Raw genomic sequence first — 144,179 nt, 5'->3', positions numbered from 1 at the left:
CTCCCTGGTGGCGCAGTGGTTGAGAGTCCGCCTGCCGATGCAGGGGATACGGGTTCGTGCCCCGGTCTGGGAGGATCCCATATGCCGCGGAGCGGCTGGGCCCGTGAGCCATGGCCGCTGGGCCTGCGCATCCGGAGCCTGTGCTCCGCAACGGGAGAGGCCACAACAGTGAGAGGCCCGCATACCGCAAAAAGAAAAAAACAAAAACAAAAAAAAAAAACAGTGTGTGACAGTGAGTGGCATGACAGATAGACATATTCTGGACTAGGGTGAGCTACAATGGGTTATTGTAGATGGTGATATCCCACCAAAAAAAATATAAATAAAAATTCTAAATCATGATTGGTGATGAACAATAAATCCATTTAAATATATAGTTAAAACTAAATACTTGAGAGAATTATGTATAAAGAACACAAGTGTTTTAAACCTTCAAAATGTAAAAATAATATATAACCAACAAATCAGAAAGTGGGAGGAAAGGCTGTTTGAAGAAGTGTAAAGTTGGTCTTTATCTTATCTCCCTGTTGGCAGGGAGTCAACAAACACAGTGACAGTGAAAATACAGGTTTAAAATGTACAGTTACATCATCCTTTTAATATTGTTCACAATCTTTTTTTAACTTACAGAACTCCTTTAGAAATGAGTGTCTCATCTGGTAAGGATATTTTTTTTCAATATTTAGGGGGCAATAGTCCAAACTCACTGGAATAGACACTTTCTCTACTTGACATGCTGTGCTTCTGTTTTGGTTTTTAGTTTATTGGCTGCCTTATACATCATTATGATACACCAGAAAATACTGCTTCTGCAACGGAGCTTACTTTTTTATATTTAAGCTAAATTTTTTTAGAGCAGTTTGAGATTCACAGAAAAATTAAGCAGAAAGTACAAGGAGTTCCCGTTTGCCCTCTACTCCCACACGTGCATAGCCTCCCTGATCGCAAATATCCCCAGCAGAGTGATACATTTGTTACAATCAGTGAACCAATAATGATGCAGCATTATCACTCAAAGATCATAATTCACATTAATGTTCACTTTTGTATGTGGTAGAGACATTTTTATCTCACATTCAGCAATGACTTCTGCTTCTTTCACTAGCTTAAAATAAAGTAACAATAAGCATAATAATTTTTATGTAAAGTAATTAATTTTTATTTAAACATGCTTATATGAAATAATTTTTATAAAATAATTTCTGTCTTTCCTTCTTTTTACATATAGTCATAGAAAAGTGTTCAGCTAATGTTATCACTGGTTGTTTTGAGTGGTGGAATTTGAAGAAATTACATTTTTCTGTATTGCCTGAATGTCCTATAATAAATATGTTTCATCTCAAAAAAAAAACAAAAAACAAAAAAAAAAAACAGTGTGTGATAGTATCATTCAATAGTGACACTTTTTCAGCATGGTTGCCTCTTTTTGACCTTAACTTGACTTGGCTGTATCTTTTCCCCTGTTACTTGCATTTCACCTTTCAAGATGATTTTTTTTTTTTTTTGGTCAGTTGATTTTCTTTTTTTAAAAATTAATTAATTTCATTTATTTATTTATTTTTGGCTGTGTTGGTCTTCGTTGCTGTGTGGGCGTTCTCTAGTTGCAGCGAGTGGGGGCTACTTTTCATTGTGGTGCGCAGGCTTCTCATTGCGGTGGCTTCTCTTGTTGTGGAGCATGGGCTCTAGGCACGTGGGCTCAGTAGTTGTGGCTCGCAGGCTCAGTAGTTGTGGTGCACGGGCTTAGTTGCTCTGTAGCATGTGGGATCTTCCCGGACCAGGGATCGAACCTGTGTCGCCTGCATTGGCAGGCGGATTCTTAACCACTGCACCAGCAGAGAAGTCCCCCAAGATGATTTTTGATATTGAACTCAAAAGAAATGTTAAGCATATTTTGTTTGCTTGATTTTTTTCATCATATCGGTCCCATCTAAAATATGCTTTGGGGTTCAAAAAGTTCAGATAATTATCCTACAAAATTTGCAGGAATAAAAATAAGTTAATGCCAAATACATATGTAGTTATGCTTTTATGCCTCAAAGTCTTCTTAACACAAGATACATCAAAGTTTAAGCCCCTTGAAGCGAGAAAATCACGCAACAGCAAGGTACATATTTTAAGAAGCATTTAAGCACAGACTTTTAAAGCTGTCTTCTGAAATAAACTATCTGTTCACTAAGTGTCATTGGTTAGTGCTACCATTTTCCTCCTATAAAGTATGTAGTGAGGCAAGGCCATGGCTTTCTTGGTCAGTGATTTCAGGTTATTTCTAGATTTTGCTCATTTTGCAGAGTTTTAACCACTTTCAAGTTAATGCTTAAAACTTCCAGTTTTTAATCGCTGATAAATATTCTCAAATTCAAGATCATTCACTTTAAAATAAATGAAAATAATAAGCCCCAAATCACATACACATACACACAGAGAACTACTTTCTGTACTTTTGCATTATCAGGGAATTCATTAGTAAGAAATAGAATTAAGCATATTTTGTTTTGTAAACCCTGTGTAATAAAACAAAACATGCAGCTTGTAGGATCAAGTAGCTGACTGTTGTTGCTTTTGTGTGGTGTGTCAACAAAATAATTTTAGAGTACAAACTTAAGATATTTTTCTATACATTTATACTTACAAAATAATGGATGATGGCTTGTCGTGTCCCCTGACCAATCATCACACACCCTTGGCAATATCTGCACCCCTATTTGAGAAATAAGGACTCAGTATAGTATACAAAGTCCCTGCTCCTCCTTTCATACTTCATTGTTCATTCTCTGCTTTCTGGCTCCAGATTTGAGAATTTTTTCATTGTAGTAGAGGCCATGGAGGGAACAGGCTAAGAACATGGTCTGCAGAACCAAACCATCTGAGTGAAAATCCAAGGCATGCCATTCTCATGGCCTTAGGCAAACTCCTTAACATCTCTGAGTCTTGGTTTCTTTAGCTATAAAGCAAGAATGATAATTATATACTACCTCATAGGGTTACTGTGAGGATAAAATGAGTTAGTACATACTAAGTGCTCAGAACAGTGCCTTCTTAAAAACACTATGTGAGGGTCAGCTATTAATTCCCCTAGTGATCTAAATGACATTTCTCCTCCAAAACATTGTCCTTGGCTGTGGCTCTTCTGGGATACTTGTGCTGTGCTAGATCCCAGAGAAAGCCTTCTCACACCCTGCCTACCAGACCAACTGGACAAGCATCCCCTGTGTTTTCCCCATCACTCTGAATTGTAATTGTCAGTTGATTCATTTGTCTCCCTAGCAGAGTAAGGGCAATGCAATATGGAAACCTCACCTCTCCACGGTGTATGTAGTCCAGACACCTGAATATTCTATGAATTCATGAAATGATAGTTGAGTTAATGCATCTTATAAACAGCAAAGGAAGCCACAGAAGAAAATGGGATTCCTTTTAGATAACACTGGATGAAAGATGGGTTTTCAAGGTTACCATTTTGGGGGTAGACAATGGGGCAAATGACAGGTCCTTTGGAAGATTCATTTTCTCTTCCTTGAGTTATAGGCCTTGGCCACACGAAACTCACCCATATCCATCCAGTGTCTCTCGGAGGATGTTTCACACTTGCCTCTTTCTATGTCTTTCCTGGGATTGGGTGACACATTGCACCTCCTCAGGAACAGTGCCATGTTCCCTGAGGTCTGATTATACTTACTAATGGAGGGGCTGTGGGCTTCTGGTTCCTTTGGGCTAAGGAGGTGCTATCGGTATTTTGGACCTCTAAGTAGAAAGGAAGGGGCCTCTGAGACCCAAATAAATTAGATTGTAGCCCACCTGGGATTATAAGCAGCATGCAGTTGTGTAAGGCCCCTCCCAAGAAGCTTGACTCGGAAGGGGTTGGATTTGAGGCACTGCTGGGCAAGACTGACCTCTGCTCTAACTAAATATGCGGCACGGTAGCAAGCACCCTGCCCCCTGAGGCGCTGCCCCTCTCGAGCCCTAGGGCTCACATGAGCGGGTATTTCTGAGCAGCTCATCCTCAGCCGAAGGGCCTGGGAAGAGGGAGATTGGAGCCTCCCCTGAGAGGAGATGGGCCCACATGTTGGTGCCTCCAGGATCTGGAGGTCTGCTCTGAGCTTCTCACACACAAAGGAGGCTTGAAGGGTGATTCCATGCCTTATAGTTCCTCTTTCCACTTCTTTAAAGTTGAGAGGTCTCAACTATTGTACCCAAGTCTAACTTATTTCTTGAAAAGGCAGCCAATGATCAGTCAGGGGATTAGGTTAAAGCCTACGTGTTCGCGGCCAAGTTTTATGCTGATTTCATCATGGACTTGGTGTCTACAGGTTTCTCTTTCTACCTGTGGGAACCTGGGCGAAGGCAGAAGTGCTGGTAGGGTGTGATTGGTAGGATAGTGTCCTTTTGTCCACTAGGCTCACTTTCTAGTCTAACCATCACCCTGAACCCCTTTTCTTTCATGTAACCTGCCCTCAATCTCTGCGTTTGTAAGGGAAGAGGGGCAGGGGGAACTGCTGTGAGAGGAGAGTGCTTGGAGAGTGGGGACCTGCTGGTGGGCACCCCATTAGCCCAAGCCTGCTCTCAGAGTACACTGTGAAGAGCTCCCCTGTTCTCCCTCCCAGGAAGGTCTCTGCTCTCCAGAGACTGGGGGATACTTGGGAGCGTTTCCTTGGCTCCCTCTTTGGAAGGGGTGACCAACACTGGATTTCCTCCTCCTCTCCAAGTAGATGGGAGAGAGGATGGCTGTCTCGGGAATGAGCTAGCAGCTTTTGTAAGTTTTATGAGATTACATGAAAGCTCTTGCTCTGAGTAGCAGAAGCCTTGAGTTACCATGCTACTTTGCTTTCAGCATCCTCTATATCAGGTGTCCTGGGAGCCAGATGTCGGAGCTGAATAGACGGAAAGGTTCCACAAAACAACTGACTACTGTCCCTGGGTAACACAACCCCTATCACTGTAAAGAAGACCTCTTGAAAGTTACACTTGATGTTTTAACAGGTCAGTCTTGATTGTCTACCTGCTCTAATCCAGATGTTTCAGACTCAGCGAGTCCATTCACAAAAAATCAGGGCCTCGCTCAAAGCTAACACATAATAAGAAATCAGAAAATACTGGAGAACTGAGCTGAATTTGGGCACTTGAATACAAAAACAAACAAGAATGACTTGAGTCTTTGCAATATTCCAAGAGGTATCTGCACACACATCTGTTTCAGGCCTAGGTTGGAGTATGCACTGATTGAACTTTTGTACTTTTAACCTGCCTTGGAACTGGACTGAGTCAGGGGACCCTGCTTTACGTCCCAACACTGCTGGGTGACTAAATAATTCACTTACACACTCTGAGCCACACAGAGTTATTGTGAGACTCAAATGGGATCATGTATGTGAAATCCCTTTGTAAATGGTAAACAACTATAAAAGCAAAACACTAGGACTGTTATTATTAAAGTAATTAATGTGCAGCATATGCATGAAGACATTTTTATTAGAAACTAGAGGTAGAAAAACATCAGTCTAGAGAGAGGAAGTATTTCATATTTGGACATCACGTGCATATAGCTTATAATCCTGAATTATTATGACCCTCAATTTACAAATGAGACAGAAGCAAGGTACAAGGCTAGGAAATGACAGAGCCTGAATCTAATTTTAGACATGAAGTATTCTAGTTGCCTCTAGAATAATTAAATGGAGAAGTCCAGGAGGCAGTTATTTCTGCAGTCTAGAGAGAGAGAGTATTTCATATTTGGACATCACATGCATATAGATTACATATACATAGAAACAGTGGCAGTGGATGAGATATCCAGGGATCTGTGTGCAGAGTGAGAAGAGATAGCCCAGAAGATATGCCTGAGAAACACTAACATTTAATGATGAGTGGGGGAACAGAGGCCATAGGAGACATAGAAGCATCCAAGAGGTACCAAGATGAGTGATGGCTTACAGAAACCATGGGAGGGAGCTTCTCAAAAAGGGAGTGATCAACAGGGTCAAATGCTTTCAAGAGGCCAAGTGAGATAAGAACTGCAGGATGCCCTTGGCAGTTGCAGCAGGAAGATCATCAGTGACTTTGACCAGCAGTGTCAGGGTAGTGGGAGGGGTGGGGAAGCCAAACATCACTGGTATGGATGGAAAGGGAGTGGGTTCGAGAAGGAGGGACAGTGAATTCAGCCAAGAAGTGTGGCTGTGAAAGGGGAGGAGGAGACAGTACAACTCTGGATGGGGGTTGAATGAATATTTAATTTTGTAAAGATGGGGGATATATGAACTTATTTAAGGTCTGAAGGAGCTGGAAGAGAAGGAGGGATGTGAAGATGCCTGGGAGAGGGTGTAATGGTGGAACAAGGCCCCGAAGGGCAGAAAGGAGGAACTGTAGGTCCCAGTGGAATATCTCAATTTAACAGAAAAGAAGGAACAAATGGTGGACACGTAGGCTGGTAAGTCTGCTGGGCTGCTGTGGGCATTAGGGAGTTTCTGCTTTTTTCTTTCTGTATAAATGAGAAGCAAGGACATCACTTAAGAGTAACGGAGGTGATGGCTCAGGCGAGTAGAGATGATTTGTTTTTTGTTTTTGTTTTTTTTTTTGCTGTATGCAGGCCTCTCACTGTTGTGGCCTCTCCCGTTGCGGAGCACAGGCTCCAGGCGTGCAGGCTCAGCAGCCATGGCTCACGGGCCTAGACGCTCCGCGGCATGTGGGATCTTCCCAGACCGGGGCACGAACCTGTGTCCCCTGCATCAGCAGGCGGACTCCCAACCACTGCGCCACCAGGGAAGCCCGGTTTTGTTTTTTGATTGTTTTTTATGTTTTACTTATTTTCTATTGAAGTATAGTTGATTTACAATGCTGTGTTAGTTTCAGGTGTACAGAACAGTGATTCAGTTACAAACACACACACATATATATTCTTTTACAGATTCTTTTCCCTTATAGATTATTATAAAATATTGAGTAGAGTTCCCTGTGCTATACAATAGGACCTTGTTGGTTATCTATTTTATATATAGTAGTGTATATCTGTTAATCTCAAACTCCTAATTTATCCTTCTTCCCCTTTCCCCTTTGGTAACCATAAGTTTTCTATGTCTGTGGGTCTATTTCTGTTTTGTAAATAAGTTCATTTTTTTCGATTCCTCATAGAAGCAATATCACATGATATTTTCTTTCTCTGACTTACTTCACTTACTATGATAATCTCTAGCTCCACCCATGTTGCTGCAAATGGCATTATTTCATTCTTTTTTATGGCTGAGTAATATTTCATCGTATATAAGTACCACATCTTCCTTATTCATTCCTCTGTTGATAGACATTTAGGTTGCTTCCATGTCTTGGCTATTGTAAATAGTGCTGCGATGAACATTGGGGTGCATGTATCTTTTAGAATTAGAGTTCTCTCTGAATATATATGCCCAGGAATGGGACTGTTGGATCATATGTAGCTCTATTTTTAGTTTTTTTAAGAAAACTCCATACTGTTTCCCATAATGGCTGCACCAATTTACATTCCCACCAACAGTGTAGGAGGGTTCCTTTTTCTCCACACCCTCTCCAGCCTTTAGTGTTTGTAGACTTTTTGATGATGGTCATTTGGATCGGTGTGAGTGATAGCTCACTGTAGTTGTGATTTGCATTTCTCTAATAATTAGCGCTGTTGAGAATTTTTTCATGTGCCTGTTGGCCATTTGTATGCCTTCTTTGCAGAAATGTCTATTTAGATCTTCTGATTTAGCTTTGTTTTTGAAAGTGCCCACTTCCATCCCATTGCCCAGTTTCTACATCCTTTACTTCACTCTTTAACTCGTTTCTTCATTCACTCATCCATTCATTCAACAATTGTGAATGAATAGCTACGTGGCAGGCCATGGGAAATGGGATGGAAGTATCAAAGTAAAAACCATGCTGGGCATGGTAGACATAGGGTGACTGCCTGTGGCTGCAGAGGAAAGTCAACCTCACTTGACCTGTAATAGAACAGGCCCAGGTACCTTGGCCCCTGGAATCTTTACATCAACAAATTGAGCCAGAGAGCTACATCCTAATTAATCTGATTATTGGACATAAACACATTTCATGATCCATGGGGTAACAATCTTCCTTTCTCTACCCCTACAGAACCTAAATCTCTCTTCAAGCATATGGTTCTATTTGAGTTTCTGGCACAATTCCCTATGACTCCCCCCGCCTCCTTTAGAAGGGACAGCTAATTATTCCCCAATACCTACGTCCCCTGGTAAGGGAATTTAACTAGGTCCATGGCTACCCAGCTAAAGGACACTTTTCCCAGTCCCCTTCATGAGTTGGTAGGGCTACCTGACGAAGTTCTGACCAGAATGTGAAGGAAAGCATGCAGGTCATTTCCAGGTTGGTCCTTAAAGGGAAGGGGCATCCCCTATTTTTCCCATTTTCCTTTCTGCTGGCTGGAGTGAGGACAAAGTGGTTGTTGGCTAATTTGGACGCCGCACAGCAGGGAGCGTGGAGCAATACCACAGAGAGAACCTGGCCTCCTTGTTAAGTTCTTCATTCACTACCCAGGACTTTAGCAACAGCTGAACCTCCATGTGGGGTCAGCAGGGGCCTTAGTGGAGGAGAGCTAGAGGAGGACAGGGGTCCATGACGCAGTTCCATTTGGGACAGTAGTGCTCATGAATCCATGAAGCTGCAGGTTAGGAGTTTCAGCGGGAAGAGCTAGGTGCCTTCACACACACAGTCTCATTCAGCCCTCACCCCAGCCTTATGGAATACATATTATCACCTTCGTTTTATAGACTGTAAAACTCAGAGGGGAAAACGGGGGTGACCAAACGTCCAGCTCTTGAGCCACACGCTGGGGTAGACATGTCTGCAGTGTTTGCCTCTGTTCCTTCCCGCTCACCATGAGGCTTCTTCTTGCTCTTGTGAGGGCCCCAGGCTACCAGGAGCTCAGACACTTTCATCAGCCCTGTGGCTTAGCAGGAGTGAGAACTCCGTCTTCCCGTCCAGACCACAACATCCTGTGGCCATGTGTCCATCACACACTGATGCCTTTGAGCCCCTCCCTGTACAAGTGTTGATAGGGCCAAGGTGGGTAGGGGCACAAAGAGAAACTCCCCCAGGCCAAGAACCCTTTACAATGGAGCCAGGTGCTATAAATTTCTCTAAATGCATGGCCCTTCCCCACACACGCACATCTGGAAGGCCATATACCTCCCTCTCCAGCCCCCTCTGCAATGATGATTTCCTGGAGAATTTTAATGACTTGCCATTATAAATAATACACTCTACCCTTTCTTGTAAAAAAAAAATGCAGAGGTTTCTACAAAACCAGCAAATTACTCCAAATCATAATTTCATCGAAAACACTCGGAAAACAAAAAAAAACCCTTCATACCCTGAGGTAGGAAAGGTTTGGGAGATTTATGTCTTTCCTTGAACACACAGATTTATAACAGTGGATAATGTACATTCAATTCATCCATATTTATACCTGAATTGATGCGGAGTCTGGTATCCATTACTTTAATCTATGTAACTTGATCATCAGAAATCTGAACCATAATTTTAACACGTATTACAAAGAGTTTCTTTTGGGCTTAAAGGAAAATGACGGCAGAGAAGAAAAGCCATTAAGAGCCAGCTGCAGTCACTTACTTGTGCTGCACTTCCTTCTGCAGGAGTGTGGGTCCCCTGCCCCATTTCCCATCCCTTACCTTCCTGGACACACATTCACTCCCGTGTTGAGGCCTCAGCACTCACTGTACCATGACTGGAGCCGGGAGAGAGAAGCATGTGCAGGGCGATTCCGGGGAAATTCATGTAAATAAATCTCTGGTGTCATGGCCAACCCAGAGCTCACACGGAGGCAGTGGTAATGGGCTGGTAGTAGCCTCTAGTCACTTAGGAGAAGTGAAAAAATGCAGGGTCTGATCAAAGCTTCCCTCTGACAGACAGTGGAAATTAAACCCAGATACCGGTGCTCAAACAGCATTGCTGGCACTCAGCACACAGTTCCTGTCCAACTTCTGAGCACCAAACATTGGCCTGGCTTAAATACCAAATGCCTGTCCCTGGACTATAGCCAAGTAGTGGATTTTTGAGAGATCTGGGCCCCACGATTATATTGGGCAGAAGATGAGGAAAACAAGAGCCTGGGACCTCACTGTGTCAGAGGATTCTCACAAGTCACCACCCCTAGGATTTCTAAAAGTCAGAGAAGCACCATCTTTCTGCCTGTTTTGCTCACTGGTGTGATCAGGACTAGCACTTAGTAGGTGCTTGATAAATATTTGTTGAATGAAAGGCCTTCATTACAGACCGTTCAGAGCTATAAATTGCAGTTTGAGTAGATATTGTACAACAGCAAAGGGTGAAACCTAGGGGATTTTATGAAATTAGTCTTAGGAATGTGGTTAGAAGGAAGTAATAAGCAATTAAATCTTTTACTTTCCATTCTTGTATCTTCTAAATGCTCTTCCATTTTTCATTATGTGTATGTCTTAATAATGTTTCATATTTTAGAAATACTTCAAGATTTTAAAGCATGATGTCATTCAGTATTCATAGCAATCCTGTCACATAATTATAACCAACACCATTCCCATTTCACAGATGAGGGAGTTGAGAAGCAGAGTTTCCATAACCTGCCTTGTACTACCGGCTAGGAGCAGGAAGCACTAGGCTGTGAGCATTGCCATCTTTTTTTTTTTTTTTTTTCGGTACGCGGGCCTCTCACTGCTGTGGCCTCTCCCGTTGCGGAGCACAGGCTCTGGACGTGCAGGCTCAGCGGCCATGGCTCACGGGCCCAGCCACTCCACGGCATGTGGGATCTTCGCGGACCGGGGCATGAACCCGTGTCCCCTGCATCGGCAGGCGGACTCTCAACCACTGCACCACCAGGGAAGCCCTGCATTGCCGTCTTTTGATTCCTGGACCCATGTTCTTTCTTAGACTCTACACCACAGTAGAGTGGCGTAAAGAGGGCATATTAGGAGTGGCTGGAGGCAGCTGATCTGGCCCCAGTTAGGACCCAGGAAGAGGCTGCCAACCCACAAATCACTAGAGCTGCTAAATGCATTTCTCTAGAGCCTGTTGAGGATGGTTTTCGATTTGACTGTGCCTCAAGGGAACAAATTCCAGCTGTCTGATCCTTGAAGTCAGATAGGACAATAGTTTGGCTTCATGTTTCACTGGTGAAAACTGATTTTTTAAAAAGGAAACCTATTCTCTCAAAAGGGGATTAATAGAGCTTTTGCTTTATTGGTTTTGTTTTATGTAAGAATGTAAAAGTGTCTATATATATGTATATATGCATATGTACAAACACATATACATATAACATATATAAAATTATATGTAATTATAAGTCTTTAAAAATTATAACCAAAATAATTATTTTTTTATTATTATTATTTTTTACACCTTTATTGGAGCATAATTGCTTTACAATGGTGTGTTAGTTTCTGCTTTATAACAAAGTGAATCAGTTCTACATATACATATGTTCCCATATCTCTTCCCTCTTGCATCTCCCTCCCTCCCACCCTCCCTATCCCACCCCTCTAGGTGGTCACAAAGCACCGAGCTCATCCACCTGTGCTATGCGGCTGCTTCCCACTAGCTATCTATTTTACGTTTGGTAGTGTATATATGTCCATGCCACTCTCTTGCTTTGTCACAGCTTACCCTTCCCCCTCCCCATATCCTCAAGTCCATTCTCTAGTAGGTCTGTGTCTTTATTCCTGTCTTACCCCTAGGTTCTTCATGACATTGTTTTTTTCCTTAAATTCCATATATATGTGTTAGCATATGGTATTTGTCTTTCTCTTTCTGACTTACTTCACTCTGTATGACAGACTCTAGGTCCATCCACCTCATTACAAATAGCTCAATTTCGTTTCTTTGTATGGCTGAGTAATATTCCATTGTATATATGTGCCACATCTTCTTTATCCATTCATCCGATGATGGACACTTAGGTGTTTCCATCTCCTAGCTATTGTAAATAGAGCTGCAATGAACATTTTGGTACATGACTCTTTTTGAATTATGGTTTTCTCAGGGTATATGCCCAGTAGTGGGATTGCTGGGTCGTATGGTAGTTCTATTTGTAGTTTTTTAAGGAACCTCCATACTGTTCTCCATAGTGGCTGTACCAATTCACATACCCACCAACAGTGCAAGAGTGTTCCCTTTTCTCCACACCCTCTCCAGCATTTATTGTTTCTAGATTTTTTGATGATGGCCATTCTGACCGGTGTGAGATGATATCTCATTGTAGTTTTGACTTGCATTTCTCTAATGATTAATGATGTTGAGCATTCTTTCATGTGTTTGTTGGCAGTCTGTATATCTTCTTTGGAGAAATGTCTAATTAGGTCTTCTGCCCATTTCTGGATTGGGTTGTTTGTTTTTTTGTTATTGAGCTGCATGAGCTGCTTGTAAATTTTGGAGATTAATCCTTTGTCAGTTGCTTCATTTGCACAAAATAAATAATTATTGCCTTTTAGGAGGAGGAGACTTCCAAGTGTAATCTGTCCTCTAGACAACTGGGCTTCTTGAGAGAGTCCCATGAAACAGGGGAGGATGCCAAGTTTTCACATTCCACTTTGCAGGCACTGTTAGAAGCAAACAGTGAAAGTTCATTAACTGTCAGACCTGCATTATCCAGATCATCACTCCTGTTTGTAGAAAAGGACACCTAGTGTCAGAGAAGTTGTGTCTTGGCTGAGGTTCCACATATAGTGAGTGAATACATTTGGGATTTGAGTCTAGGTGTCAGTAACTTCACAGCCATGCCCTATCCAATCCATGTTCACCATTAACACATTTCTACCAGTTGCAAGAGTCTGAATCCTGAACAACTTAAAGAAAATTTCTTTAGCTACTACTCTTAGATAGCTTCTTCAAAAAGTTTTTTCTCCCCAGCCAGACCTGAGCTTTTCCCTCCCTTGAACCCCAAATTATTACTTGATTTCAAATTCTTGGAAAACTTTCATACTCATTGTACTTGACTGGGGCACTCATCCTGGGAGATTGACACAGCAGATACTTCTCTCACTCCATCACCGCTAAACAGATGAACTGACATTAAGAAAGACCGGCAAACTAGCCAAGATCGAACCATGAGCCCGAGCTCACCAGGTACTAGTTCTGTGGTCCCAACTCCGGCCTCAGGGCCCTGGTTTCAGCCACCACATTATTTTCCACTTACTGCAATCAAAAGGAGGACAGAATGTGTGATATTTCTTTTCTTTTTATGTGACTCTTATGGACAAATGAAACGCCAGACTTTACTGTGCGTTTGCTGTGTACCCAGAACTGAGCTGGGGAGTCAGATGACAGAGAACCATGAGCCGTACAGCCCCTGCCCTCAAGGGATGAACAAGGGGATGAAGGTCGGAGCTGGGAGGTGTGGCTGAAAACACCTGCGTTATCTGGGCACGGGCTGGCCCATTGCACTCTGCCTGTGAAGCCAACCAGGTTTCCTAGGTCTCCACATCTCCTGAGGCTTGGCTTAGAGTGTGGTGTTCAGCAGGCCAGAGCCCCTGCCCACAGCTGTACCCGCCTCTGCCACACCTGCTGGGCAGGTGCAAAACGATGGACCTCTGGCCCAGCCACAGCCCTGAGTGTCTTCGCTGACCCCCTGTCTAGCCACTCACTGTCCTCTGTTCCCACCCCCACTGCATTTCCACTTCATTCTTCCATTTCATTCTTTGGATTTGGACTTGACCTGCAGTACTATAAACTTTTCATTTATGAAGTCATGATTGCAGGCCAGGCATTGTACGAGATACTTTCTATTTGCTGCCTCTAATCCCCACAGAAACTATGGGAAACAGGAGACTTGGGGTCCCTATTTTATTAACATGGCAATGGAGGCTGGAACAAGGTTAAGGAAATAGCCTGAGGTCACAGCAGGCACCCTGACCCTGAGAGCTTAATTGGTGAGGACCGATTAAGTGTTTTAATATCATGAAAAAGACTTTTACAAAACAATCTTGCTTTTCCCAAGATGTCAGTGATCTGACATAAATTTAAGTATGGCTGCCACATTAGAATGGACTTTGAGGCACACAGGCCCAGAAAAATACAAAATAGGAAAATAAACACATTAAAAAATTTTTTAATTGAAATATAGTTGATTTACAATGTTGTTAGTTTCAGATATACAGCCAAGTGATTCAGTTATATATATATATACATTTAAAAATTTTTAAATTGAAATATAGTTGATTTACAATGTTGTGTTAGTTTCAGATATACAGCCAAGTGATTCAATTATATATATATACATATATATATATTTTAGATTCTTTTCTGCTATAGGTTATTATAAGATATTGAGTAGAGTTCCCTGTGCTATACAGTAGGTGCTTGTTGGTTGTCTATTTTGTATATACTAGTGTGTATACGTTAATCCCAAGCTCCTAATTTATTCTTCTTCCCCTTTCCCCTTTGGTAACCTTAAGTTTGTTTTCTGTGTGTGAGTCTATTCATTTTGTAAATAAGTTCATTTGTAACATTTTTCTTAGATTCCACATATAAGCCATAATATATGACATTTGTCTTTCTCCGTCTGACTTTCTTCATTTAATATGATAATCTCTAGGTCCATTCATGTTGCTGCAAATGGAATTAATTCATTCTTTTTTATGGCTGAGTAGTATTTCATTGTAAACACATTTTTTTTAGGTTGCCAGAGAAGGATTGTAAAAAATATCTTCAGTAGCTCTTAACTACTTATATACTAAAATAACTTTCATTACATGCATTTATTCTCTGCTAGACGCTTTTACGTGTAAAACCTCACAAATAACTTCCCATTTCACAGAAGGGCTGTTTGTGTGTGCATACATATACATACATGTATATGTTTATATTTTATAGACACAAATATATGTACATGTGCACTTAATATGTGGATGAAATAAACTGAGCTCAATCTTGAAATGACAGAAGTGGAATTTGAACCCAGCTTTCTTGACTCCAAACACGGTTGGGGATTCTATCCACTAAATCATTGCTTCTCAACTTTGCTTGTGCATTGAAATCACCAGGGAGTTTATAAAATTCTGATTTTGGGGTCCCACTCCCAGAGATTCTGACATGACTGCTCTGGGGCATGGCTCCAGCCTGAGGACTTTTAAAAGCTCCCCAGCTGATTTTAATGAACTCTAAAGCGGAGAACCACAGCTCAAGCCAGAAACTCCACTTATCAGTTTCTTACTGCTGCTATGACAAATGAGCACAACCTGTGGCTCCAAACAAGACACATTATTCTATTAGTATCTGTAGTTCAGAGTTCCAACCTGGGTCGCACTGGGCTAAAATCAAGGTGTGGGCTGGGCTTTGTTCCTCTCTGGAGCTTCTAGGGGAGTTCTGTTTCTTGCCCTTTGCAGCTTCTAGAGGCTGCCCACATTCCTTGTCTAGAGGACCTCTTCCTCCATCTTCAAAACCAGCAACAGCAGGTCAAGTCCTCACATACTATTACTCTGACATTTCCTGCCTCCTTTTCCTCATTTAAGGACCCCTGTGATTACACTGGGCCCACCCAGTTTATCCAGAATAATCTCCCTATTTGCAAGGCAGATGATTAGCAACCTTAAGTCCATCTGCTATCTAATTCTGCTTCGCCATGTAAGATAACATTGTCACAGGGTCAGGGGATTCGAAGTTGGATTTCTTTCAGGGCCATAATTCTGCCTACTACCATCGACTAGCAGTTTAAAAAAAAAAATCAAGGTTTCCCTGCTAATGCATCTGCTCACAGAGGGGAAAGCCAGTGTGTGGTGTGTTCTTTTACAGAACAGTCAAGTCAGAGCTGCTGGGTATCTGAAAACATTTCCTTTCTGTTCCCCTCGCTCTTCTTTCCCACTGGTAAGGAGCAGTGAGGGCCTGTCATTCTCTGGGCTTCCCACAGCTGCTTTCACACCACTTGAAAACAGAGCCTAGGTGACCAGCGTTCCCAATCCATCCTGGGACGAGGCAATATGTGAGCTGCCATATGCTCCGTTGGGTTCCGGCTGATGCTGAGCAGGTGTATGGCATTCGGGCCAAGCATGTGGAGGGTGGTAGATTCACAGAGGGGAGGTACCCTTTTTCAATTTACCGGAGGAAGACCTAGGAAATAACAGAGCGCTGGGTGTATTTGCCTCTCTCCTGCTTCCCGCTCATTTCCTAAGACATACAAGATGGTTCCGGTTTTCATTCTCAAAATCCAAGGAAACACTTTGAACACGACACTTGCGCTGATTTAAAAATTATTCTCCAACATTCAGAATCCATCAATTATCAAGATGCAGAAAACCTCCAAATATTTATAACGACAGCACTATCATTATGTTAAGTTATTATGACAGGAAGGGGAGGAGAACAGTTTAACCTTAGCCAAGGTGTGTGTGTCTGGGTGTGTGTGTTTTCTGTGCATCAATTTAGTATTCTGATAACAAGTTTGCCATAAACAGTCGTGTCTCAATAATTTTTTTTTTACAGAGATCACAGCGTTTATATACCTGAGCAACTTTATTCCTAAATACATTTACATCTACAAACACCTTTTTGAATTAAATGTATCATTTCTGATGGTGTGTGAGGGGAAGAGAAGAAAAGCCAAAGTTAAATGAATGGGACTCCACAAACAACCCAAGTCGAGTTCCCTGATGTTAGCTCTGAAGAATTCATCTTAATCAATGAGATTGCTTCTGCTCCCGTAAAAATGAGTGATTGGGACACATGAAATACGCTATCAACTTTTGCCCAAAACTAAGCAGTTTAGATCATTTATTTCCATAAAATGAGACTGCATCGTAGGTCAAGCTGGCGCATTTTCTGTGTGACTGACTTGAGAGTCTGAGTTGACAATTTAAGTTCTAATTATTTGCACCCTCCTCAGTCTGCTATTACAGGGGGACACGGGACTCTCCCAGAGGAGTGCCGGGAAGGACGTTATGTGGGCTGACGGGAAGCAGCTGAGAAAGATCCACAGGGCTTTTTAATGCAGATGATGTACGGCTGTGGAGAGGAGCCGGAGGGGATCGAAGAACCCTGATTGGAAGGTTCAAGTATGTTCCATCTGTTACTCCCCTAGCCTTTTCATTAATGCTGTGTAAAGGCAAGCAGAGTCCCAGCTGGTGAAAAGGTATCTGTTTGACAGGCCCACGGCCTGCATCTCCTCTCCCCTGGCAGGGTCAGATGCTCGTAGGGGCCTTGCAACTGTCCACCTTCCATTTCAGGTCAAAACGCAGTTCAGCTCTTTGGTGTGGTCAGAGAATAAGCATGACCTTGGTCAATTGGGTGGGCTTGGGTTTGCATCACAGCACTCCCACGTCCTCACTGTGGGTCCATCAGAACATTAGTTAAACTAAAAGTTAGCGGCCTCGTCTAAAATAAAATGGAAATTTAAGCATGTAAATTCCAGGGCTCTAGTGAGATGTATCTGTGAGACTCCAGTAAATATGAAGTTTCCTTCTTTTTCCACATTATCTACACTGTATGTGGATGAAGAAAAGAAAATGATAAAGAGGCAGCTGGTTTTATATTTTGGATGATTTACAAAAATGGAATATACATGCAAAAAAGACCTCAACTAGCATTTTCAAATGTATTGGGTCTTTTTTTTTTTTTTTTTTTTTTCCAGCCTATCTTTCTTAACGGTTTAGAGAGCACAGATCTGGAGCCAGACTGCCTGGATTGGAATTCCAGTGCTACCACTTACTACCTTTGCAACCTTGGGCAGGTAATTTAACCTCTCTGTGCCTTGGTTTCATGATCTACATCATGGACGTAATAGTAATTCATAGGGTTGTTATGAGAGGATCCAATGAATTAATACTTAGAATTACTAGAATACAAAGAATAGTGCTTGCCACTTAATGTTTGTTGCTGTTACTATTTTCAAAAATATGTTAGTAGTATTATCATTACCTTCCCTTCACTTGCCTAGCTCTACACTTAGGCAGCCCATTCATTCCCATTGGGAAGGCGTTGTTTCAGAAAGGATATGAGTCTCATTTTGGCCTTTGAATTTCAAATGCCTAGCTCTCAGGGAAATAGAAATGACTCAGAGCAGATTTAAAAATACAAACAAGGCTTCCTGCTTCTGAGACTAGAATGGTGCTCTTGAGATGGGAAAGAGAAGAAAGTGAAGGGAAAGGTAGGTGCAGTCGACATTAGTAGGTGCCTGGAAGACATCCTGCCTCCTGATTTCACTGACCATGTGTGGGACTGAGGGCCAGTGGTGGAAAGAATGATACGAAACCCCAGAAAATTCGTGGAATGCAAGAGCACAGGAGATGCGTGCTTCCTTTCAGGGTCGAGTCCTTGGGAGAGGCAAGACCCCAAAGAAGGAGTAGCTGTGCTGTGTATTCAGGCAGACAGGGCTGGGAGAACCTCACAGAAATTCTCTATACCACAGCCTGGTGTAGTCACAAGGATTCCTTTGCATCTGAGAGGGAGACCAAATTATCAACTAGAAAAAGCCAGGCCTGAAGGAGCTTTGAGGATTGGAAAAGGGATGATTCCTGGTGATCTGCATGTACTGAAGATCAAGGATCAGATGGCATGATAGATGTTTCCACAGATGTCAGCATGGACAAATGACACTGAGGACCAGATGCCCCTTAATCCCAGACCATAGCAATATGGTAAGTCCCCTGAATTTGGACGCACCCCAGGGAAAAATAGGGGGTAATCCTCAGTTGACTGAAATTAAATTTCCATATATTTCCACTCTTTGGATCTTTAAATAGAACCTAAATTGAGTTTCAGGAATATTTTTGAAGAAGTTCTTTCTCTTACATACTGGAGTTTCTAGACCAAGATTCATACCCATTACATGTAAAAGGATTTGTGGAGGAACAGTTTTAAACTGATGACTGGATGAGCTCTTTGTTTTTAATTTAAAACAATTTTCTTAAATTATATAAATCTCTGAACCCTTCACATGTGGAATTTGGCAATCCCATCTATTGAAACACATTTTTAAAACCTTATTGTGTAACAGTCCAAATATATATGTAAAGAGAAATATAATGAAATCTACCCCCCACATACCCATTTCCCATCTTCAACAAATAACAATTAAGAGTAACTTCTGTTCTGTCAACCCTCCCACATAACTCCAACCCCCAAACCCCTTTATTATTTTGAACCGAATCACAGACATCTTATTTCTTAAGTATCCCTAAAAGTAAGAATTCTTTTGAAGAACATAACTATAATATCATTAATCTACATAAATATTTGTAGTAATTTCTTTTTTTTTTACATCTTTATTGGAGTATAATTGCTTTACAATGTTGTGTTAGTTTCTGCTTTATAACAAAGTGAATCAGTTATACATATACATATGTTCCCATATCTCTTCCCTCTTGTGTCTCCCTCCCTCCCACCCTCCCTATCCCACCCCTCTAGGTGGTCACAAAGCACCGAGCTCATCCCCCTGTGCTATGTGGCTGCTTCCCACTAGCTATCTATTTTACGTTTGGTAGTGTATATATGTCTATGCTACTCTCTCGCTTTGTCACAGCTTACACTTCCCCCTCCCCATATCCTCAAGTCCATTCTCTAGTAGGTCTGTGTCTTTATTCCTGTCTTACCCCTAGGTTCTTCATGACATTGTTTTTTTTTCTTAAAATCCATATATATGTGTTAGCATATGGTATTTGTCTTTCTCTTTCTGACTTACTTCACTCTGTACGACAGACTCTAGGTCCATCCACCTCATTACAATAGCTCAATTTCGTTTCTTTTTATGGCTGAATAATATTCCATTGTATATATGTGCGACATCTTCTTTATCCATTCATCCAATGGTGGACACTTAGGTTGTTTCCATCTCCTGGCTATTGTAAATAGAGCTGCAATGAACATTGTGGTACATGACTCTTTTTGAATTATGGTTTTCTCAGGGTATATGCCCAGTAGTGGGATTGCTGGGTCATATGGTAGTTCTATTTGTAGTTTTTTAAGGAACCTCCATACTGTTCTCCATAGTGGCTGTATCAATTCACATTCCCACCAACAGTGCAAGAGTGTTCCCTTTTCTCCACACCCTCTCTGGCATTTATTGTTTCTAGATTTTTTGATGATGGCCATTCTGACCGGTGTGAGATGATATCTCACTGTAGTTTTGATTTGCATTTCTCTAATGATTAATGATGTTGAGCATCCTTTCATGTGTTTGTTGGCAGTCTGTATATCTTCTATGGAGAAATGTCTATTTAGGTCTTCTGCCCAGTTTTGGATTGGGTTGTTTGTTTTTTTGTTATTGAGCTGCATGAGCTGCTTGTAAATTTTGGAGATTAATCCTTTGTCAGTTGCTTCATTTGCAAATATTTTCTCCCATTCTGAGGGTTGTCTTTTGGTCTTATTGTTTCCTTTGCTGTGCAAAAGCTTTTAAGTTTCATTAGGTCCCATTTGTTTATTTTTGTTTTTATTTCCATTTTTATAGGAGGTGGGTCCAAAAGGATCTTGCTGTGATTTATGTCATAGAGTGTTCTGCCTGTTTTCCTCTAAGAGTTTCATAGTCTTTGGCCTTATATTTAGGTCTTTAATCCATTTTGAGCTTATTTTTGTGTATGGTGTTAGTGAGTGATCTAATCTCATACTTTTTCATGTACCTGTCCAGTTTTCCCAGCACCACTATTGAAGAGGCTGTCCTTTCTCCACTGTACATTCCTGCCTCCTTTATCAAAGATAAGGTGACCATATGTGCGTGGGTTTATCTCTGAGCTTTCTATCCTGTTCCATTGATCTATATTTCTTTTTTTGTGCCAGTACCATATTGTCTTGATTACTGTAGCTTTGTAGTATAGTCTGAAGTCAGGGAGCCTGATTCCTCCAGCTCCATTTTTCGTTCTCAAGATTGCTTTGGCTATTCGGGGTCTTTTGTGTTTCCATACAAATTGTAAAATTTTTTGTTCTACTTCTGTGAAAAATGCCAGTGGTAGTTTGATAGGGATTGCATTGAATCTGTAGATTGCTGTGGGTAGTAGAGTCATTTTCACAACGTTGATTCTTCCAATCCAAGAACATGATATATCTCTCCATCTATTTGTATCATCCTTAATTTCTTTCATCAGTGTCTTATAGTTGTCTGCATACAGGTCTTTTGTCTCCTTAGGTAGGTTTATTCCTAGATATTTTATTCTTTTTGTTGCAGTGGTAAATGGGAGTGTTTTCTTGATTTCACTTTCAGATTTTTCATCATTAGTGTATAGGAATGCAAGAGATTTCTGTGCATTAATTTTATATCCTGCTACTTTACCAAATTCATTGATTAGCTCTAGTAGTTTTCTGGTAGCATCTTTAGGATTCTCTATGTAGAGTATCATGTCATCTACAAACAGTGGCAGCTTTACTTCTTCTTTTCCAATTTGGATTCCTTTTATTTCCTTTTCTTCTCTGATTGCTGTGGCTAAAACTTCCAAAACTATGTTGAATAAGAGTGGTGAGAGTGGGCAACCATGTCTTGTTCCTGATCTTAGTGGAAATGCTTTCAGTGTTTCACCATTTAGGATGATGTTGGCTGTGGGTTTGTCATATATGGCCTTCATTATGTTGAGGAAAGTTCCCTCTATGCCTACTTTCTGCAGGGTTTTTATCATAAATGGGTGTTGAATTTTCTCGAAAGCTTTCTCTGCATCTATTGAGATGATCATATGGTTTTTCTCCTTCAATTTGTTAATATGGTGTATCATGTTGATTGATTTGCGTATATTGAAGAATCCTTGCATTCCTGGAATAAACCCCACTTGATCATGGTGTATGATCCTTTTAATGTGCTGTTGGATTCTGTTTGCTAGTATTTTGTTGGGAATTTTGCATCTATGTTCATCAGTGATATTGGCCTGCAGTTTTCTTACTTTGTGACATCCTTGTCTGGTTTTGGTATCAGGGTGATGGTGGCCTCGTAGAATGAGTTTGGGAGTGTTCCTCCCTCTGCTATATTTTGGAAGAGTTTGAGAAGGATAGGTGTGAACTCTTCTCTAAATGTTTGATAGAATTTGCCTGTGAAGTCATCTTGTCCTGGGCTTTTGTTTGCTGGAAGATTTTTAATCCCAGTTTCAATTTCAGTGCTTGTGATTGGTCTGTTCATATTTTCTATTTCTTCCTGATTCAGTCTTGGCAGGTTGTGCATTTCTAAGAATTTGTCCATTTCTTCCAGGTTGTCCATTTTATTGGCCTATCATTGCTTGTAGTAATATCTCATCATGTTTTGTATTTCTGCAGTGTTAGTTGTTACTTCTCCATTTTCATTTCTAATTCTATTGATTTGAGTCTTCTCCCTTTTTTTCTTGATGAGTCTGGCTAATGGTTTATCAATTTTATCTTCTCAAAGAACCAGCTTTTAGTTTTATTGATCTTTGCTATCGTTTCATTTCTTTTTCACTTATTTCTGATCTGATCTCTATGATTTCTTTCCTTCTGCTAACTTTGGGGTTGTTTTGTTCTTCTCTAATTGCTTTAGGTGCAAGGTTAGGTTGTTTATTTGAGATTTTTCCTGTTTCTTAAGGTAGGATTGTATTGCTATAAACTTCCCTGTTAGAACTGCTTTTGCTGCATCCCATAGGTTTTGGGTCTTTGTGTCTCCATTGTCATTTGTTTCTAGGTATTTTTTTGTTTTCCTCTTTGGTTACTTCAGTGATCACTTCGTTATTAAGTAGTGTATTGTGTAGCCTCTATGTGTTTGTATTTTTTACAGATCTTTTCCTGTAATTGATATCTAGTCTCATAGCGTTGTGGTCGGAAAAGATACTTGATACAATTTCAATTTTCTTAAGTTTACCAAGGCTTGATTTGTGACCCAAGATATGATCTATCCTGGAGAATGTTCCATGAGCACTTGAGAAAAATGTGTATTCTGTTGTTTTTGGATGGAATGTCCTATAAATATCAATTAAGTCCATCTTATTTAATGTATCATTTAAAGCTTGTGTTTCCTTATTTATTTTCATTTTGGATGATCTGTCCATTGGTGAAAGTGGGGTGTTAAAGTTCCCTACTATGAATGTGTTTCTGTTGATCTCCCCTTTGATGGCTGTTAGTATTTGCCTTATGTATTGAGGTGCTCCTATGTTGGGTGCATAAATATTTACAATTGTTATATCTTTTTCTTGGATTGATCCCTTGATCATTATGTACTGTCCTTCTTTGTCTCTTGTAATAGTCTTTATTTTAAAGTCTGTTTTGTCTGATATCAGAATTGCTACTCCAGCTTTCTTTTGATTTCCATTTGCATGGAATATCTTTTTCCATCCCCTTACTTTCAGTCTGTATGTGTCTATAGGTCTGAAGTGGGTTTCTTGTAGACAGCATATATATGGGTTTTGTTTTTGTATCCATTCAGCCAGTCTATGTCTTTTGGTGGGAGCATTTAATCCATTTACATTTAAGGTAATTATCGATATGTTTGTTCTTATTCCCATTTTCTTAATAGTTTTGGGTTTGTTATTGTAGCTCTTTTCCTCCCCTTGTGTTTCTTGCCTAGAGAAGTTCCTTTAGCATTTGTTGTAAAGCTGGTTTGGTGGTGCTGAACTCTCTCAGCTTTTGCTTGTCTGTAAAGGTTTTAATTTCTCCATCAAATCTGAATGAGATCCTTGCTGGATAGAGTAATCTTGGTTGTAGGTTTTTCCCCTTCATCACTTTAAATATGTCCTGCCACTCCCTTCTGGCTTGCAGAGTTTCTGCTGAAAGATCAGCTGTTAACCTTATGGGGATTCCCTTGTGTGTTATTTGTTATTTTTCCCTTGCTGCTTTTAATATGTTTTCTTTGTATTTAATTTTTGACAGTTTGATTAATATGTGTCTTGGCATGTTTCTCCTTGGATTTATCCTGTATGGGACTCTCTGTGCTTCCTGGACTTGATTAACTATTTCCTTTCCCATATTAGGGACGTTTTGAACTATAATCTCATCAAATATTTTCTCAGTCCCTTTCTTTTTCTCTTCTTCTTCTGGAACCCCTATAATTCGAATGTTGGTGTGTTTAATGTTGTCCCAGAGGTCTCTGAGACTGTCCTCAGCTCCTTTCATTTTTTTTTCTTTATTCTGCTCTGCAGTAGTTATTTCCACTATTTTATCTTCCAGGTCACTTATCCGTTCTTCTGCCTCAGTTATTCTGCTATTGATCCCTTCTAGAATATTTTAAATTTCATTTATTGTGTTGTTCATCATTGTTTATTTCATCTTTAGTTCTTCTAGGTCCTTGTTAAATATTTCTTGCATTTTCTCTATTCTATTTCCAAGATTTTGGATCATCTTTACTATCATTATTCTGAATTCTTTTTTAGGTAGAGTGCCTATTTCCTCTTCATTTGTTAGGTCTGGTGGGTTTTTATCTTGCTCCTTCATCTGCTGTGTGTTTTTCTGTCTTCTCATTTTGCTTATCTTACTGTGTTTTGTGTCTCCTTTTTGCAGGCTGCAGGTTCGTAGTTCCCATTGTCTTTGGTGTCTGTCCCCAGTGGCTAAAGTTGGTTCAATGGGTTGTGTAGGCTTCCTGATGGAGGACTAGTGCCTGTATTCTGGTGGATGAGGCTGGATCTTGTGTTTCTGGTGGGCAGGCCCATGTCTTGTGGTGTGTTTTGTGGTGTCTGTGGAGTTATTATGATTTTAGGCAGCCTCTCTGCTAATGGGTGGTGTTGTGTTCCTGTCATGCTAGTTGTTTGGCATAGGGTGTCCAGTACTGTAGCTTGCTGGTCGTTGAGTGAAGCTGGGTGCTGGTGTTTAGATGGAGATCTCTGGGAGATTTCCGCCGTTTGATAGTATGTGGAGCTGGGAGGTCTCTGGTGGACCAGTGTCCTGAAGTTGGCTCTCCCACCTCAGAGGCACAGCACTGACTCCTGGCTGCAGCACCCAGAGCCTTTCATCCACACGGCTCAGAATAAAAGGGAGAAAAATTAGAATAAATGAAAGAATGAAAGAAAGAAAGATAAAATAAGATAAAATAAAGTGAGATAAAAGAAAGTTATTAAAATAAAAAATAATTAAGAAAAGCATTTTTTTAAAAAGAAAAAAAAGCAAAAAAAAAAAAAAAAAAGGATGGATAGAACCCTAGGACAAATGGTGAAAGCAAAGCTATAGTGACAAAGTCTCACACAGAAGCATACACATACACACTCACAAAAAGAGGAAAAGGGGAAAAAATAATAAATCTTGCTCTCAAAGTCCACCTCCTCAATTTGGGATGATTCATTGTGTATTCAGGTATTCCATAGATGCAGGGTACATCAAATTGATTGTGGAGCCTTAATATGCTGCTTCTGAGGCTGCTGGGAGAGATTTCCCTTTCTCTTCTTTGTTCGCACAGCTCCTGGGGTTCAGCTTTGGATTTGGCCCTGCCTCTGCATAGGTCGCCGGAGGGTGTCTGTTCTTTGCTCAGACAGGGCGGGGTTAAAGGAGCAGCTGCTTCGGGGACTCTGGCTCACTCAGGCAGGGGGAGGGGGGATGCGGAGGCGGGGCGAGCCTGCGGTGGCAGAGGCCGGTGGGACGTTCCACCACCCTGAGGCACGCTGTGCGTTCTCCCGGGGAAGTTGTTCCTGGATCCTGGGACCCCGGCAGTGGCGAGCTGCACAGGCTCCCCGGAAGGGAGGTGTGGATAATGACCTGTGCTCGCACACAGGCTTTTTGGTGGCGGCAGCAGCAGCCTTAGCGTCTCATGCCCGTCTCTGGGGTCCGCGCTGTTAGCCGCGGCTCGCGCCCGTCTCTGGAGCTCCTTTAAGCAGCACTCTTAATTCCCTCTCCTCACGCACCAGGAAACAAAGAGGGAAGAAAAAGTCTCTTGCCTCTTCGGCAGGTCCAGACTTTTCCCTGGACCCCCTCCCGGCTAGCCGTGGAGCACTAGCCCCCTTCAGGCTGTGTTCACGCCGCCAACCCCAGTCCTCTCCCTGGGATCCGACCGAAGTCTGAGCCTCAGCTCCCAGTCCCCGCCCGCCCCGGCGGGTGAGCAGACAAGTCTCTTGGGCTGGTGAGTGCCGGTCGCACTGATCCTCTGTGCGGGAATCTCTCCGCTTTGCCCTCCGCACCCCTGTTGCTGCGTTCTCCTCCACGACCCCGAAGCTCCCTGCCTCTGCCACCCGCAGTCTCCACCAGCGAAGGGGCTTCCTAGTGTGTGGAAACCTTTCCTCCTTCACGGCTCCTGCTCCCTCCCACTGGTGCAGGTCCCGTCCTTATTCTTTTGTCTCTGTTTATTCTTTTTTCTTTTGCCCTACCCAGGTATGTGGGGACTTTCTTGCCTTTTGGGAGGTCTGAGGTCTTCTGCCTGTAGGTCTTCAGTAGGTGTTCTGTAGGAGTTGTTCCACGTGTAGATGTACTTCTGGTGTATCTGTGGGGAGGAAGGTGATCTCCACCAGTAATTTCTTAATATAAAAAATCCAGTGTCAAATATTTCTAATTATCTCATAAATTTGTTTTTAAAGTTTGCTTTTTTTTGGAATCAAGATCCAAACAATATCCACACATTACATTTTTATGGATTTCTCAGATACTTTTTAAACTGTAGCTTCTCCTCCCTCTTTTGCTTTCCTTACAATTTATTTGTGAAGAAATCGAGTTATTAGTGATGTTCTGTAGTATTTCTCACATTCTGGATTTTGTTGATTGCCAACTCTATGGTAATATTTAACATGTTCTTCTAGCACTGTATTTCCCATAAACTGATAGTTATATCCAGAAGCTTGATATGACTTATGTCAATGCTTTGGCAAAAAAAAAATACTTCCTAGAATGTATTTCATAATTCCAACAGGAGGCACATGGTGTCCGATTTTCTCTTTGTGTGATGTTAGTAGCCATTGATTATAGTTACCTAGATCCACTATTTTATTTGAGGTTTGCAAAATGGTAATCTTCTAATTCTTTCTCTCTTATTTGTTAGCTGGGATACTTTTATAAAAATAAACCTCAGGTATTTGGTTATCCTGAGGTTGTATAGGAAAAGCAGGTAGGACACTTGATTCTTTCTCTAATTACCAGCTTTCAGAAAAAAATTGAGAATTCATTCTTTAGCATACTTCAAGTTTGTCACTGACTTTTTTCCCTTTTTTTAAAATTGAAGTATAGTTGGTTTAAAATATTATATTAGTTTTAGGTGTACAACATACCAGTTCAATGTTTTTATAGATTATACTCCATTTAAAGTTATTACAAAATAATGGCTATATTTCCCTGTGCTGTACAATATATCCTTGTTGTTTATCTATTTTATACACAGTAGTCTGTACCTCTTAATCCCATACTCCCCCTTTCTTCTCTGTACTGGCAACCACTAGTTTGTTCCTGTATTTGTGAGTCTGTTTCTATTTTGTTATATACATTTGTTTTTATTTTTTAGATTCCATGTATAAGTGATAACAGAGTATTTGTCTTTCTCTGTCTGACTTATTTCACTAAGCGTAATAGTCTCTAGGTCCATCCATGTTGTTGCAAATGGCAGTGCTTCATTCTTTTTTATGGCTAATATTCCACTGTGTGCGTGCGTGCGTGTGTGCGTGTGTGTATAAATATATATATCTCACAACTTCTTTACCCATTTATCTGTTGATGGACACTTAGATTGCTTCCATATCTTGGCTATTATAAATAATGCTGCTATGAACATTGGGATGCATGTAACTTTTCGAATTAGTGTTTTCATTTTCTTCTGATATATACCGAGGAGTGGAATTGCTGAATTATATGGTAGTTCTATTTTTAGTCTTTTGAGGAAACTTCATACTGTTTTCCATAGTGATTCCACCAGTTTAAATACCCACCAACATAATATGAGGGTTACCTTTTCTCTACATTCTCATCAACATTTGTTAATTGTGGTCTTTTTGATGATTGCCACTCTTGACAGGTGTGAGGTGATATCTCATTTTTTTTATTTGCCTGTCTCTGATGATTAGTAGTGTTGAGCATCTTTTCATGTGCCTGTTGGTCATTGTATGTCTTCTTTGGAAAACTGTCTATTCAGGTCTTCTGCCCATGTTTTAATTGGGTTTTTTTTTTTTTTGGATAGTGAATTGTAGGAGCTATTTACATATTTTGGCTATTAACCTCTTATCGGTCATATCATTTGCAGATATTTTCTTTCATTCTATAGATTGTGTTTTTTTGCTTTGTCCATCATTTCCTTTGCTTTTAAGTTTAATTAGGTCCCATTTATTTTTTTGTTTTTAAATGGCACATGTTATCATTGATTTTTCACATTTTTTTTTTTTTTTTCTTTTTGCGGTATGCGGGCCTCTCACTGTTGTGGCCTCTCCCGTTGCGGAGCACAGGCTCCGGATGCGCAGGCCCAGCGGCCATGGCTCACGGGCCCAGCCGCTCCGCGGCATATGGGATCCTCCCAGACCGGGGCACGAACCCGTATCCCCTGCATCGGCAGGCGGACTCTCAACCACTGCGCCACCAGGGAGGCCCGATTTTTCACATTTTTGATGTGCTTTAACCCATAAATTTCATTATGCCTTTAGATGCATAAAATGCTTCATCTTGGTCCAGTGGGAGTCTCTTTACATTGCCTCCTGAATCCTTTTGGCATGGCCCCAATAGTTTCTGATAGCTTCTTTACTTTCTGGTGTAATAAAGTGTTTTAAGCTCATCTTGTACATTTTCTGTCATAGATAGAATCTGTCATTTCTCCAATCTGTCTCCCTTAGTAGGAAAAGATATTCAGATAACAATTTTGTATGCTGGTGGTGTTTCTTGGTACCAAGTTTGTTATATTATTTTTAAGTCTTTTAAGTGTACAATGCTATATGTTATAAATATGTACTGATATTTCCATTTCCAGTGATAATATAGAGGTTTTATTTAAATTCTTTGATTTTATATGTATATTTCTTTTTCTACTATACTAAAAATCTTAGGTCCTAATGACAGTGATTATGTTAAAGTGATATTACTTTACTGTATTATATCATATTAATTATGTATACAAAATACATTGTATAATAGTTTCAGAATAACAATATCAATATTATTACTCATAATTTTATTACACCAAACAGTTTCAGAATTTCTTTTTACAGTTTTGGGCTGTTTTGTCCTTGGGGTACATCCCTCTAAAGATGTACAGATAAACTACTCTGTTTTAAATCACTTGAAAAATGTTCCTCTCTATTGGGCTGTGCCCACAAATTTATATCAAATTTAAAGTTTTTTTCTTTTGTTTTGGGGGAATTTAAATGTTTCTTTCATTATTTTATTTTGCTTTATAATTGTAGGGACAAGGTTTATTCAGAGAAGTCTAGCTTCTGTCCCTAACCCTTTTACTTTGTTCATTCTCCTTCTATCCTTCACTTTCAAATTTTCTCTTTATATGATTGATATGAGGATGAATTAATTTAATGCATAGAAAGTGAATAATCTATATTTTAAATATTCAGTAAATGGCAGCTATCATTATGGGGAAGGCATATGACTCATTATTGTCTTTGAAGTTTCCAAACTTAAATATGCTCTACCATACTCTTGAGTGGTAATTTTGGTCTTGATTGAACCCTGGTTTGTATACATAAGTAATCTAAAACTGCTTCTTCAGAAACATTAAGCTTCTGCTTCAGTGCAGAAGTGTTACGGCTTTCCTGTGGTGACATATAAAGTGGGCAGGAAAATTGCAAAACTGAAGAAAGTCCAAGATTTGATGTTAGAAAATGCTGCATTGGAATCTCAGATTTGTAATTTACTGGCTGTTTTATAGTATAAATTTCTTAGCCTCTCTGAGCCTTAATTTCCTACATATGTAAGAGTGATGATTATATCCACTGTTATTATTGAAAGAAGTAAATGAACAGACCTATAGAAAGTGACCTACACAGTACCTAGAATATACTGGTGTTCAAGAAAAGTTTTTCTTTTTTCCCCTTCTTTAACTTAATCTATATGAAAACCATCCCAGCTGTGATTGAGAGCAGGTAGGTCTTGCTCTGATCAGCATTTACCAAATTTCTGTTCTGTCTGCTTCTTCCAGAGAACTCATTCCTATACCAACGTCCACCCATTTTCGTGCTTGTGTGCACCTCCAGATTCACCCTCCACCGTTCTCCACCCTGCTCTTTGCCTCTGAACACTGACCTATATGGAATGTATCAAAGGGCTCCCATGTCCTCTAGCTTTCTGTTGAGGTCATTCAATGGGAGCCCCAGCAGGAGATTGGTGAGTTGATCAAAGAATTTGTTCCTCTAGCTCCCTTCCTGTAGGGGTGCTATTCCTTGACTGGTTCCTCTCTGGAAGTCCTGCATTGCTCCATGTTGATTTCCCTAAATTCTGCCCACTTCTTTGTAAAGAGTCCTTTTATTCAACTCCAATTACCCAGTTTGAGTGGTGCCATCTCTTTCCTGCAGGGATCCTGATTGATACAATTTCCAATCAAGAAAATAATAATGAGATTGTTAGTCTGGGGAGCACATCTTGCCTCAATTCCTTCAGTTATTCTGAAGTCCTAAACTCACATAAATTTGAATTATTGAAAAGCAGAATACCTAGACTTCAGTAAATTATCCAAAACAGCAAGTCACTCAATGAATTTTGCTTTAACCTCTATGCCCTCAGCTTTTAACCAAGGGTCAATACAGGAAATGGTCATATGCTATCTCCATTCCTGCATCTTAAATAAATGTACTGTTGGAAACAGCATCCATTATTGTGGCCAATGTCTCTGACATGGTGATGTGAAAAGAGCACAAGATTTGGAGTTAAAAGATATAGGCTGGAATTCCCACTCTGTAATTTACTGGTTACCAAACCATATTTCTCTGAGCTTCAATCTATTCTTCTGTAAAATGAGACAAAAATACCTATAAACTTGTATTAGTGGGGAAAAAAGAAGAGAGCTTTTAAAACTAAAGAGTACCATAAATATTGATGCATAGTATGAATAGATTAAATTTCCTTAAAAATTTAGCACAGGCAAAGGTTTTCTTTACTGAAGAACTATTTTGCTTTATCCTGTTAAAAAGGAGTATATGACTCATGATTTTTTTGCATTAGCTTATAGAAATGCACAATTAACTGTAATATTTTATTATAATAAGTATTTTACTAGTATTTTATATTTTATAAGTATATTTTACTAGTATTTTATATTTTATAAAATATACCTGTATTTACTTCTCTCTCCATGATTTTTATTTCTTATTTTGAGAATATTATGGTATATGTATGTTATATTTTAAGATTTGGGGGAAGAAGATAGGATCTAAACAAACAAGCCAATACAATTTTCAAAAAAGAATTTGTCCATCACTGTATTGCCTCTGGGGTGAAGACTCTCATTCATCTTTCTGCAACATTCCTCTTTAATTCTGTACCCAGGCAGTGTTCATGGTGATGGTTTCAGCCTCCTGTGTTCATGATTCATTATTTGAAAATCAGCAAGATTGACATCTGCCTACCTATAAAAAGATGTAATATAAATATTATATATAATACATATTATATATAGCAATCCATATCCTATAGTTTATTGGCACAAGAAGAATAGAAGAAAGGGATGGAAGAAAAGAAGGAAGAAACGAGGTAAGAAGGGGAGGAGAAGGTAGCTGTGAAGGAGGAAATTACCTTCTTCCTAGGAGTTATAATATCCATTTCAAACGTTTTTCAATTTTCATTCCCAAGTAAGGGTTTAAAATTATTACCATCAGTACAGTATATTCACCTCGGCCCATCAATGTTCTTCTATTGGTTCCTGTCCACCATATGAGTCTGTTCATGAATATTCTGTTCTAATTCTACAGAGAGAGGGGCTCAGTTCAGATCCCTCCCAGACAATCACCACTATTTCCAGGAGACCACAACCTTTCTCCAAGCCAAATCAAATCCAGGACTTGTGAGACACCATTGCCTAATTTTCAAATCAAAAGAACAGAAGCTAGAAAATAAGCTTTATCTCTTAGAATAAAGTGAAATTCTTGAACTATAACCTTATTTCAGGCAAAAGAAAGATTTTGGGTGAAGACTAGGTATAAATGTGTCTGTCATCAGAAAGAAAAATAGAACTGTCTGAGACAGCTGTAAGTCCAAGTGGAGTTGGTAGATTTTTTAACACACTCCCCAGGCCAAACAAAGAACTTATTTGTGTATGGTGAAGTATGATTTACCAAGGAAGGGGGCTCACTGTCCTATCTGAAACATCCTTTTGAAAGACACCTGCAGCACTATTATGCAACGTAAAGCACCAGGTCATTAAGGGCTCCGTCAATCAAGTTACTGATTCTTCCAGATACGGCTGGTGAATAAAGAAGGCACGTCTCCGTTTCAGACTGAAAGTCACACTCCACCTGCTCCAAGCCCTGGGGTTTTGAAAAAAAGAGAAGTTAACCTAATCTACTTCCATACTAAAAGAAACATTTGGTTCTCAAAGCCAGACTTTAGGAGTTCTTTCATCCAAGCAGAAGCTGATTCTTCAGGTATGTCCAAAAACACTTCTGGATTCCTTTATCTCTTCATTGTAGGATGACTATTGGTAGAAAAATATGGTACCTACTACCATATTTAATTTTTATTTTGGGGTACGGTTGATTTACAATGCTGTATTAGTTTCAGGTGTACAGCAAAGCAATTCGGTTATACACATATATATCCATTCTTTTTCAGATTCTTTTCCCATATAGGTTATTACAGAATATTGAGTAGAGTTCCCCGTGCTATACAGTAGGTCCTTGTTGATGATCTATTTCATACATAGTAGCGTGTATATGTTAATCCCAAACTCCTAATTTATCCCTCCCCCCCACGTTTCCCCTTGGTAACCATACATTTGTTTTCAAAGTCTGTGAGTCTGTTTGTTTTGTAAGTTCATTTGTATCATTTTTTTTAGATTCCACATATAAGTGATAATATGATACTTGTCTTTCTCTGTCTGACTTCACGTAGCATGATAATCTCTAGGCCCATCCATGTTGCTGCAAATGGCATTATTTCATTCTTTTTTATGGCTGAAAAATATTCCATTGTAAATATGTACCACATCTTCTTTATCCATTCCTCTGTCGATGGACATTTAGGTTGCTTCCATGTCTTGGCTATTGTAAATAGTGCTGCAATGAACATGAGTGCTGCATGTATCTTTTAGAATTATGGTTTTCTCCAGATATATGCCCAGGAGTGGGACTGCAGGATCATATGGTAGCTCTATTTTTAGTTTTTTAAGGAACCTCCACACTGTTCTCCATAGTGGCTGCACCAATTTACGTTCCCACCAACAGTGTAGGAGGGTTCCCTTTTCTCCACCCTTTCTCCAGCATTTGTTTGTTGACTTTTTGATGACGGCCATTCTAACTGGTGTGAGGTCATGCCTCATTGTAGTTTTGATTTGCATTTGTCTAATAATTAGTGATGTTCAGTATCTTTTCATGTGCTTTTTGGCCATCTGTATGTCTTCCTTGGAAAAATGTCTGTTTAGGTCTTCTGCCCATTTTTTGATTGGGTTGTTTGTTTGTTTTGATATAGAGCTGCATGAGCTGTTTGTATATTTTGGAGATTAATCCCTTGTCGGTTGCTTCATTTGCAAATATTTTCTCCCATTCTGAGGGTTTTTTCATTTTATTTGTGGTTTCCTTTGCTGTGCAGAAGCTTTTAAGTTTAATTAGATTCCATTTGTTTATTTTTGTTTTTATTTTTATTACTCTAGGAGGTGGGTCCAAAAAGATCTTGCTGCTATTTATGTCACAGAGTGTTCTGCCTATGTTTTCCTCTAAGAGTTTTATAGTATTTGGCCTTACATTTAGGTCTTTAATCCATTTTGAGTTTATTTTTGTGTATGGTGTTTGTTAGAGAATGTTCTAATTTCATGCTTTTACATGTAGCTATCCAGTTTTCCCAGCATCACTTATTGAAGAAACTATCTTTTCTCCATTGTGTAGTCTTGCCTCCTTTGTCGTAGATTAAATTGATCAGAGGTGCATGGGTTATTTGTGGGCTTTCTATCTTGTTCCATTGCCAGTTACTGTATGTTACTGTAGCTTTGAAATAGGGAGTCTATTCCTCCAGCTCCATTTTTCTTTCTCAGGATTGCTTTGGCCCAGTACCATATTTAAAAATAAATAATAGAACACCTACATTTCTGAAACTATAGCTAAATAATCAAACCCTAAAAATTAGATTGCTTGCTCATCCATTTATTTCCCCCACTTATTATAAAAATTTTCAGTCAGGTAGCAAACTGAAAGAACCATAATATCAACATCTGTATACAAATCACCTAAATTCTATCATTAACCTTTACTAGACTTGCACTCATTACATATACCTAGCTATCCATCCCTCTACTACATATATCATCCTATCTATTTTTAAGGTATTTTAAAGCAAATTGCAGACCCTTATTATTTCCCTCTAAATACTTCACCATGCACATCATTAATAGAGTTCAATAGTTGTTTGATAGTTATTTTCTTTGGATGTAAAATTTACATACAATGAAATACACAAACCTTTACTTTTGTTGAGTTTTGACAATGCATACATCTGTTGTAACCCAAGCTCCTATCAAGATATAGAATATTACCATAACCCCAGATAGTTATCTTTTTCCCCCTTTCCAGTCAATCACTATCCCTACTACTCTGGAGATAAACTTTGTTCTGATATTTTTTTCTGACAAAAATTAGATTTGCTTGTTCTAGAATATCATATAAACAGAATCATGCAGTATGTATCCTTTGTATAAGACTCTTTCACTTAGCATAGTGTTGTGGATTAGCCAAGTCAATGCATGCATAAGCAGTAAGTCTTTCCACTTTATTGTTGAGTAGTATGCTATTGTGCGAATATCAATTTGCTTATCCATTCTCCTATGGATTGACACCTGGGCTCTCCAGACTGTGCTGTTATGTTTTTTAAAATTTATTTTGGGTAAATAACTAGGACTGGGATTGCTGGGTCTTAGCTGTAAATCATTTTTTTGGTCATTGCTTTATGGATGACAATATTCATTGTTTTTCAAAGTCTACTTTAGAAAATTTGCAACTGTAAAAGTGCATTTACTCCCTTTGATTCCTAAGCCTATAGTTTTCATAAACATTACATCTACACACATTATACAACCTGCAAAACAATGTTTTGCTTTAAGTATTCATATATATTTTAAAGAGATTAAGAGGAAAGAGAAAGAACTTTTATATTTACCCCCATAGTTATCATTCTCAATAATTTTCACTTCTTTTCGGGGAGCCAAGTATCATCTTGCATCATTTTCTATCAATCAGCTGAAGAACTTCCTTTTGCACTCCTTGTAGTGCAAGTCTGAAGCTGATGAACTCAATTTCATTTTCTCTAAACATGTATTTACTTTTTTACTTTGAAGATTATTTTTTCTGGATACAGAATTCTATTTTTTCCAGATTTATTGAAGTATGATTGACTGACAATTATATATGTTTAAAGTGTATGTTTGCTATTCATATACACTGTGAAATTACCACAATCAAGCTAATCAACATATCTATCATTGCACATAGTTCCCATGTTTGTATATCTCCGTGGTGAGGATACTTGAGATCTACCTCTTTATAAATTTCAAGTTTACAACACATTATTATTAACGTTAGTCATCGTGTTATGCATTAGATCTCTAGACCTTATTCATCTAATAACTGAAAATTTGTACCCTTTGATAAGTATCTCTCCTTTTCCCCCACCCCTAAACCTTTGGTAACCATCATTCTCCTGTTACTATGAGTTCAGCTTTTTTTTTTTTTTTCCTTAGATTCCATATGTAAGTGAGATAGTACAAGTATCTTTCTGTGTCTGGCTTACTTTACTCAGCATAATGTCCTCCAGTATTATACAGAATATTTTCACTGTGCCCTAAAAATCATCTGAGCTCTGCTTATCCATCTCTCCCACCAAACCCTGGCAACCACTGATCTTTTTATTCTCCCCATAGTTTTACCTTTTCCAAAATATCATATAGTTGGAATCATACAGTATGTAGCCTTTTCAGATGGGCCTCTTTTGCTTAGTAATATGCATTTAGGTTCCTCCATGTCTTTCCATAGCTGGAAAGCTCATTCATTTCTGTTTAGCAAAGAATACTATTCCATTGCCTAGATAGGTTATTTATCGCTTCACCCACTGAAGGACATTTTGATTACTTCCAAGTTTTGGCCATTTGAATAAAGCTGCTGTAAACATCCATGTTCATGTTTTTTGTGGACATAAGTTTTCAGTTCATCTGGGTTAATATTAAGGATCATGACTGCTGAATCATAAGGTTGAGTATGTTTAGGTTTGTAAGAAATTGCCAAACTTTCTCCTAAGTTTCCATACTATTTTGCATTCCTATCAACAATGAGTGAGAGTTCTTGTTCTCCACATCCTTGCCAGCATCTGGTGTTGTCAGTGTTCTAGATTTTGGCTATTTTAATAGATGTGTAGTACTATCTCACTGTTGTTTTAATTTGCATTTCCCCGATGACGTATAATGTGGAGCATCTTTCCATATGTTTATTTGCCATCTGTATATCTTCTTTGGTGAATAAATATATATTTTTATGTCTAGTATTACATTAGAATTTCCTGTCGGTTCTTCATAATAGTATCTCTCTTTCTCCACTGACATTTCCAATCTTTTCATTTGTTACAAGCATACTTTTCTTTACCTCATTTATTTTAGTCATAAAATCCTACTTACAAGTCTCTGCAGCTGTTTTTGTTCACTCTCCAACAAAACAGAAATTTCATCTATTTAGTTTTGAAAGCAAATGCCTAAAGGCTTGTAGTATAAAAAGCAATGAATATATCCCTAAAATTATTTCTAGATATTTAATAGCTACTATATATGTGACTAATAAGGAAAAAAATTTAATGACTGGCTCCATATCCCACAGTTAGATCCTTCTGCTACAGCTGCTTCCAAATATCTGAGAAAATTGTCCAAGATGGCAGAGTAAAAAGGCCCTGAGCTCACCTCCTCTCACGAGCACATCAAAATCACAACGATCTGCAGAAGAGCCATCATCAGTGAAAAGGACTACAGCCTACCAGAAAAGATCTTCTACTACAACTAAAGACATAAAGAAGGAACCACAATGAAATGGGTAGGAGGGGCAGACTTGTGCTATCATCAAATCCTATAACCCTGGGTTGGTGACCACAGACCTGAGAATAATTATATTGCAGAGGTTCTCCCATAAGAGTGAGAGTTCTGAGCCCCAAATCAAGCTCCTCAGCCCAGGGGTCCTGGACTGGGAAGATGAGTCCCCAGAGCATGTGGTTTGAAGACAAGTGGGGCTTACTTTTTGAGAGCCCTGTAGGACTGGGAGAAATAGAAACTTCACTAGGGTGAAGTGCACACAAAATCTCACATGCACTGGGACCCAGGGCAAAAGGAGTAATTTGATAGGAACCTGGGCCAGACCTAACTGCTGATCTGTGGGGGAGATGGGGCAGGCACAGCAGCTGTGGCTCACCCTGGGGACATAGACTCTGGTGGCAGTCATATTTGGGAGTGTTCTACCTTGTGGACACTGTTGTTGGCATTGTGAGATCCTCCTTCTAGCTCCTTAGCACCAAGAGCTGTTCCCACCCAAAAGCCGGTAGGCACTAGTACTGGGGAAACCTCAGGCCAAACAACTAACTGGGTGGGGACAGAGCCCCATGCGTCAACAGACAGGCTGCCTCTAGACACAGCCTTGCCCACCAGAGGACCAAGACTGAGCTCTACCCACCAGTGGGCAGGCACCAGCCCTGCTCTCCAGGAAGCCTGCACTAGCTTCTAGATCAGCCTCACCCACTACAAGGCAGACACCAGACAGACACAAGAAAACTACACTCCCTCAGAATGTAGACCCAGCCCACCCACAGTAGGCCAAACCCTACCCTGGGACCAGCTGGGCCCTGCCTACTAGCAGGCCAAGACAAGCTTTCAGACACCCTGGACTCCATACCCAACTGTGTCAGGAATCAGCCCCCCACCCCGCCCAACCTCAACCAGTGATCTGACACCAGCTCCGGGATCCGTGGGCCCTGCAGCCAGACTCTAGGACCTGGCTCTGCCTGTCAGTAGTCCAGAACTAACCACAGGACCTGCCTTCACCCGCCAGGGGGTGGGCAACAGCCCTGGGGTCTTCTGGACCCTGAGTCTGCCCACCAGTGAGCCACCATAGCCCTGGGGTCCCCTAGAGTTCTGCAGCCAGCCACCTCATGACTAGACCCCAGCCAGCAGCATCTTCACAAGGCAGTGCCTTGCAACCAACTGGGCCAGGGGCCAACCAAGCCTACCAGACTGCTCACATAGTCAGCCCAGAGCAGTCAGAACTATCAGAAAGAGAAATTAAGGAGACAATCCCATTTACCATTGCATCAAAAAGAATAAAATACCTAGGAATACACCTACCTAAGGAGGCAAAAGATGTGTACTCGGAAAACCATAAGACACTGATGAAAGAAACTGAAGACAACACAAACAGATGGAAAGATAGACTGTGTTCTTGGATTGGAAGCGTTAGTACTGTTAAAATCACCATTCTACCTAAGGCAATCTAGAGATTCAATGCAATCTCTGTCAATATACCAACGGCATTTTTCACAGAACTAGAACAAATAATTTTAAAATTTGTATGGAAACACAAAAGACCCTGAATAGCCAAAAGAATCTTGTGAAAGAAGAACAGAGCTGGAGAAATCATGCACCCATTTTAAGACTATACTATAATGCTACTATTACTATAATGTTAGTAATCAAGACAGTATGGTACTGGCACAAAAACAGAAATATAGATAAATGGAACAGGATAGAAAGCCCAGAGATAAACCCACACACTTATGCTCAACCTATGACAAAGGAGGCAAGAATATGCAATGGAGAAAAGACAGTCTCTTCAATAAGTGCTGCTGGGCAAAGTGGACAGCTATATGTAAAAGAATGAAATTAAACCATTCTCTAACAAACACCACAAAAAAATAAACTCAAAATGGATTAAAGACCTAACTGTAAGACCAGATCCTATAAAACTCCTAGAGGAAAACGCAGGCAGAACACCCTTTTGCATAAATCACAGCAATATTTTTTTTGATCCATCTCCTAACGTAAAGGAAATAAAAGCGAAAATAAGCAAATGGGACCTAATTATATTTGAAAGTTTTTGCACAACAAAGGAAACCACTGAAAAAATAAAAAGACAACCAACTGAATGGGAGAAAATATTTGCAAACGATGTGACCAATAAGGGATTAATATGCAACATATGTAAACAGTTCATACAACATCAAAAAAACAAACAACTTGATTAAAAAATGGAAAGAACTGAATATAAATTTTTCCAAAGAGAACATGCAGATAGCCAACAGGCATATGAAAAGATACTGAACATCACTAATTATCAGGGAAATGCAAATCAAAACCACGAGACAGCACTTCACACCTGTCAGAATGGGTATCATCAAAAAGAACACAAATAACAAACGTTGGCGAGAATGTGGAGAAAAGGGAACCCTCATACAGTGTTGGTGGGAATGTAAATTGGTGCAGCCACTCTGGAAAACAGTATGGATGTTTCTCAAAAAACTAAAAATAGAACTACCATATGACCCAGCAATTCCACTCCTGGGTATATATTGAAAAAAACAAAAACACTAATTTGAAAAAATACATGCATCCCAGTGTTCATAGCAGCATTATTTACAATTGCCAAGGTATGAAAGCAACCTAAGTGTCCAACAACAGATGAATGTATACGGAAGATGTAAAATACACACACACACACAATGGAATACTACTCAGCCACAAAAAATAATGAAAATTTTGCCATTTGCAGCAACATGGATGGACTTGGAGGGCATTATGCTAAGTGCAATAAGTCAGACAGAGAAAGACTGTAGGATATCACTTATATGTGGAATTTAAAAAATACAACAAACTAGTGAATATAATGAAAAAGAAGCAGACTCACAGATATAGAGAACAAACTAGTGGTTACCAGTGGGGAGAGGGAAGGGAGGAGGGGCAATATAGGGGTAGAGGGGTAAGAGGTACAAACTATTAGGTATAAAAGAAACTACAAGGATATATTGTACAATGTGTAATATAGAGACAATATTTTATAATAACTATAAATGGAGTATAACCTTTAAAAATTGTGAATCACTATATTGTATACCTGTGACATATAATATTGTACAGCAACTATACTTCAATGAAGTCTGTAAACAAATTAAAAAGCCAAATATCTGAAAACTTGCTTCTAGTGGGATACCAATAAATATATTTTTCTGTGTTCACTAGTTTTGTGGGTCAAGTTGGCTAGGATATAATACTCAGTTATTCAGTTAAACACTAATCTAAGTGATGCTGTAAAGATAATTTTGTAGATATGGCTAACATCTACAATTAGGTGACTTTAACTGATGTAAATTATCTTCAGTAATTTGGGTGGGACTCATTAATTGGCCGAAAGCATTAAGAGTAAAAATGAAGTTTCACTAAAGAAAAAGAAATCCCACCTGTGGACTGCAGGTTCATCTCCTGCTCAAGATTTTCTAGCCAGCCAGCCTACCCTAGAAATATATTAACATTAAATAGACATATGTATAAAGAACATATGGAAGGGAGCCCTTATCTTTGGCTGTAGGTGTTGAGGAAAGTGTCCAGGAAAGGTTACATTGGGATTTAAAGGGATTTGAAGGTTGTAGAGATGCTCTTCGGCAAAAGATGGTAGAAGGGCAATTTGCAACTAAGTACGTACATATGCAAGACAGAAGAAAGAGTGTGGAAAAGACCTCTTTGTTCAGGGAAAAGTCACTACACTGTGGCTGAAACATACAGCAGGATGAAAAGTGGCAAGAAATGGGACTGAAGTGATAGATTAAAACTTGGTAATAAACTACCCTGAAGGTCCTGCTGAGGATTTAGGATTTTGTTCCCATGGTTATTAGGAAACCCTAGAAGACTTCGGAATAGGGTGATGATACGACCAGATCTGTGTTAATGGGTAATGGTTTGGCAGGGACAGAACAAAAGGTAGGGATACCTGTCACGCTGTTTTTATTCTCACTTTCCCTCTAGATTCAGTTTCAAGCCCTTTTGACCAGTTTGGTCTCTCACCAAAGCCCAATTTGTCCATGTTTAGAAATGCAGGGCAATAGGTTGAGCCCAGGGCAACCAGCAAGACTAGATGAATGCGGTTCAGGTTAAGCTTAAATAGTAAGCAGAGGTGGTTTGAGCCAGGTAGGTCTCAGTGGTTAGGTCTGGGCATGGAAGTTCCAGCATTTGGACAGGTCACGGCATCAGAGATAATGATGTTTGAGAGCAAGTCATACAAAAGTAACTTCTGATCCTACAGCAAAGGCTGTTCACTCTTTGCCCTCTGCCCTCAGTTATGCTCCCAGATCTGCATGGTAAGGACAAGGTTCTGGGGAATACGTCTGCAGTCAGAATTTCTAAATTGCACTTTGCCTTTTATTAAGAAAGGTATAGAGTTATCAGGCCTTCTGGGTGGTTCTTACATTATTCATACTTACACCGAGCATCCTAGATGACTCCAAGGCTGTGGAAATTATACCTGAGAAAATATATACAGAGCAGATCACGTACCCTTTTGTGTGTTGTCAACAATTATTGCACAGCCCAAATGAGAATGAAGTGGTAAAACAAGAACACTTTGGACGTGGGACAGCATGGGAAGAAATTAAATGGAATTACACAGTAAGTGTCCAGATTTCAGTTATTGCCAATGAGGGAAATGAAGAAGGTGTCAATTTTCATTCTGAGTTCCAATGAGGAATTATTCTTCCTACTGAAAGGATCAAAACCCCTCAAAGAGAGACACAAGGTAAACCTGCTAAAGAATGAAGAGCAGACATTTGAATACATACATCGTAGGTAACATGCATACATAGAAATCAATTGATAAAGTCTATACCCAAAGTGAGCACTGAACAAGGGCTTAAGCAAAGATTGATAAAGAGATGATTGAATTCATGGTTGAATGGCACGGGAGAAGAACAGGAAGGGACACATGGAAGAAAAGGAGAAGAAGGTTGACCATACCAGGGGAAGAGAACTCAGTGCCCACAGATAAAGCCTCTGTCTCTGTGTCAGTGGGAGGCTTCATCTGGCCCATAGCCCAGTCTCTGACCTTGAAGGGTTGTTCCTGCATCAGTCACTAGAGCAGACTGCCAAAATGCCAGCACTGCCAGATCTCAAAGACTACTACCTTATGCCAATGTTCTCTGTAAATCTTTGTAGCCAGCACATTCTATCAGCTTCCCTTCAGTGGTTACTGTCAAAAATATGAAGCCCCATAGTTATCTCTGCTTACTCATATTTGCATCCCCTTACTGCCCTGATTTTCTCACTCCTGGTTTCAGTCTTACTGCTCCCCTGTCTTGCAAACGTTCCCAGTAAGACCTCTGGAATCCTCCCTTATAAAAAAATTCTCCCATATTCAGCTTATAATCTATTAATCCTTCCACCTTCCCTGCTGAAAATACGGTTTTCCTGTTAGCCCTCTGAAATGAGAGCTGCTCATTCTTCCACATTTCACCTTGTTTGGTGTCAGGAGGTAGGTTTGATGTCTTCTTTGATTCTCAATGCTACTTCCAGATTTTTGTTCACCTATTGTAAAAACTCCTATCCCTACAACCTCTGTCCTCACCCATCACTGTCTTCTTTTGGCTTCATGGGCCCTCCCCTTCATTCATTGTGGACTCTGGACCCACATAAATTTCTATGTCATGAGAGTGTCTTTAATTTCCATGTTGATGAGCCATCCAGCATCTCATACCATTAGCCCTGTGGCCTTCCACTCCACTCCATCTCACTTCAACCTAGTCATTCACTTTTGTGGCCATTCCTCAGACCTTGCCATCACGTGGAATACTCCTCCTTGTGAAATATAAAGAAATATAAAGCTTCAATTTCTCACATAAATCATCTTCCAGGTCCCTCAATATCTTATTCTGATCTCAAATGTCCTTCAATCTATTTGGTACCTTAAGTCATTCATATCTTCCCATTCTATCAATTGTGTTCTAATCTCTCATCTTTTTCTACCTGACCCAGGTCCCATAATGGACCATCAACTACTTTCTCAGTTCTTTTCTATTTAGTATTTTTAAATTTAGTATATTTTCATTTTTTTCTCCACTTCTATACTTTGTTTCGTGCTTCTAGAAAAAGCAGGCAACAATGCAGACTGAGAACTCTATAAATTCATGCTCTCCAAATTGACCCAAGAGTGGTTCATCAGTCTCCTTATCAGCTCTTGGTCATCTCCCCTTTCTGTTTCTCACTGATGCTCTTTTAAACCTCCACTCGTCTCAAGTGCCCCACCCAACACCCACCTTCTTCATTCTTAGCAATGGTCTTGTGCCTTTCAAGAGTTCTAGAAAACGGAGTCTTCTCAATCCCTCTACCTACCTTATCTACACTCACACCAACTGCTCTCCTGCCATGTAAAAAATTGAGTTGTCCTTCCTCTTGATCACAGCCAACCACTCATCTGAGTCCTGAGTACATCCTCCTCTAGTTCAACTTGCACTTGACTTTTTCAATCATCCCACTTCCCTCCTGAATTACTTTCATTCCTTCTCCCCAGCCAATAAACATTTTCAAGTTTTTCCCATCCAAAAAAAAGTGGGATTACCTCTTCAATTTTACAGATCCTTTTAATGACTGTCCAATCTGGCTCCTCCTCTTCTAAATCCAAACCGCTGAAACACCTCAAAAAAAAAAAAAAAAAAAAACCCGACTTCTACTTCCTCACTTTCCACTCACTCTTCAAGACGCTGCCACGATGCTACTAAAACTAGCAAGAGCTAGTTATCAATATCTTTGAATTGTTAAATACCTTGTATATTTCTCAATAATTCCAGAATATGTGTGTGTGTGTGTATCTCCTATCCACATCTCTTCACAAAACTCCAAATTAATACTCAGTACTGGAAAAGTCCTTCAGCATGTCCCACAAGCACCTCAATGTCAACAGGTGCAAAAGTGAACTTATCAGTTTTCTGAGCCACATCATCCTTCAGCTTTGCCTATCACAGATGCCGGCACTGCCATTCACAGTCACTGAAGACTAAAACCCAGGAGGCACTTTGACTAACCCACAATCAAGATGCCAATTTGCCATCCTCAATATTTCCATGATATGCTCTCTCTTTTCTACCTCAAATAGCTATTCAAGTTTGTATCCTCTTTGTCTTTCTCCTATAACACCTCAGCAACCCATCTTTGGCTTCTTTGTCTCCAATCTTGCCTGCTACAGTCCATACTGCAGAGTAACCTTGCTGAAAATGCAGATGTGATAATGCCATTTCCGTGATTAAACTCTTCAGTGGTTCCTACAGATATCCTTCATGATCTAGCCCTTGAACAGAATTTTCCCCCATTTCCAGCTTAGTACTTTTCATCCAATAACACCAAATTGCTTATAGCTCCCCCTACACAGTGTTATATTTCTAACTTTGATTCTTTAATTGTACTGAGCTCTCTGCTGAAATGCTCTTCCCCAGCACTTGTCTTTGCTTGACTAACTTACTTTCAAACTTTTAATTCCAAATTCTATATTACTTCCCTCAGAATGAATTTCCAAAATGATTTACCTATTGTGTTTTCATATATCCTATACATACCTCCACTAAAATGGCCATGGTCAAGACAACTCTACTTTGCCAAATCCAGCAATCAACTACTCATTATCATGTTCATTAAACTCTGCAGCCTTTGGAAGAAAATGACCATTTTTCCTTTTTTTGAGATATATTCTTCTCTTGGCTTTTGCAACATCAGGTTTTTGTTTTTCCCCTGACTGATGCTGCGCAGTTTCTTTTGTAAGTCGCCCCTTATGGCCTCCAGTATGCATGTTGGAATGCCTCAGAGCTCAATCTTCAGCCCTCTTCTCTTCTATATCTAAAGCTATTTCTGAGCAATATCATTCACATTTAGATACCAAGTATATTTACTGCCTCTTACATCTATATCTCCTGTGTTGACCTCTCCCCTGAACTTCAGACCTGGATATTTAGTTGCCATCTCAAACTTAACAAGTTCCTAAAAGCACTCTTCTTGTTTTTTTTTTGAGGTACGCGGGCCTCTCACTGTTGTGGCCTCTCCCGTTGCGGAGCACAGGTTCCGGACGCACAGGCTCAGCGGCCATGGCTCACGGGCCTAGCCACTCCGCGGCATGTGGGATCTTCCCAGACTGGGGCACGAACCCGTGTCCCCTGCATTGGCAGGAGGACTCTCAACCACTGTGCCACCAGGGAAGGCCCTAAAAGCACTCTTGATTCATAATCTCCTTCTCCAGTCTTGCCTATCTAAGTTAATGGCTCAGCCCCAAACCTAGCGGCTGTCACTGGACATTCCACTTCTCTTACTCTTCTCTCCAAACATATCTTAAATCTGACCACTACGCATTATCTCCACTGCTACATACCAGTCCTGGTCGCCATCTTCTCTTATCTGCAATGGCCGCCTACCTGTCTCTTTGTTTCCATTTTGGCCCCTGCTGTCCATTCTCTGCCTTGCATAAAGTTAAATTAAATCATACATTAGGTTGTATAAAACCCTTGCATAAAACCCTCCAATGGCTTCTAATTGTACTTAGCGTAAAAACCAAACTCCTTAATCATGACCTGTACAGCCCCAGTGGTCTGGCCCCTTCCTCTGTCCTTGACCTCATTTCCCTGCACTAGTTTCCACATTTGCTAAGCTCTAACCACACTAGCCTTCTCTCTGTTCCTTTCCCCTCTCTTTCCATACCTTCCTACCTCAACTGCCTTCGCATTTGTGTTCCTTCTTTCTGGCATAATTTTCCTTCTCATCATTGTATCCCTGTCCTAACTACTCTTTCTAAAATACCTCAACCCAATACTCCATTCAGCCTCTATTCAACTATCACCATTTTTGTCTATATAACACCATTCTCTGAAATAATCATATTTCTAATCACATTTGTATGTTTCCCTATTTAATATTCATTAAGATCTATGTGAGCAAGGACCTTATCTGTCTTGTCACTGCTGTATCCGCAGGGCCTAATGCCTGGAATATTGTAGGTATAAGTGCTTTCCCCTCTGACCCGTCCCACAATAGATCCTGAGTTTCTTGAAGCCACCCTAGTGACTTTAGCACAATGCCTGGCACACAAGGGTTGCTAAAATGTTAATTAAATGAATGAGTGAATGAATACACAAACAAACATGAGTAAACTTATGCCAGCTACACTGGCTTCATATTTTCACTTGTTACTCGGAGAAAGAAAATTGGGAGTTGACACCAGAACTCACTTATGGTATATCACATATAAGTATGCCCAAGTCAACTGTGAATTAGCCATATAGTTCTCATTCCAGGATGAGGATTTAATCATATTGAATCCCTTTGTTGTCTGCTGTAAAACTCTGAATTAGAAAATGTTTGCAGACAGAGAGAGAGACATCTGGTTTGGGAGGTTTATCTGGTTTATGCCTTGCCTTGGCTACTCTGGGTCCCAGAGGTGGCTAATCACATAAACATCTTCCTCATAGAAGGCTGAGTGAAATCCATGCCTGCCACAGTGCCATGTCTTATCCTTTCACTGAAGTTATCCATTTGTGAGTCCAATGAACTGGTTACATTCTTTTATTACTCGTTTTCCCCTGGTTGATGCTTTTTAATCTAAAGAGCAACCATGAATAACCACTGTGGTGGTTCCACACCCATCAGAGAGGTTATCCAAGGAGACATAATTTGTAGGAAAAGAAATAATTTGGCACCTAGGTCCATCCCTTGGATAGGAAAAAAGCAGTGGAAACATATGGAAAAAATGCCAGGAAAACCCCATTTTCCATCATCAACAAGTTGACCAAGAGTTTGCCTTGGGTTTACTAGAGCACTCTAATTTCACGACAAGAATTTGCTTCCTAATTAATCTGAATGGGAGGAAGAGAGTCCTTTTTCACAGCCCTTGGTGAGTCTTTCATCCACACCATGCCTGCTTATGGACTTGAGAGAAGATTTCATCATTCTGTGGATTTTGCCCAGTTGGAAGGAGGCAGGGTCGTGTGGGGGAAAGCCTTGATGTGTGGGTGTCAGCGAAGTGCTAATTAGAACCTTCTTGAGTCGTCATCTCTGTCCCCATTAAAGGTAACTCTATTCTTCCAGTTCCAGTTCCAAAAGCCTTGGAGTCATCCTTGGTTCCTCTCTTTTTCTGATACTCCTTATCCCATCCATCTGCAAATACTATCAGCTCTACCTTTCAAATATGTCACAAATCCAACCATTTTTTCTCTCTTAGCTGCCACTTAAGTCTAAGCAACCATCCTGTCTTACCTGGATTATTGCAAAAGGCTTGTACAGTCTCCATGCTCTTAGCAGACACAGTGATCTTTTTCAAGCACAAATCAGATCATGTCACTCTTCTTAAAACCCTCCAGTGGCTTCTATCCCACTCAGAATAAAAGCCAACATCTTTACAATGGTCTACATGGCCCTATATGTTCAGGCCCCTATAATCTCTTTGATCTCATCTCCTACTTGTCTCTCGCTCATTCACTCCACTCCAGACACTCTGCCCCTTGTTGTTCTTCAAACACACCAGCCATACTCCTACCTCAGGGCCTTTGCACTTACTATTTATTTCTTCCAGAAATACTCTTCCCCAGAGGTCAGCAAGGCTCACTCCCTCATCTCTTTTATGTCTTTACTCAAAGCCTCTGCCTTCGTGAGACCCTTCCTACTGGATGGGGACAAATGCTCATTATCCTACAAACACTCCCCTTTCTATGCTTTTTTTTTTTCATTTTTTTCTCTCCATCTGGCATATATGTTCTATTTATTGTTTATAACTCCCAAGAGAATGTTATTTTCCACAAAGGCATGGGTTATGTGTGTTTTGTTTGATTCTGTACGCTCAACACCCAGAACACTTGAAACAGACGAGGCACCCAATAACCCCTTATTGAATAAATGAACCCTCTGAGGATTGAATGGAATAATGTATGTAGCATACATGGCAAATGGTGTTCAAAAAATATTTCTATCCTTATCCCCTCTCATATTGACTACAATGTCTGCCATAGTGATTGTTTAGAATGGTATATCACTATGGAAACATAAAAAAATTCCCAAAGGAATTTGCCTTAATCATAGATGAGTGATTTGTATGGCATTATTTATAGAATCAAAGGCCATCCATATATATTCTTTGGTCAAAATAATAAGACATTTGATAAATTTATATGTAATCCAGCCTGCATGAGTGCTAAGCAGTGACAAATAATAAATAAAAAGTTCAAATATCTAGACTTTACTGAGAATGAGAGGAAAAAACTTATGGGTAATTTTCATATTACATGGTAAGAAGGAAAATACGGGGGTTCAACCTCCAGCCTACCTCTCTGATTGGCTGTGTTCCTTGGGCAGGAAATTTTAGATTCTCAGAGCCTCAGCTTTTTCATTTAGAGGACGGGAGTATGATATTCCCCTTCTTGGGGTGTTTCAGGGATTACAGAAATAACACATGTGAAAGGATGTATCCCAGAGTTTACTGATGGAAAACAACAGAAGTTAATTTTCACTAACCAAAAGTCTTGTCCTGATCCTATTTTTTCTTCATCTATAGACAACAACTGAAGGGAAGTATGGTCACCTGGAAGAGGGCTTTCCCTGTGTGTGCATGTTATACCCTCTCTCTACAGTAAAAACAGCTGAGCGCTTACTCTTGACCAGATGCTGATTCTCTCTTCTGATATCTTTAACAAGTGTAGGAGGTGTATATAGTTACCACTGTCTAGATGTAGAAACCAAGGGCCAGAGTGATTAAGTCCCTCAACCAATATCACACACAGACAGTAATTGGCTGAGCCTAGGCTCCTGATACTGTGCCCTGAGCTGTGTCCACTACACTACAGAGTGGTCAGTGTAGGAGCTAGAACCATCCAGAAGCCTCACAAGGCTGCTCTGCTTGTGGTTTGGTTTATTTCCCAGAGTATAAGCACCTCCAAGTAGCATCTCTGAATGATTCCTCCCTGTACTCACAGCACCTAGCACTGGGTATGGCACATGGTAAATGCTTGAGAATTGTTTGCAGATTGACGGAATGAATGCGACCTGAATTATTCATCAGAAGACAAGGATTATTGAACCCCTACAATGGGCTTAGGACAAGTCTCTTCAGGTTGCACTAGAGCAGCCTGGGAATCTGCACACCCAGCTAACCTGAAAAGCCTTCATGACATGGTCTGGGGGTCCAACTAACATCAACCTGTCACTTCCCCTCAGCTAACTCAGCACTTACTGCCCAGGGCCAGGCCCTCAACCTGAGAACATTGCACAGATGATCCCGTCCCTGGTAAATCCAATAGACCATTTAAAGGTACAAGAAGCTATTTCAGCTCAGGTTCTAGACACATGGTTTTTACCTGATACCAGTTATTATGAACAACCATCATCATAAAATTGAGCTTCCACAGAGCAAAGTATAGTTTCCAAAGTGCTTTCACATCCATCGCTTCTAATTCTCCCAATAACTGTTCAAGGTAGTTCTGATTCACCCCCTTTCACATCTGAGTGGACTGAGTCTCAGAGAGACAAGGTATCTTGCCAAAGAAGACACAGATGAAAACAGTAACTTTGCTTATTCAGAGCCTGCTTTGGGCCATACATTCTGCGAAGCACATCACTTACATTATCCCTTTTAATCTGCGCAGTGGCCTCATGACGTAGGTAACACCGTGTATGACATATTTCCTAGGAGAAAAATGAAGCTTAAATTCCTCAAGGTTGCACAATTGCTAAGAGATGAGGCCAAGATGAACACTCAGACCAGAGCCTGCCCTTCTGCCTACTTTGCTCTGCTGCCCAGTGTGGTGCAGTAGTAGCCTAAGAAAGGAAAGATCCCAACTCTCACGTCCTGACTCTACAAGCAGGAGAAGTCTGGAAATCTGTGGATTTATCTCAGGCACTGCACTCCTTGATTTTTCTCCTCTTACTTGAACCTTGCATTTGAAACTTTCTTTGGTAACTCTGGGTGGAATTTCTCTAAGTGATTTTTCTTAAAAATAAAAGGCTAACTTCACACTCCTCTAATTCATCTTATGATGACAAACACACCTTCCTAAATACAGTTTTCACTATGTCACTTTCTAGTTCAAGACAATGAATGGCTCCGTATTCCTTCCTATGTGAAATCCAGTTCCTCACCTAGCTTTACCTAACCATCTCAATGTATCATCCACCTGTTCCCATCACACCCCCTCTTCATCAGCAGGCTCCTCCTTCCCCTAAGAAGTCTTCTCTTACTGCCTCTTCCTGCCTTAAACTAGTGACTCTCAGGGACCATCAGCATTAAAAAAAAAAAAAAAAAAAAAAAAAAGTTTTGGCAAACCACACACTTATTTTTTCAAAGTATGGAACTGGAAGAAAGATCATTTCACAAAATAAAGAAAAATTACAGAAAAACACTAAAGGACAAATAATAGGATCAAAATAAAGAACTGCCAAAAGGAAAGAGAGGAGGAACTTCAAGATGGCAGACGAATAAGACACGGAGATCACCTTCCTCCCCACAAATACATCTACATGTGGAGCAACTCCTACAGAACACCTACTGAACACTGGCAGAAGACCCCAGACCTCCCAAAAGGCAAGAAACTCCCCACGTACCTGGGTAGGGCAAAAGAAAAAACAGAGACAAAAGAATAGGGACGGGACCTGCACCAGTGGGAGGGAGCTGTGAAGGAGGAAAGGTTTCCACACACTAGGAAGCCCCTTCGCGGGCGGAGACTGTGGGTGACGGAGGGTGGGAGCTTCGGTGCCGCGGAGGAGAGTGCAGCAACAGGGGTGCGGAGGGCAAAGTGGAGAGATTCCCACACAGAGGATCGGTGCCGACCAGCTCTCACCAGCCCAAGAGGCTTGTCTGCTCACCCACCGGGACGGGCGGGGGCTGAGAGCTGAGGCTCGGACTTCGGTCGGAGCACAGGGAGAGGACTGGGGTTGGCAGCGAAAATACAGCATGAAGGGGGCTAGTGCGCCACAGCTAGCCCGGAGGGAGTCCGGGGAAAAGTCTGGAGCTGCCGAAGAGGCAAGAGACTTTTTCTTGCCCCTTTGTTTCCTGGTGCACGAGGAGAGGGGATTAAGAGCGCTGCTTAAAGGAGCTCCAGAGACGGGTGTGAGCCGCGGCTATCAGCCCGGACCCCAGAGACGGGCGTGGGACGCTAAGGCTGCTGCTGCCACCGCCAAGAAGCCTGTGTGCAAACAAAGGTCACTCTCCACACCTCCCCTCCTGGAAGCCTGTGCAGCCCGCCACTGCCAGGGTCCCGCAATCAAGGGACAACTTCCCCGGGACAACACACGGCGCACCTCAGGCTGCTGCAATGTCCCGGCGGCCTCTGCCACCGCAGGCTCGCCCCACATTCTGTACCCCTCCCTCCCACCGGCCTGAGTGAGCCACAGCCCCCAAATCAGCTGCTCCTTTAACCCCGTCCTGTCTGAGCGAACAATAGACACCCTCAGGCAACCTACATGCAGAGGCGAGGCCAAATCCAAAGCTGAACCCAGGGAGCTGTGCGAACAAAGAAGAGAAAGGGAAATCTCTCCCAGCAGCCTCAGGAGCAGCGGATTAAAGCTCCACAATCAACTTGATGTACCCTGCATCTCTGGAATACCTGAAGAGACAACGAATCATCCCACATTGAGGAAGTGGACTTTGGGAGCAACGATATATATATATTTTTCCCCTTTTTCTCTTTTTGTGAGTGCGTATGTGTATGCTTCTGTGTGTGATTTTGTCTGTATAGCTTTGCTTTTACCATTTGTCCTAGAGTTCTGTCTGTCTGTTTTTTTGTTTCCTTTTTTTTAGTATAGTTTTTAGCACTTGTTATCATTGGTGGATTTGTTTTTTTGGTTTGGTTGCTCTCTGCTCTCTTTTTTTAATTACTTAAACATTTTTTTAATAATAATTTTTTTATTTTAGTAACTTTATTTTATTTTATCTTCTTCTTTCTTTCGTTCTTTTTTTTCTCCCTTTTATTCTGAGCTGTGTGGATAACAGGCTCTTGGTGGTCCAGCCAGGAATCAGGGCTGTGCCTCTGAGGTGGGAGAGCCAAGTTCAGGACACTGGTCCACAAGAGACCTCCCAGATCCACGTAATATCAAATGGCGAAAATCTCCCAGAGATCTCCATCTCAATGCCAAGACTCAGCTCCGCTCAACGACCAGAAAGCTACAGTGCTGGACACCCTATGCCAAACAACTAGCATGACAGGAACACAACACCACCCATTAGCAGAGAGGCTGCCAAAAATCATAATAAGGCCACAAACACCCTAAAACACACCACCAGACGTGGACCTCCCCACCAGAAAGACAAGATCCAGCCTCATCCACCAGAACATAGGCACTAGTCCCCTCCACTAGGAAGCCTACACAACCCACTGAACCAACCTTAGCCACTGGGGACAGACACCAAAAACAACGGGAACGACGAACCTGCAGACTGCGAAAAGGAGACAGCAAACACAGCAAGTTAAGCAAAATAAGACAGAAACACAGAGCAGATGAAGGAGCAAGATAAAAACCCACCAGACCTAACAAATGAAGAGGAAATAGGCAGTCTACCTAAAAAAGAATTCAGAATAATGATAGTAAAGATGATCCAAAATCTGGAAACAGAATGGAGAAAATACAAGACACGTTTAACAAGGACCTAGAAGAACTAAAGAGCAAACAAACAGAGATGAACAACACAATAAATGAAATTAAAATTCTCTAGAAGGGATCAATAGCAGAATAACTGAAGCAGAAAAACGGATAAATGACCTGGAAGAAAAAATAGTGGAAATAACTACTGGAGAGCTGAATAAAGAAAAAAGAATGAAAAGAATTGAGGACAGTCTCAGAGACCTCTGGGACAACATTAAACACACCAACATTCGAATTATAGGGGTCCCAGAAGAGGAAGAGAAAAAGAAAGGGACTGAGAAAATATTTGAAGAGATTATAGTTGAAAACTTCCCTAATATGGGAAAGGAAATAGTTAATCAAGTCCAGGAAGCACAGAGTCCCATACAGGAAAAATCCAAGGAAAAACACGCCAAGAGACATATCAATCAAACTATCAGAAATTAAATACAAAGAAAACATATTAAAAGCAGCAAGGGAAAAACAACAAATAACACACAAGGGAATCCCCATAAGGTTAACAGCTGATCTTTCAGCAGAAACTCTGCAAGCCAGAAGGGAGTGGCAGGACATAATTAAAGTGATGAAGGAGAACAACTTACAACCAAGATTACTCTACCCAGCAAGGATCTCATTCATATTTGATGGAGAAATTAAAACCTTTACAGACAAGCAAAAGCCAAGAGAATTCAGCACCACCAAACCAGCTTTACAACAAATGCTAAAGGAACTTCTCTAGGCAGGAAACACAAGGGAAGGAAAAGAGCTACAATAACAAGCCCAAAACAATTAAGAAAATTGTAATAGGAACATACATATCGATAATTACCTTAAACGTAAATGGATTAAATGCTCCAACCAAAAGACACAGACTGGCTAAATGGATACAAAAACAAGACCCGTATATATGATGTCTACAAGAGACCCACTTCAGACCTAGGGACACATACAAACTGAAAGTGAGGGGATGGAAAACGATATTCCATGCAAATGGAAATCAAAAGAAAGCTGGAGTAGCAATTCTCATATCAGACAAAATAGCCTTTAAAACAAAGACTATTACAAGAGACAAAGAAGGAGACTACATAATGATCACAGGATCAATCCAAGAAGAAGATATAACAATTGTAAATATTTATGTACCCAACATAGGAGCAGCTCAATACATAAGGCAAATGCTAACAGCCATAAAAGGGGAAATTGACAGTAACACAATCATAGTAGGGGACTTTAACACCCCACTTTCACCAATGGACAGATCATCCAAAATGAAAATAAATAAGGAAACACAAGCTTTAAATGATACATGAAACAAGATGGACTTAACTGATATTTATAGGACATTCCATCCAAAAACAACAGAATACACATTCTTCTCAAGTGTTTATGGAACATTCTCCAGGATAGATCATATTGTGGGTCACAAATCAAGCCTTGGTAAATTTAAGAAAATTGAAATCATATCAAGTATCATTTCCGACCACAATGCTATGAGACTAGCTATCAATTACAGAAAAAAAATCTGTAAAAAATACAAACATATGGAGGCTAAACAATACACTACTTAATAACCAAGAGATCACTGAAGAAATCAAAGAGGAAATCAAAAATACCTAGAAATAAATGACAATGAAAACACGATGACCCAAAACCTATGGGATGCAGCAAAAGCAGTTCTAACAGGGAAGTTTATAGCTATATTAGCCTCCCTCAAGAAACAAGAAAAATCTCAATTAAACAACCTAACCTTACACCTAAAGCAACTAGTGAAAGAAGAACAAAAAAACCCCCAAAGTTAGCAGAAGGAAAGAAATCATAAAGGTCCGATCAGAAATAAATGAAAAAGAAATGAAGGAAACGATAGGAAAGCTCAATAAAACTAAAAGCTGGTTCTTTGAAAAGATAAACAAAATTGAAAAACCATTAGTCAGACTCATCAAGTAAAAAAAGGGAAAAAACTCAAATCAATAGAATTAGAAATGAAAAAGGGGAAGTAACAACGGACACTGCAAAAATACAAAGGATCATGAGAGATTACTACAAGCAACGATAGGTCAATAAAATGGACAACCTGGAAGAAATGGACAAATTCTTAGAAATGCACAACCTGCGAAGACTGAATCAGGAAGAAATAGAAAATATGAACAGACCAATCACAAGCACTGAAATTGAAACTGGGATTAAAAATCTTCCAGCAAACAAAAGCCCAGGACCAGATAGCTTCACAGGCAAATTCTAACAAAAATTTAGAGAAGAGCTAACACCTATGCTTCTCAAACTCTTCCAAAATATAGCAGAGGGAGGAACACTCCCAAGCTCATCCTATGAGGCCACCATCACCCTGATACCAAAACCAGACAAATATGTCTCAAGAAAGAAAACTACAGGCCAATATCACTGATGAACACAGATGCAAAAATCCTCAACAAAATCCTAGCAAACAGAATCCAACAGCAAATTTAAAGGATCATACACCATGATCAAGTGGGGTTTATCCCAGAAATGCAAGGATCCTTCAATATATGCAAATCAATCAATGTGATACACTATATTAACAAATTGAAAGAGAAAAACCGTATGATCATCTCAATAGATGCAGAGTAAGCTTTTGACAAAATTCGACACCAATTTATGATAAAAACTCTCCAGAAAGTAGGCATGGAGGGAACTTAACATAATAAAGGCCACATATGACAAACCCACAGCCAACATCGTCCTCAGTGGTGAAAAACTGAAACCATTTCCACTAAGATCAGGAAAAAGACAAGGTTGTCCACTCTCATCACTATTATTCAACATAGTTTTGGAAGTTTTAGCCACAGAAATCAGAGAAGAAAAAGAAAAAAAAAGGCATACAAATCAGAAAAGAAGAAGTAAAGTTGTCACTGCTTGCAGATGACATGAAACTATACATAGAGTATCCTAAAGATGCTACCAGAAAACTTAGAGCTAATCAATGAATTTGGTAAAGTAGCAGGATACAAAATGAATGCACAGAAATCTCTTGCATTCCTATACATTAATGATGAACAATCTAAAAGTGAAATTAAGAAAACACTCCCATTTACCATTGCAACAAAAAGAATAAAATATCTAGGAATAAACCTACCTAAGGAGGCAAAGACCTGTATGCAGAAAATTATAAGACACTGATGAAAGAAATTAAAGATGATACAAATAGATGGAGAGATATACCATGTTCTTGGATTGGAAGAATCAACATTGTGAAAATGACTATGGTACCTATAGCAATCTACAGATTCAATGCAATTCCTATCAAACTACCACTGGCAATTTTCACAGAAGTAGAACAAAAAATTTCACAATTTGTATGGAAACACAAAAGACCCTGAATAGCCAAAGCAATCTTGAGAAAGAAAAACAGAGCTGGAGGAATCAGGCTCCTGGACTTCAGACTATACTACAAAGCTGCAGTAATCAAGACAGTATGGTACTGGCATAAAAACAGAAAGATAGATCAATGGAACAGGATAGAAAGCCCAGAGAGAAACCCACACACATATGGTTACCTTATCTTTTATAAAGGAGGCAAGAATATACAGTGGAGAAAAGATAGCCTCTTCAATAAGTGGTGCTGGGAAAACTAGACAGCTACATGTAAAAGAATGAAAGTAGAACACTCCCTAACTCCATACACAAAAACAAACTAAAAATGAATTAAAGACCTGAATGTAAGGCCAGACACTATCAAACTCTTAGAGGAAAACACAGGCAGAACACTCTATGACATAAATCACAGCAAGATCCTTTTTGACCCACCTCCTAGAGAAATGGAAATAAAAACAAAAATAAACAAATGGGACCTAATGAAACTTAAAAGCTTTTGCACAGCAATGGAAACCATAAACAAGACCAAAAGACAACCCTCAGAATGGGAGAAAATGTTTGCAAATGAAGCAACTGACAAAGGATTAATCTCCAAAATTTATAAGCAGCTCATGCAGCTCAATATCAAAAAAACAAACAACCCAATCCAAAAATGGGCAGAAGACCTAAATAGACATTTCTCCAAAGAAGATATACAGATTGCCAACAAACACATGAAAGAATGCTCAACATCATTAATCATTAGAGAAATGCAAATCAAAACTACAGTGAGATATCATCTCACACCGGTCAGAATGGCCATCATGAAAAAATCTACAAACAATAAATGCTGGAGAGGGTGTGGAGAAAGGGGAACCCTCTTGCACTGTTGGTGGAAATGTAAATTGATACAGCCACTATGGAGCACAGTATGGAGCTTCCTTAAAAAACTAAAAATAGAACTACCATACAACCCAGCAATTCCACTACCGGGCATATACCCTGAGAAAACCATAATTCAAAAAGAGTCATGTACCACAATGTTCATTGCAGCTCTATTTACAATAGCCAGGACGTGGAAGCAACCTAAGTGTCCATCTACAGATGAATGGATAAAGAAGAGGTGGCACATATATACAATGGAATATTACTCAGCCATAAAAAGAAATGAAATTCAGTTATTTGTAGTGAGGTGGATGGACCTAGAGTCTGTCATACAGAGTGAAGTAAGTCAGAAAGAGAAAAACAAATACCATATGCTAACACATATATATGGAATCTAAAAAAAAAAAAGGAAAGATAGTTAGATACATACGTATGTAATAGATATATATAACATGGAAATTAAGTATAGTATAATGATCAGATTATATATGTTCTATAACACATATCTCTATACTGATGTTAAAGTATCATTCTCATTTTCTCTCCATTTTGAGATGGTTTGATGAATATTTCATCAGTGATCAGCACCAGCCAGAACAGAAGAATTTGATCTCTATTCCACTGATATTCAGGATGAAGAGCATACTGAATACATCTGATATTATTTCTTAGTCTTCCATCCTCTCGTTTTAGCTAAATAAGGTTCTTGAGAATAGTGACCACATCTTGTGATTTCTCTGCATTCTGCACAGGACTTAACTAGGCCAGGGCCACTCAGAGGCGAGAGCGCAATATATGTGAGTTTGTATATAATCAAGACAACCTGAAATATTGCAGGCAATGCATTTGGGGGAACAATTACCTCTGGGGTAAAATAAGAACAACCCAAGTCACCCCATATTAGCTTTCTAGAATGCAGCCTTCCAGTCTGACCTTTTAGTGAACTCCGACTTCGCAGAGCTTGCTGATCACCTGAAGTCTCTTTCACTTACTTCCCAGTAAATCATTTCACTCACTGTCCCCACCACCCTTTCGGGGAGGGCAGGAGAGGTGTCCTAAAAGAGGCACATCAAAGCATGAAAATACTTTAACCACAATCATCAGTTTGTGTTCTCTGTCAGAGCAAGCAGGTAGATTTTCCAGCAAGCCTTGAGTCTGTGTCTCTGCACAGTGAGAAAGGCATTTAGAGAAAGAGTAAAATACTGCATGAGGTTCCTGGCTGTGTGAGGAAACCCACAAAATATTCTCACCCAATTAAACATTTAATGAGGCCATCTTGGAAAAGCTGTTGTCTTCAGTTGTAGTTAGTGTTTTCCCCTCATCAGAGCCTTTATTTAGGGGTCATAATGCCTGGAAACATCTTGACCACTCACCCTTTCCCTCATCTTAATGGGCCATGGCTCACAGAGCTCTCCTCCCCAGCTCTAGCTTTCTCCCTCTTGCTGACCATCCAATATCTCCAGTGCCCTTACCAGACACTATCCTTGCGACTAGAGATTATCATACTAAGTGAAGTCAGAAAGAGAATGAAAAATACCATATGATATCACTTATATATGGAATCTAAAATATGGCACAAATGAACCTATCTACAAAACAGAAACAGAATCAGGGACATAGAGAACAGACTGGTGGTTGCCAAGGGGGAGGGGCGGGGAGAGGGTTGGATTGGGAGTTTGGAACTAGCAGAGGCAAACTGCTATATACAGAATGGATAAACAGCAAGGTACTCCTATATAGCACACTGGGAACTATTTTTCAGTATCCTGTGATAAACCGTAATGGAAAAGAATATGAAAAAAATGTATATATATGTATAACTGAGTCACTTTGATGTACAGCAGTAATTAACACAACATTGTGGTTCAACTATACTGCAATAAAAAATAAATTAAAAAAATTATATTCATTTCCCAAATACGAAAACCAATATTCCTGAAATTCTGGCTGATATCTTTTAGACTCATCAATATCATTATTATTTGCATACACTTGGAATAAAGACAAAGGGCACATCATACACACAAACAAACCAGACATTATCTGATTTAACTCCCACAGCCAGCAAGTGAGATAGGTTTTCTCATCTTCATGTTACAGATAAGTAAACTGAGCCCCAGAGAAGTAAAGCAACTTGCTCAACGCAACACAGCGATGATGAGGTACGGTTGGGATTCCAACCCTGGTCTGTCTGACTCCAAATGATCTGCTCTTTTTATCTAGCCCACCACGTTGTATCAGGTGGCTCGTTATATTTCAGATACATAGACGATTCCAGTCTGAAGAAGAAATGAGCAAATAACCCCCCATCCCTTTGCTGACAGTCAATGTAAAGACAATAGAGATTAGTGGACCTGCCAGTGAAAAATGTTCCATGAGGATCCGTTGTCTTTAAAACTGGTTCACACAGGAACTGGTTCAGGCTGATTAGGAGGCTAAGTTACAGATGGCAGTAAAGCAGTTCAGTTCTGGTTTGAGTTAAGCCAGATCTAGGTTAGTCTTTATTCTACCACCCTCTTAGGATAGTGACTGTGACAATTAAAAGAAAGACCATGGGTAAGAAAGTACACAGCTCAGTGCCTGACCCATGGCTGAAGCTTACTACATAGTCCCTTAATCTCACTGACATTCAGATACAGTTGCTCACACAGAACTGCATATATTTGCCCTGTTCTATCTTTTAGATGCCATGTTGATACCACATTGATTCCCATAAAATCACAGCTATTTGATTGTCTGGAAAGGTAGAAACCAGGAAGCCTGCATCCATGGTAGAGTCATGAGAGGGTCCAGAAAGTTATGTGTGTCTTCTGCTCTAACCCACTTTGGGATCACATGGTCAAGAAAGAGCTGAAGGAAAACGCCTGCCGTGTCCAGTAGAAACGGTCTGTTACAATTGCCCTCCATAAAGTATTTGCTCCTACTACAGAGTGCGTCAGGAGGCAGCCTCTGAACTGAGAAGAAACAGGTCTACTTGGGATTTATGGTTCGGCGTCCTCTCATCTTTTAGTCAGAGAGCTAACTGACTCACGTTTTCCTCCCACATAAATTGCCTTTGTTCTCTCTCTCTTAGGAGGCCTGGATCGATCAGGTAATGAGATTTGAAATGTCTGTCTGTTTCCCGTTAAGCGTCATGAAGGACAGCATCATTCCCAAAGACGTGTTCCTTGTGCAAGGAAATAAGCAGGGAACTTTGAAACCTAGTTGGTGAAAATGGCCTCAGTGGGACCGTTTAAATAAACAGACACTGTGCCTCATTTTAAGACTGTTTCTCCTGTTATTTCTGTGAAAGAGCACCCTGCATACCCAGGTAGCATGACATTTACTGATTCCGCCAAATCACCGATAGAATTGCATCCTTCAAAGTGAGAAGCAACATGGTCCAGGAAGAAGAATTATAGGAGAATGGATGAGAGAAAAGTTGCGACTGCTAAGAGATGAGGAGAAATGATCGGGAATGTCATGAAGAAAAAGTGTGGGATTTGGGGCTTGAGACAAGTTACAACTCAATTCTCCAACAGTTACCTAACCTTGAGCAAATTGCTTGACCTCCCTGGAGCTTGGTTTTGGAATCCTGTTCTGTAAAAATGAATAGGATAATACCTATGGAAAAACATTCATGTGAGCTCTTATACATATATTTAAAAATCTAATAAAAATTCAGCAACTCAAACATATCAGCCTATTTGACCTAAGTAAACTGCTATTTCAAAACACAGAATTTATGGCAAGGATCTGCTACATTAGCAGAAAACAGTTGTTCTGTCTCAGAAGGTTCTGGTTAAAAAATAGTTAGAAGGGAGCAGGTGGCAAAATCTAACAAGATATTGGTAGACCAGTTCAGAAGATAACACTCAGCCCTAGTTAACAATACTGTATCTTATATTTGAAAATTGCAAAGAGAATAGATTTTAAACGTGTCTATCACAAGAAAAATAAAATTTGTAATTATGTGAGGTGATTGGTGTTAACTAAACTTATTGTGGCAATCATTTTGTAATGGGTACATATATCAAGTCATTATGTTGTATACCTTAAGCTAACACAATGTTACATGTCAATTATATCTCAATAAAACTGGGGAGAAAAAAATATAACGCTCAGAGTTTCTCCTTTTGACTAGTTTGACTCTATTTTGATGCGAGGCGGGCGGAATTACGTGTGATGTATTTTTATACAAAAGAGAGCAAATAAGAGGGTGGGTTATTTTTCACAACTTATGCAATTGATTTCCTGTGGTATCTTGTTTTGTGCTCTCTCACATTTTGACGATAACAAACTTCTTTTTTTGTTTCATCCCTCTGGAGTAACAGGATATTATCCTGGCATGTTAAAGAGGGACTTCATGATATGGGGTGCCTACATGTTTACACTCTTTTTTAAAATTAATTAATTAATTAATTTATTTATTTTTGGCTGCATTGGGTCTTCGTTGCTGTGCGTGGGGTTTCTCTAGTTGCGGCAAGCAGGGGCTACTCTTTGTTGCAGTGCGTGGGCTTCTCATTGTGGTGGCTTCTCTTGTTGCTGAGCATGGGCTCTAGGCGTGCAGGTTCAGTAGTTGCAACATGCGGGCTCAGTAGTTGTGGCTCATGGGCTCTAGAGTGCAGGCTCAGTATTTGTGGCGCACGAGCTTAGTTGCTCCGCGTCATGTGGGATATTCCCAGACCAGGGCTTGAACCCGTGTCCCCTGCATTGGCAGACGGATTCTCAACCACTGCGCCACCAGGGAAGCCCCATGTTTACACTCTTAAGAGTGCTAATTGGGGCTTCCCTGGTGGTGCAGTGGTTGGGAGTCCACCTGCCGATGCAGGGGATACGGGTTCGTGCCCCGGTCTGGGAAGATCCCACATGCTGCGGAGCAGCTGGGCCCGTGAGCCATGGCCGCTGAGCCTGCGCGTCCGGAGCCTGTGCTCCGCAACGGGAGAGGCCACAACAGTGAGAGGCCCACATAGTACAAAAAGAAAAAAAAAAAAAAAAAAAAAAGAGTGCTAATTACCATTAGTATAGAATTATAATCAAATAGTTTTAATACATTTCTAGGGAGTATAGAGAAATACTTCCAATAATAGGAAGTAATAGATGAAAGCAATTAATATATCAATGCAAAAGTTCTGTTTACACATTAATATTACCATAGTGTTAAAGCAAAATATAAAGTAAATCGATCCCTCAGCTCTCTTCATCCCTAGCAAAGAACAGAGATTTTACAGGAGATGGGGCATGAGACAGGTGTCCCATGAACCCTGGGGACAGGTCTAAAGGAGAATTACCCCTGCCACCTCCTATGGGGCTTTGTAGTTTTCAAAAGGTTTTATCATACTGTCTTATTTGATCTTCACCACAATTTGGAAAGAAAGGCAATTCAATTTAAAGAGATGGAAACTGAGGCACAGGGAGGTTGCCATTTGCCCACCTTCACCCAGACAAGTGGCAGTCCCAGGACAAGCCTTCATCCCACCCCATCCCTACACAGGAAAGCACAGAGGAGACAAAATATCTATTGGTTGCTTATATAAAACTCAGGAACTACTTTGAAGGGTAATTATGTAGCAAACATAAATGAAGGGCTTCCTGGATATCACATTTAGGAAAGAGGAGATAATGTTATGGAAAAACTTCCCCCTCAAAATATGTAGAAACTCTAAAGAACTATAGGGATTTATAAATCTACACCCGTATCCAGTTACTGTTGGCATGAATCTTATGATAAAGTTGCTACTCTCAGAGTTTTTTTCCAATTCTCCAAATCACAGAGTTCTAGACTGAAGAAAAAACTTCTCAAATTTCAGAAGAGAGGATAGCATTAAATATAGACTCATGAGTTGCATGGGTTTGCAATGATTTTGAACAAAATCATTTAAAATAATGTTTATGGTGTTGTTTGAGTGGATAGAATTTTAATGTTTTGCTTGGTGCTATCATTTGAAGTTAGAAGGGAATAAAAGGAAAGCAACAAAGTACAGAAAGACACAGGATAATAAACCCTGAATCTAATAATAAAATTCAAGTCCAGCATGTTTCACCATTAAATAAGCTAGGTACATCTGATATAATGACTGAAAATTAAGAAAAGTTGAGTCTTTTGAGGCTAAAATTATGAGACTCTCAAAGCATGCCTTTGTTCTTCCAGGATGGCGGGAAGATGTACTCTGGGCCAAGTACAAGGTGTGGCAATGAAGAGCACATCACTTCCCCACAGAGGAGCCAAGATGCACAGTATACACTTATAGACAAGTAAATTAGGCATTGAGTTCTGCAACCAGAATAGTCCTTACAGATCAGGAGCTCAGTTCCCATCTTTTAGAGGAGAAAAATATCAGGCCTAAAGTGGATAAACGCCATGCTCAATGTCCCTCACCTCCTAAGTGGCAGAGATAGGACTAGAATCTGGACATCCAGATTCTCAGTGAATGCCTTGTACACTAGACCATGTATCATGTTTTCCTTTTACACTTACCTCCATTCTCAAAGTCTTATAGAATGAGCATGTATTGTTTTCATGATCAGAAAAAAATTTAATGAAGGAAAAATATACCACAGGAAGCACATAGAAGGTGGACACCCTAGGTTGTGAAGCATTAAGGAAGGAGAGGAGTTTGGATTGAGAGAGTCTAGATGGGGAGAGATGGTAGTGGAGATGGCATTTGAGGTGATGGAAAAGTGGGATGGAGTGAGTGGTGGGAACATGGTGGAGCAAAGACAATAGGGCCAGAGTATGTAGAAGGTACTGTGAACCTTTGCAGAAGAATGGAGACTGGGGGTCTTTGAGGGATGACTCATTCCCCTTTGCGTCTCAAGACTTTGGTATATTGGGGATGTTTAATATCCTGGAAGGAAGGGAGAAAGGGTGGGAGATGGGAAGGCAGGGATGGGGAGAGGAAGAGAGGGAGGAAGGAAATGGTAAAAATATGAGGATAAGGGAAGTTGAAACCACATTGTGGAGATTTTGCATTGTCAATTCTTGGAATTTGGACTTCATTTATGAAATTAAATGAACGTACTGATATGACTTCTGATCAGGGAAGCTACTTGATTTGGATTATATTTTAGGAAGACCATTATAGCAGCAATAAAAAAAAGATGAATTGGGAGGTGAAAAGACTGGAAATATGGAGGTTTGAGATTTTTAGAACTTCTCATACAGTTGTTTCTTTTCTCTTTAATTTTGATACTCTGGTTAAAGTTTCCAACACTCAATTAGCAAACTGTTTTGAACGTAGGGGCTCAAAAGATATCTTGAATTGTTCTTTTTCCTGAGTGTTTTATAAGCCCTGAGCTGGCAAAATGTATTAGCTTAACTGATTATATTTAAATCTGAATCAAAATTGTGGATTTAAAAGCTGCAGTATGTTTTTTTTTTCTTTACCATCTGGTCCTTTACTTTTCTATTTTTTACTTTTTTAACATCTTTATTGGAGTATAATTGCTTTACAATGGTGTGTTAGTTTCTGCTGTATAACAAAGTGAATCAGCTATACATAAACATATATCCCCATATCTCCTCCCTAAAGCTGCAGTTTTTAGACAAAAAATATAGGTCAAATAAAAATATCAAATTCTAAATATGATTAAAAAACTCACAGCCTTTAAGATAAAACCACCCTGAAATATTAAAAAAACAGTATGCTATTATCAAAATATAGAGTTGTTCATATAATTAAAAAAAAACACACATACACAAAATGTCTTCCTGCACAGAATTCTAAAAGACACATTTTTCCAACCAAACTAATGAACATGAAGAACTTAAAGCAAACAAGTTCTCACTCCAGCCAGTGACCAGCAACTCTGCTCTCCATCTTTTAGGACACCACAAATCTCATGGAATGAGGTCTTCAGAGACAAAATCCCCATAAAGACAAAGCTACAAATGACCAATGGAGTATGGAAGCACGTAATTCCTAGTCTATGCTTCAGTTAACAGGAGGGGGAACGACGGGCAGAATGTAGAGATGAAACCCTGGGCTCTTGGAGGCTGAGCTGTAAAAAAGCTCTAAAGTTAAGGAGAAGAATAAGGAGTGGCCTGAATTGGGGATGGTAAATAAGGTGGAGTAAAATCTCACGAAATAATGAAGTAACAGAAAAGGAAGGAGCAGACAAAAGCAAACCCATGAGAGACAGATCTATAGAAATTACCAAATCAACCATGGGGCCTTTGGAATGAAGGGATCATTCATGCGCTGCAAAAGATTAAGCGAATCTGCAAGAGCCATAAAGCCTTACTTCTCTGGAAAGAGAATTCAAAGCTGCACAGGAATTCAACTAACGCACAGACAAATATCCGGTGACACTACCAGGAGTTCAAAGATGCTCTTTGCCTAGAGTCCAGTGTATTGGGGGAGAATGGCTTAGGAGGCTTTAGGAACAAGATACATAAGAGCAACCCTATAAATATAACAAGGCAAGTGAAAGGTGAAGATCTTACAGGGGGGAAAAACACACCTGAACTAACACAAGTCATGGGAACATAAATCGTCCAGGGTAAGTATTGATGATTTCATACCACCTTATTGAGCTCTTCAGTAAGTTGACTCTTCAAAACTATTGGAGAAGTTTTGCATGTGGTATTCTCCAGCCTAGGGGAATAATGTGTTACAGGATATCTCTCACCCCCTCTTTTTTCATCCAGTCAGTTTTCTCTTTCTATTCACATCAGGACTTATTGAGAACATCTGCTCCATTCATCACGACTCCACAGAAGCAAGGGCACTGTTCACCTCAGAACCCTGAGAAAATCTTCTGTCTGTGTGCCTGCGATGGATGCCCAGAGCTTTCAGGGGGAGGCTACTCATGTACCAGGTCTGTCCTTAACCACTGGGAGATGAAAAAGAAATGGCATACAGAAAGCAAAACACGCGCACGCCCTGCCCCACCCCCCCAACAGGAGTAAAAATCCACTGATGACATTAAAGGACTTTGAGTCTTCTTGTTTTGAGGATTCTGGAAGTATCTCTTTAGAAAAGTCACATTCAAAACTCATCCGCCAAGGCAAGTGACTAATTATTTTGGAACACAATGAATATAAACCGTAAAGCTGGAGTTCAGACTTCGGAAAGAGAGGAGATGGGTACATGTCTAATGTCAGGAGCAGGCAAGTAACTCAGCAAAAACCAAAAACAACGAGAAACCATAATGGCTACAATTAGCAGAGGCTACCCATGATGACACATCTGGAGAGGAGAAGTCAGATGATGTGAATAAAAAGTTCACTCAGGGGCTTCCCTGGTGGTGCAGTGGTTGAGAGTCTGCCTGCCGATGCAGGGGACACGGGTTCGTGCTCCGGTCCGGGAAGATCCCACATGCCGTGGAGCGGCTGGGCTCGTGGGCCATGGCTGCTGAGCCTGCGCGTCTGGAGCCTGTGCTCAGTAGCGGGAGAGGCCACAACAGTGAGAGGCCCGCGTACCACAAAAAAAAAAAAAAAAAAAAGTTCACTCAGGATGCTGCTGAATGGTCAATGAGTTTGTATTTGATAAAGGATTTAAAGTTAGAGGATTAAGAAAACCTAGGAACCTCCATAGCAGTTTGTGCTGTGGTCAGAGGCATTGGTCAGTGTGGTGGGGATTATGCTCGCCCCCAAGTTTCTCTCCGAGCTGCACCCTCAGCGGGAGACACAGGGTACAAATTCATCATTACCATGACCGTTTTCTTGGCGCAGCTGGGGCATGGTGAAGGAATGAGGATTCTGTGCTCAGGTTTCTTCCCAACCTTCTCAGTGTGGTGTCCCTCTCAGTTCAGCCGACAACAAGATGAGCAGACGTGTCACATTCAGGAAATGCACAGAGGTTAAATAGTCTGCTGCCATCTGTCCCCCTTGGGGTGGAGCAACACCAAAAGTATTTCCCTAGGCTGGGCAGTGAATTCACTCATCTGACATGGTGAATAGCTGCTCTCCTGCCTGGGTCAAATCCTCACTCAAGCTTCTTTTACACCGACATTCTTAAAGGAAGGACTCTACATCCCAGAGATAGACATGAACCAGGAGAGAAACCAGGAGTCGTGCAAAAGGGGGATAAAGGTATTTTTCCAAAGACATATTTAGACTGATGGACAAAAGGAGCACCCAGTCTTGCACACTGCAGGCATGCAGGGCTGGGCTGATGACTCATGTCACAACTCAGACAGGAGGCAGGTGAGGCCTCAGCAACAAGAGCCTTTGAACAACCAGTTGATTGCTGTTCTCTCCCTCTGAAATTCCCTTCCTGCGTACTCATCCCTTATGGCCCGATATTACCCATCCTTCATGGTTTAGCTCAAGTGCTACCTCCTGCAGGAAGCCTTCCTGGCTTTATGCAGCCAAGTGACATTTCTCTCTCCTCTCAGTTCCCGTGACCTGTGTTTCTCCTGCAACCCATGCGGCATCTTCACTAAACCCAGTAGTGTTTAAGAGCTCAAATCTGGAGCCAGACTGCCTGGGTTCATAATCTTAACCTATCTGTTGCCATTTCATTATTTGTGAAATAGGATAACGGAATCTACTTCACCGGGCTATTGTGAGGATGAAGTGAAATAACTTTCTTAAAGTGCCCTTCCCCTGGGAAGAGCTATATAGGTGCTTACCATTACAATTACTATTACAAGTGGTTTAAATCTATACTACTCAACCACCTCTAACAGATAGTAGCTCCTGGAGGCCAGGATCTGTGCTTGATTTGTTTTGTCCCCCACAAACTAGAGCACAGTGCTTAGGACACAATGACATGCATAAGTAATGAATATAACATTCATTAGTGTTTTTAGATGTTTGTATTTTAAGGGTAGAGTTCTTGGGCAGCAGGGAGGGGAGGCAGGCAAGACCAGGGATGAAGGAACCGGCCATTCTCTATATCAGCCTCTGCCAAAGCTGCCAGGGGTTCAAGGAACAGAGTTAAATGCATTGGCCAAATTCAGACAAACATCACCATCAAGGGGGCTTAATTCATTAGAAAGAGAGAGGTGGTGAGAGACTCGCTTCTTCAGAAAGAGAGACTCAATATAAGATAGAACTAAGCTATTTTGGACCTGTTTATTTCAAGTCAACACAATAGTATGTGTTTGCAGGGCCCAGAAGGCCAGTAATATCCAGAGTAGGCTGAGGTTTTGTGGTCAGAAAAATACATATCAAAATCCTGCCCCCATATGTGACCCTGGGCCAGGATGTAAGCTTTTCTGTAAAATGGGACTAAGCATACCTAACATTTGGGACTGGTGGAAGGCTTAGCAATAAGCAGCCAGTCTAATTTGGACCCATAGCAGATGCTCAGCAATTGGCATTTATTCTTGTTCTTGTTCTTGTTATACTTGGCAGGTTAGAGAGCAGCCTGTGAGCATAAGATTCAATTCCAAGTCCTAGGGATGGTGGGCCTGGCACAACCTGGGATGATGCTGGACTGGCCAAGGTTGGACCCAGTAACTAACACTGGCAAGGATGGAGAAGGCAGAGGCAGGGGCTTTGCCCAGCCCTCCCATCTTAACAGTTTTTTGCATACAAACTGACCACACACATATTCTGTGATCCATTCTCCAAGAATAGCTCCACCTTCATTACTGGCATCACTCAACCAGAAAACACAATCCTGTGGTACTTCCTTTGAAGGTAAGGTAAGCTGGGGGCTGAGGCAAGGCTAGGACAGAAAAAGGAAAGCCAGTTAAAGAATAGAGATACTTGGGAGAATGAGAGACCATTGAGTTGAAGTGGTGTAATTCCATAACAGCTTGCTGAAAAATGAGAAAATCATTCAATATACTTTGCCAAACAGCTGCTTTGATTTTTTTTTTAAAGCATGAACCAATCAAGTTGTCCAGCTGTCAGAATTGTGTAGCCAAAGCCACAGACTATGTTGCTCTAAGAAATAAAGGATGGCTTGAGCAGGCATGTTTAATAGGCCAAAGAATGGCATTAAGAATTCTAAAGGGAAAGATGGAGGAAATACAAACAAGCAGATTTTCCAAAGCTATTTCTGCCTATAGTATATTAGTGGAGGAACCCCAAATTCTTCAAGATTTATGTAAAGATGACACACATAGTCACAAACAAGGAGGGACCCCAAAGATAACACAATTGTGAGTATTTTTCCAGAAATCAGATTGCATGGAGTTGGGGCTATTGAGAGGTTCTCAGAGCCAGTGATTTAAAGATATTATTCTTTTACTTTAGGTGTTAGTAATTCAAGGGCGTCTGGGCTTTTTCTCTCTACCTTTTCTTCTAAGAAGAAAGGGGCCCAGGATAGAAATTAGCTGAAGACAAAGGGACAGTTCATTGCTGCCTCTTGTTTTGTTTTTTTTCGTTTGTTTGTTTTTGTGTTTCTTTTCTTCTTCTAAGTTACTTGTAAGCCTTTGCCTGTACATTAAAATACATCCTCATTTTTAACTGGTTGCTAAGAACTGAAACTGAAAAGGGAGACCTAAGAGGGATGACAAGCCTTTAGGGGCAGGATGTCCACAGAAAGCAACTACCAAATTAGAGCTGTCTCCTCATTCATCTGCCAGGCCCTGAGGCCTTTGCATGCCCTAGCTTCACATGACTGCATATCCCAGGGATCATTAAAAAATATATAAATTTTACTTTTATCAAAGCAATTCATGTTCACATTTTAAAAACCAAATACAACTAAGAGGTCTATAATGAAAAACTGCATTCTCCTGGCCCACCCCATGGTTTGGCCCCAGGCAACAACTTAAAACACTTGAATTGTTTCTTCTGGCATCTATCGCCACATCTCTCATAATATATTCCTAGTGCTCTTTTTCTTTTGAAGATATTATTTGTTAATTTCCTGGCATTCTAGTTGATGATTTAGCTCTCTTATATCACCTCACCTCTCCTTTCCATCCAATATAGATATCGTTTCAGTTGTCTATTGGGGGATAACAAATCACCCCAAAATTAGTGGCTTAAGGAAATAACAATTTATTATGTTTTGTGATGCTCTGCATCAGTTGGGTGTTCTTCTGGCTTCACTTATGTAACTGCATTCAGCTGGTGAACTGGCCAGGAGCTGGACTCAGCTGAGCTTTCATTCAGGGCTCCTTGGTCCTCTTCCACATGCCTCACTTGGGCTTGCTCAGAACATGGCAGTCTCAAGGCAGCATTCCAAGAGGAAGCATCCCTAAAGCTTGAAAACAGAAACTACAAGATCTCTTAAAGTCCAGCTTCACAAGTCTTCAGCATTCGCTTCTACCGCAGTGTATGGGTGCATGTAAGGGACAGGGCAAGCCTAAACCCTGAGGGAGGAGAAGTCAGCTCCACATCTTGATGGGAAGAGTGACAAAGCCTCATTGCATAAGGCATACAGGATGGGAGGTATTTGGAAATAAGTTACCACAGCTATATCTAACTCTGGTTAATTAATAGCAGTATTTAAGTTATTGTTTAAATACTGAATAAGGCAGAGACCAATTCTACAGGTATAGTTCCATTTTGCACAACATATTTACTTTTCCTAGAGTTAATGATTATTTTGTTTTTATGTTTGCTTTTGATGTGAGTGGTCTTCAGTGTACCTATCCTTAGTTTTTTTCCATCAGATCAATTGTGTGTTCACTTTTCAAATGTAACAGACGGCCAGGAGGGCTTCTCTCCCAGAAGTTTCTATCTTCCATCCTCCTCCTGCAGTCTGAACTGGCTTTTCTCTAGAAAAAAGCTGTCGTCTTATGACTTCACTTCACCACTTTCACCCTTTGTTGGGTTTCTCTTTCCTGAATGCTTCTTTCTTTAAAAAAAAAAAAAAAAACAACAACAACAACAAAAAAAACCCTCCTTTATTTTGCACATCTCTAACAGCTTATTAATAAAGGTGGGGGAGGAATAAACATTTTAACTCCTTCTTTTCAAAGCATCTTGAATCTCCAAAAGTTCTCTGGGGACATCAGGCACACAAAATTGAAATTATGACTTTGCAACATCAAGTTTTCATAATGCTGAAGAAGAGTGGGGATGGTTTCGTCAGGTCAGTATAACTGTACAGGGAGCTCTAATGAGTGCAGAGTTTTAAAGGATACGTATAGAGTGGGGAAATAATGAAGGTGACCAACTGGTCAGAAAATAATAATTAGATTTACATGATTCTTACAATAAGTGTGAGGGACAACCAAAAGGGCTTACTTAGTTTTGTAAGATTCAAGAAGGAAGTATTAGAACTAATGGCATAATTTTTATGTGAAAATATATAATGGTATAATTATAAGAAAATAGATAATGGTATAATTTTTAATGAAAACTGAACTTCATTACCGATTCTCTTAGAAAAGAGAATATTTTCTATGTATGTACCACATCTTCTTTATCCATTCCTCTGTTGATGGACATTTAGGTTGCTTCCATGTCTTGGCTATTGTAAATAGTGTTGCAGTGAACATTGGGGGTGCATGTATTTTTTCAAATTATGGTTTTCTCAGGGTATATGCCCAGTAGTGGGATTACTGGATCATATGGTAGCTCTATTTTTAGTTTTTTTAAGGAACCTCCATACTGTTCTGCATAATGGCTCTGCCAGTTTACATTCCCACCAACAGTGTAGGAGGGCTCCCTTTTCTCCACATCCACTCCAGCATTTATTTTTTGTAGATTTTTTGACAATGGCCTTTCTGACTGGTGTGAGGTGATACCTCACCAGTAGTTTTGATTTGTATTGTAGTTTTGATTTGCATTTCTCTGGTAGTTAGTGATGTTGAGCATCTTTTGATGTGCTTTTTAACCATCTGTATGTCTTCTTTGGAGAAATGTCTATTACTCAGACATAAAAAAAGGATGAAATAATGCCATTTGCAGCAACATGGATGGACCTAGAGATTGTCATACTGAGTGAAGTAAGTCAGACAGAGAAAGAAAAATATCATATGATATCACTTATATGTGGAGTCAAAAAAAAAAGACTACAAATGAACTTATCTACAAAACAGAAATAGAGTTACAGATGTAGAAAACAAGCTTATGGTTACCAGGGGGTAAGGTGGGGGAGGGATAAACTGGAGATTGGGATTGACATATAAACACTTCTATATATAAAATAGATAACTAATAAGGACTTACTGTATAGCACAGGGAATTCTACTCAATACTCTGTAATGGCCTATATGGGAAAAGAATCTAAAAAAGAGTGGGTATACGTATATTTATAGCAGATTCACTTTGCTCTACACCTGAAACTAACACAACATTGTAAATCAACTATACCCCAAGAAAAATGTTAAAAGAAGAGAGAATATTTTCAACTCTGAAAAGGGCAGAAAATACGTGGATATGTGGAGACACTACCAGTGTCCACTGATAGCTTGTTCTCTCCTTCCTGATACAATGGAGGGTTGTGATTCCCTACCACTTGAAGTTTGGCTTGGCTATGTGATTTGCTTTGGCCATGATATGTCACTAGAAGTGATATGTATCATTTTGAGTTTAAAATAGTTAATTGCCTGTGCATGACTTTCCAGCATGATCTTCCAGTCATTGCAATCATGTAAACCCATTTTGATACATAAGTGCAACACTAAAATATAATTGATGCTATTTGTCACTGCAGCATAACCTAGCCTAATCCAAATAAAACAAGAAAATTGAAGCCAAACACAGGTGAAGTGATCATAAGAAAAAATTAAGGTGTTTTTAATGTGTTTCCTGGCCTTGAAAAGTTATAAAGGGCAACATATATACTCATTAAAAACACAATCTTTGGAGTTTGAGACCTGGCTTTGAATCCTGATTACTACTTACCATATGGGTGACTTTGGGCAAATAGTTAGCTCTTTGGGTCTTGGATTCCTGATTTGTAAATTTCAGATATTCATGCCTACTTCATAGATTTGGGGGAAATTAAATTAGATAATGTAGGTCAGGTGTCTATGCAGCGTTTATACATGCAACTTTTGGAATATATGGTTATTGCTGTTTTTGTTAAGAGAACTTCCTAATTGTAGCCTCAAAATTCTGCCAGAAATCTTATAAGAATTAAGATAGAAAATACTATCTTGCTTCACCAAAAGGAACATGCTGCAAAAATATATATTGCACTTAATGTCTATCCCAAGTAGTTTTCTGGGTCAAATGATAAAATTGAATATTTGTGAACTCTAAGAGAAGAAAGATGAGAAAAATAATATGTTCATGAAAAACAAGATACATCTTAAGCTTTCCTTTTCATAAAATAAGATTATCGGAATGGTAGATTTGGGGGAAACTATAGATATAGTGTAATTTGGGGGAAACTATAGACATAGTGTACCCGACCACACCAAAACATTTCACAGTCTCCCTTACAGATAAAAGTACAAAAATGAGGATATCTTAACAACAAAATCTAATAGATTTGTAACTGAAAGGGCCAATACTACTGTATGTCAAGGGAGACATGGCACAGGGCTTTGTCTTTGCACCACATTATTCATTCATTTGTTCCAAAGTCATTTATTGAACAACTACTACCTAATAGGTGTGCTAGGTACCTGGGGTGTAGCAAGGAATAAACAAACTTGTGTTAATTTTTTTTTTTAATTGAAGACTTAGATAAAGGCATAGAATGTTGAACCAAATCCTCTTTGACACAAAATTGGGCCAGAGAGTAAATGCATTGAAAAGAATAATCCAAATGCAAAATGATGTTAAGAGATTATAGCAGGAGATCAATTCTAGCATTTTGTTGTGCTACTCTCAAGAATTTATTTGATCTCTCTAAGCCTCAGCTTTCTTGTGGATAAAATGGAGACAATGATATCAGCTGGTTGACTTGTTTTGAGCTTTTAAGATAATGTATGTAAAGAATACAGCACTGTGCCTGGAATATCCTAGACGCTTAAAATGTAATCACTTTTATTGCTATGGGAATTACCTTTCCACAAAGAGTCATTTGTTTATGCATGCAAGGATTCTCAAAATGTACCAGAAGGCAAAGAGAAGTAAGGTGAATGGTTCAAGGTCAAATAATGAGAAACTGATAGTATCAGAACTTAAAGTCATTTTTCCCTATTTCTGATTAAAAATTTAATATTCTTGTAGTGACCAATATTTGATATTCAAACTCCTGTCAAAAAGAATGCAGTTATTGAAACAATTTCAAGGTACAATAATTTGAGAGTGCCAGGAGATCCTTTGGAACTCAAAGGGAAATTTTGTTATCCACATAGGAATTTCTGTTTCTGTTATTTTAAGCTAGTTACAATTATTGGAAACCAATATTGCTTTAAAAAAAAATCGGTGATATTCCTTTCATGGGAAAATCAACCTACCCTAATAAGAAAGTCCTTTTCTGCAACTGCACACAAGTTAGATGAAGAAGAGAAGTTGGTAAAGCATGAGAAGCCTTTCTCTTGGCCATCACAAGGGTGAATAGGCTGGATGACATGAATCAAAGTAATACTGAGCATCTTACATGATCCTTATGGCAACCCAATGATGAAAGTAGTTAGTGTCCTAATTTATGTAGTGAGAAAATAGGCTCAGAGGGGTTAAGTGACTTTTCAAGTCACCCAACTCGTATATACTTGAAGAGAGACTCAAATCCAGGTCTTTGCAATTCCATCTCCCATGCTCTTTCTCCTCTTCCACATCGCCTCTGGCATGTTTTTCTGCCTATGATGAGCTGCTGAGTCCTTAGCATTACCTCAAAAGTACCTGCTCACAAGGTATGTCATACTTGGCTAATTCCCACTACCCAGAGAACAGTCCATTCTATGGGGTTTTTTCTTTGTTATGTCAATATAAAAATAGTGCAAAGCTTGGGAAATAGATTTTAAGCTATTAAAATCTTACCATCTTAACAATACTACTTTAATTGTGTTTATATGCATTCATATTTTTAAATAATTGTAATCATACTCTCTATATAATTTTGTATCATTTGTTCACTCGTTAAACGCATATTTACTGAGTATTTGTTATGTTCCAGGCACCATTCTACCAGTGAGAACTACATATGGTAGAGAACAACAAAGTCCCTGATCTCTTTGAGATTACATGTGCTGGAGAAGACAGATAACAAACAATATAAATAAGTAAGACATATTGTACATTAGATGATAAGTGCTAAAGAAGAAATTTAAAAAAAAAAACAGGCAAAGGGGGTAGAAGTTTGGGTGAGGATAAGAGGAGCAGTTGAAATTTTAGATAGATTCCAGGAAACACTTTGCTGAAAAGTTAACAACTGAGAAAAGACCTAAAGGAAGTGAGACAGTGAGCCCAACCTGTGGGATGGCAGGCAGAATTTTAATATGACCCCATGGTACCCTTTGCTCCTTGGTTTGATTTCCATGATTATGCTATGTTATGTGGCAAAAGGAATTTTGCAGACATTGACCCTAAGACAGAAAGTTTATGCATATGGGCCTAACCTAATCACATGAGCCCAATAAAAGCAGAGTTTTCTCCAGTTGGTAGCAAAAGAGAAAGTGAGGAACAACATAAGGGAGGTTCTCTAATGCTCAGATGGAGGGGGCCACATGGAAGGACCTCGGAGAAGCCTCTAGAGATGACAGTGAACCCTCCAGCAAACAGCCAGAAAGAAGATGAAAATCTCAGTCCTGCAAATGCAAAATACTGAATTCTACTACCAACAACTTGAATGAGCCTGGAAGCAGATTCTTCCCAAAGTCCCAGGATAAGAGGCTAGCTGGTTACACAACACAGGGAATATAGCCAATATTTCATAATAAATACAAATGGAATAAACCCTTTAAAAGTCATGAACAACTATGTTTTACACTTGAAACTTATATAATATTGTACATCAATGATACCTCAATTAAAAAAATAAAAATAAAAAAGGAGTTCAGCTGGCTTTCACCTTAATTTCAGTGTGCGTGGAGCTGACTGAGCCAAGTGTAGAGAAGTGAGTACACAGAGGTATGGGCATTGTTTCATGCTTGTATTCCTGATGACAAGGATATTTTCATTAGCTATACAATATTCTCATGTGTACCACAACTTACTTAGACCTTCCCCTCTGACTAATTCTGTTGCTTCAAGTCTTTTTTCATTAGACATTGCCACAACAAGTACCTTCATTCATATAGCATTTTTCCTTAGTTGGCTAGTTTGTCTTTCCAAAGATTGTTATTTTACAATAATATATGGGCCTCCCTCAATTTCCCTGGATTCTTGCAAGCACTGACTATTATCATTCTTTTAATTTTCCCTATTTTAATAAGTAAAAGAACAACAATTAAAGTCTTTTCTGTGAATACTTACAAGAATGAAGATTTCTCTCAATTTGTTTCCTCATAGCATTTCCGTTCATTGATTTTCGAAAGAGGCAATGTTGCTTATTGAGTTACTGACAGGTAAGGCAATCAATAGAAAGAGGTTTCAGACTTGATTTGGATCATGACTTGCTCTTCTTCAATCCTCTATGTCTCTAGTTCTTCACCTAGGAAATGAAGACAAAGTCTGGCATCGTATCAAAACAATATTTATAAAACATTTACAGAAGTGTCCCTGCATTTCTTCCTATTAACCTATATATTTTCTTTCAAAACAAAAAAAAAGTGTTGTAGAGTGCAAATAATTCTATTGTATTAAGTAGTCCTCAATCATCTAATCAGCATGCTGTGTAACTTTGAGTAAGTCACTTCAACTCTTCGTAGCTTAGTTTCTGCATCTATATAATGAGGAAATGGGAGTAATTTTCTAGCCAATCCCTGCATGCTATGAGTGTCTATGATCTTACATAGAAACTATCCACATAATTTACCAGACATGGGCTCTGGTAAATCCTATCCTCTCTGCACAGATACAACGGGTCTACATTTCACCCCCAAATTAGTTATTTCTGATCAACTTCCTCAGACACACCTTTACAGCTCCCTACTCCATTCCTGTTTACTCTGTTATCTCTTCAAATAGTTACATCTTAGCTTTTACTTTTAAGGTAAAAAATTAAACCCAGGTGGCTTCTTCTTCTCTACAATAAATATCAGTGATCAAAGAATTTGTTTGAAAAATGTATTTATACCACTGAAAAGCATAACCCCAATAAATAGCCCTCTGAGAAATTTAACAAAGATTCAAGGAGTGAAAACACAAATAAACAAGGATTGAGAGGGTGATGAAAATCACAGGTCTGGAAGATACTTTAAAACTCACAAATGAATAATAAATGCTGCTTTATTCCAATACATTTAATAAAACAGATGGATGATTTTCAAGGGAAAAGTATGTTCCCAAGTTGGTTCTTAAAAAAACAAGTAACGAGCAGATCAATAACCAAAGATAGAATTGAGTAGGTATCAAAGGGACATCATTGAAGAATAAATATGGCTAATTTTGTCTCTCAACTCTTTCAAACTTTCAAAGGCAAGAAAATTACTCTGATTTTGAAAATATTTATTAAATAAATATGTCTTTAAAAACAGAGCTCTGGGAAACTTTCCCATTCACTTTGAGGTTAGCATAATTTTAATATCAAACCTAAAAAGGATCACAGTAAAAGAAAACTATAGATCAATCTTTTTATTCCTAAAGATACAAGAATCCTAAATAAAACATTATTAGATTCTGTCAAGCAAGATAAAAATAGAACACTCTGAAATTAGCAAGTGGGGTTTATTCCAGGAATTCAAGGATGGTTTTACATGTTAATTACATTAACAATTAAATGGGCTTTAATGAAATTCAACATCCGTGATTATAAACCTTTTATAAACAGAATTCAGAAAGAAAATTCCTTAACATAATAGTTTTCAAAAATTGAGGCCCATATATTATTGTAAAATAACAATCTTCGGAAAGACAAACTAGCCAACTAAAGAAAAATCCTATATGAATGAAGGTACTTGTTGTGGCAATGTCTAATGTCATAATAGTTTTCAAAAATCACACCTAATGAGAAAAATTAGACATATTTGTTCAAATGTTATAAATAAAGATGAAGCTTATCCTTATTTTTTTTCTATATTGGATTGGAGATCTTAGTCAATCGATAGAATAATAAAAATAAGTAAGAAAAATAATTGGAAAGGAAAATGTAATCATCATTTCAAAATGATATAATTATCTATCCAAGGGCAAGAATGATGTCTCTTTTTTTTTTAACATCTCTATTGTAGTATAACTGCACTACAATGTTGTGTTAGTTTCTGCTGTATAACAAAGTGAATCAGCTATACATATACATATATCCCCATATGCTCTCCCTCCTGCACCTCCCTCCCACCCTCCCTATCCCACCCCTCTAGGTGTACACTAAACACTGAGGTGATCTCCCTGTGCTATGCGGCTGCTTGCCACTACCTATCTATTTTACATTTGGTAGTGTATATATGTCCATGCCACTCTCTCACTTATTGAAGAGGATGTCTTTTCTGGATTGCATATTCTTGCCTCCTTTGTCAAAGATAAGGTGACCATATGTGTATGGGTTTATCTCTGGCACTTCTATCTGTTCCACTGATCCATATTTCTGTTTCTGTGCCAGTACCATACCGTTTTGATTACTGTACCTTTGTAGTATAGTGTGAAGTCAGGGAGCCTGATTCCTCCAGCTCTGTTTTCTTTCACAAGATTGCTTTGGCTATTCGGGGTCTTTTGTGTTTCCATAAAAATTGTACAATGTTTTGTTCTACTTCTGTGAAAAATGCCGTTGGTAGTTTGATAGAGAAAGATTTGAATCTGTAGATTTATTTGGATAGTACACTCATTTTCACAACGTTAATTCTTCCGATCCAAGAACATGGTATATCTCTCTGTTTGTATCATCTTTAATTTCTTTCATCAGTGTATTATAGTTTTCTGCATACAGGTATTTTGTCTCCTTAGGTACGTTTAGTCCTAGGGATTTTATTTGTTTTGTTGCAATAGTAAATGGGAGTGTTTCCTGAATTTCTCTTTCAGATTTTTCATCATTAGTGTATGGGAATGCAAGAGATTTCTGTGCATTCATTTTGTATCCTGCTACTTTACCAAATTCATTGATTAGCTCTAGCTGTTTTCTGGTAGCAACTTTAGGATTCTTTATATATAGTATCATGTCATCTGCAAACAGTGACAGTTTTACTTCTTCTTTTCTGATTTCGATTCCTTTGATTTCTTTTTCTTCTCTGATTGCTGTGGCTAAAACTTCCAAAACTATGTTGAATAATAGTAGTGAGAATGGGCAACCTTGTCTTGTTCCTGATCTTAGTGGAAATGGTTTCAGTTTTTCACCATTGTGAAAGATGCTGCCTGTGGGTCTGTCATATATGGCCTTTATTATGTTGATGTAAGTTCTCTCTATGCCTACTTTCTGGAGGGTTTTTATCATAAATAGGTGCTGAATTTTGTCAAAATCTTTTTCAGCATCCATTGAGATGATCATATGTTTTTTCTCCTCAATTTGTCAATATAGTGTGTCACATTGATTGATTTGCGTATATGGAGAATCCTTGCATTCCTGGGATAACCCCACTTGATCATGGTGTATGATCCTTCTAATGTGCTGCTGGATTCTGTTTGCTAGTATTTTGTTAAGGATTTTTGCACCTATATTCATCAGTGATATTGGCCTGTAGTTTTCTTTTTTTGTGACATCTTTGTCTGTTTTTGGTATCAGGGTCATGGTGGCCTTGTAGAATGAGCTTGGGTTTGTTGCTCCCTCTGGTATATTTTGCAAGAGTTTGAGAAGGATAGGTGTTAGCTCTTCTCTAAATGTTTGAAAGAATTTGCCTGTGAAGCAATCTGGTCCTAGGCTTTTGTTTGTTGGAATATTTTAATCACAGTTTCAATTTCAGTGCCTGCGATTGGTCTGTTTATATTTTCTATCTCTTCCTGGTTCAGTCTTGGAAGATTGTGCTTTTCTAAGAGTCTGTCCATTTTTTCCAGGTTGTCCATTTTATTGGCATTGAGTTGCTTGTAGTAATCTCTCATAATCTTTTGTATTTCTGCAGTGTCAGTTGTTACTTCTCCTTTTTCATTTCTAATTCTATTGATTTGAGTCTTCTCCCTTTTTTTCTTGATGAGTCTGCCTAATGGTTTGTCAATTTTGTTTATCTCCGTAAAGAACCAGCTTTTAGTTTTATTGATCTTTGCTATCATTTCCTTCATTTCTTTTTCATTTATTTCTGATTTGATCTTTATGATATCTATCCTTCTGCTATCTTTGGGTTTTTAAAAATTCTTTCTCTAATTGCTTTAGGTGTAAGGTCAGGTTGTTTATTTGAGATGTTTCTTGTTTCTTGAGGTAGGATTGTATTGCTATAAACTTCCCTCTTAGAACTGCTTTTGCTGGATCCCATAGGTTTTTGGTTGTCATGTTTTCATTGTCATTTGTTGCCAGGTATTTTTTGATTTCCTCTTTGATTTCTTCAGTGACCTCTTGGTTATTTAGTAGTGTATTGAATAGCCTCCATGTGTTAGTATTTTTTACAGATTTTTTTCCTTTAATTGATATCTAGTCTCATAGCATTGTGGTCAGAAAAGATACTTGATATGATTTCAATTTTCTTAAATTTACCAAGGCTTGATTTGTGACCCAAGATATGATCTATGCTGAGGAATGTTCCACGAGCACTTGAGAAGAAAGTGTATTCTGTTGTTTTTGGATGGTATGTCCTATAAATATCAGTTAAGTCCATCTTGTTTAATGTATCATTTAAACCTTTATTTCCTTATTTATTTTCCTTTTTTTTAAAAGGAGAAAATCGAATTTAATTTCATACATACGGAAACCCCACACTTATTTATTTTCATTTTGGATGATCTGTTCATCGGCCATGGTGGGGTTTTATAGTCCCCTATTATTGTGTTATGGTCGACTTCCCCTTTTATGGCTGTTAGCGATTGCCTTATATATTGAGGTGCTCCTACCTTTGGTGCATATATATTTATAATTGTTATATCTTCTTCTTGGATTGATTACTTGATCATTATGTAGTGTCCTTCCTGTCTCTTGCAACATTCTTTATTTTAAAGTCTATTTTATGTGATATGAGTATTGTTACTCCAGCTTTCTTTTGATTTCCATTTGCACGGAATATCTTTTTCCATCCCCTCACTCTCAGTCTGTATGCGTCCCTAGGTCTGAAGTGGGTCCCTTGTAGACAGCATATATATGGGTCTTGTTTCTGTATCCATTCAGCCAGTCTATGTCTTTTGGTTGGAGCATTTAATCCATTTACATTTAAGGTAATTACCAATATGTATGTTCCTATTACCATTTTCTTAATTGTTTTGTATTTGTTATTGTAGGTCTTTTCCTTCCCTTGTGTTTCCTGCCTAGAGAAGTTCCTTTAGCATTTGTTGTAAAGCTGGTTTGGTGCTGCTGAATTCTCTTAGCTTTTGCTTAGCTGTAAAGTGTTTAATTTCTCCAGTGAATCTGAATGAGATCCTTGCTGGCTAGAGTAATCTTGGTTGTAATCTTGGTTTCCCCTTCATCACTTTAAATGTGTCCTGCCACTCCCTTCTGGCTTCCAGAGCTTCTGCTCAAAAATCAGCTGTTAACCTTAAGGGGATTCCCTTGTATGTTATTTGTTGCTTTTCTCTTTCTGCTTTTAATATTTTTTCTTTGTATTATATTTTGATAGTTTGATTAATATGTGTATTGGCATGTTTCTCTTTGCGTTTATCTGGTATAGTACTCTCTGTGCTTCCTGGACTTGATTGACTATTTCCTTTCCCATGTTAGGGAAGTTTTCGACTATAATCTCTTCAAATATTTTCTCAGAGCCTTTCTTTTTCTCTTCTTCTCTTGGACCCCTATAATTCAAATGTTGGTGTGTTTAATGTTGTTCCAGAGGTCTCTGTGACTGTCCTCAATTCTTTTCATTCTTTTTTCTTTATTCTGCTCCCTGGCAGTTATTTCCACCATTTTATCTTCCAGCTCACTTATCCATTCTTCTGTCTCAGTTATTCTGTTATTGATTCCTTCTAGAGTATTTTTAATTTCATTTATTGTGTTGTTCATCACTGTTTGTTTGCTCTTTAGTTCTTCTAGGTCCCTGTTAAACGTTTCTTGTATTTTCTCCATTATATTGCCAAGATTTTGGATCATGTTTACTATCATTACTCTGAATTCTTTTTCAGGTAGACTGCCTATTTCCTCTTCATTTGTTTCGTCTGGTGTGTTTTTATCTTGCTCCTTCATCTACTGTATATTTCTCTGTCTTCTCATTTTGCTTAACTTACTGTGTTTGGGGTCTCCTTTTCACAGGCTGCAGCTTCATAGTTCCCATTGTTTTTGGTGTCTGCACCCAGTGGCTAATGTTGGTTCAGTGGGTTGTGGAGGCTTCCTGGTGGAGGGGACTGGTGCTTGTGCTTGGGTGGATGAGGCTGGATATTGTCTTTCTGATGGGCAGGACTGCGTCTGGTGGTGTGTTTTGGGGTGTCTGGGAACTTATTATGATTTTAGGCAGCCTCTCTACTAGTGGGTGGGGTTGTGTTCCTGTCTTGCTAGTTGTTTGGCATGGGGTGTCCAGCACTGTAGCTTGCTGGTCGTTGAGCGGAGCTGGGTCTTAGCATTGAGATGGTGATGTCTGGGAGGGCTTTCACCGTTTGATATTACATGGGGCCGGGAGGTCTCTGGTGGACCATTGTCCTGACTTGGCTCTCCCAACTCAGAGGCTCAGGCCTGACACCCGGCCAGAGCACCAAGACCCTGTCGGCCAGACGGCTCAGAAGAAAAGTGAGAAAGTAAAATAAATAAATAAAATAAAATAAAATAAATTAAATTAAAATTAAATTAAATAAAAAAGTTACTAAACTAAAAAATAAGAAAATATTATTAAAAATAAAAAAGTAAAAGAAAAGAAAGAAAGAAAGAAAGAAGTGAGCTACCAAACCAAATAACAAATTCACCAATGATAACAAGCACTAAAAACTATACTAATAAAAAACAAAACAAAAAAACCCGGACAGACAGAACCCTAGGAGAAATGGTAAAACAAAGCTATATAACAAAATCACACAAAGAAGCATACACATACACACTCACAAAAAGAGAAAAGGAAAAAAAATGCATATATTTAAGAAAAGGAAGAGAGTAACCAAATCAATAAACAAATCTACCAATGATAATAAGCTCTAAATACTAAATTAAGATAAACATAAAGCCAGAAACAAATTAGATGCAGAAAGCAAATCCCAAGTCTACAATTGCTCTGAAAGTCCACTGCCTCATTTTGGGATGATTCCTTGTCTCTTCAGGTATTCCACAGATGCAGGGTACATCAAGTTGATTGTGGAGATTTAATCCCTGCTCCTGTGGCTGCTGTGAGAAATTTCCCTTTCTCTTCTTTGTTTGCACAGCTCCCGGGGTTCAGCTTTGGATTTGGACCCACCTCTGAGTGTAGGTTGCCTGAGGGCATCCATTCCCTGCCCAGACAGGATGGGGTTAAATTAGCAACTGATTAGGGGCCTCTGGCTCACTCAGGCCGAGGGGAGGGAGGGGTATGGAATGTGGGGTGAGCCTGCGGCCACAGAGGCCAGCATGATGCTGTAACATCCTGAGATGTGCCGTGTGATCTCCCGGGAACTTGTTCCTGGATCTCGGGACCCTGGCCGTGGTGGGCTGCACAGGCTCCTGGGAGGGGAGGTTTGTATAGTGACCTGTGCTTGCACACAGGATTCTTGGTGGCTTCAGCAGCAACCTTAGTGTTTCATGCCTGTCTCTGGTGTCTGCACTGATATCCGTGGCTCACAGCTGTCTCTGGAGCCCCTTTAGGTGGTGTTCTGAATCCCCTCTTCGTGCACCATGAAACAATGGTCTCTTGCTTCTTAGGCAGTTCCAGACTTTTCCCTGGACTCCCTCACAGCTAGCTGTGGCACAGTAGCCCCCTTCAGGCTGTGTTCATGCAGCCAAGCCCAGGCCTCTCCCTGGGATCTGACCTCTGAAGCCGGAGCCTCAGGTCTGAGCCCCCACCCACCCCGGCAGGTGAGCAGACAAGCCTCTCGGGCTGGTGAGTGCTAGTCGGCACAGATCCTCTGTGCGGGAATCTCTCCACTTTGCCCTCTGCTCCCCTGTTGTTGCGCTCTCCTCCGGGGCTCCAAAGCTTCCCGCCAGCCCACCCCCCATCTCCACCAGTGAAGGGTCTTCCTAGTGTGTGGAACTTTTCCTCCTTCACAGCTCCCTCCCAGAGATGCAGGTCCTGCCCCTATTCTTCTGTCTGTGTTTTTCTTTTTCCTTTTGCCCTACACAGGTACGTGGGGAGTTTCTTGCCTTCTGGGAAGTCTGAGGTCTTCTGTCCGTGTTCAGTAGGTGTTCTGTAGGAGTTTTTCCACATGTAGATTTATTTCTCATGTATTTGTGGGGAGGACAGTGATCTCTACGTATTATTCCTCTGCCATCTTGAAGGTCCCTCCACCATGTCTCTTCTTATTTAACATTATGGCCTGAATGGCTAATACTTTCTGGAACTTGGTAGGAGTTGAAATATTTATTGAATAATAAAATATGGAAAAATTAACTAAAATTGTTCAAAGATAATAGAATGACAGAATTCGAAAAGGTAAGCAAATTTCAAAATCTATAGCATTCATGTATAGAAATAACAGCTGGAATAAAATTACATCTTACAGAAAACATGTACAGAACCTCTATAAAGAAAACTGTGAAAGAAGACTTGAATATCCCTGAGACATTCATGTTTCTAGATAAGAAGACTCAAACAAGTAAGAGTGTGAATTCTCTCTTAAATTAATCTAAAATTTTATACAGACTATTAAAAATTGCAATGAAGTTTTTTCAAAGTGGTAAACTGACCCAAATTTCATTTCAAAAAATATAGTTGGGAGCCATAAGAAGAATACATAATAGAGAAGAACAAGGAGTGGGGACATTTGTCATTGAAGATATCAAAATGCACTAAAAAATGAATATCTTTAAACTGTAATACAGATCCGGCAATGGGTGTGGCTATTAGAGATATAAAATAGAGAACCTAGAAATGGATCCAAGATTTATCAGAATATAAAATATGATATAGATATACTATAAGAATGGTGAGAACAAACTGTCAGATGTTGCTTTAGTTTCCATTTATTACAAAATAAACTGATATCCATATCACAACATAAACAAAATTACACTCCAAGTTAAAAATTTAATTAGGAAAATTATAAAATAAATAGAGGGACTTCTCTGGTGGCGTAGTGGTTAAGAATCTGCCTGCCAATGCTGGGGACACGGGTTAGAGCCCTGGTCCAGGAAGATCCCACATGCCGCAGAGCAACTAAGCCCGTGCACCACAACTACTGAGCCTGCGCTCTAGAGCCCGTGATCCACAACTACTGAGCCCGCATGCCTTGGCTACTAAATCTCGTGCACCTAGAGCCCGTGCTCTGCAACAAAGACAAGCCATAACATAACTTTAAAGAGAGGCCCACACACCACAACGAAGAGTAGCCTCCACTCACCAGAAGTAGAGAAAGCCAAACACAGCCAAAAATAAATAAATAAATAAATAATATTTTTAAAAAGTCCAGCTTTAAAAAAAAAATACAGAAAAACATATGGCAGAAAATTTTAGAATGAGGAATTTTTTTCTAGATATGATGATACACTTGAGAAATTTGACTATATAAGGATTAAAATTTTTTGTACAGAATGTCAAATAGTTAGGAGCAAATGAAAAAATAAAATAAAACATATGTAAATAAATATTGTTACTATATACAGAATTATTAAAATGACAGAATACAGACAGACATCTCAATGGAAAAAAAGTGGGTATAGATTTCCAGTTAAGCATCACAGCTTGAACACATACATTTATCTTGGTTCCCTCCAAGAAATATAGTATAATGACAATAAAGGAATGACAAAGTATGAACCTGAAGACAAAAAATACAACAGAAGAGACAACACAAATGGGAGATGTCAATAACATTTAAAAAAATCTTAGTATAGAGAACAGAAAGGTGAGTGACTCTGATGCTTTGGTAATGGCATTCTGCTCCATAAGCATACCAAACCTGTGCCTCTACTCATAGCTTTTAATTAGCATTCCAATGCCTGATTCCAAAATATAGATTGACAAGGGTCACAAGATTTATGTGGAAAGACTCCAGTATGAAAGACAGAAACCAAAATTAACAGAGAAGAAAAGCTATAACACAAGGAGAAGAAAGGTTAAAAATATAATACCTTCGTAACAATAAGAGAAGACATGGAATTCATGAAGAAAAAAGAACAAGACATTATAAAAAGAGAGCATGCAGGGAATAAAAAAAACCACCACAACATGAAAATATGATTGCTAACATAAAATATCCAGTAGAAACTGGAAGGTCTTAGAGTCTAGAAAGTCTAGAAATTTTTCTAGAAAACAGAAAAATCAGCCAATGAGAGAAAATGGGAGCTAAAATATGAGAAATTAGAGAATTAATTCAAGAGGTCTAACCAAGAGGAGTTACAGAAAGAATGAGTACATGTGTGTGTCTGAAAGACAGAAAACAGGGAGAAATTATCAAAGAAATAATACAAAAATTTCCTAAAACAAACAGACACAAATTTACCTAGTCTTCTCCTACCAATCAGCCCAAGTAATAGAAAAGAACCTGCAAGTATATCATGAAATTTTAGTGCTTTAAGAATAGAGAAAAGAGGGCTTCCCTGGTGGTGCAGTGGCTAAGAATATGCCTGCCAATGCAGCGGACATGAGTTCAACCCCTGGTCCAGCAAGATCCCACATGCCACGAAGCAACTAAGCCTGTGTGCCACAACTACTGAGCCTGTTCTCTAGAGTCTGTAAGCCACAACTTCTGAAGCCTGCATGCCTGGAGCCCATGCTCTGCAATAAGAGAAGCCACCACAATGAGAAGCCCATGCACTGCAATGAAGAGTAGCCCCTGCTCACTGCAACTAGAGAAAAGTCCACATGCAGCAACAAAGACCCAAGCAGCCAAAAAATAAATAAATAAATAAAATAAAAAGAATAGAGAAAAGATTCTGAAAATGTCCAGAAAGAAAGATGAAAACACAAGAGATCAAGAATCAGAACAGCATTGGGCTTGTTAACAACACCATGGATGCTGCAAACAGTGGAGAAAAATGCCTTTAAAATTCTGAGGGAAAAAATAGTGTCCAACCTAGAGTTACATATACAAGCAAATTACCAAATCAAGTGTGAGGGTAGAAAAACATACTTTTAGACATATAAGTTTTCAAAAATAAAATGGTTCCATGTACCCTTTCTCAGTATTATACTGCAGTTATGTCCTATAACAAAATTAGGGAAAAGGAGGAAATGAGGTCCAGGAAAACGGAAGCAGAAACACAAGGCTGCTGTAAGGGGATTTCAATAATGGGGAGAGGAGGTCCTAGGAGGATATTTTTGCAATGGGCCCAAATAGCTGAGATTGGAACACAACGATGGACACATTTTTAAAAGGAAATTATAGATTACCTATAATGTTTAACTTATTAAGAGTTTTAGCACTCTCACAGAAATTTTGGTGATAGATTTATGTACATGGAAGATTAAGTGCAAGCCCCCAAACGAGATAATTATTAACTCCAGGCAAAACAAAAAGCTGAACCAGAAAGAAAACCTAAACTATGTATTATACTTACTGAGCTATGAATTATATTCATGTAATAATGATGTAAATAGTGAATTAGAAATTTAGTCCCAAATTATGATATATCTGCATTGAAAGGATGGTCAAAGAGAACTGAATATGTCTGTATGGACAGGGTGGGATGGGGAGAACATTGAAAGAAACATAAATCTTCCTTTTACCTAGTAGGAAATCAAGAATTAATATCTGAAATTTAAAAATAAAAAAGGAACACAGAAGCAAATAATTTAGAAACATGAAATTAAATATCAGAAGAAACCATTACAAGAGTTGAGCATGGTTACCTTTGGGTAGCAGAATTGGGAGGGTAAGAAATATGGGACAGACAAGTGCTATTTTTTGCGAGTAATCCTTCTGTTCTAGTGGAGCTTTTAAACTATGCATATGTATTATTTTGCTAAAAAGTAAAATAAAGAGTCAAAAGATATGAAGAAGAAATACAGATGGCCAATAGGCACATGAAAAGATGCTCACCATTGCTAAATATTAGAAAAATGCAAATCAAGATTACAGTGAGGTACCACCTCACACTGGTCAGAATGGCCATAATTAAAAGTCTACAAATAACAAATGCTGGAGAGGGCATGGAGAAAAGGGTACCCTCCTACACTGTTGGTAGGAATATAAGTTAGTGCAGCCACTGTGGAAAACAGTATGGAGGTTCCTCAGAAAACTAAAAATAGAATTACCATATGATCCAGCAGTCCCACTCCTGGGCATATATCCAGACAAAACTATAATCCAAAAAGATACATGTACCCCTATGTTCACAGCAGCACTATTCACAATAGCTAAGACATGAAAACTACCTAATGTCCATCAACAGATGAATGGATAAAGAAGATGTGGCACATATATACAATGGAATATTACTCAGCCATAAAAAGGAACGAAACTTAGTTATCTGTAGTAAGGTGGATGGACCTAGAGACTGTCATTCAGAGTGAAGTAAGTCAGAAAGAGAAAAACAAATACTGTATGCTAACACATATATATGGAATCTAAAAAAAAAAAAAAAAAAAAGGTCATGAAGAACCTAGGGGGGCAAAACAGGAATAAAGATGCAGACCTACTAGAGAATGGACTTGAGGACATGGGGAGGGGGAAGGGTAAGCTGGGACAAAGTGAGAGAGTGGCATGGACATATATACACTACCAAACATAAAATAGATAGCTAGTGGGAAGCAGCCACATAGCACAGGGAGATCAGCTTGGTGCTTTGTGACCACGTAGAGGGCTGGGATTGGGAGGGTGAGAGGGAGGGAGATGCAAGAGGGAAGAGATATGGGAACATATGTATATGTATAACTGATTCACTTTGTTATAAAGCAGAAACTAACACACCATTGTAAAGCAATTATACTCCAACAAAGATGTTAAAAAAAAAAAGAACGAAATAATGCCATTTGCAAGCAACATGAATGCAACTAGAGATTATCATACTAAGTGAAGTAAGTCAGAAATAGAAAGACCAATACCATATGATATCACTTATATGTGGAATCTAAAATATGACACTACTGAACCTATCTATGAAACAGAAACAGAATCATGGACATAGAGAACAGACTGGTGGTTGCCAAGGTAGAGGGGATTGGGGGAGGGATGGAGTGGGAGGTTGGGGTGAGCAGATGTAAGCTATTATATAGAGAATGGATAAACAACAAGGTCCTACTGTATAGCACAGGGAACTATATTCATTATCCTATTATAATCCATAATAGAAAAGAATATTAAAAAAGAATGTATATATATATTTATAACTGAATCACTTTGCTGTATAGCAGAAATTAACACATGATAAATCAACTATACTTCAATAAAAGATATTGATAAAAAAGAGTCAAAAGATATGAACTGGAAAAATCAAAATAAATTTGAAAGATTAATAATAAGCATCTGAAAAGATGCAAAACTTCAATAAAGAATCAAGGATTCAAATTTAAACAAGAAGATATTTTTCACCTATTAAATTGGCAACAATTTATAAAATTTATAATATCAAGAGTTCATAAAGATGCAGAAAAATGAGGACTCTCACAAAATGCTAGTTGAAATATATAAATTAGCCCACTTCTCCTGAAGAGAAAAATGGCAATTCACATCAAAATTTAAAACATGACTCTGATCCAGCAAATCTACTTCTAAGGAAATCATGAGAGGGCTTCCCTGGTGGTGCAGTGGTTGAGAATCTGCCTGCCAATGCAGGGGACATGGGCTCGAGCCCTGGTCTGGGAGGATCCCACATGCCACGGAGCGGCTAGCCCCATGAGCCACAATTACTGAGCCTGCGCGTCTGGAGCCTGTGCTCCGCAACAAGAGAGGCCGCGATAATGAGAGGTCCGCGCACCGCGATGAGGAGTGGCCCCCACTTGCCGCAACTAGAGAAAGCCCTTGCACAGAAACGAAGACCCAACACAGCCATAAATAAATAAATAAAAATTTTAAAGAAAGGAAATCATGAGAAAACTTTTCAAAAATATGTACAGAAAGACATTTATTAAAGCATATTTATTAAAATACCTGAAACAAGCTAAATATTCATTTTATAGAACATTTTAAAAACTAAGTATAATATTAATAAAAAAGAAACCATGCACAATTAAAATGATGTAGATTCACATTATCATGGAAAGACACTGGTAATATACTAAATTATACGAAAAATGTGGGTAAGCAATACCTCAATATTAAAATTTATTATAGTTCATTTTAGTTTCTGGAAGGCACCTTCCTCCTCCATTATATGTTCTTTTAAGAGTTTTTCCTAACTATTCTGTTTGTTCAAAAGAATAACGTTAGAATTATTTTTGTCATGGTCCCAAGCTGTAATGTGCGAGCCCATCCAACCCCAAACTAGCTGTCCATTTATCCAGCAATCCATCCATCCATCCATGCTAATATAGATAGGTTGTACCAACCTATCCCCATACTAAAAGTAGATAAAGAGTGTGGGATGATGTCTGAGTAGAGATAAAGTAGAGATATTTGCTTTCTGTTTTCTAACTTCTGCATTGTCTTAATTTTTCTTTTTACAGTGAAGAAGTATCATGTTTCGAATCCTCTCAAAAAATTATTTCCACTTTACAAAATAAAACAAAACACAATGGGTATTTTTAAAACTGTTTTCGCAAGACCAGTGACTCAGACCATCTTGATTCCATTGACAATTTTGCAATGAACAGAGGGAGAGGCTGAAGATAGCAGAAGAGATCCAGATAACCAAGGAATTGGGACTTCCCTGGTGGTTCAGTGGTTAAGACTCCATTTCTTCTACTGCAGGGGTTGTGGGTTAGGGTTAGGGTTAGATCCTTGGTTGGGGAACTAAGATCCCGCATGCCGAGCGGCACGGCCAAAAAACAAACAAACAAAACAGATAACTAAGGAACTGAAGTCCCCATGAATGCAAGCCAGGAAGGAGCTGAAGCCCAGACAGAATGGCTGGTCTTGAACAGGAATAGATATCCTCTGTGAGGGAAAAGGGTGACAGTAAGTGAACATGAATTAAAGAGTGTGGAGCTGGGAGAGGAGCAGGAGAGGAAGCTAAAGCAAAGTACCAACAGGTCAGCCAGATGAGCAACTTTGAAAATTCGTTTTGTTATACCTATAGCAGACATACATGGTTTTTAAAAAATCTTATTTCTTTAATATAAAAGGCATTCATGTTCTGTGTAGATAATTTGGGAAATATAGGAAAATATAAAAAAGAAAATTAAAATTACCTGTATGTCCCCTTTATACTCTCCCATTTTCTCTCAATATTATACCCTGAGAATTTCCCTATGTCTTTAATAGTCACTTAAAACATGATTTTTTTTTTTTTTTGCGGTACGTGGGCCTCTCACTGTCGTGGCCTCTCCCCCTGTGGAGCACAGGCTCCGGACGCGCAGGCTCAGCGGCCATGGCTCACGGGCCTAGCCACTCCGTGGCATGTGGGATCTTCCCGGACCGGGGCACGAACCCGTGTCCCCTGCATCGGCAGGCGGACTCTCAACCACTGCGCCACCAGGGAAGCCCCTTAAAACATGATTTAATGCTTGTAAATTATTCCATTATATTTGTTTTAACCATCCCTTTATTCTTAGATATTTAAGATTATTTTTTTCATTCTATTATAAATATTTTAGGAATATCCTTGTATAAAATTCTTTGCACAGCTGGTAATTCTTTGGAATACATTTTTACAAGTGAAATTACTGGGTCAAAGGGTATATAAACTGTTTTTAGGCATATATATCAAGCCTGATTGATTTTTAAGAAATTTATTAATACTTCAAACAGCCTCAGATGAGGGTCCAAATATTCTATCCCTTGCTAACATAGAATATTTTTAAAACCTCTGCTAAGTTGATGAGTTAAAATTAATTAATTATTCATTTGGGCTTATTTTTAATGCCAGTGGAGATGAACTTGTTTTTATATTTTTACTGTCATCTCTATTTTCCCTACTCTTTCTTCACATGCTAAGGAATTTTGCATTATATCATGGATAATCTGATGTTATATTGTAGAGACTTTGGATTCTTTTATATTCTTTTAAAGACTATTGACTTCCTTAAGTAGGCAATTAACTTGGCCTCAAAATGCAAACTCTGTCTCTTGGATAGTAACTCAAATCTCAATTCAGTTTTAACTATTTAAGCTTTAACTATTCTGCTTGTAATCTGTTTTGTGTATGCATGGTTCGAGGGTCAACCAGATATCTGGATAGAGTTATGCACATAATATAGGGCTCCCCTCTCTGGTTCTCTCCTTTCCAATACCCACCCTACCCCTCACTTTCTAGCACCCATGGTTGCCCTGAACTCTGTTTACTGCTTCTCTAGGAAAGATCAATTCCGGATTTTATATCTGTTTTTTAGCGAACCTGAATGGTACAGACTAGGGCCTGCCTTCTGGCTAAAAATCACACACACAGGTGGTGTGATGAATTGGGAGATCGGGATTGACACATATACACTAATATGTATAAAATGGATAACTAATAAGAACCTGCTGTTTAAAAGAATAAATAAAATAAAATTCAAAAAATAAATAAATAAAAAATAAAAATGTATTCTTAAAAAAAAAATCACACACACACAAATAGACACACACACACACAAACACACACGGGAAAAAAATCACCAAGTGCTATTCCCTTTTTCCAAATACGGACTTTCCCTCAAAATGTGCCTGTGTCTGCTCACTCTTAAGCCTTTAGATTTTTATTTTTTATATTTTATTTTGAAGTTTACAGTTGTTATCTGCAGAAGAGTTAGTTTGATATGAGCTTATTTGATTACTACTGGAAAGAAAACCCCTGGGATTATAGATAATTAATTTTCACTTCCACAAAGGTTTTTTTTTTTTTTTTCTTAAAGATGTAATTCCCAAGCACACCTCAAGGAAGATAAGTTTCTCAGAATTCCAGTCCTTTTCTTTGAACATATTTGGGGAATGTTTCCTACAAAAGTTGCTCCTGGTAACTAGAGCTGTCTAGTTAGCTCCAAGCATACACAGAAAACTGCACCTGAGCTCATATTGAACAAGATAACAATGGCACTGGGGGACTATAGTGCCCAGAAACCAATTAAGGCAGGGGTAAGGAAGGGATTTTCTTCAACTGGCTAATGGAGACCATAAACAGAGGCTCTGACCACAGTGAATTTGATGCTGGTCCCACACTTTCTTCTTGAATTTGAACAAGGATCAATGACTAGGAGGACTAATCTAATATGAGCCCTGGATGGCTTTTGTGTTTGCATTACCTCATGCTTAGCAACAATCGCTCATCTATGACTCCCTGGCACAAGGAAATATGATACTTTGCAGCTACAAGGTATTTGTTAAGATCCCCACGTTCCTTTTCATCTTAAAAGGACGTTAGAATTTACCTATTTTAACCCATCATTTTAATTATCAGAAACGCACTGTCCAAAATAGGAAAGACCCACCCAAGATAACATAGGAAGGGGCACAGCTGCAATTAGAATGCAGTTGAGCCAACTCTCATTCTTGCAACTCTCAGCTCCACAATCAGTGTTTCAGAGACACAGCTATATGGCGTGTCCCTAACCTTTCTTAAGGTTAGACTCGAAAGTGTTCTGAGAGGAAGAAAATAGTCTGCTCAGTGATGTGATCACAATCTCTTGAATTCAGCAATATGACAGTGTGACCACTGCATTTAATGGTTGGTTGTTCTCGAAAATCAGGTAGACAAGTAAGGGCATGTGGTCTCTCTTGTAATTCTGCTCTTCTCACTTCCCCACCTCCCTCCTTCCCGTTATCAGCTCTGTGGCCTCATGCTCTCCCTCCACGCATGTTCCATAGAATTCAGTTGCAAAAGGACAACTCAAGATATAAGTCAAATAGCAAAAAGGAACTGGCCAGGCCAAAGTTAGGTCAGGTCTGAATGATAAACTTCTTTTCCTGTGAAGTGTTTGGTTCTTCATATGTAGTAATTTCAATTATTCACTCGTTACCTAACAACACAAGAACATGTTCTTACTCATCAGCCTTCCTCACTTACGCTACAGGAACATGGAATCGAGCCATTCAGTTTGAAGAAAAAGCTTCTCCATGTTCAGAAATCCCTCCTTAAGACCTAGGCTACCAGCTCAGGCATATCTGGTGGGACATCAAAGTCCTCAGCATGGAAAAGTAAGAGTAGATGTAGCTTCACATTATAAGAGTTGGGGAAAACACACACACACACACACACACACACACACACACACACCAAAACCCCGCCTGTCTTCAGTAGTCTGTAAGATCTCTCTTGTCCCCAGGGTGGGAGAGATTCCTCAGGTGTTACCCACTTTATCATAGCATTCCTCATCTCTTTTTATCTTGTGCCCTTCTCCTCTTTCCAAGATCATAAATCAACAGAGACAGGTCTTCATTCTTCTTTCAAAGAGACAGGGGGAAGTCTAGACTTCTCCTATTCCATGGCAAAGTGAACAACCAGATAAATTTAACTACCTGCTTCTCAGGTAAAAATGAACTATTTCAAAGCCCAAGTGGGCAATCTGTAGCCAGGAGCCTCTGTAGCACCAGTCCAGAGTCTTTTTTGAGTTCCTCTCCACTGCAACACCAGGAAGGGGGCCCATGTGGGAAAATGGCAGATTGGTGCAAGAGACTTCAGATTCCGGAGAGGGGTCACAGTCAAATCCAAGAGTGTGTGACAGCTGAAATTGTCCATGATTTACAAATTGCTGAAGGCAGTGACCTCGCCATAAAGAGCAAAGGCCAAAGGGAAGGCTTGGTGCCCATTGCTGGCATTAGGTTTCTGTCTAGAGGAGGAGAAGATAGCAGAAAACTGAAGAACATTTGGAACTAATTAGCAGGAATAAGGAAACTTGAGGCTAAGAGGTGGGAGTGGGATCAGGGTTGCATTACTCCTTAAAGTAAGAAATAGTTGATCAACTTCACCAAGGGCTCTGCTTCTCCTTATCTTTCTTGTCCTTCACATAACTTAAACATAGCTGATTAAAGTACAGCCTCAGCTTTCAGCTTCCTGCAATATTAAGGATCTTATCTGCAGAATAATACAACTTTAAAAAATGAAAGGAATCAGCAGATATTACTGTTTTCTTCAAGGATGGTCTGGACCTGGGAATGTGGGAGATGTCAGGCAAAGAACTGAACTTTAGAGTCAAACAGACATGAACTCAAATATTCGCTCCACTGCTTACAAGCTATGTGACCCTGAGAGAGTGAGGTATCTCCACTGAGCTTCTGTTTTCCCATCAGTAAGAGTCAACCAGTACCACTTCCTTCACATGGCTGACAGGATAAAATGAGATCAAATATGAAAAGCCCGCCTCCCCCACACTGTGCTTAGCACAGAGCTGAGCTCATTAATTAGAAGTCTCTTTTCTTTATGCCTCATAAAAAAAAATTACAAATACGATATGAGGCATTTTTATCATTCTGTCATTCTAGAAATCGAGGCATACAACAGAGCCACAGTACTTAAAACAGTGTGGTATTCTTTCAAGAATAGGCATATAGATCAATGGTATAGATTGAGAATTCCCCAAAATTGTCTTATTCATAGGCAGAAATAAATTCAAGTTGAGTTAAAGACCCAGATTTGGGAAAATAAAACTAATTTTGTGCCAAGATAATAAAGGACAATAATAAGACCCTAGACTTGGGAAGACTTTCTTAAAATCAGTTATGTAGCAAAAATAGAAAGGGGGAAAACATAGAAATTTGAACACTAACTAAGGAAAAAGGGAGGAGATAATCTGAGAGAAAATAGTCACAGTTGTAAAATATTGAGACACAGAACAGACCAGAGATAAGTACCTGAAGCTTTCAAATAATTGTTAGCTATCTATTTAAAAAGTCAGAAGTCAATGAAAATATGACTTAAAGAATGTGAACAGGTAATCACAGAAGATGAACTCAGAACTGCCCTATGACAAATGGCTCTGCCTCATTATTAATCAGAAAATGTAAATTAAAATAACAATGAACCACTATTCTGCTACCAGTTTGACAAAGATTTAAAAGTTTGATAGTATCAAGTATAGACAAGCAAGGGATGGATGTGGGGGAATGGAGAGTTAAATTAAACACAGCTGCTCAGGACCTTGAAATTAGTACAATCAATCTGAAGGGCAAAATGATGTATATATTAAATTACTCACCCTAGGCCCCAGCAATTTCTTTCTACATATCTGTCCTGGATAAAGACATACATACACACATAAAATATCTGATGCAGTATTGTATATAATATGAAAAAAATGCTTAAATATTTAACCGCAGAGGAAAGGATGAATACAATTCCATAAACACAAAGAATTCCTATAAAATGTTCAAAGAATAAAGTAGATTACACATATCAACAAGGAACACTCAAAAACAAAAGCCAGAACCCAATATTTCATATTTCTCCCAATATATAGATATGTATGAAAAATACAAAGAGAAATTATTTCATCAGACAAATTCATCATACACTATGCTCTTAGTATTGATGGGAGGACATCAGTATGGAGATATGAGTTATCAGGAGACTATGGTTTAATCTGTAATTTAAGTTATAACTGGTATATTTATTGCTTGTGTAAATTTAAAAATAAATATGAAGAAAGATACAAATACTGTATACAATATTTGTATACAAAGATACAAAATACAAATATTGAAGAAAGATATGGTGCAAATATTCTGAAAATGTTGACAGTGATTTATTTTGGGGGGAATGAAAAAGGAGTATGGTTGATTATTTTTTCTTCTTTATACATCCCTATAATTTAAAAAAAAAGTTTTCCAAAGAGAAAAATGATCATCGTTATTCAGTGATACTCATAAAACCTCAGGTTATGGCACAAGATACCAAGCTAAACATGTTCAGAAAAAATGTTCTTGCCCAGTTTTGCAAGCATGATCTCATTTAATTCTTATATTAACCCTATGAAATAGATATTATTATCTCTGTTGGTAGATAAGGAAATTGAGTGTCCAAGAAACTAGGCAATTTGCCCAAGTTCACACAACTACAGAGTCACAGAGCTGATAGCTCAATATATGTCTTTGGATACCAAAGTTAATACTTTTCCCTCCATATGAGAGCTATCTCAATGCCAATGTTATATGCTAGTTTTTAATTTTTTTTTTAATTTTTTTTTTTTTCTTTTTGCGGTATGCGGGCCTCTCACTGTTGTGGCCTCTCCCGTTGCGGAGCACAGGCTCCGGATGCGCAGGCCCAGCGGCCATGGCCCACGGGCCCAGCCGCTCTGTGGTATATGGGATCCTTCCAGACCGGGGCACGAACCCGTATCCCCTGCATCGGCAGGCGGACTCTCAACCACTGCGCCACCAGGGAGGCCCTGCTAGTTTTTTAAAAAAACAAACTATAAAGCTACCATTTTTTTTTTTTTACAAAGTATAAAGCTGTTTCACTGCTAAATAAATTGGAAATCTAAGAAAGTGATAAATTAAACAAGCTTTTAAAATATACAGACATTTTATGGACATATATGCATTTAAATATAGGAGTTAAAACAACCTATTTAAGAGAACAGTATTACTGGTCCCAAATAAGGCTGGTGTGTAGAAAAGCAAGCCATTTGCACAGAAAGGAAAAATCCTTTGTTCAGACGAAATAGTCTTACTCAGTGCGATACAGCAGCATGGAGTTCCACAGAAGCACTAGAACCGTATTAGCAGGATCCCAACTCAAACAAGCCTAAGATGATGAGAATTTATTGCCTTACATAACTAGTTGCAGGCATATTTGCATCCAGGCGTTCAAAAGATGTTATTAGATCTCTCTCTCCCTCTCCCTCCCTCTCTCTCTCTCTCTCTCTCTCTCTCTCTCTCTCTCTCCCCCTCCCTCCCTCCCCCCCTCCTCCCACCTCCTCCTCATCCTCCTCTCTCCTCTTCTCTGTATTGTCTTCATTTTTCAGTATACTCTAGGCAAGTGGTCATATATATAACTTTCAAGTTCTCCAAGTTTCCATGGATATACTTTCTTGCAACCTCAAGAAGAAAAGAGATCCTCCTTCCCTCAGGGTGGGTCCCCAAGGAATAAATCTTCCATACCATAATAATCTCTGCAGCTAGTGGGATTGGTCAACACTGGGTCTTTATTACCATCTCTTTAGGCCCAGAAAAATGGATTCAACCCCACTCACACCGAAGGGATTGAATTGGATTATTACAAAATAGGTCAAGAAAGGTTAACCAAAGGGATTCTGGTCAGACAAAGAACATATGACCACAATTCAGTCACAGCTTTGACAGTATTATGTTTATGTGACCACTGGAAAGCCAGTGGGCTAACCTATGGAAGAGGGGAGACCTCATAGGGTTCTCTTGAAGATTAAACAATAGCTGGAGAGAAAGTGCCTACCACAGCATCTGGCAGATACAAAGTATCTTATAAAGTTTGTTTCATAATTGATTAATCAAAGGCAGAGGTAGTTCTGAACTACTTGTATCAATCACCTCATCCCAGAGACTTTATCAGTCAGCAAGTCCAACTGAAGAATACAGCATTCCTATCAAATACGAAATAGGACTGCAAGCCCATTTCAAGTTGTCCTTTGTAACTCTACAGAAAGCCAGGGGACTGTGTGACCCGGGAGTCATAACAACCACAGTAACAAAAACTGCAGTAACTAACATTTATTGCAGGCCAACCACGTGCCAAGTAGTTTGCTAAGTGCTTAACATACATTTTCTCAGGCAATCTTTCCCATAACTAACAAAGTCGATATTATTGTTATCATTTCTTCATTTCAGATGAAGAAACAGATGTAGCGAGGCCAAGTAATTTGCCCAAGGTCAAGCGAGTGACAAGACTTGGACTCCCACTTGGTTGTGTTTGACTTGGGAGCCTGAGCTCTTAACCGTGCATTGTTCTGTCTCGCACTGCCCTTCGAGGCCTCATAATACCCCGAGGAGAAGAGTCAACATGAAATAGCATTTGGCTGCATTCCAGTCAGTCAACACATTCATCACTAGATGCACAAAGAGAGCAGGTAGGTTGGATTCCCTGTGCTGAACACAACAATTCAGGCCAATACAGGCACTGACCTCTCACTTGATTTGAAGTTTTAGCATCTCCATCTTGAAGACTTCCCTAACATCTCAGCTACTGTATTTAATGGGACCTTTTGTTGATGGGGTCAAGTGGGATCAAAGAGAATTTACCTTTTTAGTTTCTTTTTCTTTCATTGAAAAAAATTATTTAAGCATAATGATTATGGAGTTATTTCTCATTGGCAAAATTGTGGAGCTGTGTATTGAATCAGAGAAGTGTTGGGACGCTGGGCACAGATGGCTTTAATTATTAGGGCAGCCATTTGACAGATATGACAGTCTAGGTTTCTGCTGCCTTGGACAGGTGCAAGCTATAGGATTTACCCAGAGGGAGTTGTGGAGAGCCAGAATTGGATAGAGCCCTGTGATGGCCCTTTATTTTGTCTTAATCCACCCCTAGGTACATAGTTATCATATTTCTTTGCCTCAAGGCATGGTCAAGTCAGTCAAAACCATCAAACCAAGTTTGTGTGCAGAAAGAAAATCTCAAAGAGAGAATACACTGTTAGCAATTGGTCCCAAACTCTGTTCACTGTTTTTACTTAGAAGCCTTTCTTCTCTTTAATTATGTCTTTATAATCAAAAGGATATATGTATGTCCCTCCTCTGGATCAAAACAAGCATGTTTACTTCTCCAATTAGAGTCCGCACAAATAATTTCAAAAATTTGAATGTCAGCCTGTGAAATCCTTCGTTATTTTGTTCAACAAATTTATTGAGAAAGTTATGGAGATTAGGAAGAGAAAGCAGACATACTTCCTGCTCTTAGGAGCTGGTATTAGGAGGGAATTTTCAGACCTTTGATCTGATAAGAATAAGATAGTCAGCGCTTACCACGTCAAGGCACCATTCTAGGCTCTGGGGATGCAGTGGTGATCAAAATAGCCCTTTTCCCCGTGGAGCTTCCACTGTGACATGGGACATGGACCATTAAAAACCCATTTCTCGGGCTTCCCTCGTGGCGCAGTGGTTAAGAATCCGCCTGCCAAAGCAGGCGACACGGGTTCGAGACCTGGTCCGGGAAGATCCCACGTGCCGCGGAGCAACTAAGCCCGTGAGCCACAACTACTGAGCCTGCGTGCCTAGAGCCCACACTCTGCAACAAGAGAAGCCACCGCCATGAGAAGCCCACGCACTGCAACAAAGAGTAGCCCCCGCTCCCTGCAACTAAAGAAAGGCCACACGCAGCAATGAAGACCAACACAGCCAAAAATAAAATAAAACAAAAAATAAATAAATTTAAAAAAAAACCCATTTCTCACTCTCTTGCTCTCTCATGTATATATGTATACATGTATCCAAATATATATGTATATATGGACACACACATATATACACATATTGTATGTGTGTGTATATATGTGTATGTATTAGAGGGGGTGGATATAGTATACTACTTGTTATAACAGATTATATCTAAGGAATTGTGACTAGCTGTGTAGATGCGGTCAACAGTTCTGCAGAGGAAAAGATATTTCAACTGGGATGAATATGAGAGAGATCACCAAGTGGAAAAGCAGAAGAAGAAGGTATCCCAGGTTCTACTACTCTTTGTTTGAAAAAGCAGAGTTTGACTTAGTACCTAAGCTGAATTTTGTCTCCCCAAATTCCTATGTGAAACTCCTAACCTCCCAGTACCTCAGAATGTAACTGTATCTGGAAATAAGATCTTTAAAGAAGTAATTAAGTTAAAATTAGACCATAGGGTAGGGGCCTAGTTATATGTGACTTGGGTCCTTATAGAAGAGAAAGAGATGCCAGGGAAACTCGGCACAGGGAAAAGACCATGTGAAGGCATGGTGACAAGGCGGCCGTCTGCAAGTCAAGGAGAGAGGCCTCAGGAGAAAGCAAAAAGCAACCAGCCAACCCTGCTGGCACCCTGATCTTGGATTTCCAGCCTCTAGAACTGTGAGAAAATAAATTTCTGTTGTTTAAACTACCCAGTCTATGGTATTTTGTTACAGCAGCCCTACTAAACTAATACATATGCCTCCTGTTCAGTTTGGAAGGAGAACAGTATATACCTAGTGTGCAGAAAGCTTTCAAAAAATATTTACTGAATTAAAATGTCTGAAAGTTAACACAGCTGACCTATACTGAGCACTGATCTAATTTAATCCACAACTCTCTGATGTAGATATTATTATTCCTGTTTTATTGATGAGGAAACTGAGGCTTGATGAGGTTAACTAAGGTACTCAGTGTCACTTGGCTGGTAAGGGAGCATGTATTTGAGCCCAGGCAGTCTGATTTGACAGCAAATGCTCATCACTGCAGGCCCGGGAGTGGAAGGAGTTGGTAAAGAAGGAGAGGAAAGGCCAACTCATGGAGGACCTTGGTTATAGCCATGAGGCTGAATTACCAGGGAACCAGAAACCTCAGTCAGTACCCAGAAAACCTGTGATGCCATTACTTATATATTTACTCAGGCCGACTCTCAGAACAATCACAATCCACACACACAACTCATCACCCTGTACCTCACATAGACACAGTCCTCCCAACCAGTCATCTCCCCCCTTGTGCAACACACACACTCACACTCGTCCCAAACTCCTCAGACAATACAACTTTTTAGGAAGTCCTTTGAAGAATGCCTTAACGGATTTGAATCAATAATCTCCTCAGATCCTAAACTGGTGCTCCCCAGTTTGCTTTTTAATGATATCTCCCAACTCGGCAATCACAGCTGCTTCTTACTGCTCACTCCTAGCTGGTTTACTCTATTCTTCCCTTGGCCCATAGCACACGTGTTGTTGTTATTTTTAAAGAAAGAAACAGACATGGAATTAAGTCTTGATGTCCCATGTGCTTCATTATCCTGCCTTGTTGGGAATGTGTTAAACATATAGTGTGAGTTTTCATAAGTAGCAGAAAAGGATCAAAGGAACCCACTTTACCAAAGGTTTTTCTTCTCTCTCTCTCTCTCCCCCAGTTTTTTGAAAAACTGAGGTTTGGGTGATTCAAATCACACTAGGTAGCTAAGTTGATAAGATAGGGGAGGAGAGATCTTCAGCAGTAGTTTTTATTTCAAGAAAAGAAAACTTTTTAAGTCATGAAATGGTCTTAGTTGTCTTTGATTTTTTTTTTTCAGTTGAATTGCAAACCTGGAATTGGAAGACGTTTTCAAAAAATATGCTTGATGTTAACCCTAGGTAGTTATATAAATAGAGTGAATTGAAGGAAGTTACATAGCCCAAAGATTACACTTCGCTATGCTGCTGAGATTTTTACATACCGAAAACTTTAAAACTTAAAATGGGCTACTTAAAATTACATTCTTTACTGGAAATATACACACACACACACACACACACACACACACATATCCCTTTATAATAACGTTTTCATATTGCTCTTCTGTAAAACTTTGAAGTGCTTGTTCCTAGGAGACATTAAGTAACAGTCCTTGGATTGGGAGGATTTGAATAAATTGCCCTGAGATGAGATATAATATGAAATATAAAGTTCATGGGAAAACAAATTTCCTCATTTAATCCTACCTGTGCAATACAGAGGGATATTTTTTTTCTTTTTAATTTTTTTAAAATTTAAGTATATTGACTTACACTATTATAATAGTTTGGGGTGTACAACATAGTGATTTGATATTTTCATAGATTATGCACCATACAAAGTTATTACAGTAGTATTGACTATGTTTCCTGTGCTGTACATGACATCCCTGTGACTTATTTTATAACTGGTAGCTATTTTTCCTTAACTTTTGGATGTCCCTAGGCTATTTGGGTTTCCAAAGACAAGACTGGAATACATAAGCTCTCAAACTGAGTCAAGAGCACACATTTATAATGAAAATCCATTAGCATCTGACTTATATACAGGACTCTAAGACATTTTCCTCAGTAATACTTTTTGAAAAATTGCCTTTCAGAATCCAATTTTGCTGAATAAAAATCTATTTCCCCTTTCCTTTAATTTTGCAACTACTATTGTGGTATTATTTTCACCAAAAATGGTTCTGAATATTTGCAGATTCATGTCTTTGATGTGTATTCAGCAGATACTTTTTTTCCTTGTGTGACATCAGTGAAATGGTGAAAATTTCAAATGAAAGCTCAGTGAAAAATATTTGGGTATAAAAAAAGTCATATAATCACCACGCTCAACAGATTTTTGTTGTATTTCCATTATTCTATGCATATTTTAAAAGCTGTAATCAGACTGTGCCCACAACTTTTGTATCTTGATTCTATTGCTTAAAGTGATTACAATCTTTCACATTAAAATCATAAGAAAATATTTACTAAGTCTTTATACTAAGTATAACTTATACTCAATGACTCACCACTATTTATACATTCACACAACCATTATGCAAGTCAAGATATTCGACATTTCATTGACCCTCAAAATTACCCTTTGTTTCTTTATAGGCAATCTTTTCTGTTCCCAGCCTCAAATAACCACCACTATGCTTTCTTTATAAGTATATATTTTTGCCTTTTCTAGAGTTTCACATGAATGGAATCATACAGTATGCACACGGATGACTTTTGGTGTCTGGCCTCTTTCACTCAGCATATCGGTTTTAAGATCTATCCTTATCATTGTGTGTATCACAGGTTTGCTACTTTTTATTGGTAGGTAGTATTCCATTGTATAATTATTCAACCATTTATTTATTCATTCACCTATTGATAATCATTTGGGTTGTATCCAGTCTGTAGCTATCATTAATAAAGCTGTTATGAACCTTCTTGTACACATTATTTTGTGGACATACGTTTTCATTTTTCTTGGGTAAGTAACTAGGAGTGGAATTGCTGGGTGGTAAGATAAGTGAATATTTAACTTTTTAGAAACTCTCAAATTGTTTTTTTAAAGTGACAGTACTATTTTGCATTCCCTTCAGCAACATATATGACAGTTTAACTGCTTCATATGCTAGCCAACATTTGGTATTGTCAGTCCTTTAATTTTAGTCTTTCTGGGGTGTGTGTAGTGATATGCTATTGTGGTTTTATTTACATTCCTTGATGACTCGTGATGTTAAGCATATTTTTGCATGCTTTGTGGACATTTATATATCTTGTGTGTGTGTGTGTGTAATCAAATATTTTACTTTTTTTTAAAATAAAAAATTGGGTTGTTTATCTTCCTATTATTGATTTGTAAGAGCTTTTCATATATCATAAGTTCTTTGTCACATATATGCATTGTGAATGTTTTCGTTGAATCTGTGGCTTGCCTTTTCATAATCTTTATAATGAGTTTCAAAGAGCAGAACTTTTCCATCTTGACAAAGTCCTATTTATCATTTTTGTCTTCTATAGTTAGTACATTTTGCATCCTATGACATCTTTGCTTCAAAACTGTACAGATTTTTCTCCTATGTTTTCTTCTGGAAATTATATAGTTTTCATTTTAAGGTACAGATTTTAGATCCACTTGCAGTTAATTTTGTATGTGATATAATGTAGGGATCAAGATTCAGAATTGCTTTGGCTATTCTGTTTTATGCATTTCCACGTAAATTTAAAATCATCTTACTAATCTACTTTTTAAAAAGTCTCCTACTATTTTGATTGGGATTTCATTGAATCTACTGATCAACTTGGAGGAATTTACATAATAATAATATTTAATCTCTGATACTGAGAAGTGTATATATACTATAGTATAACACTCCTTTATGTGTCTTATTTAATTTATCTCAGAAATGTTTTGTAGGTCTCAGTATGTAGACCTTGGACATATTTTGTCAATTTTATCCTTAAGTATTTCATGTATAAAATCCATTTTAATCGCTATATGATAGTCCACTGAGCTCAGCCATTCTACCTATTTTTTACTGAATAGGTTGTTTACAGTGTTTATTCTAATACAATTAATATGGTGATTGGTAATTTGTGCACACATTTTTTTGGATTTAAAATTAGTTTACATACACTTCCAGAAGAGAAGTTACTAAGTCAAAGGGTATGAAAAAATTTCAGGTTCGTGATGCATATTGAGTAACTTTTTGTCTTGAAAAAGAATTACAGAAGTTTTCCCAGATATTCCACTCTTTCCTCCTCTGTAGCCAAGGTGAACAGAGTCACTGTTATATAATCTCCAAGAAAGATAGAGGAAGAGAGAAAAAAATTTTTAATCCCTTTTAAAAGAGAAATAGAACACACCCATTTTTTTCTTGCTATACAGTTGAATATAAGAAAGACCAAGGCAAGTTGTTGCAGGTGATGCTTTCATGTGTTAAAATGGATGGATTCTTTCTAGTAAGTAACTCTTCCTGGACCTCAGTTTCTTCATTTACAAAATAAGATTGTTAGAAGTATCAGTGGCTTTCAAACTCTGCTCTGAAAAACCTCAGGGTTTTGGAGGGGAAGGTTTGCGATGCAAGTCTGAGCTGGCCTGCTTTGGGCCCCCCAGTATCTCTTCATGCAGAAAAGCTTTTTTTTTGTCAGCTTTGCATAACATGGTTCTTTCTCAAATGTGTTTTAAAAATTGGCATCCACTAATAAAAACAATTTAGAAACCCACTGAACTAGATGGACTCTAAGGTATTTTCCAGTAAAGTCTTTGGTTTGAATCTATGGTATCTTCTGGGAGCTTGTCTACATAAGAAGCCCTGGGGAAACTGGGATTAAACTGGGATTCCGTGCTGCCAAATATATCATAAAACACCCCTAGAGTACCTTCAGTTCACAGGACACAGTGGTTCTGGGCAGGTCCCAAAAGAGACTAGAATCAGAATTCAGATTCAAATTCAGATTTCTGGGCGCCTACTACCACAGGCCAGGTGCCCTGACTGCATTCTAACATACACAGTCTTGTTGAATTCTCACAAGAGATCTGTGTTATTATCACCATTTTGCAAATAAGGAAATTAGAGCCCAGCTTAGTAAGCAATGGAGTTGTGACTCAAACTCAGGTCACCTGACTTTGCACCATCCCAAGGTATCCCAGATTTGTGAACAGAGCTTGGTCAGAGTCTGGGCATCAGACATGGATTGCTAAAATAGTCAAGGGATAAAAACAGGTGAGAAGCTCAGAGAGTCACAGGAAGAACCCAGGACTGGAACATGCTTTTATGTCTACTTACCCCCAAGAAAATCAAAGCCAAAGTGGACCATTTGAGGCCCAGTGCTGCTTTTTACTAGCCTTGTAATCTCGGGACCATGCCTTAACTTCTCTGAGACTCAGTTTCCTCGTACATGAAAGAATAGCAGTGAACCTCACAGGGTATCAGTGAGAACTAACTGAGATGATGAATATGATAATATCTAGCTCAAAGTCTGCACAGGGAATGTGTCACACCCAAAGTGCCACATGAGCGGACCACAGACACATCATCAGATACAGCAGTTCTGAATCAGACCCTCGACAGACAGAGGAGAAGAGTGAGGGCAAGGAAAATAAGATTATTATCGTTTCTAAGCAACCACAGAAAAAGAATAATATAAAGGCATTTCTCATAAGGGTGCTACACTGGCTACTTCACAGAAAGACTCGTCAGGTTTTAAAGGTAGGATACAACTACCAGTGACTGTAGAGAGACTTTTGATGATTTACAATTATTCAAAATTCTTCCTAACCCCCCGCCCTTCCTCTCTCTCCCAGTTCTCAAAGTAGAGAGTGAGGAAGACAAGAAAGACGTTTTCATTTTAATTTTATAAATAATCAAACTGAGTCTCTGAGAAAGCTTAGAAAACTATACACAGTCATCCACTTTAGGCTCAAAGCCGCCCTGGGCTATAATCTTCTTGAGGCCAGGATCTATATCTTATTTTTCTTATATACCTTCCCAAAGTGTCCTCAGAAAATAACTATTGAGTGAAATACATTCGTTTAAGACCTGCTCATTCAGACATTTTTCTCAGAAGCGGAATCTCAGATTAAATTTCAAGGTCACAGATGCTGTGGAAAGCATCTTCGGTTGGTACATATCCGTTTAGGAATAACTTATTTTAAATGTCTTGGTGCATTGTCATGTCCCACTGCTAATCCATTCTTTCTTTTCTTTCTAATTTTTGAATAATGCATGTACTTTTTTTTGAGAAACAGCATAGAAAAAAACACTGATTAAGGATAAATTTTCATTTTGAAAAAATCCTTGATGTTAGCTTATCCTCCTGATTGGCTTTAAGTTGCAAGGAAAATTAATTGACCTTGGACATAACATGTTTTAAAGCCAGAATGGGTGAAATTTTACTGAGGGCATATTTATCTGAAGTTGAAATGTAACTTGCTGTCTCTGGTATTATCTCTGATTGAAGGCAGGAAGTGTTGTCCTGTCTATTAAAAATATACTTCATCTGGACCCAAAATAAAAATATGTCAAATGCAAAGAGACCCATATTTGAACCTTGACTCCCCAGATTTACAATGTTCCATTATGAATCTCACTTAAAACAGCTCTGTGTCTCCAAATAAAATAACCACTTGCCCTTCCTCCCCAGCTCGTAAAAATTAATATAATGCTGCAGAGGACTGACATCCTTAGAAGAAAAGACTTGCTAGGTAAATGCTGAGACTCCCCCGGATTCTTAGAACCACAGGTCGTCACTATTAAAGTCATAAAAATAGGACAGAGAAGACATGTTTTGCTTCCGACAATTTGAGGATTGGATTTTCCAACCACCTTTGAACCTTTTGATGTTCAAATTCCTCACGGGCAAGCATTCCAAAGCCTTGCAGGGCTCCTGAAATCTGAGAAGTCTTCTCACCAGAGACATGTTGAGCTGGGCTGAAAGCTCACAGATGTGGCTGCAGCCTGCCTCCCGGAATGGGAAGGACCACAGTAAATTATGCAGACGATGCTTTCTCTCTGCTCTACCCCTCTCAAGGTCCCCTCCTATTCCAGGCCACCTTCTTTTTCTTTGTGGGGAGAGGTTTTGGCAACCAAGAGGGATCTCTCCCCTCTAGCACTGCCTGATAGAGGGTACATCTCCCTTGCCCCACCTCAGGGGCTGCACTGACGGCCTTTCTTTGACTGTGTCACTCACAGCTGGAGGAGAGTCCAGCCTGGAGATAAATCTCTCAGAGCTCGCTCATTCTTCCCCACAGGGCTGTGAGGGGAATGTTCAAGGCAGTGTGACAAGGCTAGTTTGCTCAGTGAACCAGAGAGAGAGAGAGAGAGAGAGAAAGAGAGAGAGAGAGAGAGAGAGATTACAAAGGGCCCATTTAAATACCGAAGTCCCCTCAGCTCCCCGCTCCTAAGTCATGGCCTTGCCCTTACAATTTCAATGGATGTATCTACAAACAGTGACCTCAGGGAGGTGGCTGGCCAAAAATATCCCCTCAGGCGATGACCCCGGCAGCTTCCTGAAAATAAGGCCCTTGTACATATTTCGAAGAGGGCGCCTCTCCACCATAATTGCCTAAGCTGCCAGTTGTTCATCCGATGGAGAGCAAAACCCTGGGACAAATGAGACTGGGAGATTAGGAGGACATTACTGGGCCACTGACAGGTGCAAGGAGACAAACATTAATTTGCTAAGATTCTAAAGCCCCGCTACAGGCCCCAGGCTGGCAACAATGCATTCTCTCCAAGAACCTGAAGGTATTTCTGGGGTGGCGGGTCATTTTCCACAAGCCAGAAGGCTTTGTTGGGTTTCTGTGTTGTGCCCTGCATTCACTGTGCATTCCAGGAGCCGGCCCGTCACTACGGCAACTGGTCACTAATCTGGCCGGCCTTTTCTCTCTTTTTAATAGACTGGAAGTAAGGGTGCAAGTTCTCTCCTCTCTGCGCCCAGTGGCTCCATCACGCTGGAAACAACTTTCAGTAGGTACTTTTCTTACATATCCTGTCCGTCACCCTTGGCACATGCCTTGTGATTGGTTCCACTGCAACCAGTTTCTTCCTCTTCCATTCATATTCTTTCCATCCTGGCATCAGAGTGATCACTTCAAGCCCAGGCTTCACAATGCTATTCTCCTGCTTAAAAAAACTGGATGGCTTTTGATCAATGGCAGGACGGGTCTCTATACTTTGTGGGTCTTACTCCATCATCCTGCATCTGGGCATGAGGAGGACGTGGAGTCAAAGCCAACCCACGACGGACAAGCCTGCAAGAAACAGCCTTTTCTGTTGTCAACCGCCAAGGCGTCAAGCATTACTTCAGCCAAACTGAGCCTAAACTGCGTGAAACTGTGACTATGATCATCTTAGTCATGTTTGAGACATCAAAGGACATCAGGGAAACTACTGAGGACCGATCGTGTCTTCAGGAAGAAAGGTTTTTAAACAATACACTCCTAAGTCCAAGCTCATCCTAGGCCTTCCTAGAACTAGGAATTACAGTGATGGAGCATGAAAAACTGACTCCTTCATCACGATCCAAAACACCTTAGTTTGAGAATTCCCCTATATCTGAGAGAAAGAAATGATTTGGAAATCTGAAAAACAACCCACGATCTCAGTGTATGATGTGGTTTCCAGGACAAGGAAAGATCTACATTTTAACGTTTCCACTGTGCACCAAACACTGTGGGAGCTTTAGATAGATAGATAGATAGATAGATAGATAGATAGATAGATGATAGATAACAGGGTCTCAGCCTGAGCCTAAATGTGGATTCAGACATGTCGGATGTGTCTGATGAGTATGAGGCCGGCCAGCCACATGCCTTTTTGCACCAGGGTCTGAGTGAGAGAACTCAGGGAAGGAGGAGCTGCCCGATGGGTACCATCATTCTGAGACTGGTGTGATGGCTTCTGGAGTCATTTCCAAGCACAGGGTTCATCATATCTGAGTCCCATGGCACAAAGAGACTGAAGGAAACACCTAATGAATTGCCTTCATAAAAGTCTATGAAACATCACGTCTCACGCAGCCCTGCACGGGGACCCCCGGAATGGAATGTGACACAGAGCAGGGACAGAGGCCTTCTTCTCTACCTTGTCCTAAAATATCTCACAGGCTCCAGGACCTATTCAGTGTTAGGAGTTCTTGGCTTATTGCTAGTGGCACTGAGCAAATGCCCTGCTGGAGACAGGGCAGCAAATATGGCACCAGGGAGGAGATACACGTGGAAATTGCCATAAACCCTGGAAAAGTAATTACACAGAGATGAGGTCATGTGCATAGAAAAGGCCCAAAGCTATAGAACCATAATTACTACTGCTGATATAACCCCATTAATATCAATCAACAATTATGTTTCCAGCACCTACTCTATGCAAATTACTTTGTTACATGCTGAACAATAATCCTTGATCTTAAGGGGCTAGTCTCTAGCCCTCCGTGGCCTGACAATGCTGGAAGAAATTCCATCTAATCACACATTATCTCATTTAATCATCACAGTAACTCCATGAGGGAGATTTTATCATCTTTAACAAGGGCCTGGCTTCCCTGGTGGAGCAGTGGTTAAGAATCTGTCTGCCAATGCAGGGGACATGGGCTTGAGTCCTGATTCAGGAAGATTCCACATGCCATGGAGCAACTAAGCCCGTGTGCCACAACTACTGAACCTGAGCTCTAGAGCCCGCAAGCCACAACTACTGAAGCCCATGTGTCTAGAGCCCATGCTCTGCAACAAGAGAAGCCACTGCAATGAGAATCCCGCGCACTGCAACGAAGAGCAGCCCCCACTCGCTGCAACTAGAGAAAGCCCACGCACAGCAACAAAGACCTAATATAGCCAAAAATAAATAAATAAATAAATAAAATAAAAATTTTTTTTTTAAATTTAAAAGGAGGGCCCAGAGAGGTTAAGTAACTTGCTGAAGGTAACATAGCTTTTAAGTGGTAGAGATAAGGCAAGTCAGATACGATGACACAAACAACTGATCATCAAGGCAAGGCAGAGTTCCTGCTTATTACTAACAAAGCAAAAAGATGAAGAAACAAACAAAAGAAGTGTCACAGACCTTTTTTCTGTGATTCTTTGGTGGAACATGTCACCAGCTCTAACACCCCGGGGAGAAAACAGCAGCTGTCAGAGGCTGCCCACCTTGCTTTGCCTCTCGCTTGCTCTCTAGTAGCTTCCACGATTGCTCCCCTTACCAACCTGAGCCTCAGGAGTAATCAAATCAGTAACTGATATTCAGGAAGTAGGTACAGGCTTAGCTGAAGTGGATTTTGTATGTTAATTAAGTGTTTTATGGAACCTCTGAGAGCTCAGATGACACTCGGTAAATATTTCTCACTGAATCCACAGAATCTGTGAGCGGGTTCTGTATAATAAAGCAATTTCAATGTCCTGACAGATGGGCCATAGAAATCGACTGGGTGGCTATGATTCCAACAGATTATATACGATGAGAAATCTGGACAATAAGTGCTTTCTGTGATTGTTACCTATGTCCTGGTCATTTTCTAGAAGGGAAGAACTCAACTGTTTTCAATTTGTATTACAGAGAGAGGAGGGGTTCTGAGATGCTTGCAGTTCTTTTGTCCTGGCATTAAATAAAAAAGAAGGAGAAGAAGAAGAAAGTACCTCCCAGTTCTGCTTCCTTGTTCTTGCATGAACAATGCAACCCGCTAAAAGTCATTTGTAAAGCATTTATCAAAAAGATAGGAGTGATAAATTCCCCCTTCTCTTCTTGAGTTCAGAGCTCTCTATTTCCCTACAATTTCTCGGTAGAGGGCCTGAACGAGGTTCTGCTGTACCTTCAGCTCTTTCAGGTCAGGACTCCAAATTCTTGGAATGAGTTCATGTACATAAACCCTCACCATGTGAATGTGCACACACACACAACCCAGGAATTGGCGAACCTTGTGTTGTTAAACACGTTCAGACTAATAAATACCCACTAAGCAAAATACTTTAAAAACATTCACATAAAGATCTTTCTAATGTGAACAGAAAAAATTCTAGGCTTCTAATCTGTGGATTTTGCCTACCTTGGACAACCACATTAAAGAATAAAATTTCAAAATTGCCTAAGCCAGTCACAAAAAGATAAATACTGTATGATTCCACTTATATGAGATACTTAGAAGGGTCAGAATCATAGGGACAGAAAGTAGAATGGTGGTTGCCAGGGGCTGGGGGAAAGGGGAATGGAAACTACTGAGCTATTGTTTAATGGGGGAAAGTTTCAGTTTTACAAGAGGAAGTTTTATGGAGCTAGATGGTGGTGATGTTTGTACAACACTATGAATATATTTATTACAACTGAATTGTACACTTAAAAATAGTTCAGGTGATAAATTTTATGTTATGTGTATTTTACCATAATAAAAATTTTTAAAAAAACATAGGACAAAATTAAAAACAAAACAAAAAAATTTTTAATTTCCTTTGTTGCTACTTTACCTTCATCAAGAGTCATCGTCTTCTGCCTACACTGGCTGGTGTATGCTCAAATGATGAAAGGAATCTGGTGCAGCCCCACAATTAGATAAAGGCAAAATTGCCTATGGAAATGACCGAACCCTTAATTAGCTAATTGTAGGTGCAATTGGCCACTTGCACCATCAGATGAAGGGCAAGTGGTTAATTGAGCCCACAAGTGACCTACTCAATCAGAACTAACAAATGGCTCATCAGATGAGGTCCTGGCCAAAACGCATCTGCAAACAATAGCATGTGTGAAAACTGCACAAATCAGAAGCGGCAGTCGGGCTGCTATCTAAAAATGAAACCCACAAAACACGAGCTAATTATGGAAATGATCAAAATAAGGAAAATTCAATAATGAGCCATGATCATGGGGGAAGCGAGGGAGATGAGTGATGAAGCAATTTTGGGAACCATAGCCCCTAGATATTGGAAAGAGCATCTGCTTGGAGCCATCCCTACTTGTTCTTATTTAAAACTTTCAGGAACACTTGTCATTTTCTTCCATTGTACATTCTTATTCATGGAAGGTATCGAGAGACCTCAGCACAAAACGTTATACTGATAGGGGGCTTGGGAAATGTCAATGAATGAATGAATGGGGGACACCACATTTGCACATAGAGGGCTGAGACACAAATACAGCCACTTCAGTAAATTGATGGTACTGAGAAGTTCCTGTTGGGTCTCCCCAATACTGAATATTTTGTTTGACTGTGTTGCTACCACATGCAAGTTAACTAGTAGGAGGAAATACTAAAGATTATGAGGCTGTTGACAGAAACAATAATAATAGTTTGTACTCATCAGGTTAGGCCAGGTCTATGCTGAGGTAGAAATCCCAAAATCTCAGTGGCCTTAAACAACAAAAGTTTATTTCTTACACAAAATTCATTCTAGGTTGTTTCTCCGTCTCACCGGTAAAGATTCTTTCATCCTGTGATTCTGCCATCTCAACAAAGGCCTCCCTCTTTACCACTCAAGAGTACAAGAAGACCAAGAACTATGCAGTGAAATAGGGCTTTTCATTGCGTCAGCCCGGATGTGTCACATGTGACTTCTGCTTACATTTCTTTGGCCAGAATTAGTCATGTGGTCCCGGGGAGCACAGGCTCCCATTCACTCAGGAAAGAGGAGAGATGAAATAGGGTTGGGTGAATCTGTGGCATTTTTTCTACCACAGAGGCCAAAAACAAAGAAGAATAAAAAATAATCTATCCATTTGAAAACTTAGAATACCTCTTCATATAATGCTATTTTAAAGAAGTACACAAAATTAAATGTACAAATGAGTCAGAAACTTTCATGAGAAAACATATAAGCTGAAGTGGTGTTCATAAGGAAATGCAAAGCCATGAAACTCCTTACAAGAGGAAAGGTAGACTGAAAATAAATGACCCATACTTTCACTCAAGAGTCTTAAAGACAAGAAATAACAAGTGTTGGCGAGGATGTGGAAAAAGGGAACCTTTGTGCACCACTGGTGGTAATATAAATTGGTGCAGCCACAATGGAAAGCAGTATGGGGGTTCCTCAAGAAATTTAAAATAGAACTACTATATGATCCAGTGATTTCACATCTGGGTATTTATGTGAAGAAAACAAAAACACTAATTTGAAAATATATATGCATCCCTGTATTCATTGCAGCATTATTTACAACAGCCAAGATACGGAAACAACCTAAGTGTCCACTGATGAATGAATGAATGAATGAAGAAGTGATGTGGTATATATATATACACACACATACACATACCTACACACAGTGGAATACTATTCAGTCATAAAAAATGAAATCTTGCCATTTACGACTACATGGATGGACCATGAGGGCATATTAAGTGAAATAAGTCAGACAGACAAAGACAAATATCATATGATCTCATTTATATGTGAAATCTAAAACAAAAAAACAAACAAAACCAAGCTCACAGATACAGAGAACAGATTGGGGGTTGCCAGAGGTAGGGGGTGGGGGTAGGCAAAATGGGTGAAGGGGGTCAAAAAGTACAAACTTCCGGTTACAAAATAAACAAATCATGAGGATGTAATATACAGCGTGGTGACTATGGTTAATAATACCGTATTGCATAGTTGAAAGCTGCTAAGGGAAGAGATCTTTAAAGTCCTCATCAAAAGAAAAAAACACTTATGACTATCTATGGGGACCAATGTTAACTATGAAGTAGACTACTGTGGTGATCATTTCACAATATATACAAATATTGAATCATTATGTTGTACACCTGAAACTATTCAACAATATGTCAATTATATCTCAGTTAAAAGAAATCTTAAAGAAGCAGCAAAATAACACAAAAGAAATATGATTAGGAATTATTGAAGATTTTTTAAATGATGAAATAAAAAATATTTTAAAAGTACATCATATTAGGGCTCCCCTGGTGGCGCAGTGGTTGAGAGCCCGCCTGCCGGTGCAGGGGACACGGGTTCGAGCCCTGGTCTGGGAAGATCCCACATGCCGCGGAGCAGCTGGGCCCATGAGCCACAACTACTGAGCCTGCGCGTCTAGGGCCTGTGCTTAGCAAAGCGAGAGGCCACGACAGTGAGAGGACCGCGCACCGCGATGAAGAGTGGCCCCCGCTCGCCACAACTAGAGAAAGCCCGCGCACAGAAACGAAACGAAGACCCAACACAGCCAAAAATAAATTAATTAATTAAAAAAAACAAATGAATTAAGAAGATAAGTGACTTAAGAAAATAAAATTAAGATTTGGGAAAAAAAAAAGAAAAAAAAAAGTACATCATATTAGTAAAAAATTAAAATGTGTTCTTTGTAAAGATTGATAAAGTAGAAAGATTTGGGGCCAGTAGGATTATAGGGAATAAAGAATGGATTACTATGAACAATGTTATAAACAATATAGGAGACATAAATATAGATGTTGAGGAGCTAGCAAACATCTTAAGAGAACATACATAACAATTTCAACCAAAAAATTGGAAAATATAGAAAACTGATGAAAATCTAGGAAAACAGTCATTATTAAACCTAGGAAAATTATTTATCCTTCCTCAAAATTTTTTCTTTTTCTTATTTGCCTTCCTTAAAAATGAAATAATCACTCTGGAGTTTGGGCTGTGCTCTGGGGTATCAGTACCAGGATTCAAATCCTGACTCCACCCTCCTAGCTGAGCCAAATTATTCCACCTCTCTGTGATTCAGCTTCTTAATTTACAGCTACTCTCTGATTATCGTGAGGATTGGGTAGGTAGTAAGCTATCAATGAACACTGATATTATTCTTTAAATGGGACTTCAAGCATGTGATTTTTAAGTGGGTTGAAAAAAATTTTAATAGATTATATTTACAGAGCAATTACATCAATTATTCCAGAGTATAGAAAATATCCTATAACATCATTTTAATTTAAGGATATAATCTAGGCACATGAACACAGATCATAGATACACAAATCAGTGGATCACAAATTCAGATGCTTTCAAGAGCCATGCAGCAATCTAAATGAGAAAAGTAGGCTTGGTTTAAGAAGGACCAGGCATGCATATTTTTTGGTCTATTTTGGTATTCTCAGTTTTAATAGAAACATGAGACTAAGAAGCAGTTCTCTCCTATAAGAGAAACAAATGGGCACTCATAGTTAAATCACCCTCTGGCACGCTGAGGAGACAGGGAGCAAAAGGGACCATGAGAACTAGTGGCCATGGGCCCCCATTAAATGGGGCATTTGCCTCTGAGCTACAGCCAAAGGCTAATGTGCAGAATTAAACTCCCAGTGTAACCTCATCATCTCAATTTTTTAAAGAAAAATTCTCTTTTCTAAAAAAATGTAGATCTATATATTTACAAAAAAATTATATTGTCAGATCCCTATTTTATACCTTTCACAAAGCTAAATTTCAGATGGTTTAAAGAGATAAACTAAACTTAAAATAATATTTTTATGATCATGGTGTAAGACAGCTTTTCTTAGCAAAGCACAAATAAGGAAAAAATTAACATGTTAGACTACATAAAATTTTAAATATTTATATCACAAAATAGTCGTAAAAGGCAAGTAACAGTCTTGGAAAAGTATATGTAGAGTATAAAACCAAAGATTAAGATCTAGAACAGTGCTGCCTAGTAGAATTTTCTGTGGTGAGGGAAATGTTAACAATTTGGTATGTATTCTTCTGGATATTTCTCTATATATTTATATGGATATTCAGGTGGGTACCTATAAGTATGTAGTAATATTATGCTAATAATAATATTGTAAGCAATATTGCTTACTATGTCCTGTACTGTTCTAATGGCTTTTCATATATTAATTGATTTAATCCTCATAACAACCCTATGAGATAAACACTACTGTTATCCCCATTTTACAGATGAGGAAACTGATGCACAGATGGGCTTAGTAAATTTTACAAGGACAGAGAGCTAGCAAGTGTCAGAGACACGACTCAATCTTAGGCCATCTGGCTTCAACGCCTATACTCTTCAAATTTATACTAAATTTCCTCACATATAATTTTAATTTTCTTGGTTGTTTTTAAGGTTGTTATTTTTGTTAAGCATAAGGTGGATTTTATTGCACATGTAGCTCTACAAATGATATCTTTCATTAAAAGTCTACCTGGCATATGTCCTCACTAGGACATATATCTCTACTTCATTCTTTTTACTGATATGACATTTCATAGTGTGGATGAGATGTACCATAACTAATTTAACTACTCTGACATTGTATTAGGCTTTCCAAAGAGCATCACCCAGAGAGCACCATTCATAGAAACTACAAAGTGAAAGGCATCTACTGGACATGTGCAGTGCATTGCCCAAGTGGTCCTGCATTTAAGTATTTCCACTTTTTTCAATAATACAAATGGTGTTGGAATAGACTTTCTTCTCCAGGTCTGTGCCAGTATCCCCACAAGCCAGATACCCAAAATTGGAATTGTAAAGAAAAGAGTATGGATGGTTTAAATGGTGATAGACACTGATGGAGTGATTCCAGAAAGACCCTATCACTATTCTCCCACCAAAAGTATAAGAGAGAACTCATTTTCTTCCACCCACACTAAAACATACACTGCCAATATTTATGTTTCTTGTCAATCTGAAGAATGAAAACTGGTACCTGACTTCTGGTTGCTTCAGCATCTTTTCATATGTTTACTGACCTTTAGAATTTCTTCTATTGGTTTATATTATTAATTTGTAGGCACATATATAGTCTACATCTGCAGTGTCCAATATGGTAGAGACTAGCCACGTGGTTATTTGAATGTAAATTAATTAAAATTAAAGTTAAATATTTAAGTCCTCAGTTGCACTAGCCACATTTCAAATGTGTATGCTCTCTGATAGAAAGGAGACAGTAGAGAAGAGACTGAAGATAAAAGAGAATAAAGGGCTTCCCTGGTGGCGCAGTGGTTGAGAGTCTGCCTGCTGATGCAGGGGACACGGGTTCGTGCCCTGGTCCGGGAGGATCTCACATGCCGCGGAGAGGCTGGGCCCGTGAGCCATGGCCACTGAGCCTGCGCGTCCGGAGCCTGTGCTCCGCAACAGGAGCGGCCACAACAGTGAGAGGCCCGCGTACCGCAAAAAAAAAAAAAAAAAAAAAAAAAGAATAAAAAGAGAATAAAGCGATAATTAGAAACTAAAGGGAAGATGGAGAAAGTAATATGATTACAGAAAAATAGCCATAGACAGCTAGTACTGAAAGGAAACTTGGAGATGATCTGATCCCATAGTTTTCAAATTCTATTTTGTGAATTCCAGGAATTCTGTACAGATGCACAGATCTATACATTTTAAGATATGTTTCAATGTAATTTAAGGTTGTAAATAAAAACATAGACTCAAATTTCAGCACATCATAGGCCACTGTAATTTTAACTTGTTTTACCATTTTAACTTGTTTTGGGGCAGACCCGAAAAGTTTTCTGGTGTGTGTGTGTGTGTGTGTGTGTGTGTGTGTGTGTTAGAGAGAGAGCGAGAACAAACTTATGGAAAGTATGCCATTGGGTAGGAAGGTTATAGCTCTATGTGGAAGTTTTTTTAAACAATTCAAGACAATATGTCAACACTCATAACTGTGACTAAAAGCAAGCATGCTACCTTAGCTCATGCACACAATACCCATGCAAGGCAGGTCTCTGCTACATCTGCTTGACACATGCTCCCATCTTCAATGAATAGTCAATAGTGCAATACGAAGGAAATGTCAATATATACAGTCAAAATAATGTTACACAGATAGCTTTAAAGCTCATTTTAAATCTTAGAGGCTTCTGGTTTGACTTTTTATTGATAAACTTTCTGAAAATACTGAGTTATTCTTATTTCCTTTTTGTATTTATAAACGTTCTCTTTTTTTTTCAGGAGATGTAAAAAAATACTCTTGAAGCAAGAAAGAGTTATCTGGTGAGAAAGAGAATATTAAAAGGGGAAGTCAGATATGCCGTATTAGCATGTATTGGTATATCCACTAATGTTAACCCATTGAGAATCATGTAAGGAATGAAGGCAAGTGCTGACAACTCTCACACAAACGCACTTAAAATTCACACAAGATCAAGAAACTACATGATGGAAGGAAAAACTGGAGGAATCTATGTTTATGATCATAACATCGTCCCCATCTGCAGCAGGTTTTAGGCAACCAACTACTTCAAAATAGTGTTATGGTCCCTGACAGGTTAGTCCTAACTAAACAGAAGACAATGAGCAATAAAGTTAAGTCTTTCTACTTGCTTTTTTCAATGTTAATTGAACAGTTTGAATGCTATCAAATTTGATGCAAATTGCTTGTTCGTGAACATGCACTTTCTCCCATGGCAGAGAATCAGATTCTATGAAGGGAAAGTTTTAAAACCCAGTACTTTTAAACAATCCTACTCAAATGTAAGAGAATGAAACTATTATAAATATATACATACAACTGTTTCCATTTTCTGATGATATGTCTAGAGAGGAGTGAATTTTTTTTTTTTTTTTTTTGCGGTACGCGGGCCTCTCACTGTTGTGGCCTCTCCCGTGGCGGAGCACAGGCTCCGGACGCGCAGGCTCAGCGGCCATGGATCACGGGCCCAGCCGCTCCACTGCATGTGGGATGTTCCTGGACCGGGGCGCGAACCCGTGTCCCCCGCATCGGCAGGTGGACTCTCAACCACTGCGCCACAAGGGAAGCCCCGGAGTGAAATTTTTTTAAATTAATTTTTATTGGAGTATAGTTGATTTACAATGTTGTATTAGTTTCTGCTGAACAGCAAAGTGAATCAGCTATACATCTATCCACTCATTTTTTACATTCTGTTCCCATATACATCATTACAGAGTACCGAGTAGAGTTCCCTGTGCTATACAGTAGGTCCTTATTGGTTATCTATTTTATATATAGCAGCATGTATATGTCAATCCCAATCTCCCAATTTATCCCTTCCCCTCTCTTTCCCCGCTTTGTAACCGTAAGTTTGTTTTCTACATCTGTGACTCTATTTCTGTCTTGTAAATAGGTTCCTTCGTACCATTTTTTTTAGATTTCACATATAAGTGATATCCTATGATATTTGTCTTTCTCTGTCTGACTTACTTCGCTCAGGATGACAATCTCTAGGTCCATCATGTTGCTGCGGATGGCATTATTTTTTTCTTTTTTATGGCTGAGTAATATCCCATTGTATATATGTACCACATCTTTGTGGATAAAGGAGTGAAATTTTTAACACCCAAAATACATGAGGGATTAGTGAAGGTTGTCAGTTTTATGAACTCTATCATGAATTTTACTAATAATACTGTGGATTTCAGCGTATTTCTTATTTTTCTATGTTAGGTTCATGCAGATGAAAACAAAACACTGTACCTTACACTGGCCAATGTGTAGTTAACATCTATACAGATGATGTGAAAGTAATGTCTGAGAACACAGACGCAATGACTCTCTTAAAGCTCAGCACAATGTGTTCCAGCAGAGTCCAAAGACTCTTTAACCGAACTGTAGAGTCAAACATTAGGTGTTAACTTCTTACAAAGGTGCAAGCATCTTTCTAAATATTGTCGGATCAAACCATATACATAATGAATTACATTAAGATACAGCCTTAAAGCTGCAGGTTTTCAGAGTTATTGGTAATTATATTGGCAGTATATTACAGAATAGCCTTTTCTTTACAGGAGACTTACACGATGAACTGAAGGCAAGGAGCTAGTACAAATATTTCAAAGATTCTAAGGGAGAAAAAAAAATTGTGCTTGTCAGTGAAGGAATTCCATTTATTAAGTAGCTAACAAAAATACAACAGCTTTTCAGAAATCCAGTATTTTCATGCTTATAATTGCAAATGAGGTGTCAGAAAGGGAAATGAAACTTCAAATTTCTACTGAATGGAAAACAAAGTAGATTTTTAATAGCCTTGAAAAAATGACAGAGGTGTGCTAAGACATGTGAGATTTTCAAAAAATGAAATCACTGAGAAATCTTATATTGTTATCAGATATATTTGAAAAATATTTCCTGCCAAAGACATTTCAACCAGCTAGATAGGAGTGAGCTTACCTACCCTCCCCAAATAAAACACTTACCAAGTAACCTAAGCGAGCGGCTATGAGATAATGTTAGTGACTCAGTCTTGAAATAAAAATATCCTATTGCTTCTCTTTCAGTCTTCTCTGATGGTTAATGCAAGAATAAGCTTAACCACTGAAAACCTGTTATCTTTTGTAAAAAACCTCTCTAAGTGACTCAGCATTTTTGTCCCATAAAACCAAAACAAATCACTGGAATAATTGGATTCTGACACTAATTATTATCCATAACTCCTGATTTCAAAATTATGTTTAATGACACATAATTCTGAAATATTTCAGTTGCCTTTACAATAAATAATAAGCATGCATTAAATAAATATATGTGTATATATAAATATATATAAGTGAATACATACTGAAACTAAGAAAATTGTACTAAATATTGCTTTTTCTCTTGTTATATATTTGAGTTCTTCATATCATTTTGTTGAAAAGAAATACTGCTAGAAATGAAGCAGAGCTGATTGATTCAACTCCATTTTACAGAAAAGCAATTGCAACCAAGGAAGCAATGAGCACCATACTTCAGAGCATGGTCTCTAGGTTCTGACAGATTTGGGCTTTAATCCTGACTCCATCACTTATTTTCTGTGTGCCACTGGCTATATTTCTTAGTTTCTCACCAAGTTTTAGTTTCATCATTTGTTTGATGAAGGTAATAATAGTATTGACCCCAAGGGTTCTTATTATGGTTAAATTCAATGCAGTGAATTCTCTTAAAAAAGAAAAAAAAAAAGAAAACAAAATGAAACATGCCCTGCATGGGAAAGTGACCCAGTATCACCCAGAAGTCAATAGTTAAGCCTGGACAAGTTAGTTTTCCTAGTTATAGAGTTCTCTCCATCATACTAGTCTGCAGTGAACCCAGTGGGAAAGTTCCTTCGGATGAAGACGCATATGGCTTCTTCCTCTGCAAGGAGGGGAAAGAGACAGGAGTCCAGAAATTCTGATCTGGAAGGGGGACAATGGCCAGAAATATTTCTTAAGTGGTGGTTAGTTTTTCTGTTGAAAATGTGGGTTTTGAGTGGCATCGGAAAAGGTGGAAAAACTCTTTGTAGCAGAGAGTATGAGATTAATAAAATTTATTGAGCTGCAGTTTTGACTAAGTTCGGAGACTTTGGAAGAATATGAAGCTTTGAATTCCAGTAGAATTGCTGCAAACTCAAGGTTTGCTACATAGCAAATGTGTGGTTTTGGCAAGTCTTTAATATCGCCATACCTTTCTGCTGAGGTTACTGTGGTAATTATATTAGATAACATTAGGTGAAATTCCAGGCCTGTTGCTGAGGCCCGCAGCACAGAAGACAGACATGTGGCCCAGATCCTCCTAGACCGTGGGCTCCTTGAGACCAGGAAGAGTGTCAGACTCAATGTTTGCTGAGTGTTGAACAAACTCTGAACTCTCGTTTCTAATACTCCTTGATCTGAATATTTGACCTTTGTTCTGCTAGTGGTAGCCCAATTTATTAAGACTTCTTCCTTCATCTTTCAGGCTATGTTACTACCCTAAGCCTCTGGTCCCTGGAAATAAAATGGGAATGATAACCATTTTGTACAGGTATTATGTGATTTAGCAGTAATTCATGTAAAAGCTTCAGCACAGTCCCAGCACACAAATTCAAGTTCTAGTATTTATTATCTTCTAAGTGTCCTCCCCTGTGAAATGGGATAATAATGCAGTTTTCCTGAAGTCTAAATGAAATTTTTAGATGTGAAAAGACTTTTCAAATTATAAAGTGCTAAGTGAATGTTGATTAACATCTTCAGTAGAGAAGAGATAATTTAGGTATCTTCGATTAAAGACAAAACAAACATTAAGTGCCAGAACTTGAAGTTTTCCCACTAAGTTCTCAAACTGAAGGATATTCTTCCTATTAATGTGTTGGTTAAATGTGGTCCCTCCACTTGCATTCTTGAAATCATTCCCTCTACCCTTTCCAGGAAATTTGTTCTATCAGTCAATGAATCGCCGCCTCTATAAGATCAAACTGCAGCTAGTAGCTCGCACACTTAACAAATCAGTGCTTGAAAAAAAATTGGCTAGAGGACTCCACTTTCCAAGGATGCTATAGAGGAAATGCCTGTGTTGGGTGGAAGACAGGACTAAAGCGATAGGAATGTTGAATTGGAAAGGGTTTATATTCCAGTTCTTACCACAGCAAGTGGATATTTATCTGCTTCTGCTCAAGGATTTCTAGCCATTTGATTTTCAGGGCACCTTCATTTTTAGAAAGCTCTTTAGATTGCATTAAATTCTACCTCTCCTTAGGCCACATTCTCTCCTCTGGAGCCATCAAAACCAGCCTCTTCCATCTTCAATGTGAGGCTGTCAAATATTTAGAGAAAGAGATCAAGCTTTTCATCATTTGAGCATGTTATTTGTCAGCACACAAGGGAGCTTGAGGGAAGGGTGGTCAGTGGGTTTGAGGAGCATCTCAGACAGGGTTGGGCAAACCCTCTTTAACCACAGTCTATATCTTGATTGGCCACATCAGATCCAAAGAAGCCACAGGATGTCACTAAACTACCCAAATCTGCCCATTCTCTTGAAATTCTCTTGATCTTACTCATACTTTTAGACCCCTCTCATTTTCTATAGCATATTAAGTAGCACTTTGGTAAAAGACATGCTTTATGTGGGAAAAAACCTCTTACATATTGCATAGCTACAGGCATTACGATTCCATCTTATTTTTTCCCCTCTCAGGCTCAAGTGTCTTTTTGTCAACCTTTTGGTATTCAGCTCCAATGCCTTCTCCTTCCTCATTTTCTCACTGTATAATTTCTTCCTTCCTTTCTAATAAGCCATTTGAGAGGTTCCCAAACCATTTTAGCTTTTCCTCAAATAGGGTGACAAAATGGCATGGAATATACACATAGTCAGGATGGCCTCAGGCAGGAAGAAAATTATAAAGGGACAGTAGAACCTCTCAACTTCCATGCCTCTTGATGATGGGAAGGCTATGGTTAGATTCTGCAGTGAACCACAATTCTGTTGTCTAACTCCAGGTACTTCTAACTAGCTGCTACTTATAAGTAGACTATGGTTTCTTGTTACATTTAAGCCAGTGCATCTATTTTTATTTTTTCATCTCACTGTTAGTTGCTTAGTCACTCATTCAATGAATAAAATATCAGTCATTTCCATAAGTCTCTGCGGACCTGTTTTCAGATATTCAGCAAGACATTGGCCTAGTCTGCTAGGATTTCTCATTAGTATTTGTAAACTGGTAGCAATAACACGCATCATGTGAATGAGCTGTTATTAAATATTTTATATATGTCATGAAGATCCTTATGACGCTTCCATGATGTATGCAGAAGAGAGATATTATTAATAATTATCATTCTAAAGATGTAGGAACCAAGGTTCTGGAAGATTGTTTGCCTGGATAGATTGTATGTGGTGGGGTTAAGACCCCAATGCGGGTCTTCAGACTCACAGTCTCACTTTATTTACCTCACACTGTATTACTTGTGCTACTCCTTCCCAAAAAGAACAAAAAAAAAAAAAACGCACCATGGAAAATATTATTACGTACAAAACATTTCTCCTAAATTCTTCACCCTTGGCTTAAAAAAAGTAACACCATGAAATCTCCCTAGAATACTTTAGTCTCAAGTTCTGTCTCTTCTTCTAAAACCAATGTATTGTACACTTCCTCTTTGACTTTAACTCATGTTCATCCATCCATTGTGCTTTGAGTGTCTTTCTTGTACCAAAGTGCCAAGCATTGGGAATTCAAAGTTGAGTAAGAGATGGTCCTTGCTTTTGAAGAGTTCACTGTGCAGTACAGGGCATAGGGAACTCTTTTAAATGGTACAAAAATAATGATGCTTATAACAATACGGGCTAACATTTATTGAGTACTTACTATGTGCCAGACACTTATAAGCACTTTACACATATGGTTAAAAAATGCACAGTGTAATATGATTTATATTTTCTTATGAATACATATTACTTGCCCAGCTGGTATGCAAACTCTTTGAGAACAAGAGCCTTCCTTCTCAGTGTTTTGCTTACATTATATATGTCCTCAGTTAAACCAAAATGAACCAGTTTATGGTAGCAACCTGGGAATTATAAACTAAACTGGAATACAATGAAAACTTTCCTACCTGTTTTAATGACAGCTGTTGCCAAGCGACACAGATATTATTAGAAATCATTTTGACTAGGTTGAAAGGGGACCACAAAAGGACAAGGTTTAATAGCACATGAACTGGATGATAGCTGTAAATACATTAAAAAGTTTGAAAATTGTTAGGATATGAAACACAATGTTTCACAGATCAAAAGTATATCTGGAGAATTAACCTTACAAGGGAAGGAGTAACACATGAAAACAAGGGACTGGGGTCTACAAGTCCTAGCTAGCTTATAAAGCAGTAAAGAATACAAATTTCAGTGGTTTAAGCAACAGTTCTCAACCAGGAGCAATTTTCTCCATAGGGGACATCTAATGATGTCTGGCCACAGTTTTGGTTGTCACAACTTGGGGAGGGGTGCTACTGATAGCTGGTAAGTAGAGATCAGGGATACCGCTCAATACCCTTTAGTGCACCTGAGAGCTCTCCTCTCCACCCCCAAGAAAGAATTACTCAGCCACAATGTCACTAGCACCGAGCCAGAGAAACTCCAGATTAAAATAAAAAAGGATCATTGCTCACTCCTACAACATGTCCACCATGGAGGAACTTAGAACTCTGCTCTGGGATCATCATCATCCTCAGTCCAGGATTCAGGCTAACAGAATAACATGGCTGAGAGAAGAGAGAGCTTTGGTGTTTCTCACAGTGGCAATTAGATCATCCAGCTCTGAAATGCCATGCATCACTACCGCTCAAACTCATTGGCCAGAACCAATCACATGGTCCCACCCAAGCCATAGGAGCCAGGAAGTGCAATTCTGAAACTAATCACACAGTCCCACCCAAGCCAAAGGAGCCAGGAAGTGCAATTCTACTGTTTGCCCCAAACAGGGGAGAACTCGTATATATGATGAATAGCACAAATGTATAGTTTGAGGGATGGAGGGCAGGAAGTAAGAATAGTATTGGACAGAATTATCACTGTTCTGATCAGTTTAAAGTTCTGAAGTCAATGCAGTTTCCACTTTCAGAAAATCTTTACAGAGAAGGAAGTAGTATATTCACAACAAGTGTAATTTAGAGATTCTTCAGCTGGAAATGGTTAGAAATAATGCCTACCTCTTAATGTTATGTGAAAGCATAACCTCTCAATATGTGAAAGCAATTGACATGGTGCTTAATTTCTAAGAAATACTCTTTAAATAATTTCCTCCCTTCTTTCCTTTGCAGAGTGGATAGAAGGGCAATAATGTAGCTGAAGAATAAATTTATCAAAAATGGGCTACTTCTTTTGCATTAGGGAAGAGAAGAAAACACTGTGTTATGTATGATAGCTCAGGCCTTTGCTCCTTCTTGCCAGGATTGCATCAATTAGGTTATGGATTCCATAACTCCACTCTCAGTCCTTTCCTCTTCTCCCTCCCTCCTTGACTTCAAAACTCCAAGTCAGTCTTTATTGTTTCCTTAATGAAAACCCTTCAGTGGCTTCTTATGACCCTCACTAGAAAACTCTAATTCCTTAGCACGGCATCCTTCCCTTTATGACTTTGTCTGCCCAACTCTCCATCCTCATCTTTCTCCCTGTTGCCCAACGATTTATATTTTCTCAAACACAATGCTGTTATCCATGTTTCATGCCTTCTTGCAAACTGACTTCTTCTATACATTGGCTTGGCAAACCGTACTTTGCCCACAAGAAGATCTCAACCATCACTGTCCTCAGGAACATATACTCTGAGTCTTCCCACCCCCATACTCATTTCTATGATAGCATTTATTAAGTTACATTATTTGACTGTCTAACTGCCTGTCTCCCCCATTCTATGTAAACTGCTTTTACCAGGGGCTGCATTTCATGTCTATAGTCACAGAATCTAGCCTAGGACCTGACATTGAATGGGAACTCAACAGTGGTTTTTGAATGAATCATTAAGATATAAATTTCATTTTGCTATGTCTTCATAATGACCATTTTAGCATATGCATATTATCCAGCCAAGATGATATCAAACTTTTCAAAACACTAAAACAAGGTAATATTTTCCTTTAATATATTAGGGAAAAATTTGTATAAAGAAGAAAAATGTCAATCCTCAGATATTTCCTGTAGCATTATATAAAAGCAAGATTATCACCTTCTTTTCTCAGCAGTAGCTCTTCGGAAGGGACTGAATAAGGTATCGATGACTGAATAAAGTTAGATAAATAAGTAAGAAAGGGGTTTCACCTTTTCTGTTCCTAGGAGTTTCCAACTCTTGCACCACACATTCTAGTTTTATTATCTGTCCTAGAATGGTCCGACTTGGACTTGAATCTCAAGTTTGCCTGGATCATTACCTCTGAAGACTCTTTTAGGAAACAAGGGATTCTAAGCAGAGCAGACAGGAAGACATCACAATTCTTAAAAAGCCAAGAACAGAGGCAAGTGGAGGATAATCTGAAGGATGAGAGCAGGAAAGATGGTGAAAGGCAGGGAGGGATGGTAGCAAGGAGGTGGGTACAGAAATGTATGGGATTAGGACACACTGAAGAAATGGAAAAGAAGGCCAGTGAGACTGAAGCTCATAGGATAAGGGGGAGAGTGGTGGACCAGGCTGGAGATGCTGCTGGGGCCAGACAGGGCAAATCTTGTGAGTATGTTAGGTGTACAAAACAACAAAGGTGAATACTTGCTTCACGCTGCTTTGCAGTTAATTTTCTGGTCCTTCCAGAGGACCTTCTCCCCTGATACTGGAGGGTACATGGATGGAAAATGTGAAGCACTGGCTTATCACATATCTTGCAAAGTCAACTGTACTGGTCCTAATTTGCAGATGAGGAAACTGAGGCACAGAGAAGTGAACAAGGTAGTTTACGTTGTAATCAACAGACAGGATTTCAACTTTTGTCTATTGGACCCCATCCTGTGGTGAGACTTTAGAAGTCAACTTTGTCTCCTCCATGATTTACCTGTGACCAGTCAGGGCTATGTATACTCATTCTGTGGGCAATAGTTTCCATTTTTATTGCTTTTTAAAATTGACCTGAACATGATTTCCTTTAGGCCCAGCCTCTTTGTGGAATCTCTAATCTGGGATCAAAGCAGGTTTACATGGTTGTCTTAAAATGATCTCCTTCTGTCACCCCATCAGTCACAGGTACATTCAGCACTCAAATGCAGTCAGCTTTCCTTTGGCTCATCTGAGATGTGAATCACTTGTCCACGCCAGTTACATCTTGCTTAGTAAATTCACTGCTCTACCCTCAACAGGTTATTCTCATCCTACCTCACTTCTCTGGAATTTATAGGAAACTCAGAATTTGTCAGAGTTGAAATTGACTCACTGCAACTTCTCACTCGAAGAGATTTCATTCAAATAAATCCTTGATGCATTCAAGATCTTAATGAATCAGCACACTCACAAATATCACTCTAATATAATTTCTCCCAGAAAAAGAAATAATGAAATACTGAAACAGTTAAGTTGTGCTTTGATGATTTACTTAATGAGTAGTATTTGCCTGGGGTAGAGTACTGCCTAAAGTGGAATCAGAAATATCTTTTTCTCGATGCTGTACAGTGCGTATGGGGGACTCGTTTATGTCATGGAACCCGAGCACTGCCAAATGTGACGTTCCATTCCTTAATGAATCCAAGGGTTCAGCTTTCTGGCAAGGGATTATCACTTTCTTAGTCTTCTTATTTTCTATTCCCTTTCAGCACCAGCTCTTGCAATTGATGTTCTTCTCTTGTTTAGTTTTTTCACAAAGAAATACAATTTATCACATTATGAGAACTGCTAAATTCTCATCAAGGAGTGTGAAACCACAAAACTGATTAAGACACAAAAGCTGGACGGTTGGCTAGGTTTGGAGACAGAGTGGCGTGGTCGAAACGCAAGCTTTGAAAACCCATGTGATTTAACGTGCTGTTGCAGCAAAATGATAAATCACACCATATCCTGGCCCTGCGAGGTCCCTTGTGAATAGAGGAATTCATGGATACCAAATTCACAAATGCTAATGGTCTCCTCTGTTCCCGTAAGTTTTCACCTAACTTGTGTTTTGCTTTTTATGGAATAATATCCAAAGTCCTAAGTCCTTTGTGTATACTCAGTCTGTTCTGGGTCTCTCTTTGAGCTTCTGCCTTTGACTGTGAACTTGCCACATGACTTTAGCCGATTCATCATTGACACTGACCTTCTTTAGCACCCCAAAAGTCCCCATAGCCATTTCTGACTTTTCTGCGCATCTGTTTCTACCAAACAGATTTTATCTGACAAAGGATATAAAGAAAAACCTAGATCGTCTAAGGATCTAAGTTTTATTACTCTGGGTGAAACAAATGCTCACTAAAAAGAAACATTTTGAATTTTTTCAAGTGAGTCACAAATTCAATGAACTAGTATATATTCATGAAAATTATGAATAAATAGTGATATAGGGAAATGATTGTGATGTAGTACTAAGTGACAAAACAAGATACAAAATGACAAGTCTGGTGAAATTTCAATGGTGTAAAAAAAGTATACTAAAAATACTAAATTTCAATATACCAACAAATAGTAATCATATCTGGGTATGTGAATAATTTAAATTTTCCATTTATAGTACCTCAGATCTTCAATTCTTTTTACAGTCCCTAAAAAAGACTATTCAACAGCTCAGTAGTACCTATGAAGTACCTTAGTCTTAGAAGAATTGTAGACCAGCTTTTTAAAACACTGCTCAAATTCCTCCACAGTTTCAGAGGCTAAAAATCAGGGCCAGCAACTTGAGGAATTTAATAAAGAACAAGAAACAAATCCCAACTTCAATTCCCCTGCAAATATGACAGGATTTTAAAATGTGCCTGGAAAACTGCATCTGGGGTTTTGCCAATCCCATAACGTTTGGGACGTTTGCTGAACCCAAAACACAGCCGGGCCCACCCATCCATAATTAAAGCCCTCCCCCCAGATGAATTCATTGCTTTGTGGCACCATCTGTCTCATTCCCTTATTTACATAATAGGGAACCCTGCTCCGACTGCAGCAAATGAGAAGCGACAAAAGAATGGCGAGTGAAGATGAAATGTATACATGTATACATCAGATTATGTATAATATGGTCAAATCCTTCCAATTTAAAATTTTTTAAAAAATTCCAAAACCCATCACAATTTTCACTTGGGCCTTTTTCCAGCTCCCGGAACCTCCTTCCTCCTTCTGCTGTATCTGCAGCTCTCACTAATATGGCTTGTTTCACTCAAGGAGTTCATTTGTCACGTTTTATTTTATTAAATACTTTATTTTCCTCTTGTGGACCCATTAGAATGCCAGTTCGAGAAAATGACATAAATCAGTTGTGTTTGGTAGTCACTAAGGAGGCAGAGGAGAAATAAGTAGTTTCGTATTAACTTGAAATTTAAAAAGAAAACAAAAATTGTCCCCCATGTAAAGCTTCCTTGAATCCTCATTTTCCTCTTGCCTGTCTCCTGGGAAGTTCCTGTCCTAATAATGGGAGCATGAGGACTGGATCTGTTCAAAGACAGACAAAGGGCTGATTTTTGAATATGCAGTAGTCACTCTAATCCCATGTTTTGTGTCCCTTCCTACAGGCTGGGGCAGGGACACCCTTGCAGTGCCCAAGGCAGCCACAGGATTCCTATCTGGGCTCTGCCACTAACTCTCAGCAAATCCACATCTGAGAACTTCAAATTCACAGTCAGTGCTCCGCTGCCCCATAAATGCCTGCCTGGAAGCTGAGATGATGCTGTTCTCTATGGATCTAGAGTGTCCCCCTTTCCAAGCCCCCAGACACAGATGCAACTGGGTGGAGTGTTCGGGTGCCTGAGTTCCTTCAGCTTTGGTACTCACCTTTCGCCAGGACTGAGCACCGTCAGACCAGAGGGAGAAAGACGCCAAGGCTTAGAGGTGTATATTGTCTTCTGCACCAAGCTGAGCTCTTTTGCAGTCAGGGATTAGGAGGGAGTCTCCTAGGCCAGCACTGACAGCCCACCTGTGGAAGCCACACTTCAGGTTAAAATGTGAGAGGCTAAAGTTCCTTGTGCTATAGAATAGGTCCTTGTTGATTATCTATTTTAAATAAAGCAGTGTGTACATGTCAATTCCAAACTCCCAAAATATTCCTCCCTCTGCTCAATATTCTGTAATAACCTAAATGGGAAAAGAATTTGAAAAAGAATAGATACATGTATATATATAACTGAATCACTTTGCTGTACACCTGAAACTGACACGACATCGTTAATCAACTATACTTCAATATAAAATAAAAACTGAGGGGCTTCCCTGGTGGCGCAGTGGTTGAGAATCTGCCTGCCAATGCAGGGGACATGGGTTCAAGCCCTGGTCTGGGAAGATCCCACATGCCGCGGAGGAACTAGCCCTGTGAGCCACAATTACTGAGCCTGCGCGTCTGGAGCCTGTGCTCCGCAACAAGAGAGGCCACAGTAGTGAGAGGCCCGCGTACCACGATGAGGAGTGGCCCCCACTTGCCGCAACTAGAGAAAGCCCTCGCACAGAAACGAAGAGCCAACACAGCCATAAATAAATAAAATAAAATAAAATAAAATAAAAAAATAAATAAAAGAAAAACTTAAAGAAAGAAAAGATTAAAAAAATGAAATAAAATGCTATGCAAAGTTTAAAAAAAAATGTGAGAGGCTACTGCTGGGAACAGTGGCTTTATCAGCATAGAGGGCTTGGGAATCCAGCTGATCTACAGAAAATGGACTCCTCAGCCCCTCTCCAGGTCTCTCAATCAGAATTTCCAGGGATGAGGTAGAGGAATCAATGTATTTATTATGCTCCCAGGTAATTCTGATTCACAGCCCAGGTTTGGGCCCTACTGGTTTCCATAACTCTTGTTGTGATAAAAGGAAGATTAGCATATCTTTAGAAGAAACAATTTCTTAGTTCTAAACTCCAGAAGGAATTTGCTACGTGTGTGTCTTTATCCAGGGCTTACTGATCAGTGGAACAAGTAAAGCTAGCAGCAATTTCATTCCTCAGATGCAGAAATGTTCATGTGGACACACCTTACACCCACCTGCGATCAACCTGAGGCCAGAACCCTAGGCATTTCCCTGGTAAAAGCATTTCAGGCCTGGCTACAATGATAAGGTTCAGGCTGGGCTTCTAATCTATGCCTGGCAGCCCACTGAGGCTAAGAGCAGCCTCAACAAAGAGGCCAAACCCACCCCCCACAACCCCACATTCTCATCTGGTGGCTGAAACCTTCCAAAAAGAGAGATGAGTACAATGATGATAGAATTTTTCAATATAGGCAACTTGGATTTTCTCAATCATATACAACGTATGAGATAAAAATAGCTTCAGAAAACATTACAATATTTACAATGATGTAGAACACAATCCAAACACAACCTCTGTCCTTGCCTTGCAAATGCAGCTTGAAGGCAAGTGGGTTAGACTTCTTTTCCAGCCAGATGCCCTCTGCTAAGTCCTTTCCATCTACATGGGAAAAGCTGCCGCTGCTATTGTAAACAGTAAAGAAGTGAATTAGCAAAGAGTGTATGGCAGTGGGGACACTTGGCTCGGACCTCTGGGCCTTTCATTTACTGATTGCACAACCTTGAAACGTTAGCTGAAGTTGATCGTCATCTGTAAAATGGGATAATAGGGGCCTATCTGACAGGGTTGGAGGATCAATCAGACAAAGGACATGAAAGGTCTAAGTAAGCAGTAAAAACAAGGGGTGTATTATAAGACATGGTATGTGTTCTACTGAGCTGGCAGTTTAGGAGAGGAGATGATAAATTGGAAAATTAAGTGAAATTCAAGTTATTGCGAAAGCCCAAATGTGGAAGGGATTTATCTGGCCTAGAGATCGTAAGGCACTTTTCTCCACAAAGAAGATTCGAACTGAATCTTTAGGGGTGGGTGGAAGTCTTCTAGGAGGACAAAGGGAGGCAGTATAGCATAGGTGAGGGGAAAAAAATGGATGCTCATTTCCGGAAATAGCCATGTCAGTTGACATGACTGGTTCATAAGGTGCATTTTGAGGGATAGGAATTACAGAAGTAGGAGGTAGGGAGCCTCTAATTAGGCTTTTGTTGCTTTGTGCTGAAAGGGAAGGCCTTTCTGTTGAACACACTGAAGGACCCATGGAGGCTTTATAAAGGAGAGTGACGTGAATAGATTTGGGTGTAGAAAGGTCACTCCGGAAATGCTGATTAAGATGGACAGGAGCAGAGTGAGAGGAGGCACGAAGGCCGCAGCTGGAGGGGGTGTTGCAGGAATCCTGGTAAGGAGAGACAGACGCAGCAGTGATGGAGTGGACGTTACTTATTTGAAAGATGCTAAGAAGGCAAGAAAGGCAGGACTCAGTAACTGATTGGTTGGGGCAGGTAAAGGGGAATAAGAAATCAAGGCTGTCTCCCAGCTTACAAATGCAGGTGAATGAGTAAATGATTTGCACACTGACCAAGAGAGAAAGAAAAGAAGATGAGCAAATTGAAGAGTAAGCTGATGTGGGAGAGAGTGGATTTGCTTTGAGACATGTTGAGTTGAAAACTACCTGTGGAAATCCAGAAGGAAAATTCCAGTAACTATGGAAATGAACATCTCTAATTTATGGGGGGAAAAACTCAGGGGAAAACAATCTCATGATGTGGAAGCTAAGAGTAGTTATTTGATGGCAGGATGTTCTTAGAAGAAGTTTGCTAATAGCAAATACAGTGGTTATTTTCAGAAATTGAACTGCTTGGAGGATTGTGTTTCTTTCTCCATGAGCTGAGCTCTGGGTTCAGAGCCACACAACCAACAGTGCTCAACCATATTCTTGAGGCTCCAAACAAAACTCAAGGACTTCTCAGCTGTGCCATGCCCAAGGTGAGATAACCCTGGACAATGGTGAAGGTCATAGACATAGTCAAATGAGACAGTGTACATGAAATTGCTTTGAAGTCCCTCAAGAAACAGCAGTGTCTTCTCTCTTTCCTCGTTTCCTCACAGAGGGGCAGCCCACAGCAATATGATCAGAAGCTGCGTCATGCCTGGCACATTATCTGACATACAGTAGTTATGCAGTTAATGCTTCGTGAATAAACTGCCGAAGGTAGGTACATGTTAATCAAACAGAATAAACATTCCAATGGAACTGGAGGAGGCTGGAAGAAGTTTGGGTTCCCCGCCGCCCCCAGGTAGAAGTGACGCCCAAAGTGGGTACATTCAGATTTTAGTCAACGGTGGCATTTCACCCTGGCCACATCTCAAGGGAACCATTAGGGGGGTTGAAAGTGGGAAACTGAAATTTTCTTTCTTTCAAGGAGGAAATGAAAAGTTCCAAGAAGGGATGAGTGGGTGCGGCTTCTTTTTAAACAGCGGTGAAATGCTACATCAGGTCATAAACCTGCGGTAGACTTTAGTGACTGTGCTTAAATGGATGAGTCTCATTGCCTTATGAGATCCGGAAAAGCCATAAAAATTCATGGCCTACTTGTGGCTGAGCTCTAATAAAGGAATAATCGGTGCTTTAAGCGAGGGGTAATGGGAGGTACAGTGGGAGATTTACTGGAGCAATAAGGGCTGCAGAGAGAGAGTAGGTTTTTCATCCCAATTACACTGACAGACAACAGTGCAAGACTTCCCTGACACACACTTGCAATCCTGTTCTGTTAAGTGACAAGATGGGGTCCTTAGTTCTTCCTTCTCCTGCACTTGCAGGAATCAAGCCTTGGAGTTTTACTCAGGGCTCCTGTCATCAAGGTCAATAAATCTGCACTGAGGCTCCCATTAGAGATCACTTGGTATGGTGGAAAGAACTTGGAATGTGGATAAGGGAGAACTTTAGTTTTAAACCCAGCTCTGTCACTTATAGATGGTTTTCTTATTGACCCTAATGATTCCTTCCCAATTATTCCTTCCTGTCCATTGCCATGGGACTTGGGATGTCTATCTATGGGAGAAGCCCTCACTCCTATGACCTGGACTTCAAGCTTGGCCGTATGACTTGCTTTGGCCAATGGAATGTGAGTCGAAGCAATGTATGCCACAATCCAAAGGAACTTTAAGAGTCTTTGGGAGGGGAGCCATTGCTCTTTTCTCTCTGCCATGGGAATAATATACCCCAAATCAGGATTGTTTTTTAGTCTGGGTTCTGGAATAAAGAAGACCCATAGGGCAGAGCCAAAGCTGCCTTCAGACACTGCACTAGGAATGTAATATGATTAAGAATTAAAGGCTTGTTGTTCCAAGACATTGAGACATTGGGGGTGTTTGTTACCTCAGTATAACACAGTGAAAGCTGACTGACACACAGAGTGATTTTGGGAAAAGCTCTTAACCTGACTGAGCACTATTTTCCCTAAAATGATGACAATACACTCATTTTTATGTTTGGGTGGACATCAAATGAGATTCTTGCGTCATGTATGACAGAGTACCATTAATGGTGGTTTTTGTTATTCTAATTTGCTACTCAATTAGAGAAATAAGAGAGGCTAAGTTGCTTTTTCAACAGGTGTGCTTCTGATTAGCTATGTTTCAGTGACTTGTTGCTGTGGAGTCCCTGTACCAATGTGGCAATCAGGAACTGATTGGACATTTATGACACCCTTCTTCCAGGACTAGGGCAAAAGAGTTTCTCAGATCTTTTCATTACAGCCTTCACAAGCTGTGAAAGAAATAGCAGCAGGTTCACTTTCACCCCATTACACATCCAGTCAATGGAACACTGCCTTTTCCTTACCTGGGGTGACGGTCAGGCAGCTAAGCGCTGGCTCCTATGGCCCTTTGTACCTGGCCACACTGCTATGAAAGCCAGGGGACTGTGCTCATTGCAATCACAGTAACAGCCTCTTGCCCAGGCCCAGCCATACATGGTTCACAAAGCTTCCACAGTGTTCCTTTTGATTTTCACAACAGCTCTATGAGCTTTTCATTCCCTCACTCATTCATTCAACCAAGTGCCAGCTACATGGTTTCTGCCTTCATGGAGGTTGGTAATATTGTATTAGTGCCAGTTTATGACTAGTTATTGCATTTATCCAGCAAATATTATTTTGCATCTACTGTGTGCTGGGCATTGTAAAGTCAATGAAGATACCCAAATGAACCAAGCCTGGTCCAGCCCTCAAGCTCACAGTTGCAAAACAAGGATGCAGACACGTAAATCACCATGTCTGAAAGGTTATAGCAGAAGTGTGACCACAGAGATTGAACCAAGTGTGTGGGGCACAAAGAAGTGAGACAGTGAGTCTGTCTGGAGAATCAGGGAACCCAGGCCACAGGAAGGGGCATAGGGGCTGGGTTCTGAGAGGTGACGGGTAGCGTACCAGTTGGATGGAGCAACAGTGGAAACAATGTAGAGATTAGGAAGGAGGTCTGTGCGTGGCTACAGCACAGGGTCAGCTGGGGCCATAGGGAGAGACGGGACTCAATAGGTAGGAAGAAGTATGTTGTAAAGAACCTTGAGGTACAAAGGAGTTTATCTTTATTCTGTAGGCAATGGTGAGACTTCACATAAAGTGTTCTAAACAGAGGACTATCGTGGTCACGTTTTTAAAGAGATCACTCCGGCAACAATGTAGTCTATTGGAAATAAGAAAGACTAGGGTAAAGGAAACCAGTTAAGAGGTTAATTCCAAAATCCAGAGTCCTGAACTAACGTGTGCTCACTCCAAAGTCTTGGGTTTCTGCCAAGGACTTGTACTCATAGGGAGATGTCACCCCTATTTCATACCACCTCTGACCTTCCTTTGGGAAAAGCACATACTTAACAAATGATCCACCCACTTAGTTAATTATAGTCTTTTATCAGAGGGATAATCGCTTCCCAGATACCTCACACACTTTCTCTGGATGGTGATCCCAAGATCAGGGTCACCAGGATAATCAGCTAGGGCTTGATGATGAATGGCAAACTAACATGTGCTCTGAGCACCAAAAAAGCAGGGATTTTTAAAAAAGTACGTGTAGACACATTTTAAAATCATCATGGAAAAATCAGAACTTTGTTGGATTTGGATACACTTATTTTATAATTTACCTTTGTTTTCCATTGCATATAATGTGGGGAATAGTGGTGGCAGTGGAGGTGGGACACATATTTTTAGCACAGAAGTCTTCTAAAGGACTCGCTCTGGCCCTGATTATGCCCTCTTTTCTCTGGTCACACTGCAGGTGGCCATAGCCATTTCCTTCCTTGGAACTCCTTTATAGAGAGAGTCTAGACAGCAGCAAGCAGGAAACTGCAATGAATTGGATTCGTCACTCACAGCAATGCTGAGGACATCACCACCGCCCTTAGTAAGGCTACACAAGGGGACACGGCTAGCAACTCTTACTGCTTAACTGTTCAGGTTTGAACTCCATGTAAGTTTATTTGGGCAACAGAACTGGAACCAGAGTATTTCATACTTCGGTTACTCAACAACAGTATTAAATTGAGATCCTCTATACTGTCAGGGCTTGAAAGTCTTGGTGATTATTGTAGGGCAGGTTTCTTAAGCTGTAGATAAACTACTCCAAACTAGGGCAATCCCAACACTCTTCCAAAGGATCCTGATTGGAGGCCCATCTGTTTCAAGAAGGTCGGCTCCATAGAGAGAGGCTGAGAGGAATGAGCTGTTCTGTTAACAATATAAGTCGTTGCTGTTCCCAAAATGGTTCCCAAACACAACCCAGTAGGCTATATTCCACTAGAGAATCGAAATCTGAAAGGTCTATTCAGGCTTTCTAGGCTGGAGTCGTTTGAAATCACACTTTAAGCTTTCCCTACTAATTCTATCTTTATTCTTTGGTCACAAGCCACAAGCTTTCCACCAGAGTTCTCTTGAGATAATAAAAGTACATATTGAGCACTTACTATGTGCCAGGCATATGCTAAATGTTTTACATGCATTCTCTGATTTACTCTTCATATCTATGGGGCATAAACTATTATGATCTCTATTTAGCAGATAAGGAAACTGAGACACAATGATCTTTGGTAACTAAGCCAAAGTCATAGAGCAAGTAAGTTTTGGAGCCCAGGCTGGAATTTAGGAAGCCTAACTCTAGAGCCAACCTTCTTGACCATTTGCTTTCCTGCCTAGGAGTTTAACCTGATCTTTTATTATAATTTACAAGCATTTGTTAACTTCATTTGTAGGGGAGAAAACGGAGGTGAGAGAGGTTAAGTGACTTGCCTCAGGTCACATCGCTAGTGGTCACAGTGCTGGAACAGGCATACAAAATCATTGCCTCTTTGATTTCTTAATTTGACATCCTCATTTTAACCTAAACTAGGCCTAAGATGATTTTATCCCCTCAAGGGAAAGAACAAAGGGAGGTGGGAGTGGGGTGGCATTTATTGAGCTCTTTCTAAGCATCAAGTAATCTGCTAGGCACTTTATATCCAACATTCATTCATTCAAGCAACAACTTGGAAATGTTGGCATTATTGCTTCCATTTTCCAAATGAGAAAACAGAGGCTTCAGGAGGTCAGGGAAACCTTCCCAGATACCAAGTGATGGAGCTGGGGCTCCAGACCCCATCTTTGTGAACATGATGCCCGGGCTCCTCTACCAAGAATTTAATAGTGGTTTATCCCTTGCAGGTGTGGATTTTATTCTGTACCTGCTTTTACCAGGTCATCAAGGATGAAGGAGTAAAATGGGTCTTGAACCAACACAGGCCATCTTCTTCCATCATCCCCCCACGAGATCCTGCCCACTATGATTTAACTTGAATTTGTAAGCAGCTTCTCCAAGGCTCTGGGTCAAATGGCTTGTGATGTTTTGGGAAGATTCCTCCCCCTGATCCTGTTTCCTGACTCTTCTGACTTGGGTCGAGCAATGAGAAGCCTCACAATTTATTTAAAGGTTACCCACCAGAGAAAACATCTTCTAGACCTTGGCTTGAAATTGCTAGGTGAGCCAAGACATATTTTAGGTACAACGAATGTGTTATTTGCCAAGTATTGGGGGTTTAATACAGCAACAGAAGACTCTCACCAGAAACCGTCCCCCCTAACTTTGAAATATGTGTGTACAGCAGAGAAATTTTTCTGGTTTTGATGCCCTTGCAAAAATTGTCAACACACTGTATCTTTTTTCACAGCTCTTTGATGTACTTGAAGGGGTTTCTTCCTTGAACAAGAAGCCACAACTCCAAATGTGTTTAAAACAGAAGCCCCTAAACATTTGAAGTTCAGTTCAGAATTCCTAAGCAGAAACTTGGCAAGAAGTCCTAACTTAAATTAGGAAAAAGGAAAAAAAAAAAAAAGAAAAACCCTTCTCTCATCCATAAAGTATCAAATGTATACTTCCCAATAGAAAACAGACTTTTCACATCCATGTCATGCTGGTCTATCTTTTTATTCACTGCATTTTCCCCACAAAACTTAGACTTTTCGACTCATATCAAAAGCACAGTAAAGACCATTTGGATGTATTGCTTTCATCCCAAATTCAACAAGCCGAAGTCTTAACCTGTAATCTTTTCTCTACTCGGTGTTCTTTGCTTTCTTCTTTGTTTCCCCATGATATAGGTTCAAAATCTAGACAAGGACAGGAAATATGCCTCAATTATCTTTATATGCTTAGTACCCAGGCAGTGCTGGTACATAGAAGATGCTCAATAAATACTTGTTCAATAAATAGATTTAAAAGTTGTCTTCTCCTCTTCTCTCTCCTTCACCCATGCATCTTAGCTCTTCAAAGCCTTTATCACTTGTGTTTTACAATATGAGTACCCAACAGCCAAATATGGCCCATCTGATCAGGTTGCAACCCGTTTCAGATTTTTATGGAAAAAACAAAAAGCAAAATCATATAAAATCAGCCAGAAATAGAAACTAAGAGGCCAGTGGTTCCAAGTAATTATGGGTCTGAGTGCAGATTAGGGTCATTCTAAAAGAAGTGGACCCGGTGTAACTGTCACTGAATCTATGAACAATTTTAACCTTACATATTAAATTACTTTATAAGATCAAGGTAAAGTTTAATGGATCATTCCAAAGGATTTCTTACCAAAAAATAAGTATGTACCATATCATTAACATAAACTTCTTAAGAGCAGAATCCATAAAGCCCCTTTGAAGTCACTAGCATGCTTTGAACATGGAAACTACTTACTAAAGCTTCCATGTATCCTTGAGTCTCACTTGAGTCACTGTGCCCAAACTAACCACCAGCTATTAGCCCTCTTTTAAACTAAAATGTATTATCAGTAACGAATAGGCTTCATTATGCTCTATTTCTTTTTTTTTGTGGTACGCGGGCCTCTCACTGCTGTGGCCTCTCCCGTTGTGGAGCACAGGCTCTGGAAGCGCAGGCCCAGCAGCCATAGCCCACGGGCCCAGCCGCTCTGCAGCATGTAGGATCCTCCCGGACCGGGGCACGAACCAGCGTCCCCTGCATCGGCAAGCAGACTCTCAACCACTGCGCCACCAGGGAAGCCCCATTACACTCTATTTCTGATTATGGGGTTCTCTATAAAAACCATATGCTTTTACTTATTTTTCCTTCAGTTATTTATCTCTCTCCATTCTTTTTTTTTTTTTTTTTTTTTTTTTTTGCGGTACGCGGGACTCTCACTGTTGTGGCCTCTCCCGTTGCGGAGCACAGGCTCCGGACGCGCAGGCTCAGCGGCCATGGCTCACGGGCCCAGCCGCTCCGCGGCACGTGGGATCTTCCCGGACCGGGGCACGAACCCGTGTGCCCTGCATCGGCAGGCGGACTCTCAACCACTGCGCCACCAGGGAAGCCCCTAAAACCCAATTCACAATTTTTGACTCAGCAGGACTAACATGGTTTTTTTTTTTTTTTTTTTTTTGCATTACGCGGGCCTCTCACTGTTGTGGCCTCTCCTGTTGCACAGCACAGGCTCCGGACACGCAGGCTCAGCGGCCATGGCTCACGGGCCCAGCCGCTCCGCGGCATGTGGGATCTTCCCGGACCGGGGCACGAACCCACGTCCCCTGCATTGGCAGGCAGACTCTCAACCACTGCGCCACCAGGGAAGCCCTCCATTCTTTTAATATATATTATGAATCTTATGGCTACTGCTGTAGTTCATACGTTCCTGTTCCACTAGATCAGTGGTTCTTAACTTGAGGTGTACGGTATAGGAGACTGTGGAAGTAGACGTAAGGGCCCAGAAGCAAGAAAGCAGCATTGACTTCAAGCTGGCATGAGTCTAGAGAAACCTCAGACACGCTCATGAGAATAAGCAGATTCTGGAGGAAGGACCCACAGGGTTTAATATGCACCAGGCATAGTTTTAGGCAGTGGGGGGGAAGCAGTGAACACAAATTCTGCCCTCCTGCCCTTCCATTCTGATGGAACAAACGGCTAGCAAACAAATAAATACATATTATGAAAAATAGTCATGAGTACTATGGAGACAAATGAAAGAGATAAGGAATGGAGAGTTCTATAAATTGCCATTTTATATAGGGTGGTCAGAGAAGGCCTCCCCGAGCAGAGAGCTGGTGGAAGAGAGAAGAAGGATTTGCTGTTATCTGGGGAAGAGCCTGAAGGCAGGGGAAACAACTGAAGCAAATGCCCTAAGGCAGGAAAAGACTTGGACCAGCTTCAGCAGTAGAAAGCAAGGTGGCCAGTATGGTTGGAGCAGAAGGTGGAAAAGATCATGTACAGCCTCGTGCTGGTGATAGGGCTCACACCTTCACTCTAAATGAGTGTCTACTTAAAAAGACAATCTTTCCCTGATTCTATTGCCCCAGCATGCTGGTTGTCCATCATGTTCCAAGCACTCTGATAAGCTCTGGGAACGTACACATAAATAAGATCCAGTCCCTCTTTAATAAGGAAACAGATATTTAGACAGATGAATCTAAGGCAAGGCAGCAAACAGGCAAGTGCTGTTAAGAGAGCTGGGTGGCCTTCAGGAGAGCTGAGACCCCTCTCAGCTTCAGAGAGGAGGTAGTCAGGTTTGGCTCGTGGAAATAGTTCCAGTATGATGGACCTTGAAGGATGGGCTGGATTTGAATATGGGCATCACTGAGCTACAGAACTTTCTAAGAAAACAAGTCAAGAGACAGAGGTGAAAATATGCCCGATATTTTCAGACAACTGTGAGAATTGCCTGAGATGGGAAATGCCTGAAGGTGAGTAATTGGAAATGGGTTTGGACAAAAGGTTTGAAATTGTATGTTTGAGGTACATAGAGGCAAGACAGAGAATCAGTGAACCCTTATTAGCTCTGGGGTATAATATGCCTTCTACATCATTTCCAGATATGTATGTTTACATCTATACATGAAGATTTCATAGGAGAACAGTACATGCAGTGAACGTACAGGAATTAAATTGAACTCTCCTTTGGTGATTTGGTGAAAAGTTCTAAATTAGATTCGCTATTAGAGATAATTTATTATAAACCCTTCCGTCACCCTCCAACATTGCACTGACGAGGAGTATGAGTCCTAAAGGTTTAATAGGCAGTGAAAGGTCATGTTATTAATAGCTGATGAATCAAGAATCGGACTAATGTCCCATTATTTTCCTACCACATTTCTCTACTCAGCTCTATCCGGCTTTTCCATTACTGTACCAAAGTAAGGTGAGGGTGACACATTTAGTGTTTCAAATCCAGATCTTGAGCTGTCCTATTGTAATACACAGATGATATTAATGACTCATCTGCTATTCCTCCCCCAGCTGAGTGCAATCTACCTCCTTACAACTCCTTCACACTGTCAACCGTGACTTAGCTGCACAGCTGTAGGCAAGACCTTCCAAATACTCAACTATGGCATCTTCCACCCCTGCTTACTTCTCTGCAGGACAAAAAAAAAAAAAAAAAAGGAATTCCCTCCACCCACCACTACCACACCATTAAGAAGTTTTGTTTCCATTTATTTGCTCAATATTCCTTACGAGAAGATCTTGACTTGTTCTTTTTCAGTAATTGAGCTTAGCAACCAGATTAACACGCTTTTGGATTTTTCAAATTTATTTCTAATGAAAAGCAGAGTTGACAGAGAGCAAAAGAGAATGAGCCAACTTAGCCACAAAAGTAAATTTTAGCTCTTTGCTTGTATCTTAAAGAAAGACTAGAAATGTGGAAAAATCCTTCCAGAGCTTGATGTTTCATTTGAATCTTGAAAATAACAAACTAGCCTCAAGACTCCACCTAATGGCTAGCTGTTTCAGGAAACCCTCAGGGAACAGACCCCACTCCCCAAATCTGTGTGCCCTTGAAATTCCGTACATACCTTTAAGATGATGGCACAGACCGTACTGTGTTGTGATAATTGCTCTACATGTCTCTTCTTTCCCACCAGGTTCACAGCACCTATCACAGTGGGGAAGAAAGAAGGAAGTTATCAAGATGGGAGGGAGGAAGGAAATGTTCAATGTACATGTTTTCCAAACTAACGCAAGACACATGATCTGGCAAAGAATGTCTTGGCTGCTACTTAGTTAAGAGTAACTTGAAGAGAAATAGCTTGGGTGTCAATACTAGGATTCCATGCACACTGCTGGTTTGTGATGACACCAGAAAAGAATGTTCTAATTTGAGACTGAAAATCTATGATACTCATATACTCTGCTCACATTACATCTCAAACCTGGACAAATGAAAATAAACATTTCTTGGATCTACGACTATTTTTATAAAAGCTTACACAGGCACTTCTTGGTCTAGATACATTTGTGTTTTACATATTTGATATATACATAATTTTATTTAGGCCTTTTAGTGAAATAATACAGTGATGCAACGTAACGTGTGGCAAATACCATGGTAGGTGGGCACCGCAGTACCTGAGACCGTAATTTCTGGTGAATGACAACGTTCTAGTATCCATCTTTTACCCTGTTCATTTCTCCATTGCCTGTCAAGTGAGATGCATTTGTGCTGTGTTTGTGCTTTTCTGCACTGTGGGTTTCTTTCTCACATTAACTGCTTGTGATTCCACAGCTACACAGAGCAACGTGGCACATGCTTCACTGTTCACAATTTTTAATTTATTTAAGCATAGAAAGAAAAATCCGAAGACGTGATATGACCCATCGCCATCAAACCTGTGGCAGTACAAGGAAGCTGATTTATCACCTCCAACTCTTCCTCTGTTTACATCACCTCTCACCCTGTATACTTATTAAATAAGTCCAGCTTAAGTAACTATAGATTAAATAGAAATAGTGATATCCCTCTAGAGTGGCTGAAATATCCTAAATCTCTTCTGTGCCATTACTCTATTGGCAAATTGCTTTGGGCAGATCAGTTTTGGCTGGCCTTCTTTGTAAGGAATTTAGCCACTGGTCATGTCAAGGGGTGTCTGTACACCTGAGTTTTTGATCTCCAATACTTGGGACACTGGAAGTATGTTTGTATGTTTGAGAAACATTAATTGATGATGAGCCTCACCTTGCCAAATGACTTAAAGAATATTGGTATAAAAAATTAATATCAGAAGTTTGACTTAGGATATTAATTCTCACTAGTATTTTACTAAGACACTGAAAGGTTTCTGCCAAAGGAGATACAAACAAGGTATGTCCCAGGGCAGAAGTGCATATGATGAAGGCAGCATGGACTACTCAACGGAG

At 39.5% G+C, this 144,179-nt stretch overlaps 1 long non-coding RNA gene across 1 annotated transcript; it reads right to left on the bottom strand.

Annotated features, from left to right (window-relative positions):
• Positions 1-31,053: 31,053 nt before the first annotated feature.
• On the bottom strand, positions 31,054-142,943 carry LOC308619500. The gene is made up of 4 exons (XR_014016192.1): positions 142,838-142,943; positions 130,506-130,647; positions 75,912-76,089; positions 31,054-31,337 (listed from the first exon to the last, which is right to left on the bottom strand). It is a non-coding gene; the product is annotated as an uncharacterized lncRNA (long non-coding RNA).
• Positions 142,944-144,179: the final 1,236 nt, after the last annotated feature.

The sequence above is a fragment of the Mesoplodon bidens genome, assembly GCF_964165515.1.
Source record: "Mesoplodon bidens genome assembly, chromosome: 6".
NCBI classification, from domain to species: Eukaryota; Metazoa; Chordata; class Mammalia; order Artiodactyla; family Ziphiidae; genus Mesoplodon; species Mesoplodon bidens.
The sequence above is the reverse complement of the archived record's forward strand: the minus strand, read 5'-3'. Positions and strand labels throughout refer to the sequence as shown.